This window comes from Pleurodeles waltl, chromosome 4_2 (assembly GCF_031143425.1).
Source record: "Pleurodeles waltl isolate 20211129_DDA chromosome 4_2, aPleWal1.hap1.20221129, whole genome shotgun sequence".
Taxonomy (NCBI): domain Eukaryota; kingdom Metazoa; phylum Chordata; class Amphibia; order Caudata; family Salamandridae; genus Pleurodeles; species Pleurodeles waltl.
The window spans coordinates 76,076,293-76,220,471 of NC_090443.1; the positions used below are offsets into that span (position 1 = coordinate 76,076,293).

At 46.4% G+C, this 144,179-nt stretch overlaps 1 protein-coding gene and 1 long non-coding RNA gene across 3 annotated transcripts; one reads left to right on the forward strand and one right to left on the reverse strand.

Annotated features, from left to right (window-relative positions):
- Positions 1–3,937: 3,937 nt before the first annotated feature.
- Positions 3,938–82,269, reverse strand: ZBTB39 (zinc finger and BTB domain containing 39). Of its 2 annotated transcripts, none has more exons than XM_069230765.1 (2): positions 82,110–82,269; positions 3,938–14,169 (listed from the first exon to the last, which is right to left on the reverse strand). In XM_069230765.1, the coding sequence occupies exon 2, from the start codon at positions 14,049–14,051 to the stop codon at positions 11,955–11,957; it is 2,097 nt and encodes a 698-aa protein (XP_069086866.1). In that variant the 5' UTR covers positions 14,052–14,169; positions 82,110–82,269; the 3' UTR covers positions 3,938–11,954. The 2 variants fall into 2 exon arrangements, with proteins under 2 accessions (XP_069086866.1, XP_069086867.1); XM_069230766.1 differs by lacking the exon at positions 82,110–82,269 and adding an exon at positions 81,406–81,972.
- A 129-nt stretch (positions 82,270–82,398) lies between these two features.
- On the forward strand, positions 82,399–120,222 carry LOC138292266 (uncharacterized). The gene is made up of 3 exons (XR_011202626.1): positions 82,399–83,085; positions 89,944–90,066; positions 119,334–120,222. It is a non-coding gene; the product is annotated as an uncharacterized lncRNA (long non-coding RNA).
- Positions 120,223–144,179: the final 23,957 nt, after the last annotated feature.

Genomic DNA, 144,179 nt, shown 5'->3' on the forward strand with positions numbered 1-144,179 from the left:
CATTTGGGGAAACCAAGAAGCTAAATTGGCATTACCAAAGATTAGTCAGGGTATGATTGAGACATGAGCAATTGCTTTCCATCAGTTAGAGATTAAAAGGTGCATATTTTAAGTTAGAGCAGGAAATAGTTTGCCGAATTGGCTAGATTTTGTGTGTGTGAAGATAGCAATAACATGTTATTCATTATGAAACCAAAAGATTTTATTGTTGGCAACAGGTAAGCAATGGAAACCATTCAATTCAACCGTATCAAACAGGGAAGGTTTGAATTTGTTTTTTTTAGTTTGGAAATCATGAGGATGACCGTTTCTCCCACTCTCTAGGTGCTCAGCCTGAGGAAGTAGTTTGCCATCATTGCTGTAGTTTTGTGAGAGAACCTGGTATTGAGGATTTCTTTGATACAGAAAGTTTTTAAGAAAACCTGACTGTTATAATGGATGAGAAGGAGAAGCAATTCAGAATTTTATTTCCAGGAAACCTTGCAGCCTGTGCTGAACACCGCTGATATATTTAACAGCGAGTAAGCTTCAGTTATCCTCAGTCAATAAGTGGTAAATCTTACCAAGAACATTTATGGTGGCTTTCAGGACCTAAAACCGAAGGAAAACCCCAACTGGTATTCATTCACCAGATGGCTGCCATTTCTATATTTGAGTAGCTGTTTTGACACACCACATTCAGTGGTTTTGCCTAGTCAGGGTAAGTTGGAAACCAGTCTGAAACTAGGCAACAGGCTAGGGTCAAGGTTTGACTTTTGCAGAATTGGGGCGATCTGGCCCGTTTTTAGAGTAGGAGGGGAAAACACCTTGAGTGGCGCACTAATGACTGGACGTCTTGCGTTTAGCTGGTAGGTTATCTTGATGATACTGAGTAGCTTTGAACTGATTTATTCTTTTGAATAGTTTGTCGTGTTCCTCGTGGCCCATGTTTTTGTGGAGATTGGTTGAACGAAACTATGTTGCTGATGATATTAACTGTGAAGTGAAGAAAGAGTAATTCATTGTATTTGGCTTAAAACACTGAGAAGGCAGCTACAGGAGATTTGCCACTCAATAAAATTAACTTCAGCTCTTGCTGTACCTATTTAGTATTTTTACGAAGATTTTTGGTTAGATGCCATTTAAAGCGGTAAATTTTTATAGAATCATTTTTAGTTTTGACAAAATGTAAGATGCCAGGCCTTCCAAACTTTTTAAAAAATATATATAATTTTAAGGCTCATGAGTGGCGGGGAAGCGATAGAGAAGCAGGGGTGAAGCAATGGGAAGCAACAAGCAACCTTGAGGTCAAGGAGGAAGTGGTGGAGGGTAGGGGGAATAAAAACATATGCACTAATGGCAACAACAAATAAAATAACTACTGAAAGTTTATTTATAAAGTGGAAGGGCAATAATTTGCTACTTGGCACTCCAAAAAAAAAAAAGCTAAAATATTTTTAAATAAAAAGGATTGCGTGGGAGATAGAGACAACATCAAAGGAGTGGGTTGGGGAGGAAAGGAAACAAAGCACATGAGGGAGGTAGCAATAAGGAGGACGGAGAGATAAACACAAGGAAGAGCCAATGGAATGAAGGGGTAAGCACGACGACAAGGTGAAGCGTTGGTGGATGAACAGAATTTGAGCAAGAAAGTGCAACACAAGAGGCGGGGGAGAGAGTCGCACAAGGGTGACAGCTAGAAAACACATGCAGTCTCATGAAGTGCTTAAGCAAAAAGAAGTGGATCCCAAAACATGTGCAGGGGGAAGGACACCCGGAAATAGGGTATGCTCCAAGGGACAAACACAAGATGGACGAGGCGAGCCACCACTGAATAAGAAGCAAATGAGAGTGACAATAAAGCCAACTAATCGCAAGCAACAGACAGGTTTTAAGCCCAATGTAAGTGCTTGGTAAGCTGCTAATAGGTCTTTTGCAAACAGACAACTTGTGCTCGCTCTAAAAAGCAGTTCCCAGAAAGTGAGCAGGGAAAGTATACAAGTCATCCACTCAAAAGGAATGGTAGAGAAGCTATGCTTCAGGGGAGGGACAAACAGAAAAAGAGGAAGGAAAACTACTGACTTAGAAGAAGGCAAAACAGAGGTACAAGAAAGCTGACCAACTGTAAGCAACGGGCTAGCACAAAGCTCACTACGTTTTTGGTATTGTCCACATTATGTATTTTGCAAACAGACAGCTTTTAATTAAAAGCTGCCTGTGGGCTAGACCTAAAAAGGTGCGGAAGTTCTATCTTGTGAAAGTATCTGTAACGTTTTTGTATGCAGTTGAAATCAATTTGAAGAGGAAAGTACCAGTAGTAACATGGTTTATGATGTTTAATTATTCTCAGAGTAGCTATATGTTGAATTCAAGAAGTCAAACTCTTAACTTTGAGGGAACACACTGATTTTTTTGTCAATAAACTTTAAAAATAAGGCAGTCAATCTTATAGAACAAAACCACTCAAATGCTTCAACTTCATACATGGTCTAGTTAGTAAACTCATTTAAAATGACTGCCACTGTTCAAATTGAGAGCTTCTGTAGTGGCAGTAGGGCACTCTGGTCCTAATTATTTATGGAAGCATTGGGGAGATGCAACTTATGGAGAACTTGAGGCTTGCATTACAACACAAGTAGGTCGCATTTCAGGGCTTCCCGGATCAAGTAAAGATCTTGGAATTATTTTAATACCTTGATTTTCTTCCCTTTCTCACAGCACAGCGTTTCTATACCCTTTCTAGCACTTCAACACAATAAGATCAGAAACATGTTTCCTCATCAATAAGCATAAACACCTCACTTTCACTTCTTATTTTCCTAATCTGGACTATTTCACTTATTGATCTTCCAGTTTACCATCTAGCCTGTTTTTTTTTATTTTATTTAATTTCTCTTAATTTATCCCCTCTCAAAAAACATGCATCTCAGTTTACTCTGTAGGCGTGGGCTTTTTTTTATATTTGTTTCGATTTCCTTTGCTCCTTGTTTAAATGTATTCATGAACAGTTCCCACTCACCTTTCCTCCTTTATGCTGTTTCATGCCTCAAACAAGTTTCTTCAATGCCTTTAAAACCTCTGCTTCAGTGCCACCCTCTTGATTCTTTGGTTTAGAGCCCTTGTGTCTAGTGCTTTTACACCTTGGTATTAACCCTCTTTTGTTGTATGTCTTCCTCATACACTTTTCTCTGTGTCCCAGAAAACCCCTTTCTGAAGCTTTCCCTAGCAGATATTCATATTTACACGTCTTCATTAATTTGGCGATGTTCTGTTAATGTGAGGACGACTCAGACACAAGCATAAACCAAATTGGAAAGCATGTTTGCATGCATAGCTCTGAGTTTGCCGGTATTTTGAGGAACGTAGAACGTGCAAAATACATAAAACTGCTGATGTAGATGCAAGTTACATATCTGCACATCTTTTGAATGCAGATTACATGAGACCTTAACGTGTGCTTGCCTTCAATAGGGCTTTTGACTGTTAACTATTTCTACAGAATACCTACCAAAAGACAGCGGTGCATGCTCCTTTGCAGCTGCATTGCATAGGATTAATTTATAACACAGCCTAACCATCGCATATTTAACCTATAAAAAATTTACCATTTCCAATTCAACATTATGAAGTGGTGATAGTTCTGCTACATTAAACATATGTAATGCCTTCTGCCCATTCACACACTCAGAAGGGGAAATTCGGCAGTATGGGCAGGTCCCCTTTCAAAAGGCAGCAAAGGCACTGCTTAGATCACAAATCATTGGTTAGTTCCTACTAAGCTGGATGCCAATAATTAGGAAAGTAGCTGTGAAAAAAATGTATCTATGGCCCTAATGGGCCAAACAGAGTCTCAAATATAAAAATGAGAGTAAAAGTAACCACTGCCACAACCTCCCACAGACCCCTAAACTCCACCTCCACCATTTGTCGAGCGATGCTGGATTTCCAAGTCTACTACTGTAGGTACAAAATTACTTTTAATAAGAAATAAAAGAATAAAATAAGACACATTTTGCATGTAAAAAATAAACAATGTATATGAAATCCCTCAGTGGAACTTCCAAAGAGAAACAGGCATGTTAACAGGGTCAAATACAGAGAAACAACTCCACAGAGAGCCCGTGCAGAGATCAGCTTGACAATTTTAGAGGAGCCTGAGGCAGAAGATACAAGTATTCTCTGCGATGTTAGGTTGCAAGCTTTTTAAATGCTCGCCACCAGAAATATTGGACATGGGGCTGTTTTGTTCAAAATCTTTGCTAAAAAAGATTCACAATTCTAAAACTATATGAAAGCAGAAAAAAATACTATCAACTTTGCATGTTTTGCAGTCTGGGTTAATTTACTAATCACTCAAGAAAATTTAACATCTAGGCAAATGAGCTAGCCAAATAGCACTTGGCTGTGGTTAAGGCATCCTCCAATCCCCAGAAAAAGCAACTGGTTTTTTTTTTTTTTTTTTTTTTATATACATAGCTTAAACAACTTGTTTCTAGTCACACTTGTGAATTGGAGTTTGAAGTTTTGGTTCAGATATTTAACTGTAAAAAAAAAAAGAAAATACAAAAACAGTCTTAGTCATTATGATTTTAGACTACTCGTGACTGAACAGGAACTGATATTTCATTTCTGACGGGTGCTTTGGACTGGAAATGCTCAACTCAACTCCTTTTGGATCTCAAAATAAGTATATAGGCCTGAATCACCCTACATCTGATCAGGCGATGCTACGTATTTGTCAAACACATTACCTATCTCATGAAGGATTGTTATTTTTCTCACCAGATAGAGCTCTAAAGAAGTGAAAAATGGCTCAATTTTGTCAGAACAAGAGAATGTGTTAGTATGCAATCAACTTTTTATACATTTACACACATAAAAGATAACTTCAGTATTGAACAAAAAATTGACAATGTATACAAAAAAGTTACAGACTGGCACAAAGTAATGATGCTGCCGTTAATGATACAACTATCCTCACCTCATTCCCTTGCCACCTCCACTCAACATCTTTGCTTATTCACCTGCCTTCCCACAATTCGTCAATGCATTTTCTAAACCACTGTCTTTCTCTGCATGCCCCAGCTGATAGCCATCCCACAGTTCGACCACACCTACTCCATCTTAGATGGGGCTGACACAACACCTGTTCATTTTTGTTCTGAGAAGTGCCCTAAGAAAACAATACTCAGTGCTGCAAGTGAATGAGAGAAGATTATTGAAATGAAAAATGTAAGACAATAATGAATACAGAGAACCCTTGTGTTCTACTGCTAAATGCAACATCATGATGTTGTAAAACTCCCCAGTGCATGGGCATGCAGAAAGAAACCTGCTGTGTTGAACTGAAAATACATTAGACTGGCATTGTGGCCACAATGAAGAAAAATCACAGTGGAAGAATCTTGTAATTCATTGCTGGTTATGTACATTTCGCTCACATTAAACACATCTCTAATCTACATTAAGCAGTGAAAGACCTCCTTGCCTTCTATTAACATGGACACATATCAAGTATAGCAAAGTTCACTAAGTTTCAACAAAGGGAGCAGATAAGTGTTGTCATTATCCTAAATAAGTGCACAGAGCTGCAGTGTGAGGGGCAGGGGTTTAGGAACGCAGATTTGATAAGCCAGTAAGGCAGGTGATATTGTGATCAATCAAAAGGATCGAATGAGGTGAATAGAAGAAAGCGCAGGTGTGCAGCACGCCCTTGCCTTTTGGAGAGAGGGGCAAAAAAAAAAAAAGACAGATATCTGCCACCAAGCTGCACAGTACCTTCTGAGGTGAATGACAGACCTTCAATATCATGAGTACCAGCCTGTAAATACTACAGTTAGCAAACTCGTTTTCTGACTACTTCAGGGAGAGGAGGAGTTCAATCGTTTTGTCAAAGTTATCGCTGCACAGGCAAAATTAATCTGATCCTTCATTACATTTACAGTACACAAAACAAACGCTGCTATTACTGAAACCCTGGTTGCTGCTCTAGCAACACCCCATGGCTAGTTTCATTTCTATATTAACGTTTTACTTTAAAACAATATTTTCATCTTTCTCTGGGGAAGGGGTTGGGGGAAGAAAGAACTGAGATCAGACACCTTCAATCTCTAGAAAAAGCCAACAGTTATAGACTATTGCCCATGGGCAAGCATATACCTAAACATTGGTGTTATAGTTGCAAAAAAGAACTTGAACATAAGTATTTAAGGCATTAAAGGGGCTAATGTTTCTGCAATCTTTTGTAGGTGGAAAAGGAGGACTGCACAAGGCTTGTTTGTTTTTATTTTTTAACAAAAAAAAAAACTCAACACTGCTGCAAACATCATTGGACTCCAGTTACATTGAACCCAACACCTAGAGGAGGGCAAAGAGAAAACGTTGCTTTCTAAACTCATCTAGCAGAACTCAAAAGCTAGGCATGAGTGTTGTGCCACTTTGTGATTACCTGTGCCTCAGTTTTGTTCGAACAGATGACACCAATAAGTGGCCCAGGTTCGAGATCAAGGAACATGAACAATTTACTCTCAAATATAAATACAATATTCATCCAACAACAACCAAAAGACATGGCGTTTTCACCAGAAACCGCTTTCCTCTGTCAAGAAGTGATTCAAGATAAAAGTAAACCTTTCAATTTGTAAGTTTCTCTAAAACTAATAAAAACTGGATTTTTTTTAATTGATTTTTGCCTGTCTGAAAAGCAATTTAAGTTTTTTTTGAAGATACGAAGAAACAGACCTAATGGTGCCAGGAACTGTAGGCAGAGTTTAAACTTCAAAGTAATAAATATATGCAGGGATGAAAAGAAAACCAGAAGGGCATTTCACTTTATCTACGTTTTTCTTACACTGGGTATCAATCCATCAGCATTTGTTTACCATAATTACTCAAACTCACATTTTTGAAGGGTGCCAAGGCCCTGAAATCAGACACTAAGAGAAATGGCACCAAAGAAACTTTAAGAACGCCTGTCTCCAAGATTAGCCACTCAGTAGGAAACAGTGACAGGTCCACAGAGTGAAACATGCGAAGGGCTAGACTGAACACAGACGTGGATAGCACACACATACAATGTTATACCAACATTTCTAGCCCGAGTGGTGGTCCTGCCTTAATGAATCATCTGCTCTGTTGGCAAACTCTGTGGAATTATCGTCTTCAAATTAACTCCTAAAATAATGATAAACCTTTGCTCAAGAGGAACTCTACCAGTCAATGTTGCAAATAAACTCTGCATCAAAGCTCCCAAAAAACAATCAGATTTCGAACTTACTTTTAAAGGAACTACATAGCCTGCAGACCCAGCTGAACAGAAGCACTGCACCGTCTCATACAGTTTTTTAAACAGTTTTGCCAAATATGAAGCTATAGATTCTTACATACGTGACATATGAATACCAATTTCTTAAAATGAACAACTGAGAAAATTAACTTCTGTGCCAGCAGAGTCAAAAATCAAAAGATCTGACCAGAAAAATATGGTAATCAATTTAGCCCACTAAGTTCATGGATACAGTAATTCAGATCTTTCATGTCAACATAACCATATGGGCCATAATGAAAGGACGGTGATTGGGTTTGTAAGTTATACACATAACTCCTTATCCTGCCTTCCAGAGGGAAATCATGGATTTAAAGTTTTAAATTAGCAATTTTGAGCCATTACCCACAAATGTAGGTCTTACTTGATTACAAAGTGGAAAAGCCCCAACTTTTCTAATGGAGGAATAATGCAAAAATGGGCTGAACACATTTCCTAGAAAAAAAAGTATTTTTCCTTAACCTAGTTCATCTGTAAATTGGTCTTAACAAGGACTGCTTAGCCTTGAAAATGTTAATCAAATTCCTACCACTAAATTACAAATAAAGATTGAACACACGGAGGCAAAGAGGAAGTGCGCATATTGAAAACATACTTCTTTTCAGGTATACCAGCTTAATTGAATTAACATGAAAGCACCACTTTGAAACAAACACTTTAAACCTAGAAAACAAAGACAGCATCCGCGATGTTTAATGGCCAGTTACAGTCACCAATCTGTCACTTCTCATTTTTATAAGTTAGGGGAGAGGCTGCAGAAAGGATAAAGAATTTAATGCGTTCTGGATTATTTTTTTTTAACTATATCCACACGGAAGATGGCTGCCACCCAGTCCAGCTGACACTCGTATGCAGCCATTTTATATAGTTATATTAAAGCCAGTACTTAGCCAGTTACAAGAACTTCTAAATTTGGCATATAAAGAAAAAGGGGGACAAGGAGGTACTCAGTCCACAGTCAGCAAGGGAAGCTGCCATGTCTGAACTCAGTGTTTCACAGGTAACAATTAGCCACTAGCCCAGATCTCACACCTATCAGTCTTGTGCTTTTAAGGTGTTGCTACTCTTTGAAACAAGGCACTGTACAGTGTATTAAACCAATATACCACCACAAGATGCAGACACCTCTTTAAGAACACTACCCTCACCTTAGTTGTGCAGATAAACTAACAACTGTATTTATTAAGCACAAAAAAAACACACAAAACCCCCCCAAAAAACTAAACGGCTGTGTCATTAAGTCCTTGAAAGCAAATTGAAGTGAACTGGGTCTGGTTATGGAAAAAGTGAGATATCATTTAAGGGTAAAAAGATCCTGGTGAGGCACCACCCAGATGCTGTACTACTATATTTGGGTCCTTTAGCACTCTCTGTGTAAAGCTCAGAATTTCGGGATGGGGAGGAAGGATCCAGAGGTACAAACCTTAGCTCTACTCACAGCAAGTTAGTGGACTAGGGTGGCTGTAGATACTTCTATTTAGTATTAGAGAGCCCATCTAATCAGCAAACGGAAGTCCTATGGGTAAAGGACGGGACAATATAGGTTAATAAGAGTTGGATAACCCAGTGTGCAAAGGGGTATTAAAGGACCACAATGAACAACCAACTATCTAAAGTGGATAGCTGTAATCTCATAACAGTGGGGTTTGGGACACTTCTTACTTTGCAGTTGGATAGCTGCCAAATAGACGGCCAGGAGAGCCCTTTGTCATTTAAGATGTCTGACGACTTTCAACAAGACTTATACTGGCATAGAATGGCAGATTGTGCTTTCCTACAGCAGCAATCATGGTAAAAGGAAGAAGCATTACAGTGGGAAGGCGTGTGGGCTTAAAAAATAAAATATTTAAAAAATCTTGACTGAAGTGGGTAATAAATAGAATGGAAAACAAAAATAAAGACCAAATTCAGACCTTGCAGAACATTTCTTAGACGTATCAGCATTGCAATCTAAAATTAAGGAGTCCATCATTGTGTCTAAAATTTCTTCTAACTCTTCCCACCCCACACAGAAAGGTGGACATTTATACTAACATGGGTGGGAAGAAGAACCTGTGAAACTTCCTAACTTTACCATCCAAACTCAACATTGCAGTTAAGCTTGGAAAGTTTGTTTTGACTTGCTTCGGATTTTGTCCTTTCCTTACATTTTACCTAACTAATTACCCTGGGAAAGGTTAAGAAACAGAAATTACTTATTTAAAAAAACTGCATCATCACAAGCACAAAGAACCTTAAAGTGTTATTAGAATAACAAGAGACTAAAGTGGCTCTTCAAAAGGCCATGGTCAAAGGTGCATTAGTGTCCCCTTTATCCATAAAGTAGATCATGTGCAACCTGACATTAAGTGCCAATGGATGGCTCAATTAAGTAGACCTTCCTTGCATTAAAAATGTCAATTGAGACACCCCCACCAAGTTGGAACATCCTGAATGGTACTGTATTTTAAAGTAAGGATAATCATGTGGCTTATTTTATTTAGCCACAGTACCATACTGTCCAGCAACGAAATAAATATAACATATGGGAAATATCAGACCTATTTGCAGTAGAAAGGTCCCCTTCTTGGAAAAAAATGGTCAGAAAAGTATTCCCATATTATCACGTTTTAAAAACTATTTAATTGCACATATTCATCAAATGCAAATGGTAAAAAGCAAGATACTAACGTCCCTGAATTAATGCTCAGTGTGGCCTCATTTTCCACCACGGAATGAGAAAAACTATTTTTCATCAGTGTGTGAGGACATTCCAGTACGTCACTTTCATATAAAGCCACAATCCAATATTTTTTGTTTCACGAAATTACAGCTTTTTAGACAGCGCCTTCGTGCCCTCACTTTCACATGCACCTCATCCAAGGTCTTAGCAACTTGTACCCACGATCAGCAAGCATCTGGGAGCCAATTCAAGTTGCTGCAAACACGAGCACGGCCGATTTGAAAAGGAAGAAAACCTCTTATTTAGGACTGTTTCAAGCTACACTGGTAAAATCTAAGAGAAACAACTGATGGCGCTATTCTCTTTAATGATGTACTCGATGAGATAGATGCCTTATTTTGTTGTTTTATTCCTCTTTTCCATAATCTAAAAAAAGCAGCATGTCAATGTAGATAGAGTGAGGGAGGCGTTTACCGTTCCTCCTCCATATTCCAAATAAGTATCATTTCTAACACTAAGAAGTCTCACTAAAGAAAGTGTGCAAATGTTAACATTTCAACGTACTTGGCTCAGTTTCAATGTTCCAAAAATCCTGTCTCTTTTTACCGTACAAACCATTTTCTGAACCATTTCAGAAAGAGCCTATTTTAACGGCATCTATACACTACTTCCGCAAGACCAAAAGGATTAATTGGCCCGATAAAAACGACACATTTTAAACCCTATATTTTCAGGCAAGGGTTGCAACCAGAACTATATTTACGGGTGAAACACAGGCAATACTAATTGCAAGATAACTTTTAGGACCCCACCTAAGGAACCAATTCCATTTCAGCGTTTTCTTCGTAAAAGGATGGAACGCATACAGTTTTAAGAACAATTGCTTCATAACTGTGCAAAGCTTTGTTTAAAGGCACACAAATTCCCAGATTGTTGTGTGTAGCTAAAAGGACTGGGTTCAAAAGAGAACCGAGAATATGCCAGGCCAATATAAAAGCAGTGGAATCTGTTTTCGCCAAGGAGTGTATTGCTTTTCTAAAGAGACCAAAACTGTGAAGATGCTAAATAAATTAAATAAATAAAGCCAGAGACTACAGACATTACGCTTCCTGGTCCAGGCAGACTAAAATGTAATGAGGGCAGCGAGAAACACTTAAAAAAAATGTTAGTGTCTTCTTAAATTTCTTTAAAAGTTGTGGAGTGTTAAAGTGTGATGCGAAGGGGCTTCATGGTTGGTTAGATAACCGTGTCAACATTGTCACGGCTTGCTTTTCACGCATAAGCCTCTGTCCTATAAACATATTTCCACATTAAATAGTTCACATACTCAAAAGCAGCTGGATTTGAATGCAACAAATTTGACAAAAACAAGTAAAAGTCCAATTCCCATCATAGATGTTAAGTTTGTATCGCCTTAAAACTTACCTCTGTCCTCTCTCACTCACTGCACATGCCTTTTCAGTAGCTAATGATAACGACAGCTCTATTCACTAACTAAAAAAAATGTTAGCTGTTTTCCAAATTTCAAGTTAGGTTTGGCAGCGAAAGTGTGGGGTTACTGGTTTCAAATTACATAATATTGGACAAACTGAACGAGGACCCAAAAAAAATTTGAAGCCAGTGTACACAGAACACAACACTGCAGCGCCTCAGTCTGGAAAAAAGAGCTGGTGGAGGTAGGAGTTATTATATAGGCAGTGTCCACAAATAGGATTATCCAGCCCTAGTCATTAAGAACCACTGCAAAGTAAATCATTCCTGATATCAAACGAGTGACTGGAAAGGGATTTGAGATACATTGCAGACATCAAGGTTTCTTGAAAGTGGCCTACAGTGGCTGCAACCATAATCATACACAGACTTTACAATGACAGATTCATTTGGTACAATGTTATATTCCTATATCTAGGAAACTACGACAGAACGTCCAAGGATTAAAATTTAAAATGCTAAAGTTAAATTAAAATACAAAAACTGTACATTTCTGGCTCAAAGTCCACTGTCTGTGGGTTTTTCCCCTTCTTTGGAGTGAATAACATACATGAACGTTTGCTCAATAGTAAAGTCCAAAGGCAAGTTGCCTCGGTGAACACCGATGTGTTTGCTCATAAGATTTAAGGTGGAACTGTAATGTCCACACACTGTGCAGCGGTACATGAGGGCGCCAGAGTGAGTCTTGAGGTGGCATTTGATGGTTGAGCGGCCGCGGAAGAACTTTTGGCACACTTTGCACTGGTAGGGCTTTTCCCCAGTGTGAATGCGCCGGTGGTAGTTGAATTCGCTGGTGTGGGAAAACTTTTTGCCGCACACTTTGCAACTGTACTTACTGTGTCCAGTCTGTGCCTGCACAGAGGCATCATCGGTCAGAAACTCCTCAGGGACCTTACGCTTTAGAATGCCAGGCTGCTCAACAAAGCCTTGATGATGGTCATCCCCCATCCCACTTCGGTGCTGGTTGATGTGATGGCGGCAAGCAGCGTCTGAATCAAAGCTTTGACCACAGAGGTGGCACCGGAACACAGGGCTGTCTGTGCCCTGGTGGACGGCCAGGTGTTTCTCCAGTAGGAGCCTGTCCACGAAGCTGTTGGCGCAGACAGAACAGGAAAAAATGCTAAGGCCCATATGGGACAGGGCGTGCCACATTAGGCTGCATGGGTTTGGATGGCGCTGGTCACACAACCCGCATGTTAAGCCTTTCAGGTTCACGTGTTCAAGAATGTGACTCCGCACAGTGTGAAAATCTCTGACCAGTGTCTTCCGGCATATGTTGCATGCTAGCTGTGATCCTGGCCCCCCACCAAAAGAATTGATCTCACCTGGCAATGGGTCACTGGGGTGAACAATCACATTATTGGCAGATATGCCATCCCTGCGGTGTAACGTCAACTGCCACTGGGTGAAGAATTTGGTCTCGCACATGTCGCACGAGAAGAGAAAGATACCAACATGTGAGAGCACGTGAGTGACCCGTGATGCATGATCCTGAAAGTGAGTCTTACATACCTTGCAGTTGCCTGTCTGCAAGTCAATGTGCTCCCGGGCATGATGCCGGATCAGCTGTAGGTTGGGTTCTAGCACCTTCTTGCACACCTGACAAGGCATGGCTTTACGTCCCCCATGGCCAATGCTTACTTCATCTTCACTTGCATCACTGAGCTCAATGACATCCTCTGGTGGGCCCAAGCCTTCAGCAACATCTTCGAATTGCAGATCTTCTTCCTCCAGCTCTTCCAACTGAAGATCATCCATCTGTCGAAACCCCCTATCGGGTAGGTGCTCTGTGTTCCCAGAACAGGAATTGCCACCAGTGGAATAGCCCAATGCTGCACCAGTAGCAAATAAACAATTCTTACTGTAATCCCCATTGCTCTGGATCTTATAAGGCTGGCAAGAGGTTGTGCTTGTCGGAAGCCCCAGATTAGTGTTTGTGATGTTGGACTGGGATGCCGGAGGGGGAGGGGTGGGAAAATGCTCTGCAGCCTCCTCGTCGTCCTCTTCTATCTTTGTGGGGAGCAGAAATGGGACTGCAATACTCTGGCTAGGTTCACAGGCTGGGTTCCTATCATCCCCTTTGTAGCAACCAGCTGTTTCTCCAGGTGAGAGATAGCTTCTGTCTGAACTGCTACACCGAGGATCCCCTATAGAATGGTTGAGGTCCACTGAGTTACTATTGCGTCCATCACTGGACGTGGCAGACTGCTTGACAACTGGCGAGACTTCTAGGTCTGGGAAGGTGGCATGGCAAGCACGCAATAAATCTGCCATACCCAGCTTTTCAGCTGCATCATAGATGACACCAACGTTGATGAGGTCAGTAAAGAGCTCAGCAGTGTAGACAAAGCTGAGGACTTTTTCGAAGTTGGTTGGAGTGATGAAGTCCACCACATAGGTGCTAGCACCAGAGTCCATGAAGAGGTTGTGGAAATAGGCTGCAGCACAAGCCAACACAGCCCGGTGTGCAGCAAATGAGCGCTGCCCTACAACGATAGTCACATCACACATATTCTCTGAAAGTCGACATTTATTGAGTTCTTTTAACAGATTGTTGGGGTGATCCGTGCTGTGCAGTTTGATCCTCATTCCCATTTTAGCTTTTCTGTTATGGCTCTTTTTCTTACAAGTTAAGAGTGAAAACACAAATTCTTCGTTTGCTCATGCACTTCCAGAACAGACTTGTTTCCATCAGCCCTTGCAACGAGATATTCTATAGAAAAAAATAAAAAAGGCACTTTAGTCACTATTTAAAAACTGGAAAAAGATTTGTGCATTGTAAAACTACAAGTTTGCCCAGCAATCTTCTACTTCCTGTATGCCTGGTCCCTAGAACACAGCTCAACCAATCGCATGTTACCTTTTGAGTCCCAAGCTGATAACTCTCCCCCTAATACTTTCTCAGCCACTCGTCCTCTGCTCTATCACTACCACAAGGCATCATCTTCCCTCACAGCCACCTTATTCTGACCTCAGCTCTTCTTCCCAAAACCTCCCTCCCAAGACCCTGCCCTTCACCCTTATTCAGGTGGAGCGTGCAAGTGCGTTGACCTGTTGTTAGTATTGTGGGCTGTTAACCACACCCATCACTTTAATTCGTTCCTGGGCTTGACTTTCAAAAATCACTTGATGTCATTGGTAAATGCCTTACATGTCTGTCCCGCCTTGAGGCTGTTTTTGTCACGCCTTGCAGACTACCCCTGTTACATGGATTATTGCACAACTGCTGATATACTTCAGCGTGGGCGAACAATTTTTTTTCCTTTTGTCTCTCCCCTTCGTGCTGCATGGCAGCCATGGTGCTCACAGTGCGAACAGGCACAAAAGCATGAACTCGATCACTGGTATTGGAGCGCTGGCCACATTGGTTCACAGTTACCTAACCAGAGTCATTTCTTGTGGCTCTCTCCTTAAAACACTTGAAATTGGTAAATGCTTTACGTAAAACAGAAATCCTCAAACGAAAACTGCTCTCCCGGCACAGCCGATATTACAAGATTCACTTCACTCAGAAAACTTGCCCCATAATGCTTTGCAGGCCATTACTTTCACAAAACATTTTTGCTCATAACTCAGCCTGTGGTGGTCCAAGGACAATGGGACACATACAAAACGTTCAGTGCGACGTGCTCTTTCTGTCTACAGCATCTCCGGGTTCCCCCCCACTAGTTTAGTGGGGACCCCAAAATAATAACACCTACTACCATTATATGTCTTTTTAAGCACTCTCATGGCTGAAACTTTTGGTTTTACAGCTGGGAATAGCTTGTGTTTTAAGGACCTTATTTGTAATTTCATTGCTATTGGTCTGCTAGGCCTGGAAACGCATAATGCACTATGACCTCTAGTGGCTAAATATATGGGTACATTGCATTATTTATTGCCCTTCGGTTTTTGTGTGGTTATACTCTCTAGGTGCTAATTATATAATTACATGACCATGAATCTTATAAATGCTATTTTCATTGTGGTGTCTTCTACAGGCTTTTCTAAGCATTAGTCATATCAACATACTAAAGTATTTGAGGCACAGAAATGTGCCCTATAATGTTTTGTGGACATTACTTTTAGAAACATTTTTGCTCATAACTCAGCTTGTAGGGTTCCTAGGACAATGGGATCACCTTCAAAACATTGACCACAATGTGCTCCTTCGGTCTACATCATCTCTGGGTCCCCACACTATGTTAGTGGGGAGTCCAAAATAATAGCCCCTACCACCAATTCATTATCTTTTTAAACTCTCTTATGGCTGGACTTTTTGTTTTACAGCTGGTAGAAGTTAGGCTTTATGGGCATTGTTTGTAATATCATTGCAATAGGCCTGCTAGCCGTGAAAATGTGTAATGCACTACAATCTCTAGGGATTACATATATCATTACACTGCATTACTTTTTCATATTCTTTTTTTCATGTGGTTAGGCTCTCTGAGGGCTGACTGTATGGTCACATGACCATGTTTCATCCAAATGCTGTTATTAATGTGGTGTCCTCTAGGGGCTGTTATGAGCATTGTAGTCAACATAATATAATATTCGCTGCACGAAAACATAATGCTTTGCAGGGCATTACTTTTACAAAACATTTTGGCTCATAACGCAGCCTGTGGTGGTCGTAGGACAATGGGACCACCTTCAAAACGCTCTGCCTACATTATCTCTGGTCCCCCACTAGGTTAGTGGAGAACCCAAAATAATAACCCTTCCCACCATTCAGTGTCTTTTAAGCTTTCTCATGGCTAGAACTTTTATTTTACTGCTGGTCGAAGTTTTGTCTCACAGGCATTGTTAGTAATATCATTGCAGTAGGCCTGCTAGCCCTAAAAACGCTCTCTAGGGGCTATGTATTTGGTTACATCACTTTTTCCAGTTTTTTTCACCTCTAGAGGCTAACAATATGGTTACACGACCATCTTTCTTACAAATTATATTTTTGTTATGGTGCCCTCTAAGGACTGTCTTGGGAATTACAGTCTAATGCCAAAGGTTTATTCCTGATAAAAATGTATATGATAATTGTATATGTTTTAATACTCTCTCCTTATTAAAATTAGGACCATGATTCAGGCCAACTTAACATCCTTATCACACTATGACTGTTTGAACACTCTTGCTATGTTTGGGTGACTCTTGTAGTTAATTTCTCATCTGTGGCTGTCTTTTGTCTTTTTTGGGAGGAATTGTGTTTGCCACCCAGCAACTCCCGCGGGAGGTGGTGAAAGTGGTATTCTATTGGAATTAGCATGGCACATTTAAATTAGGATATATGGCAGCAATTTTTTTTTTTTGCTGACGATAGAGAAAGAATGTACATGGAAGAGCTTTAGTTATATGCAGGGCCACTGGAATTATACAACAGACAAAGACAAAATTATGATGTGGCAAGAAAAGTCCAGGTATGAATTTGCAATGCCAATAGCTCTAATTCAAGCAAATGCAAGACCTATTGCATTGCAAATGCTTGTTTGCATCTTGGCATCTATTGTACAGCACATATCCCCCAGGGGCTAAACTACAGTCCCGTTTTTTGTACAGCTATGCTGCTTTGGGGTAGTTCTAAGCCCCACAGCGACAGAAACCAAATGTCTCAATTTTTGCCGGTCACAGAAGTCATAGCAAAGAAAGGCTTAGGAGCAAGAAGGTATAACAGCAGCAACTCAGCAGAAAGCTATGTTTGTCCTGGCAGGGTTACGGGATAGCTGGCAGGAAAAACTGCGGCAGCACAGAGGTACTACACAACATTAATGAAGAGGAATGTGCACTCCTGCTGAGAAGTGACCGTAAACCATTGGGAAGAGCTGGCTGGAAAAAACTGGCACATTCCAGAGTCTGTAACGCCAGCCAGCCTGAATTGCCAGTCAGGCTCTTGAAGCCTAGTCTGAGAACAGAGAGCTAAGCAATGAGTTTTACTAATTTTGTGGTATCTGAAAATGGAAACTACACCTGTATGAATTCAGTAATCTTTGGAATCCATTTTCAAACACGAGAATGTGCTGGACAGTGCACACTTCCAGACACTTCTAATGTAATTATAATATAAAAGGGAAGACTGGATTTAACACTAAACCTGTTTTGAAGTTCTTGCATATTGGTAGATTAGGGGACAAAGGCTCATATAGAGATTAATTTGCTCATGGTCATTCCATTTTGAACATTAGACCCGAGACTGTAAAGTTGTACTGCTTGCTCCAAAGGCCATAACTTTCCCACTTGAACCCATTTTGATGGATAGACTTTGGGATTGGATACTCTCTTACCCGAGGTAACATCAACTGCGTGCAGGGTCCTAGTTCAGTTTTTTAATCTCACATTTAGTGCAGGTTTTAGCCTGATTATAAGTATTCCCAATCTAACAAAAAAAGAGAGCAGAGAAATGCATTTAAAAAAATCTACCCGAAAGCAAACTATTTGGCCACCATGTGAGTAAACCTGGATTAAAAATGGTGTCTTAATTCCACATTATCCAGCATGGCCACTACACAACAACCAAGCTTAGATGGATCTGATGGCAAGGCGTTGGGACTGTATTGCAAAAAATATACCTATAACTAGATCCTTAATTACTCTGGAAAGAGGTGATCGATTTTTTGGGAGATACAGGATATCTTAAAGGTACCCTAAACCATGTGCTATCAGTCAAATAACGGACTGGGTAGCAACCCTGCTTCGAGCAACCCCTTGTTGTACTTATTGACCCTCACACACCATATTGGTGTCATGCCTTATCTTCTGATCTCATTCTGGTCCCTATAAACCAGGGTAGGCTATACCATGTTCCAGGGAGCACTTCTGATATGCAACCCTAAACGGGTTGACTACAGTATAGATAAAAATACCTGGAGGTCACTAACATGTCCTCTTATTCCGGTGCCTCGGATATGGCTAAAAACAGGAAATTCTTGAGCGTCAAAACAAAAGTGTAACATACTATTACACACCACTTAGTAAACATGTTTCAGCCCTTTATGGTTAGACCACAATGAGTCTGAGGCATCTGTCGGGACTTAAATGTAGATGCCCCGTGATACACAGTCTCTAGATCCTACTTAGCCAGAGTCAGGGTAAGAAAGACAACATGTAACATAGATGCCAGGCCTACTTGGCTGAGTTTCCTAGAAGGGCATTTATGAATGCCCCAATGGTGCTGGGAAGCTGGAAGTACCTATACTGACCTCACCTCTGTCCCCAACGGGTATCAGGGACAGAACTGAGGAAAATATAGGTATTTTCAGCAGCATGGCACCCTTGGAGTAAGTGGGACTTTAGACGCATGCCCCACCTGTCCCTGTTGGTAGGGAAGGATATCAACAAGGGCTGACTCAACAAAAGCGCTGGGTCGGTAGAACCAGGATTGCTACCCAGTCAGTTATTTGGCTGATACAAATGGTTGTAGGATACTCTTAAGGTGACAGGCCAGGGGTCCACCATTCTCAGAGAAACATCATTGCTTCGGGAGTTCTGCTTAATTTTGTTAATATAGTGTTTATTCCAAGTATATTTAAGCAAAATTGTAAAAATGAGATAAGATGCATATAGTTCCATGGCTAAAATGTAGCCGCTTGAGCTTATCTGGTAGAGGGGTCCCCCACGAGATGATGTCAAGAATTGTTTTTAATAGCGCTAGCAGCCTGAATTGAGCCTATTTCTAAGTAGACTGACACATTTTTGCTCTGGGTTATTGAGCAGTCCCTAGTTTATGGGCACTAGGATTGACAGATGCTGTAATTTACTACTGGTGTCTCAGTAGCTCACACACTCTCATCAAGCTGGCTAGCCAAGCTCTTTATTTTGTACACTTATTTCCCCAAGGACAAGAATAGCAAGCAATCAAGGAGAACGCCACTAAGGGGTACACTGTAACCACATTCTATAAACTCAGCATTCAGTTACAACTATAACTTTTAAAATGGCTAGAGTCCTGAGTTATAGTATGGCCTTATGAAAGTAACCTCCAAATATTGGCTCCGCGACCCACAGTTCACCTGCCTACAATAATGTCAAATTACCACTAGGCCAGGAAAATGTTCATTTACATCAGCATAATCATGCCTAATTTCCAGCATTTCAGATTAGGATTGTTATGGAAAATGTCTGAGATTACGCCAGGCAATGTAATTGAGGCTTCAATACGATAAAAATCTTACCGCGGGACCACAGGATGAATGTGAACCAAACAAGAGTGGCTGCTGTTAATGACGAGTATAGTTTAGCGCTTTTTCATAGCCAAAAAAAGATGCATTGGGTGCTATAAAATAGTGCAAAATCCCAAAAACAATATTTCAAAATATAACAATTTACTTTTCGTATTTTTAGGTACATTTTAGGTAATTTCCTCAAAGGAAATAATGCAAATTTCGCCCAGACCTAATCTCCAATCTCCACATGCACAGAGTAAATCGGAGTCCCTTCAGCCTTCACATAACTTTCTGCCCATAAACCGTCCTCTCCCATTACAACTAGGCTTCCCCCAGTGCTAAGCATCTTCCCAAAGGCTCACTCTTCCTTTGCCCACCTCCTACCCTCAGGCCTAAATATACGGTGTTGCAAAGCTCACATCTGCCCTAAATTCCACTCACGTCTGCAGGCTTTCTTCTTGTGGCTTTACTAACGAATTTTCATCATAAAGTCATTTTCTGTCCCTAAGCCTCCCTCCGCCCGTAAAACCTTCCACTTTCCGGTATCCTTCCCCAAAATTACCCTAGGCCTCCACTTTCTACTGTTCACATTTCTCCATTCTCAAACCTCCAAGCTATCCACTCTTACCACTTTCGCCCATCTTTGGAGATAAGGTCCGCTAGTTACATTGACCACCGTACATTTAGCCTTAATGCCCGTCCTCCGTTGTTCATCTTCTAACGGATGTCATTAGGCTATAATTTTACCACTTCCGGGTCGTAGAACAACCTATCCCACGGATCAACATGTTGTGAGAGCCCTGTGAGTACGAGATGCTGCTAGCGTGTTAAATGGCCTAGGATTGGAAAACAAGACGCGCCTCGGCCAATCCCATTGCGCAACACAGAATTCCGAAGTGCTGATTGGCTGTGAAATCCTAATGCCTTTCTGTCCAAGCGCTTTTTCTACACCGGGAAACTCCCAGAGATTGTGGCAGGTTGTATTTGGATTGAAGTGGGTCGGAGGTGAGATAGTCATGGACCAAGAGGTCTTAGTCTGTCTAAATCCGGATACGCCAGAGGTGGTTTTTGCCGATTGCCATTCTAGATGGAAGGAAAGAAAGAGATTGTGGAGAAGAGGTGGAGCAGCGAGAAGTAGGGTACAGCCTTGTTTTAAAGGTGACAGACGGGTTTGCCGTTTTGGCTGCTCCGAACGTTCATTGTGATCAGAGAGGTGACTCGGGGAGCGGCTGTGGCCTGGGAGGATACAGATTGACGTTTCACCAAGGCATGTGTAGTATTTCTAGCATTAATCGACATTGGATATTCTGTGTGACATTGGTTCTTTTACACCTTGCTGCTATATTGGTTGTTCCCTGGCCTTCCGCATATCATACTTTTGTGGCATGACTGAGTGGGCAGGTCCCATTCTACATGACGCCCTTAAACCGTTATATAGCCATGTCCCACACTCAATCTTTTTTGTATGTACTTTTATGGTATTTGTATAGCCCAAACCTAACCAAAAGGTAATGGAGCATGGTGCAGGGCCACAAAGAAGCATACAGTTTACATGTAATAGGAGAAACAGCTGGGTAGTGAACAGTTGAAACATTCTTAAGTAGTTTTCTTTAAAGAAGTGAGTCATACGTTTTTCCTGAATTGAAGCAGGGGTGGTTATATGTTTTCCATATTTTGAGTACATAGATGGAAAGGGCTTACTGCCTTGTTATTTAATTTTTACACTTCTAAGTTTGCAATCTAATGGTGTCCTGGATGCAGCTGTGCCGCGAAGCACCAGACATGGTGAGTTAGTCTGCAAGAGAAAGAGGTTTGCTGGTTGGGATGGCCTTCCAAATGATGTAGCTGATTTTGAAGATGAAGCGGACCATCAAGGAGAGCCGATGGCGTATTGGGGGCGAGGGGGGTGATGGTATAAAATTTGTACCTGCCCTGGATGAGAGGTGCTGCAGGTTGCAGAATGCCCTTAAGGGGATGCCAGTTTCCATTCTGGGAGGCCATTGAGCAGGGCACCACCGTCCAGATATGTGAGTAGAAGGGCTGCAACGGGAGTTCTTGTGTTACTTTCTGAAATAAAGTAATGTTTTGGGGGTTTTGGACAAGAGAGCTGGTATCGAGCTGTATGTTTTTTTAACATTTTTATTTGATTAGCCCTTGTGTTCATTAAGGGGAAGTTGGTGTCTAGGGTAAATCCTAGTGACTTGGCATTGGATGAAATTTGGGGTTTGAAGTTGTCGAGGTTTATGTCATCGAGACAGGTTTGTACTGTTTCTCATTTGTTGAGTCTGGCAAACAACAAGAATTCTGTCTTGGTTGGGTTGAGCTTCATGTAGGCACTGGACATCCAGGTCTGGATGTTGTGTGAACAGTGTTTGAGACATTAGATGTCTGAAACTGAGGAGACTTTCAAGTAGATTTGTGTATCATTCAGCATATTGTTGAATATTGATGCTGGTATCTATGAGCAGAGCATCAAGTGACTCCATGAAGAGGTTGAAGATGACAGGGGATAGTAAGGCACTCTGGAGGACTCCGCAATTGATGGGGATCTTTTGGGTCATGAATATCCCCATTTGAACAAACCGGTGTCAGTTGGCTAGGTAGGAGAACTAGTGAAGAGTGTTGCAGATAGATCACTTTTGAAATTCATGGGTGTGTATGAGGGTGGCAGGGTTGACTATGGAAAGAAGATGAGAGAGCTGGGAATATCTGGAGGAAGGGGTCATCTTCATCTGTGATCATTGTCTGCAACGTGTAAGGTATCAGTCTTCGTGCGCAGTGTAATCTGAAGCCAGACTGGTAGTCATGCAGGAGATGGTCAATGATGTGATTTTGGAGTTGAACATAGACTGCTTTTTCAGTGATCCCTGCTTTTGAAAGATAGGTGAGTGATGGGCCGGTAGTTGGGTGAGGTCACCAAGGTCTAGTGTAGTGTTTTTTGTTCCTTTTTTTTTTTTTTCTCGAGTGATAGGGTCTGGCCTGTCTTGAGAGTTTCTGAGAGAGTGCCTTGAGTGAGGCAGGCATTGACAATGGAGAGTAGGGTGAGAGGGCATTTCCAAAGAGAGCTTTTATAAAGGACGAGGGTAAGACATCATCTTCTTACAAAATGGTTTTAAAAGAGTTGAGTACATCAGTGAGATCTGCAAGTGATGGGGCTTTGTAATGTGACCATTATGTGATTATAGGGGGAGAGGTAGGCCTAAGAGACGTATTAGACTTGGTGTTGTTGCTATGCTCTTGAATCTTCTGTGTTCTTCCCCAGAAGAATAGTTGATGACATTACACTTTAATGTGGAATGAGCAATAGGTGGGTCTGACAGAGGGTTGATCCAGTCCGTAAATGCCTTGAAAACCATTTTGCTTATTTTGGTGGCCTCATTGCTGGTATTGATATAGCACTTTGCTTTGGCTGTTGTGAGGAGCAGTCTTCATGTTGCATGAAGGGACTTAGGTATCATGAGGACTTCTGGAGTCCTGGTTTTCTTCCATTTTATGTCCTTCTGCGGATGGATCTGTTTATTGTGAGCAAGATCTTTAGAATACTGGGATGTTGAAGGTATTGACTTGCACTTGTGTGTTTTACTTGGTACATGGATGTTCGCATAGTCTTGAAAAAAGTGTTGAAGTTCTTTAGAATGGTGATGGCATTAGACTTGGAGTTGATAGGGTAAGAGGGGACTTTCTTGCCAATTTAATTTTAGAATAGAAAATTAGGTAAGTTATGATGGAATTTGATATTTTAATTCAGTCTTTTAAGTTAATATTGACTAGAAGTGAACTGTGAGTATAATAAACAAACATTTTGTGAAGAGTGCACATCATAAAGCAGATGGAGGAATTCTATACAGAACATATGATGGAGAGGGGAGCGTAGGAGTTAGCAAAAGATAAGGAAAGGAAAAGAGAGAGACAGTGACTACATAAATCATAATTTGTTAAAACAGTTCTACATAGAACCCCTCTCCCCCCAACCTCCACCGCATCCTGCTCAGGTTTCTACTTTCATCAGCAATAACCCTTTTTTTTTTTTAAACGGTGAACAAAGTTGGTAAAAAACAATTGGGCATACCTAATAGGTCTGCATTGGTAAAGCCAAAAGGTGTGACCTGTTGGCTTTGCCAAGGCTTGTTGAGTCCATCTGTTACACCATTGTAGATGTGACAAAAAGCTTGGAGCATATATATATATATATATATATATATATATATATATATATATATATAATGTGTGTGTGTGTGTGTGTGTATATATATCCAACCAACACTCTTAAATCCAAAGAGAGCCTGCACTCAAAAATGGAATACATTTCATCCTTTATTTCTCCAAGTTGAACCAAAACCAAATTAGCTGTTTAAACTTCTGGTGACACAGCAAGTATCCGTTCCGAATTAGTAGGAGACGCGTTTCGGCTATTTCCTTAGTCTTTCTCAATCCTTAACACTCACCGTTTAGGTTGCTCATTATACACATCAGAGTAAAACAAAAGGGAAGAAACGCTTCCAGCATTTCAATTATTTTTAAAAGCGACACCACCTCTTCTGCTTAATATCCATTTTGCTGTTAAGTAACAATGTATATAAAATCTTCCTTTAATAGGATAGCAAAAGAGAAAGTTACAATCTCGCACTTACTGCTGCAGGAAAGCTACTCAAAGTTCATTTCAGATAAGAGCAACCAAGACAGCTTACTTCAACTAATCTGTGCCCCCCCCCCCCCCCAATATGTAATTCCAAAGTTCTGTGCAATCTGCTCAACACAGGAATATTATTTTCCAACCCTTACCACTTGGCCAGTGCCTATGCAGTATTTTATTTGTATTTTTACCTAGTCTCCGTCCCCCGCCCCTCCCCTTGTGTTATGCTGCGGCGGCCGCTGCACCAGGTAAGGGTCTGCCAGCGAAAAGGAAGAAGCAGCAGCCAATTGTCAGATCGAAGAGCAATCTGTTACCTACTCTGGCTGTCCAACGGGATTCTGCTGGATGTGCTTGCCTGATCTTGTGGAAACAAAAGGGGTATTGGATTGGAAAATAACTGCTGCCTTGGAGGCCAAGTTAAAACCCATCTACGTCCACCAGGGGGCCATTGGGGCTGAACTATCTAAACTGAACTCAGTTGTATGGTCTCCTGCTTCTATCCCCTCCCAGATTGTTGAGCCTGGGGTGGGAGGTGTAGCACATCCCAATTGTAACAAACATGTGGCAGGTAGCTCTAGTTCCCCGTCTGTCTTTCATCTAGACCAACGGGAACTAAGGCCTACTTGCCACAACATACTCCACTGCAAATATGCTATGTCCCACTTGGTGGGAGGGGAAGGGCGAGGGAGAAAGGGGTAGATGGGAAATTGGACCAGCAGGGATTGTCTCACTACTACCAGTCTCCCGCCGCCCACTTTGAGGGATGTGGTACTACTGTCAATCGTCCTACAATTGACCCCCAATTATACTTGAATCTCCCTCTCAATTAAAATAAAACAGGGTCCTACACTGGCTTCGTATTAATGCAAACTCTTCTTTTTACGCTGTGTGTGATATTTTTATGGTTAGCCGGGTTGGCTGGTTGGGCCCTCTGAAACAGAGTTTAGCAGAGATTTGTGTGGTTATAAATTTTAGGCTTCTAACCATTGCCCAGGGGATGTTGTCCAGGTGCGTCCAGACTTTGTTGAACCTGAGTACTATTAAACCCCTTCCATTGGTTTATATTTATTATAATCATCAACCTGAGTTCTGTTCATCACCCTAGGGGGTCCCTTGTCTGTAATCACACTGCAAGTTGCTTTTTGGCTCTCAACAGTTTCCCAGAGACCAATTGCCTTGCTCTTGCCCAAAAAGCCCTAGATTTTCACGTCCCATCCACCTCCCATTGTTGCAAGTCAGAGATTGTGCTTCCAAAATTGGCCAATAGTAATTCTTTTATTACCCTTTCCCCCAGATCGCTGAATCTAAAATCTCCATTGATTTCTGTGGTTCAGACTGATATTGATATAGCTGCAACAGCGAAATTTTCTGATTTATTATCAACGTATTCAAAAACCATAGCTATTCATAGTAGTTTTGTCACTGGGATCTATTTGAAATTAGGAGGCACTGAGTGGGGCCAATTTATTGATAGCAATGGATCTGTCTTTTTCAAGAGACATAGGTCATATAAAATGGTTATCGAAGCGGATATAAGAGTTACTGTGTCCCTACTGTAATGTCACAAGGTAGTGTGACCCTCAGGTGGTTTGCTTGTTTGGTTCAATATTATATTAATTTGCTCCCTAATGGAGCTGCTTTTTCGTTGCTTGACATCCAAGGACTGATAACTCCTTCTATAGGAACACCTCTTTTGCTTATTAACATCTATATTAGAGGTTCTGGCAACCAGAAGAAATCTCCAACCATTCATTTTTTGGACGGAATCCTAGCTTCAAATCAAGTCCCACTACTTTATTGTTGCAGGTGACCTGCATTTAACCTATGAGCCAAATTGCTTTACCCAGGATTTGTGTCCTGATGAAGATGCATTGTGGGACGTTTCCGAGTTAACGTGCCCTGTGAGGAGTCACCTGCGCAGGGCTGCCCTGGTCACCTATCCTTTACACATCGTATTCAAGCATGTAATGCCGCCCCCCTCTGTTGCCACTCCTCTTCCCACATTCTAGGCAAGGACGTACTCCAGCCATATTGACTATATTGTTCTTGCCATTAGGCTATGGAGATTCATGCAAGACATGACAGTAGTATGTAGGGGGTGAGGATGATCATAACTCACTGATATTAACTGTCTGGGGTTTCCTGCCATGTGCTAAGCTTGCGTCTATCGGCCAAGCAAAAGTATGTTGGCGGTGACCAACAACCTTAGGAATGTGAAGTGGTACGCTGTAAGTTCTTCTCTCAGGGTGGTTTCAGCCATCCATACCAATGTGGCTACACATGGCTACAGTGGTTGAAAAGTGGGGGTACAGTGAAGTGATTATTGAAGAGCACAATAACCTATTTGCATGGCTCAAATATATTTTTATGTAGAGCTATAAGCAGCCCCTTAGGAATCCAAGGTCAAGTGAGTGGTATACACCAAACTGGATGGGAGCAAAGGATATTCTTGTTAATGCAGTAAATAACAGGGGCCAGGAACGAAATTAGGACTCTAGAATCCATTATAGGGCTGTTGTAAGAACAGCAGCTAATCAATATGGGAAAACAAAAAATGGGATGGCCTTTTAGAGGCCTCTATCAGGAGATCTTAAATTATTTTGGCAGAAAGTGATCCAGAGTGCTGGGAATTTGGCCATATCTTTGGAGAGGTCAATTGAGCCGAGTGAGTGGGTAATCCATTTTGAAAAGTTGCCATCATCCCTGATTTCTTTTACCAGCAGTTTCTTTGCTGAAGCAGGGTAAGGCTCCTGGGTTGGACAAGATTCCATCTGACCTTTTCAGATCCAATCCAAAGATACAGGGTGCCCTATATTAATGCTGTTTTCCAGTGTGATTGCTGCTGGTGCTGCAATGCCATCAACATGAAAGGGAGCTAAGATTGTCCTGGTTTTAAAAAAAGAGGAAGTCATAATTGTCCGATCAAATTCCGCTCTGTCTGTCTGCTAGAAAACGTGCACAAGATCTTCTGTAAGCAGGTCTTGGAGAAGCTATCAGAGTGAATCAATGAGAACCATATTCTCATCCATTTGTAGGCTGGATTTCGACCTATGGTGGGAACTGTGGATCAGGTCTTTCACATTTTGATGGCTAAGCGGAAGACAGTTGACACTGGTGAGGGCACTTTTTGTTACTTTTAATGATCTCCGAGCAGCTCTTGACCTGGTCCAGAGAGGGAAATTATAGGGGGCACAAACTGGCTGGGAGATTCCTAGTAGATTACTGAATATTATTTTGTGTCTCCATGAGGAGAATTGCGCAGAGTTTCGATGGGGTACAAACCGTGAATTGACCAGCAAATTGCCATTGAAAAGGAAGTGCACCAGGGTTGTGTTTTGGCCCCAACTGTTTTTCTTTTAAATGGTCTTCTTCTTTTTTCTCTTTTTCTGATGACTCAACATTAACACCCTTAAAACTAAGGAGATGATCTATCATAAGGGGGAGGAAGGCCAGAGAAACTAACAACTTGGGAAGGAAAGTTCTAGAGAGGGTCAAGGAATAAGAGTACTTAGAGATCCTGATTCCTCAGTGCCAACAGAGATCCTCATTTGACAGGAATTTGTTACCCCAGGTTTTGTCAAATTGTGGTAACCCATGGGCCACCATCAGCTTCTCAATTCCCAAGAGGTCTCAATTTGTGAAACCAGTCCAATTTTGTTGGGACTTTATCTGTGCCCCAGTGGGATGGAAGGACTTGTTTAGCTGTACCGAGTGTTAAAGTAATGCCCCCCCCCCTGCCGATTTTCATCAGGTAGGTTAATGCATTTGGGAGACCCAACAACACATAGCTGGGGAACCTGGGTATCCCAGTATCATATATTTAATCTATATCTTCTAGCACATTTGTGCAAAACTGTTAAATCTTGAGACAGTGCAAGAGCAGGTGTGTCAGCGTGCTAGGATGGCTGCACTGCTGCCTGCATCTGGCATCCCCACCCGTTTTCCATTGCCCCACGCTGGCCGGTCTGTAATAGCAGTAAAGCACTTCTTTTAGCAGCATTTCTTTGCTGAAGTGTTACATGTCGAGGCACATGCTCTCTGTATAATGTCATGCCATTCCTTAGGTGTAAATGTGCGCTTGCTCTCTCTCCCAGTGCTGTTGTGCCCGTGATTTAGTGTGGGCCAATGGCTTAAGTAGGAATGCATATACATCCATTAGGATGCATTTGTCATAAAGGCGTGAGGAACCATTTCTCAAATGGTGTGAGTGGTCGGCTGGTGTGTGGGGAAATATGTGGCTGCATAACCCAGTGGTGAATGGCAATATATTGCCAGTAGGCAGTGGAGGGGGGGAGGGCATAAGAGTCTTGGAAAGTTCATAATCCCGTCTTGCTCAAAGAGATTCCCACTCTCTTACAGCCACCCTTCCGCCAACAATCAAAGGAGGGTTCCTGTAGTGCAGCAGAAAAGTCTGGGTTCCCTTTCAGTGGTGTCTGAGGTGAAATACTGTAGGAGAGGCGTTGTAAGACCTGTACCCTGTCCCACATCCCCAGTGTTGTTCAAGTGACAGGTGAAACCTAGACTCCTGGTGGACGGTGTGACTTGGGGAGCCAGGGCACTTTCCATATGTGGATTCCAGCAACAGCTTGATCTATGAAGCACCAATGCTTCTCAGTGCCAGGTCTGGCCCATTCTACTAGGTATATAAACTGTGCAGACTGATAGTAACGCACTAGGTGTGGTATGCCCAGCCCCTCCTCCACCTAACTCAGGTCTTCTTCTCCATCCGAGCTTTCTTCCCAGAAGTTATCAAGCTTGTGTGCAGGAGGGTGCAGGGGAACTGTCTGCATGACTTGTAAAATCCTTGGGAGAAAGGTCATCTTGACTGCTGCAAGCCGCCCCAACCACAATAGAGTATATTTTTCCCAGATAGAGACGTTGTTTCTGGTGTTTGAGAGGAACGTAGCATAATTAGTTTGGGCAGTAGGTCCCGGTGCAGAATAGATCTGTAGGCCCAAATGCATAACGCCTTGAGTAGCCCCCTTAAAAGGGAAAAGGCACTCAAGTTTAGCTTGCTCATCTTTAGGGATAGTGAGGTTTAGGGCCTGAGTTTAAAAAAAATATTTTGAATCCAGATGGCTGACCAAACTCCTCCATTTTGCACATTAGTGATGGTAGAGAAGTGAGTGCCATCATAATATCAGCAGCGTAGAGAGAGTTTATGGTCTCTGCCCTGCATTGGTCAGCGAAAGGCTCCAAGTAAAGGGCAAATAAAAGTGGGCACAGTGGACAACCCTGACAGTTGCCCCTTGCAAACGGTCGGGACATTAGGCCATTGACCCTAACCATTACAGCAGGGTCTGTATAGCTACACCCAACCCAGCCTTCAAATCAAATCAAATCATTAACATTTATAAAGCGCGCTACTCACCCGTGCGGGTCTCAAGGCGCTAGGGGAAAAGGGGGGGTTATCGCTGCTCGAACAGCCAGGTCTTTAGGAGTCTCCGGAAAGCGGAGTGGTCCTGGGTGGTCCTGAGGCTGGTGGGGAGGGAGTTCCAGGTCTTGGCCGCCAGGAAGGAGAAAGATCTCCCACCCGCCGTGGAGCAGCGGATGCGAGGGACAGCAGCGAGTGCGAGGCCAGAGGAGCGGAGGAGGCGTGTGGGGACGTAGAAGCTGAGGCGTCTGTTGAGGTATTCCGGTCCCTTGTCGTGGAGGGCTTTGTGTGCGTGGGTGAGAAGTCGGAAGGTGATCCTTTTGCTGACTGGGAGCCAATGCAGGTGTCTCAGGTGTGCGGAGATGTGGCTGCTGCGGGGTACGTCGAGGATGAGGCGGGCCGAGGCGTTTTGAATGCGTTGCAGGCGATTTTGGAGTTTGGCTGTGCTCCCGGCGTAGAGGGTGTTGCCGTAGTCCAGGCGGCTCGTGACGAGAGCGGGGGTCACGGTTTTTCTGGTGTCGGCGGGGATCCAGCGGAAGATCTTCCGGAGCATGCGGAGGGTGAGGAAGCAGGCGGAGGACACGGCGTTGACTTGCTTGGTCATGGTGAGAAGAGGGTCCAAGATGAAGCCGAGGTTGCGGTCTGTGGGGGTCGGTGCGGGGCCGTGGGCCACCAGGAGTCGTCCCAGGCGGACGGGGTGTTGCCGAGGTTGAGGAATTCCGTTTTTTTCCAGAGTTTAGCTTTAGGCGGCTGAGCCTCATCCAATCTGCGACGTCCTTCATACCCTCTTGTAGGTTGGTCTTGGCTCTGGCGGGGTCCTTGGTGAGGGAGAGTATAAGTTGGGTGTCGTCGGCGTAGGAGGTGATGATGATGTCGTGCTTGCGTACAATGTCGGGGAGGGGGCTCATGTAGACATTGAAGAGTGTCGGGCTGAGTGATGAGCCTTGAGGTACGCCGCAGATGATCTCAGTGGGTTCTGAGCGAAACGGAGGGAGGTAAACTCTTTGGGAACGGTTTGCGAGGAAGGAGGCGATCCAGTCCAGGGCCTGGCCTTGGATCCCGGTGGAGCGGAGGCGGGTGATTAGGGTGCGGTGACAGACGGTGTCAAAGGCAACCGAGAGGTCGAGAAGAATGAGGGCGACTGTTTCACCGTTGTCCATCAGGGTTCTGATGTCGTCTGTGACTGAGATGAGGGCGGTTTCAGTGCTGTGGTTGGTTCGGAATCCGGTTTGTGAGGGGTCGAGCAGGTTGTTGTCTTCCAGGAAGGTGATCAGCTGTTTGTTGACGGTCTTCTCTATTACTTTGGCTGGGAAAGGCAGAAGAGAGATGGGGCGGAAGTTTTTCAGGTCGCTCGGGTCAGCCGTAGGTTTCTTTAGTAGGGCGTTGACTTCGGCGTGTTTCCAGCATTCGGGGAAGGTAGCAGAAGAAAAAGAAGAGTTGATGACGGTCTGGAGGTGCGGGGCGATGATGTCGTCGGCTTTGTTAAAGATGAAGTGCGGGCAGGGGTCCGAAGGGGCGCCGGAGTGGATAGAGTTCATGATGGATTTGGTTTCTTCCGTGTTGATGTGGGTCCAGTTGTTGAGGGTGATGGACGGGGATGCGGGTTCGGTGGTGTTTGGTTGGGTCTGGTGTCCGAAGCTGTCGTGGAGGTCGCTGATCTTGCGATGGAAGAAAGTGGCGAGGGATTCGCACAAATCCTGTGAGGGTGTGACGGAGTTGGCGCTGGGGTTGGAGAACTCCTTGACGATGCTGAAGAGTTCTCTGCTGTTGTGGCTGTTTTTGTCCAGTCTGTCGGTGAAAAAGTTCCTTTTGGCAGCGTGGATCAGGTGGTGGTGTTCGCGGGTAGTGTTCTTGAGGGCGGTCATGTTGTCAGCGGTGTGGTCCTTGCGCCAGGCTTTCTCAAGGGCGCAACAAGTTTTCTTTGATTCTTTGAGGGTGTCAGAGAACCAGAGAGGTTTTTTGGTGTTGGTCTGTCGATGCGTGCGTTTGAGGGGAGCAAGGTTGTCTGCGCAGTTGGAGATCCAGTTTGTGAGGTTGAGGGCTGCGTCGTTGGGGTCGGTGGCGAGGGTGGGTTGGTTGGCGGCGAGTGCGGAGAACAGTTGCTCTTCAGGGATCTTGTTCCACTGTCGACGAGGGATGGGTTGAGTACGGAGGTGGCGGGTCTCGCGTCGGAATGTGAAGTGGACGCAGCTGTGGTCGGTCCAGTGTAGGGCGGAGGCGTGGCTGAAGAAGACGTGTTTGCTGGCAGAGAAGATAGGGTCGAGCGTGTGTCCGGCGATGTGGGTGGCGGTGTTCACCAGTTGTTTGAGGCCGAGGTTGGCGAGGTTGTCGAGCAGGGTGGTGGTGTTGGGGTAGTTGTTTTGTTCCAGATGGAAGTTGAGGTCGCCTAGGAGGATGTAGTCCGGAGAGGCGAGGGCGTGCGGGGAGATGAAGTCGGTCATGGCGTCGCTGAAAGGGGCGCGTGGTCCGGGAGGACGGTAGACGAGGGATCCTCTGAGGGTGGTCCTCGGGTCGGTGCGAATCTGAAAATGCAGGTGTTCAGCAGCGAGAGGGGTGTCTTCGGTGGAGGTGGTGACGCTGATGGAGTCTTTGAAGACGATGGCGATACCTCCTCCTGCTTGGTTGGTGCGGTCTTTCCTAGAGATCTTGTAGCCTTCGAGGAGGGCGGTGGCGATGTCTGGAGCAGAGGAGGCGTTCATCCAGGTCTCCGTGATGAAGGCGACGTCCGGTGCTGTGGAGTCCAGGAGGTCCCAGAGTTCAACGGCGTGTTTGTGGACGGAACGAGCGTTGACCAGGGTGCACTTGAGGTGGTTGATGGCGCGTGGGCTTGTGGTCGTGGTAGTTGCGTGGTGGAAGATGCGTTTGCAGGAGTTGCAGGCGAAGGGTCCATGGGTGCGTTTGGGGTGAGCTTGGAAGCAGGTGTTGGAGCGTCCTGGGTTGAGGGCGTGGAGGGTGGTGGGGTCGTAGCGGATCAGCGGGGCTTGGGAGAGCTGGGGACCAGGGGTCGTGGCGCTGGGCGCGGGCCAGGCAATGACGAGCTTGCCTCTGGCGCGCCTCCGGCGCGCGCCCGCTGCGCAGTCGCGCAGTGGCCGCCATATGAGGTAGGGGGGGGGGAAGGGTCAGCTGGGGGCGAATGGGAGCTGGGGGGCGGGGCGTGCAGGAGGTCACGGCGGGAAAGCGCGAGGGAGGGGGGGACAGGTAGAGTGAGAAGAGCTGGGGGAGGGGGGTTTAAGGGTGGAGGGGGGTGAGTGTTAGGAGGTTTAGGAGATTAGGGAGAAAGATAGGAGTAGGGTTGTGAAGATAGGGGAGGGGGGTTGTAGAGGTGGGTGAGGTTGGGAGGTAGAGTGAGAGGATAGGAAGATAGGTAATAGAGGGGGTGGCGGGAGGGAGGGAGAGATAGAGAAATAGATAGAGAGAATAGATAGATAGAGAAATCGATAGATGGAGAAATAGATAAGAGAGATAGGTAGATAGGAGGAGTGAGGGAGGTAGATAGTGAACGGGTTAGATAGGGGAGATAGAGAGGGGGATGCGAGTGAGGGAGGGGGATGAGGCAGGAGCAGGAGGGCAGGCGCGGGGAGAAGAAGACGGAGGAGGCAGAAGAGCCGAAGGCAGAAGACCAGAAGACCAGAAGACCGGAAGAACAGAGGAACACAGAGGAACACAGAGGAACACAGAGGAACACAGAGGAACACAGAGGAAGATACAGAAAACGAAGAACAGAGGGCAGAAGACCACAGAAGAAGATGAGGAAGAAGAGAAGAAGAGAGAAGACGGGGAAAAGAAGAGTACAGAAGAAGATTACAGACGAGGAGCGAGGAGGAAGAACAGAGAAGAAAAGAAGAAATGAAGCAGGAGCAGGAGAGAGGGTGAGTAGCGCGGGGCAGAGCGAGGGGCTGGGAGGTGGGGGGTACTTACTGTGAGGTGGGACTCAGGAACCTGGAGGAGCTGGAGGAGCTGCAGCGGCAGGGGGAGCGACCTACCCTTGGGTCAAACCTTGAAACCTTCTGCCCAACCCGAAGCGTGCTAGTACCACTTGAAGGAACAGCCAATGCACATGATCGAAGGCCTTCTCAGTGCCAACAGATAGAAAGAGTGCTGGTACTCTAGAGCATTGTGGTTTGTCAAGGAGATGGCAAAGTCGTTTAGTGTTGTCGCTGCAGCCGCGTTAGGGGATGAACCCAGCTTGATCATGGTCCACGAGGCACTGCATTTAAGGTGATGGTCCATTACAGAGTGGTTTATTGCTGCCCAGTTTATTCAGCTTAAAACAAAGCCTTGTTATTAGCATAAATGCTTTATTTGGCCATAGCCTGCCCCCCGCTGTGTTCACTTGTGGCCTTCCAGTTTGAAGACCTCTGTGTTAGTGGTACATGAGCTAAATACTTTTCAGTCTTGCTCTTATCAAGATCTTCCGCCTAGAGCAGGGGTCTCCAACCTTTTCTGAAGCAAGATCTATTTCTAATCAGTGAAAATCATCATGAGCTACCGAAAGCTAAACAGCTTGCGCATTATTACCAAACACCCCGTGGCAAATTTCCTTGACTTTAAGCCTAATGTTTATAGAGCCAGATACTATGGTTTAAACAAAATATTTTGATTGGGGCACTATGACAAGGCTGCCATGTGTGTCCGTGTGCGTGGAATTTGGGGATCTATGAACATGTGTGCATATGAGTGGGACGTATGGGTAACTGAGAGCCGGTGGTGTCAAGGTACTTTTGGCACAGGGCATACCTTTTGCCCTCTGTGGCACCGTTACAAGTATAGCACAAACATGCAGCCATGTTTTTAAATGGGAGAAAATTAAAGTGCAAAAATTTTCGTAATGTGGAAATTGTTTTTTTACACTTTAAATTTCTCCCACTTGAAAAATTAGTGTATTTTTCAGTGATAAATTTGGACACAGTTCCATTGACCACTGGGAGCAAAATGCATGCTCTTTGTAAATGCAACACTTTGAAAAATAATTTGAGAAAATTAATATGAAAAGGTAACCCAATAGTAAGGCAAATTTTCATTTTCTCCCATTTTAAAGCATTGAGAAACATCATTTTGTTCTCACTTCTAATACTAAGTTGACAAGGACTTTTATCTAAGAGTTAAATTTCTTAGTGCTTCAATTCTTCACTTCTGTGCCCTGGGTCATAAATCCGACTACAGCACTGCTCCTTATTAGGCCCTGCTATCTGCAGTCTGGTGATAATAATGTAAAATAAACACATGCTTCCCTTAACTTTAAAAGGAAAAGTGTGACCCTGTGCTTATTTAAGAATGAACTCCAGGCTGTGAGCTACTCTGAAGGGGTGTGAGAGCTACTGGTAGCTCATGTCGACTGGTTGGAGACACACTGGTATAGAGAGAAGAGTAAAACTGTTCGAATTCCTGTGCAATGTGTTCCTCTTAGTGGACCCAGTTACCCGGTGACTTCTCAATTTCGATTGCCCCTTATTGTATAGCCTGGGTGTGGAACCTTTGAGCTAATAAGTAGCCTGCTTTATTACGTCCTGCGTAGTACTTTTATTTAAGGCGCAGAAGAGCGTATTCAGCTTTTTCCATATCTAGGGCCTTAAGTTGTTTACGAGCTAGTGTTAACGCCGTATTTTAAGGGAGCCTGTGCATTTGTGTGTCTCTTCTAATTCCTTCATCACACCTTGTAAGTGTGTGTGTTTGTCCCTCCTCTCCCTGTTAAGTTGAGCCGAGATGGCAAGAAAATTGTGTCCCATAATAAAGTTGCGTATGGTGTCCGTTATTTCAGTGAGATTGGAGTCATATGTGAGTTATTTATGGTTAAGGTGCCAAGTGCGTCCAAGTGGTGGCATCCCCGGTAGGTGTAGGGTGATGGCGATGAGTGAGTAATCAGATAGGGAATGCTTCCCCTATGTCAACTGCCGTGGAAGCCAGGGTGAACTCTGTGGAGATCAAGAAGAAATCTAAGCAAGCATATGTTTGGTGAGCAGCTGAGGAAAATGCGCTAGCTTTCATTTATGGGTTGCGCCGTCTCCACATGTCCGACAGCCATTGATGGCTCGTTAACAAAAGAGCTCCTGTTTGTCCACATCTTTGTGCCGATCTGCCTGTGCTGCATCTGCAACTACATTAAAGTCGTCTCCCAGAATAAAGTCTGTGTCAGGAGTGGCCACCACGTGCCCCACTGCATCCCTAAAAAAGGCCTCTTGATGTTCGGTCGGGGTGTATACAGTGGCAAATGTAAAGCTAGAGCCTCTCATTTCTATACGTAGGGATAAAAGCCTGCCAGGCAATTCTGCTGTTTGTAATACCTTCCCTGGGAAGTGTGCTGCAAGTAGTATTGACACCCCTGCCTTTTTTCCGGCACTGGAGGATAAGTATTGCCGGTCAAACCAACACGACCAGAGACATATCCAGTCGAAGTGAAGTATATGCATTTCCTGGAGCAGGCAAACATCACAATTAGAGTCTTTAAGAAAGGAGAGCAGTACTATATGCTTTGCATTGAGGCCTCAAACATTTAGGCTTAATATTTTAAACATATGGTGCCATAAATGGGATCGCTTAGCTGAACCGGGTAGGGCAACTAGATCTATAGTTTCCCCCATATAGCAGAAGTAGTTGTGGTGCCAAAGATGTGTGTCAAGGTGAATAGAGGTGAGTAAGGAGAGAAGAGGGTAAACATACAATTCCCCCCCTTCCCTGGGAACACAACAAACAAGAAATAGAGAAAGCATGTCACTTGTAATGAATACCTCCAGCATCAGCTATGGCCAGGAAGAGGGGGGAGCTCTGCCGGTCTCTGAAGGTCGTCCTCCAGAGCAGAGCAGCACCCCTATGCCCCCATGGTCCAATGTAAGACTATTGCCAATCCTGTGAAGAACTGGGCGAGGCAGCCATAGATCTGCCTCCACCTCAATCATTTTCGAGCTTCGAGGTGGTGTCCTGTTGCTGTAGTTGCTGTTAGTAGTGCAGCTCTCTACCTTCAGCTTTGTGTCAGCAGGTTTGCTGAGATGCTTCTTAAAGGGGCGAGAAGAATGGCGAGGATCCGCTGATGATTTTACACCAGGCTTCAGCTGTGAACTGGCGCAGTCCTCCAGAGTGCGGACACTGAGTTTCTTTATTTCATACAAAGGTAAGTCTAAACGGATGGCCCTACTTATGTTGGGGTCCCTGTCCCCTTAGGAAATCAGTGATGGGTTGGAGTGCACAATGGCGCTCTAGTGTCGTGGGGGAAAGATCCTAGTACAATCCTAGTTTTGCTCCCTCAAACTCGATGGTGTTTGTGTCCCTCTCAGCTGCCATTATGATTTCTTTATGACAATACAAGTGGAGGCAGGTAAGTATATCTTGCCGCATACCTGGGGATTGTGCTGGTCGTCCTGCTCTGTGTGTGCGGTCCAGTGCCACTTCTTTATTTCACAAGTTCAAGTGCCACTTGGCGGAACAGGTGAAGAACATAATCCTCAAGCCTCCCTGACACTGCCTGATGCAGGGCTCCTTTAATTCGAAAGTTAAAGTGTCTGAACCTGTTTCAAAGGTCTTCTAATTTGTACAGGAGCTTTTCCTTCTTGTTCTGTAATCTCAGCAGTTCCAGTTGATGAACTTCCTGCTCCTCTTCACGTGAGTCACCCATCTGTTCAAGGTCAGTGACCCTTTGGCCAACTCACCCATGTCCTTTTTTATGTTCTTGACATCTACTACCATGTCCCATTTCAAAGCATCTAGATCTTCTCTGAGGGTGCCAAATAAGCCCTCTGATAATGTTGTGTGACTGGTGCCTCAGCCTCCTGGGGTCCTGAATCAGAGGACAAAGCAGATGGGGGCAGAGACTGTCGCTGAGGAATCCCCACTATGGTTGGGCTTCTTAGTGGAAGGTTTTTGCAAACGTCCTTGAGGTTGTTGTCTTTCTTTCTTTCCTCCACGCTTGGAGGACATGGTGGGAGTATAATGTATTGCACAACCAACTGGACAATAGCTTGGTTTGGGTGCTCCCGGAGGGACCGTGTAGCATGTTGGGTTCCAAGAAAAGGCCAATCACAGCCCAGATGAGAGGCTCAGCACCACCGCCCCACCTAACTCTGTCCCCGTACTGCAGCTGGCAGACGCTCTAGACACAGGTCCGCAATGTAAGAGTTGCAGGGAGTATACCTCCTTGGGTCTGCCTTAAGTCCCTAGTGAGCAGCATTATGTAGGCAGAGGATTGCACATGGAGAGGCAGTCAAGGGGTCGCCACGATGTCCCAGAGCAGAGCACACTTTCTCGAAATATGGGGAGCGGGATTTGTAGATCTGTCCTTGCACAGTGTCTCCAAAGCCTGCAGATTCCTGAGTGTACCTTCTGCGCGACTATGTCGCAATGCCTGCGTACTCCTTCGCCTGGTTTTGCAAGTGCTAATGAATGTGGGGCAGCCATTGCTTGGGCCAGGTTCCGGTAAAGATATTGCTTGCACTACTCCAAGAGTGCATAATGAAAAGATGCCCTGGGAAGCACAAATGCAGGCTCAATGCAGGTTAGTCACGGTGCCCAATGCCAAATGTGGATGGATACCGAGGGGTGAGTCGTTTAGGCCCAGAGGCCCGCACTAGACCAAGCCTTTAATAATGTGGCATACCGTGGGCATCGGCAGGGTATTTCTGTGTCGGTTCTCAGGGCTCTCAAATTCAAGTGGGGAGCCAGCACTTCTCTGCCTCAGCTGCCATACCCCCAACCCCCTGCAGCCTTTCTCTGTTACTGCACCATGAAGCAGGGCCGCACAGGGGTCTGAGTGCACCAGCATGCTGTGGCCATAACAGTATTATTCTGGGAGCAAGCAGGAGCTGCCAGGTGTCTGAGTACGATAGGGCACAGTCTGCGAGCTCAGATTGCTGTGGGAGGTGGGAGATCCGGTGATCAGTTTGGTGCAGTGCTGCTACTTACAGATATTCGTAGCAGTCACCGGCCGTCCACTGAGTGCCACCAGGGTCGGCTAGCGGGATGGTTAATGACTTACCCCCTCAAAGTTACTGCAGAAGCGTCATGACAGGAAGGTCTGGGCTGCCGTCCCAACTCCCCCTGGCAGTTCCCCGCTAAATGTTAGCCAAAGCAGGGTCCCAGGGCCACAACATTCACCCTGTTAATGTCTCAAGCTGTGGAGCGCCACATGGACATTGCTACTCGCACGCCATGTTGGGCACGCCCCTCTTATGGAATGTTGAGATGTGTTATCTGAATTAATTTTCCTTATGATTTTGAATTTGCTTTAAATTGTTGTCTATTTATAGTTTAGGTTTTATTTTGTCAATGTATTTTATATTGTGTGTGATCGAATTTTGAAGGATGAGTTTTAACGTTGTTCTTGTCCATAAACTATTATGTTTGATCTGTCAATAAAGAAAGAAATGTACCATTTACCTCTTGTGCAAAGGATGTTGTTATTATTTGTAGACTGCACTACTGCCTAAGATTCTTTACGCTAAAGAACCCATCACCTTTTAACCACAATGCTACAGTATGGTGTGAGGAGCATGGTTTTGATTTGAATCCTAAAAGTGAATAGTAATGGATAGGAGCAACGTTAAAATGGAAGGAAATTCCAGCGTCTGGCTGGTGCTACAGAAAAAGCCTTTGCTCTTGACCTTACTTACGCATTTGAAAAATATGCAGGAAAAATTGATTGATAGCTTTGTCAGAAAGAAGCAGGGATGTATGTTAGTCACTGAATTTATGGAGATTTAAGTCTATGATTCGCAGAAAATAGTTGTGATGCTCCTATTAAAAATATACTGACACAAGTGAGTAGAGTTGGGTGGCTAAAGGGTTGGGAAGAGTGGGACCTTATGGAGTATATTTTTTATAACAACTTATGAAAGTCCTTCATATCTTTGCCAAACATTTAATCCTCGTTATCAATAATCTTAAATTTAGTAGCAGAAAAACTCATCTACAGTTGACTGCTTCTGATCCTTGAGATAGGTCAGGTGGTTGAAATTGTGCTGAGTTTGGGGGAAGAGCAGCACCTGCTGCAGGTGGTATCTTATTGTGTGGAAAAGCCTGCAGATCAAAAATTCCTATTCCAGTAAGAGAGGTTGTCCGGTAAAAGTACCTGTTGTAAAAATGTTTTTGTGATAGGTTCATGTTGTATCAAATACCAGATATAAAATAAAAATAACCTAACTCCAAAGAGCGGTGGGCCGATATTCAGAGAATTTCTTTATGTGAGCAGGAACTTGAGAAGTTGCACATTCACCACTGCTGCTTATGTTTATTGAAGAAACAAGCATTGGGAAAGCCAGTAGGCCTCACCTATGCAAGAGGTATTGACTTTGCCAGTGTGATTTACTCTTGTACACCACTGTGGTTGCTTTTCAGCATGGATGAATGTTTTTGGCGTAGAGGAGTGTCATAGAGTGGAGTGAAGAAATGTAGAGTGGAGGTGTGTAAAGCAGAGGGGCGTAGAGTGTTGTAGCATGGAGTGGTGCGGAGTGCATGGAGTGGCGTAGAGCAGAGTGTTGTAGTGTGGAGCATCATAGAGAGCCATGGAGGATCATACAGAGGAGTGTTGTAGAGTGTCTTTAATACCATAGATTAGTGTAAAGTGCCGTACGTGGAGTTCCACAGAGCAGAGTGGAGTGTCATAGCGAAGAGTGGATTAAAGTGTCAGAGTAGAGTGGAGTAAAGTGTTGTAGATTAGAGGGGTGTTTAGTGGAATGTCAAAGAGTGGACTGTTATGGAGTGGCCTAGAGTGAAGTAGAGTAGAGTGTTGTATAATGTAGTGTTGTAGAGTGGCGTGAAGTGGCATAGAGTGGAGTAGAGTGTCTTAGAGTTGGATAGAATAGTGTTGTGGAGTGGTGCAGAGGGGCTTAGAGTGGTGTAGCATAGAGTGTAGTAAAGTGTTGTAGGGTGGAGTACCATAGAGTGGAATAGAGTAGAGTGGCATATCACAGTGCAGAGTGGAGTAGAGAGGCTTAGAATGACGTGGCGTGGAGTGACAGAATGGAGTGTCTTAGAGTTGAGTAGAATAGTGTTGTGGAGTGTCGTAGTGGGGAGTGTTGAGTCGTCTCGTAGAGGGGAGTGGAGTGATGTAGCGTAGAGTGTATTAAAGTGTTGTAGAGTGGCATAGCATAGTGTGGAGTGGTATAGTGTTGCAGAGTGGGGTGGGTTAGCATAGAGGGGATTACAGTATTGTTGAATCTACTGGAGTGGAGCGCACACTACCATTACAGATCACATTTTCAATTTAAATGACCATTATATTTGAGCAGACATACAGTTTTACATATAAAACGAAACAGTACAAACAATATTTGTAAATGGCATCACCATGCGTATCGATTTGTTTTGATGGCATTTAAATATGTTTCCTCTACGCTTTAGAGAAATGTGCTTCATTTGTATTTTTCTAATTGATATATTCTGAAATATTTGCACAATTCATTTACAGATATTTAAGTGTTGCATGCTAAAAAAAAATGACACCCTACACCTTTCCTTTCAAAAGGGCACACCCAGCAGGATAGTCACATAAATCCTCTCACTTTGAAGTCATGGAAAGAAAAGTGAAAACCAAGCTCCCTCAGAAGTCAGAACCTGACACTTGACCTCTGACTTTGAAGGCACAGCAAATGTGACAAGATAAGACCAAGATTTAAAGGCCTGTTTACAGAAAGCAAACACTTTTAGAAGAATACAAGGAGCGATGGTGAACAGGCTGTGCTCCATGGGAGGAACACAGACAGACTAGAATGCTTAAAACAAATAAAGCCAGCAAATAGAAAGCAAGCAAATGTGTGTTACAAACCAAAATGCCAATGGTAAGCGATAGGCGGAGTGCATTCCTTGGGAAGCTTTAAGAAAATTCCCAAGATGTCCTTGCAAACAAGACATTTGTGCTATCTGGTAGGCTTTGGCCTAAAAAGTATTGGGCCTAAATCACAAAAAATTTGGTTTAAGTAGCTGTAACTTACTATTGTATTCCTCCTGCCTTACTGCTTTATGCGAGGAGTACTACAATAGTAGGTCACAGCTATTCATATCAAAATCGTTCTATTCTCACACATTTATGTCAAGATATTGGGTCAAGTGTGTTACTCCTAGGGTGAGTAGATCATTCAGGTTACCAGCCCTGCAGGCCTGTCTGCCTTTTCGAGATTTTTCAAGGCCTGGTTGAGGTGACCTAACTTTCCTTCCTGCACTAAGACCATTTGTACTTAAGCCATGTCATTCGAGACATTATCTTTACTAATCCATTGGCTTGCAAAGAATACAATGTTCTACGATTTTCCAAAGCTACAGTCCTGAAAATAAAATCACAACTCTTCAAGAACAAATTGCACTCCTGTTGTCGGCAATCAGTCTGTGGAATTCCTTCCCTACCTGTGAAGAAATGGGGTGTATTAGATGGTGTGGTTGTGCGCCCTCACTGCGTAATACACACCAACCCCTCTAGGACCAGTAGGTTTTGTTTGTCAAACCTTCAACTCAACCCTTCGTAGCTGTGGCTCTGAGCAGCAAAGCTTAATCAAAGAAACAAGTGTAAAGCACTTAAACAGCACCAAACAATTGAAGAAGCAATTGAGAAGACACTCAAGAAACCTGACACAAATGTATGTATTTTTACAACAAGAGATCCACCAAAGGGTTCTGGAGATATAGATTGTCAAGGTAGAGTAAATCAAAGCATTTCACTCAACCGCGAAACGGCATTGACAAATTCAATGACTTTGACACTTAGAAACATTTTCACCAAAAAGTTGGGTTAGTTGTAATGCGATCACGTGGAGTCAATTTAGGCGACTAACTCTAGTAGGGAGTCAGTCAGGGAGACCAGCAAGGCCCTCACAAACAGTTACCTCAGAGATGAAGCTGTCCCCGGTCAGTTCCAGGCACTTTTATCAGTTGCAGAGGTTTCCTATAAATGGTCCTGATGCAAGGGATGAAGGAAGCTGAAGATGTTCAAGGATGGTGGGGATGTGATGCGGTTGACGGGGGGGTGTCTTCTTCCTGTGGCTCCTTCTCAGTCCACAATGGGTGAGGCGGTCTTGGTCACAGAGTCAATGTCCCTCGAAGTCCTCAGTGCTGGTAGAAGTCTGGGTGACATTGGGCTACCAATCCCCTGGTGGTGCGGTCACAGCCAAATCCTTCCCTGGGCAATATATCATGTCCTAGGTGACCTGGCTGCACTCCAACTACTCTCCTGGGTTCAGCAAATTCAGGTGCATCTTTGAGCGTTAGATCCTGGTCCCTGTGCAGTACGGCGGCGGTTGGTGGCGATCTGAGGATTATGGACTACCAAATAGCCCCAGGAGGCTTCTCGGCTACTGTGGCCCTGTCCTGTGAACAAGAGGTCAGCCAACTCACCTGTAAGTCTCTTTGCTCTGGAAACTACTTCCCCCTTAAGCAGAACACAGCAGGCACAGTCTCTCTTCTTTGCTAGCCACCAGGTTCTGCAGGTGCAGCCCAGTCCACACTGGTGCAGCCTTTCTGTGCTGGTTCCATAATGCAACAGGTCAGTCCTCCGTAGATTCTTCTTGCACTCCAGGTGAGATCCACGTTCTGGTGCCAAGGGTGCCATATTTATGCTCAGAAAGTGCCTACAGGGTAGATGTGGTCAGTAGAAAATGGGCTACAATTTTCCCTTTCCCCTGTAGACCACTTCTTGGAAAGTGTGGCATCTGACTGTCCCAAGATGCACCATTCTGCCCTCTCCCAAGATGGCAGAATCCGTCTCTGTGTCCGTAGCTCTTTAGACCAACCCAGAGGTGTGGCTACCAAGGGAAGTGTTTTCAGAAAGCTGTCTTGAGGGCAGGCTCCTCATGCCACCACTGAAAGCACAGAATATTAAATGCAACAAAGTGGCAATCTTTGCACAAGTTGCACACCACAACATTTTACATTACTTTCGAGTTGGCACAGCTTGTGTGTTAGCATGTAATTCTGTACTTGCCCGTGGGGCGACCCAGTCCTTACACAGTAAAAACAACAGTTTCACTTTTTTACTGCCAGAACATGTAAAATATATGTTCTGTTCATGAAATATGCTGCACCATGCCTTAGCACATGGTAGGCCTGCCACAGGAGTGACTTGCACACATTGTATTACTCATATTGCTATAAATTTCTAGCAGTTTAAAACTGCTCTTCCAGTCTGCAATGTCTGACTGCAAGGCTCATTTTACCTGCGTCATGCTCAGGGTGGCACAACCATTGCTGCAATCCCTTGCATGACTCTCTAATTACATGCTCTGGTATCATATACTTAGGGCCACTGGAATTATGCGTCTGGAGAGGGCCAAAGTTTGTGGCAGGGTTGAGAAATCATGCGGCAAGAAAAAGCTAATTATGCTGCGTAATGCAGCACATTTTATAATTGTAATACATCATTGTTACTGTCGGGGTAGTGGGGGCAGCTCATTCGTACCAGATTAATATACAAATATAGAAATAAGGAACAGAAAGATCACCAGTCAAGCTTTGCAAGAGATGTTCCTCTGCTCTGTAACACACACTACTGCGTTTTTAATAGCTTTTGAAGCGTTCGCTAGAAACAATTGTGTTCTTTTTGTTTTTTGTTAAAATGTGCAGATTATGCATCAGATAGCGGATTATGTGGCAAATACCGATAAACTATAATGCAAAAATCGCCACGGCCGCACAATCTCATAATTCCAGTGGACCTGCGTATTCTAGGGACTTACAGTTATGTTTACCTATGCCATTTGGATATAGCCAGTGTAACATACATGTTTTGGGGTCAGGGTGCTGGCACTCAGGTCGGGCTAACAGGGCTCATGCCCTCTCAAAGTAAAAAACTAAATAAATAAATAAAACAGCAGCATCAGTCAAAAAACCTGGGGGTGACCATACAAAAAGAGGAGTTTCCTTACACTTGCAAGCTCCTACTTCAGGAAGTCATTGAATAATGCTGTGGTAACAGTTCCCATAACTGTAGCCAGCATCCACTTAGAATGGCAACCTGTCAACACCAAAATATACCGTCCACTAATTTATTGCAATCAATAGAACTTTAACAAGCAGCAAAGGCACTTCATGTGTTAACTTGCATTTGGCACTAGTGTACACCAATGGCATTCTTTCATAAACTCCTGCACCATGGTGTTCATCTTTGGCAACCAATAAACTTTTCTGACCTTTTGATTTGGTTTTACCCCCCATAAATTAAAAAAGGTGTACACAGTTTACCGTGTTTGTCTCAGTACAACCACTGCAATTTTTCTCCTCTCAACAGCAGCCTCCCACTGACATTCTCTTACCGCATTGTCCAGTATTTTTCTTCCCATCCATCAATGTATTCCTGGATGGCCAACCTATTACCCTACTCTACTTTTCCTGCCAGTGACTTGTTTCACTGCTCTTCTCTTCATGATGTTCTCTCTTTGATTCTCACCCTCTTAACTCCCTCCCTAAGGGCAAACTTGTCAGGCAGTTTGCATCTCTGTTCTGCAGCTTGGTGGCATACTCCACCTGAAAATCATATTCTGTTAACCCCTTATTCTACAAATAAATCTTAGTGTAATCTGGGCCAAACCTGTAAATAAGAACACTTGCACTAATGTTTTTTTGTGGTCTGACTTTACCACAAAGAGTAGAACTCATAAAAAATAACATAAGAGCGTCAAAGGATTCCTGATATTCCTTCATCTGCCTTTGCAGAAGACCAATGATATTTGCAAAATCCCTGTCAGACTTGGTATAATACTCCACAAGACCTACAGTTGATTGTATATCTTTAGTTCTGTCCACTTCTACTTTTGTAACCACCTCTACCAAGTTCATGTCTGGTTTTCTTCAGCACTGTATCATTTCTTTTCACACTGTCACCGTAAACTTGGAAGAACAATACATTGTTGTGACAGCCAATGCTTTTTTAACCTCTCACTGAAACAGCCTCTTCTTTCAGTATCCCCTGATGGTAAGCAGATGACAGAACTATAATGCTAGAGACGATTGATGTCCCAGTACAGGCTGGCTGGACAACCCCCTTAAAGTAACAATTTAAAATAAATGCAGTGACTCCTCTCTGTGGGAAAAAACACCGGGGGTAACTCCTAACTTTTAAAAAGGTATATCCTTATTTTACCTTTACTTTAAAAAAAAAACATAAATGTTTGCTGTTTATCCACAGCTCCGCTGTACTATACATGTGACACTACGTTTGGCAGTCCACTCCAAGTTAGTTGCCATGCTGTATGTGCTGACATGACTTTGTTTGTACATGTCTGACATCAAATGTGTATAGAGCTACTCTTCCTTCTCTGTTCATGGCTGCTTCTTGCTCCAATGGAGATATTTCTACTGTGAGTTAGGCTTCCTACACAGAAATCTGTTAGTCTGTCTGCTTGAAACAAATGCTGGACTAATATTAATCTCCAGCTTCTGTACCTCTTCAATTTTGATTTTGTGTTTGTGTTACTGAATAGTGTCAAATTTGCCACTCCGGGGGGCCTAGATGCCATTTAGTGTTGACAATTGTTCTGCCCCCTGCATGGGTGCATGGAGATGTTTACTTCGCCCTAGACCAGAGAAATTAATTCAATTACAGTGTGGGGTCCCCAGGGAAAGTGTCTTTGAAGACGTGGACCCTCCATACTTTTCAAGTTAAAGCGTAATAGAGAAACAAGAATATGTTGTATCTGTCAGGCTTTCTCCTAATATTTTGTTGGTGCATTTTAATCACTTCCTTAGTAGTGCAATGGCAGACGTTTTACTGTGCCATACCTCATTCCACACTTCAAGCTTCGCTTACACTGTCCTAATACAAGGAAATGTAATTCATTTTTATGATGTAAGTTGGCATTTGTCGTTTTGCAGTCTAATGCATTTTTTATGCCAGTTATGGAAATAGGAAATTAATATTTTGACTTTGTTTTATAGCTTGGTGGTAGAGAAACAGCAGTAGTTTCTCCAGAGCTATGCTCTCAACATAGGCTTAGATAGGAAGCTCTAGAACATCTAGACCCACATTCCCCACGGTGGAATTGTTTATCTTCTTTACCATGTCTGTAATGCTGATTACTTTGCTTTGTTTCATCAGCCTAATTATCACAGCAGACTCTGTATATGCCAGATTGTGATTGTTCCAATAAATGTATTGAAAACGTCTTATGCATCTTTTTGTGTCTCGTCTTGGCATGCATGAGTAATACCACAAAAGGGTAAGATCTGTTTCCACGGCTTCCCTGGGGAGTCAGAGTGTCATGTTCAGATTGCCATAATCACTTTCCACCCTGGTAGGTTTGGGTGAGGCACTGTGAACTAGCCAGTAGTTGGCCTGATAGTCACTGATGGTGTGGATGGACTCAGTCTTCCACATTCTAAAGTTCTGCCATCCTGTATATGCAATCCTGAGTAGGAACTGCATAGCATGGTGCCACCAATGTATGAAGGACAGGTACTTGTTTAATGGGTCTCCTGAGTTGTTTTCTTTTGTGTGCCTAATGTGCCCTATTCATCAATAACCTGCGGCGTCTACGGTGTTAGGGAAATATCCTCTTCAGCAGTTTAGGTAGCACCTATATTTGTCTTGAGGTTGTTTGATCTTGAAAGTTTAAAAGGATACCCACTTGGTATTTCCTTCTCTGAATTTTTTTTTTTTTTAAATGGCCAATCCAGTAGTTATTCCAGTAAATTGTAGACATGCTGTTACACAACATTTACCTATGTGGACTAGTTAATGGGGTTGGAGATATTACATTTGTGGTTGAGTCACACAAAGTGTACAAAACTGAAATATTTTACTCACGGGTCAACTTTCCTGCAGTCTGTGCCAACACAATACACTTCATACATACATGGTGGCTAGCCCTCCAACACAATACAGAGCATACAACTATTTAGAAATACTGTGGACATTTTAGGAACATCAAAATTGGTTCCAAGCAGCCTTATGACACGTTGTTCAACACGTTATATTGGGTCCCTCAGTAATGACTGGGCCACATGGCCAATTCTAACTGCCTACACACCATATCCAAACACACAAAATTTAGCAGCGGCAGAGCTGTGTGCCCCTATATATATATTAATCTAGTTAGATAATATAAACTTTTGACATAATTTGTAAAGCAAACATTGAACAGTGCCCCAGTAAGGGCTGCTAATGCTATCCAACAATAATTGGCTACACCTGAGATTAACCCAGTTTTTCCTAATGCTATTAGGAGCAAGGTACCAAGCATACGGGAGGAAATTCTGTTCTGGATTGCTTAAAAAAATGAATCCGCTTGAAGCAGTGTTTCCCCATACGGGACCCCAAAATAAACAAAGAGTTCTCACATTGTGCTTGCCACTTGGGGATTTACCCTCTATAGATGACTGTGCCACTTAAGGCATGGTTTTGTTGCAATATATACTATAACTCATGGTACACCAGCTCTTGCTGTTTCACCAGAAGTGTTAAAACAGAGAATGAATACAGGGCTTTCCCTGTCCTGGACTTGGGGATGAAATTAACTGGCAATTTTGCCACAGTGTCCTCAATAATATTAGGAAACATAAAAAGGGAAGCAGCAGGATCAGCGGTTTACAAATCTCTTGCTCAGGTTCCTTTTAATAGACAAGGAGCCGAAGTTACCCAAAATAATTGCAGAGACTTACACATGTATTGGTCGTGATAATCTGGGGGGGGGGGGGGGGGGGGGGGGGGACCAAATAAGTCACACTTTAAAGGTAATCCTGGAAAGGATAATATCAAGTAAGCACAGGAGTCTTCTAGAAAACACTGGGACAGACAATCAAATAAAGATAAAATAAAATTACAGAAAAAATCTCCAGAGTTAGAGAACTCTGAAAAACATAATTTGTGTAACCGTGAAAATTTGAAAAAGCCCGACAGGTATTCGTATACTGATACACACCCTTCTCGTTCCTTTCAGGACTGACCCGACAAATGGTCAGAGAGAGTGGGGCAGCCACAGCGCAGACAAGAAGAGTACGAGAAACCAGACAAGGATTCAAAACGCTTGTCTGACATCATCATAAAGAAGGAAGACAAATTTCCTCAACAAATTCCCAATTCGGAAAAAAAGGTGGTTGCGGGAATTTTGGTGAAATATGCCCACGTGACCGGGGTCACAATAGTTTGTCAGAACCTTCAAGAGTTTCTGGATGTGAGAGCAACTAACAATTACATAGAAGTCAAAACTCCAGACAGGCGGGTTACAACTCCAGACCGAGTCTACAAATCAAACCTACAAATTGAGGGGGACATAATGTGCACAATTTAAGTAATTTTCTGCGAAAGATAACACTTAGTTATAAAATCGTCTTGGCTGAAAATGACTGGCTGCCAGAGTTCATTAGAACACTCTGACAAGGGGAAGATGTGATGTTACTGTCTCTCAATCCTTGTTCAAGAGCAAGTAAGGCAAGCATACACTGCAGATTGGGCTCTTGCACAGGCCCGGGACTATACAGCAACTGTGTGGGCACGGATAGGGACTCTTCTTATCATGTAACACCCATAAGGTACAGCATTCAAGTGCAACCACAATACCCCATAAACCATGAAGCAGAAACCCCCGTGAGGGAGATTCTCTCACAGCTCGAGGACGAGGGAGTAATTGAAACCTGTGGATCTCTAATGAACAATCCCGTGTTCCCAGTAGCTAAACCAGATGATTCCTATAGCATGGTCTTAGATTACAGATATTTAAATAGTCACACATGCACTTTTGCAATACAAAACTCACACAGTACAGCACTAATAAACCATGTTGTCCATAAAATGTATAAAACAACACATATTATTTCCAACATTTTTTTTTTTTTTTGCCAAAATATAGCACCTGAAGCAGGAAAGCATTGTACTATGTCGATGACCTATATCTGACGGATGATGACTTAAACACGCATTTAGAAAGAGTAGATCACAATGTTTTGGGATTTGCTGTATATGGCTACAAATTCAGTTTAAAAAAAAAAAAAAAACCAGAGGTTTCCTTTCCAAATGTCCTATTCTTCGGATAGGAGCTTTCAAATGAAGGGAAGATCCTGGCACCACACTTCCTAAAGAAGTGCACACAATTACAACCACCAAACAGAAAGCTACAATCTTTGTTAGTATGTTTTAATTTTGGCAGAATATACATACCAGACTATGCACAACGCATAAAAGCACTTTATGATTTAATTTGTCCATATTTCGGTAACAAACATTTGACAAAAGAACACAGAAATACTCGGATCACTACAAACTGACATGCTTGAAGCAACAATAACAGAGGGAGAAGGAGGCTTTGGAAGGGCTGTCCTTATAGCCAGTATAACATTACAAAAAGGCCCAGCCCAAAAAAAAAAAGATTCCACAGGGTGGACAAGGGAAAGAAAAAAGATTTTTTGTGTGTAGAAAAACCCTCACCCACCAGGGTTACACTTTGGTGGCATGCTTCATCATTGGGTTTCCTCCTGTTCCGCTGCAGATCGGGCGTGCTACGACCAACGAATACAAGGAAGCACTGATGTAGTTTCATCACTGTGAATTTTGAGAGGGATAGGAGTGGTGGGGTCTTAGGTGAGTTAAAAATACTTGCCTCTGGGTACTATTACTAATTTAATATGTGTCACAGGAGCGCTATGGGAACAGGAGGAAACCCAATGATGAAGCATGCCACCAAAGGGCAACCCTGGTGGGTTTTTCTACACAAAACATGTTTTTTCTTTCCCTTGTCCACCCTGTGGAATAGTTTTTTGGTGTGGGCCTTTTTGTTTAATGCTTGAAGCAAAACATTCACACAGGTGTGAAAACAAACCAAACCTGGTTATCCGGATAATTCACAGTACCATTGGCTTTACCTGTGTCACATTCAGTGAAGGTGACACAGTGCTGATTGCATATAAATCACATTTATATTCTAATGCTGAAATGCAGTTTGCATCTACTGAAAAAATACTGACTTTTGTTCAGACGGCTGTCATTAAGAAAAGACCTCTGGCTCAGGGAAAACGCACCCTTGTCGTCACCCCAGTCCCAGCCTTAGAGGCTGTCACAAAGGCTAGTGTTCCAAATGCAAAAGCTTTGCATCAAAGATGAATACAATGGGCCACATACTTGACTGCCACTGATGGAGACTGTGTTTGACCCTAAATTGCAAACTCTGGAGTTTCTCCAGTATGAACTGGAATAGCCCAAGTCCACTAACATTATGCCTCTTGATCAGTATAAATATTATTTACACTAATGGTTCAGCTCAACCTGCTGTAGGTACCAAACATCAATACTCTGCGGCTTGCGCAGCTGTTTGTGGAGTGATGAGGGATGGAGAATTCCACCCTCAATAGACCTTTACGCAGTCACTTGGGGACTGCACTGCACAGCTAGCTGAACTAAAAGCATTTCTTTTTGGCAGTGGAACATATCAATACCGAATTCCCGACACTTATAGAGTGCTATCCGTACTATTGTGTTCTGTCTTTCAGTGAAAATTCACATTACTGGTGCCTCAATGGATTTAGAGCCTCTAAAGGAAACACTATCCAGCATAAAGCGCTTTGGGGAAAGGTGGTAGAACGTAAAGACAAACTGCTGTGGGCTCATGTAATACATATTACTGGGTCATCAACATGTTGGAATACACGTTGTAGGGAATTCAGTGGGTGATGAAGCAGCCAAATCTGCAGTTGTTACTGCCACTGTAGCTGCCATTACTCTTTCCCAAATGAGTGGATGATGAAATACTGGCTGACGTGAATGCTTCAGCTTGAGTGCTCAAAACATAACGTATGTAACTGTTCCCGGGGTGGGTGATCCCCCAACCAGGATGTCAGGCTAGAATTAATTAAAGCAGTGTCTGAGGGTGTTTCTTCTACCCATGCTGGTATGGAAGCTACAATTTCCTTGTTACAGAAATGCTATTGGTGGCATGGTCTGTACAAACAGACAAAGCTGTATGTCCTTAGCTGTGACATTTGCCAACAAATCAAAGGTTCCACTGTTAAGTGCCCATAGCAGACACCCGTCTTACTCTCCTTCAAGCCACTCCACTGTGTGTACCTAGACTGCTGTGGTCCTTTGAATTTGGACGGTGCATTCAAGTACATTCTTTCTGTAGACTCTTGCTCAAGATTCTTTTGGGTGTGGCCACAGCAATCAGCTGACACTCGCAATGCTAATAAAGACTTGTAGGTCTTTATCAGGACATAGGCAGTAGCTGCTTTCCACCTGGATCAGGGCCCTGCCTTTGCCTCCAAAGCATACAGGGATACCATGGGAAACCTGGGTGTGGCTTTGCATTATTCCTCCTCCACCATCCCGAAGGAAATTCAATAGTGGAGATGAAGAACAGAGATTTAAAGCAATCCTTAACAGCTAGAATGTTAGGTTCAGGTTGCAGTTGGATCCATCACCTTTTGTGGAGTCCAGAGAGCATTAAATAATCTGCCTAGAAGATCTTTTGGTGGCTGTACCTCATATGAAGTCCTGTTTGGCATCCAGATGTATGTCCCAGAACTTGATGGCCCTGACGCAGTGGCGGCAGAAACACCTTTTGACATAAATGAATGCCTCACTTTCTTACAGGAACTACAACACTTCTGAGATGAGCGTTCTACTACGCATGCTGCCACTGAGGGAATTAGGATACACCAGCACCCACAGGCTGGATTCCAAAAGTTGGGGATCTAGTTTGAGAAAAGATTGCGGTGAAAAAAGAAGTTGGCCCATCATCCATTTCATGGAATTCAAGGTACCAGAACTGTGATCTTGCCATCGCTTGCTTGTTGTAAAGAAAAATGCTTTGTCTCCATTGATCATGTCAAATTGCATCATGTGGCTGATCCTACACAATAGGCCCGGAGGACTCCTGGGTAGTTCCCTATCCCCTCTCACTACCATATAGAAAATATCTCTTTAAGTTTTGATTAATATGGAAATTGTTCCCATAGGCTGCGGACGGCAAGGAATGAACTTTTGTTGATTCCAGTTAACTGCTACAGGCACCAGAAACGCATCAGATATAAATCTACAGTCTTCCACTACTTCTCAAAACCACACAGTGGCTTTAGAGGTGCCTACCAGTTCTTTTCCATGTGGTATGGCTCTTGTCTTCACACAGACTGCTTCTGGGTACTTTGTCAATATTGACAACTTTCTCTGCATGGTATAGGTAGGCTTAAACATACTTAACTGATCCACCCATGGTCCTATTTATTATTATAGCGTGGCCACTTTTATTAGGTCCAAACAAAGCTATTTTCCAGTATTTCATGACATAGCCAACACATGTTTCGCCTATCCTGGCCTGCAGGTCTAGGGCTTTCTCAAAGCTGTATAGAAATAGAAGACACTTTTAACCAATTATCCTTAGGAAGCTATCTTCCCCACCCCCAAATTTTAGGATATATGTATAAAATCTTCTCATAGGAATACACTGAAAGTTCAGATTCATCATGGTGTGAGCAAAAGAACATAATTATGGAAATTATCTAGAGATGCAGAACAAACTAGTTACAAAAGAACAAACTATTTTGAATGAATGCAATACGAGTTAGAGGAAGAGACCTTGAACAAACAAAACATTACTGTGCCCATTTTAAATATATTTTCTTTGAGAAAAGTGAGAACAATGTAATAATAAACAGTGAGCATACAGGTTGAGACATCCATTTTGAACAAATTGCCTTTCAGGCCTAGATAACATAAGCCAAGAAAAGGCACTTTAACAGGTCATAGCAAAATTGTTTCAGAGGCAATAACATCAGATAAGTGTATATTTAAGTGCAGATCAATATTACAAATGTGTTAAGAATGCTCTATTGTATATTTGCATGCAAACTCCCACAGTAATTGTAAGTAGGATATGTAGAAATTTAATGTTAACATGTCCCTACAGTGACTGGAATAGAAAAACTACTTTCACTGTGGCATGCCTAGCTATCTTATGTAATAAACTAGAGTACATATTAAAGTTACTTCTACCGAATCTCTGAAATGGGACTAGCTAGAAAATATTTTTAATAGATATTAAAAGTCATTGGTGAAGTGGACTTTTTAATGAATACTAAGGAAAAATAACTTTCAGAAATATTTCCTTTTCCTTGACCGGAGTTCCTGGAGGCTAAATTTACATTTGCTCTCCCACTTCTGTCAGCCAGTCCACAGTTATCATTTGAAGAGATGAGATAGCTGCTCACAGAGCAGAGAACAAAGGCCAGGGTGTGGGAAGGCTTTGTTGTGGTCTTGTCAGGATGATCTTTCGATTTGGGCACAGTACCTGGATTAATTTCAAAGTGACCTTCATTGCCACAGGCAAATGATAGCTGACACCTCGGCCGAGCCCTTCCTTTTCCACTTAAGCCAAGCAAACTCCAGTTACAGTTAGCCTCATTTTTTGGCAATACAGGGTCACATCCTACTGGAGTGTTTTCTAGTAGAGGTGCAGCCTTACGCAAAAAAAGGTAATCACAAAGGCGACTAGCAACCAAGCACTTCAATCAATCAATCAAGCAAAAAAATTTGTAGAGCGCGCTACTCACCCGTGAGGGTCTCAAGGCGCTGGAGGGGGGGGGGGTAAATCGGGGGGAGGGTCACTGATCGAACAACCATGTCTTGAGGTTCTTTCTGAAAACGAGGAGGTCTTTGGTTTTGCGAAGGTCGGTGGGGAGGGAGTTCCAGGTTTTGGGGGCGAGGTAGGAGAAAGACCTGCCTCCTGTGGTGGTGCGTTGGATGGGGGGGCGGGACTGTGGCTAGGGCGAAGACAGCTGATCGGAGGTTGCGTGTGGGGGTGTGGAAGTTAACTCTTTCGTTTAGGTAGGTTGGGCCGTGTTGTGGAGGGATTTGTGTGCGTGGATGAGGATCTTGAATGTGATTCTCTTCTATGGGGAGCCAGTGAAGGGATTTGAGGTGTGGTTAGATTCGTTCGTAGCGGGGGAGGCCCAGGACGAGGTGTGCGGCTGTGTTCTGGATTCTCTGGAGTTTGCGTTTGAGTTTGAGTGTGGTGCCGGCGTAGAGGGCATTACTGTAGTCCAGTCTGCTGCAGATGAGTGCGTGGGTGACTGTCTTCCTGGTTTCTGGGGGAATCCATTTGAAGGATTTTTGCGGAGTGTGTGGAAGCAGGAGGAGGTTAGAGCATTGATTTGCTGTGTCATGGAGAGGGAGGGGTCAAGGATGATGACGAGGTTGCATGCATGGTTTGCGGGGGTGGGTGCGGGGCCTCGGGAGGTGGGCCACCAGGAGTCGTCCCATGTGGTATTGTTGGGGCCAAAGATGATGATCTCAGTTTTGTTTGAGTTGAACTTGAGGTTGGTTAGTGGTCATCCAGTTGGCGGTGTCGAGAAGAGCGGCGTGTAGGTTGGTTTTGGCTGTGGTGGGGTTGCGGGTGAGGGAGAGGATGAGTTGGGTGTCATCTGCATAGTAGAGGATAGTGATTCCGTGTGCTCGGGAGGATGTTGGCTAGGGGGATCATGTAGATGTTGAAGAGTGTGGGGCTGATGGAGGACCCTTGGGGGGCTCCGCAGGTGATCTTGGTAGTGTTGGAGTGGAAGGCGGACTCTCTGGGTCCAGTCGGTGATGAAGGAGGTGAGGCAGTCTAAGGCTTTGTGGTGAATTTCTATGTTGTGAAGGCGTGTGCGGAGTGTGTGGTGGCAGACGGTGTCAAAGGCTGCGGAGAGGTCTAGGAGAATGAGTGAGACGGTCTCGCCTTTGTCGACTTTGGTCCTGATTTCATCAGTGCATGCGATGAGGGCGTTTTCCGTGCTGTGGTTTTTGCCGAAGCCGGATTGTGAGGAGTCAAGAGTGTTGTTTGCTTCGAGGAAGTGGGATAGGCGGGCGTTGACTAATTTCTCTGCAACCTTGGCGGGGAAAGGGAGGAGGGAGATGGGGCGGTAGTTGGAGAGGATCTCTGGGTCGGCTTGTTTTTTTTTTTAGGAGAGCGGTGATTTCCACGTGCTTCCAGGGGTCTGGGAAGGTGGCGGAGTCGAAAGAGGAGTTGATTATGTTGCAGAGTATGGGGGCGATGGTTGGGCTAGCTTTGTTGTAGATGCGGTGTGGGCAGGGGTCGGAGGGGGAACCTGAGTGGATGGAGTTCATGTTTTTTTTGGTATCTTCGTGTATGGTGGGGGTCCATGTGGAGAGTGTGGTGGGAGGGGGTCACGAGGGGGGGGTTGGGTTGGGTGAGTGAGGGGTGTGTGTGGTGGGTGTGTGTGGTATGAAGCTGTTGTGGATGTCCAGGATTTTGTGGAGGAAGTGGTTGGAAAGGGCGTCACATAGGGGCTGTGTGTGTGGGGGGTCTATGTTGCTGGCTTTGGGTTTTGCAAGTTCATTGATGATGGTGAAGAGTTCTTTGCTGTTTTGAGAGTTGATGTCAAGGCGTGTCTTGTAGTGATCTCTTTTGGCGGTGCGTATGAGTTGGTGATGGGTGTGAATGGTGGTTTTGAGGGTAGAGAAGTTGGTTGTGGAAGGTTCTAGTCGCCATATTTTCTCAGCTTGGCAGCATTTGCGCTTGGAGTCTTGGAGTTCAGGGGTGAACCATGGGGCGTTCTTGATGTTGCGGGTGGCGATGTGTTTTCTGAGGGGGGCTAGTGTGTCTGTGCAGGTAGTGGTCAATTTGGAGAGGTTGTGTGCTCCTGTGTTAGGGTCGTTGGCGTGGGGGGGTTGTGGGCCAGTTGGGAGTTTAGTCGTTCTGTGGGGATCTTGTCCCACATGCGGTAGGGTGTGGTGTGTTGATGGTAGTGTGTGGGGGGTTTGGTGAAGGAGAAGTGGACGCAGTGGTGGTCATTCCAGAGGAGTTCGGTGGTGTGGGTGTAGGCTATGTGTTGGCTTGCGGCAAAAATTGCGTCAAGCGTGTGTCCTGCTAAGTGGGTGGGTGTGGTGACCAGTTGTTTGAGTCCGAGGTTGGTGAGGTTGTCTATGAGGGAGGTAGTGTTGTGGTCTTGTAGGTTTTCTAAGTGAAAGTTAAAATCACAGAGGATGATGAAGTCTGTGGAGGTGAGGGCGTGCAAGCTGATGCTGTCGGCGATGGTGTCGCAGAAGGCGGGGCGTGGTCCGGGTGGTCTGTAGATTAGTGTACCTCTGAGGGTGGAGTTGTTGGGACCTACTCTACACTTGGCACTAACAAAATGGTTTTCAAAAAGATGTACATTGCAAAATATAGTTTTGCTGAATTCTGACTGTGTCGGTGAAATCAAATATCAAGAGTGACTGTCAGTAGGTGACAAGCTCGGCGGGAGGCCCCCCGAGCAGGTTCTACCCTGGCATTGGAGTGTACGTACGTGTGGCAGCGGACGCCCACGATGCATTGAGTGAGGCCACACCACAAGGAGGCACGGTGTGAGGTGGGAGCATGGTTGGAAGAGGGGGTGGGTGGGGTTCTCCCAACCTGCAGGAGCCCAGCACCTATAGCCCCCAAAACCCTCATGCCCTCATCCCCTCTAAACTCCCCTAGGCCCTGGAGCCAGCTGGATCCATAGGAACTGCTGCCTCACGCTTCCATGCGCTGCCCTGTGCCTGGGACACCTGTGGACATTAAGAAACAGTAAGAAATTGTGACCTAGTTACTGTGCCACCAGTTCCTAATCAGCTCAACCAGCTAAGTCATTGTAGCTGCCGTGGTTTGCTCGTGCCCTCCCCTCCTCCCATCCCATCCCATACAGACAGTGCAAAGATAGGGAGAATTACCTGGAGGTGAGGCAGCGCCACAAGCCTTCTCATGCCCCTCCCTTTTAGGAGAAAGGGGGGAGAGGCAGCGCTTCATGGATATTCAGGCCTTTAGGGTCTGGGCTAGTAAGATTCAAAGAGTTTTAAAAAGGACAACAAGAGCAGTCAAAGGCCAACAGTAAAACAGCAACAGACCTATTCTCACCCACAAACTCATCAGTCCCATCTCTTGCACCCATCCCTGGCGCTTTGTATTCCAATCTGCTTGCACACTCCCAATGCCATTTACACAACATCTATACCTATTTACACCCTTCCACACCCATTACCTGCTCGGACGCAGCAACTGACAGCAGGATAAGTTTGGGGAAAATGAGGGGGCAGCTACCAGGACCTAACAAAAGGAAAAGGGAGATACAAATAGGGGGCGCAGTGGCAAAGAGGAGATTCAGAGGCACTGTGGAAGAGATCCCCCAGTGTGACAACTGCGACCAAAAACAAAAATGAAGGACCCCGATGTTGCATGGAGCTGATCAGACAGAGAAATTCTGGAAATCCTGGAGCCGCTGGTAACCCCGGAAGCCACAGAAGTCCCAGAAACCACCCAGAACCCGGAAGTCTCTGCCAGCAAAGACAAATAATATAAAAGATTTCTTCAGGTGCCGGAGAAGGGATTGGCGCAAATGACACCCAGCCATCTGCACATCTGGGAACATGCAGTTAAGTAGACCGTGAGGTCACAGCTGACACTGGTGCTGAAGACATGATTGCAAGCAGAAGAATCACTCAAATACCACTGTCATCCAGCATAATCATCTTGAAGGACCAACATCCTTCATCATGACCAACTTTAGAGAAGCTGGTTGCAGAAGAGTCACATGGGGGTACCACGAAGAGGGGGGGTGACAATTCTGCGGATCAATTTATCACTTCGGCGCTTTATGATCCACGCGTGCAACCACAGCACAGTGACCCCATTTCAGAAATTGCTAGCTGCCTTAAGCCTTCATACTGCTCCTTTCCGGCATTACGGAGCGTCAGAGTTGTGGGCCCTGAACTACCCGTCCAACTAAAATCGCCGGAAAGTCAACATCAGACTAGTCCCATAAGACTAGCCTCATCTACACGATGAAGGCAGTGAGAAAAGTCGATATTGCTCCATCAGTCATGCCTTCAACTTGTGATCACAAGCCCATAGCAGGACATGAAAACAACAGCATCACTTAACAAACATCTGATACCAATAAGTTGTGGACTGCTATACTGAGTTCTATGCAAGCAACAGTGGTGACCTTCAACGATCATGCAAAAAAAATGGACATTTGGTGGATCTACTGAATACCCTGGCAGTCTTCGTGTCGGGCATAGACAAGCTTGGAAAATTGAATGCCTTGGTCATGCGAGTGCAAGCTGATAAGAACAGTGACTTCACCATATGTTCATGCAAAGAGGTGATTAATAAGCTGGTGCAGCTTCCAGCGATTCTGGAGGGTATGCTGGAAAAAAGAATCACCTCTGTGTCTAAGGTCCTCCGTTCGCACATAGCTGTACGCCATACCCAGGATACGCCGGTTAGGAATAAACTCAGTGGATCCATTCCAGCTCCAGAGTCCCCAGCAGAGTAGGAAAGAATAGAGGATCCACAAAACAGAGCCCCAACATATAGGGTAAAGGAGCTGGTACAACTGTTAAACCCACAACAGGTCACAGACTACTCCCTGCCACCCCAACGCCAGAGTGCAGCCCCCTACCCTGTGCGCCAGACAGAGAGGGAACGAAAGCGAGCTAGAAAGGGTAGAAATAAATCCAACCCAAGAGACTGGCTCTGTAATACTGGTATCTATTTGGGTAACCACAGAGGAAGACAAATGAAGGGAGCTCCCTGGTTCCATTGGAAATATCAGAGTTTAATGGAGGATCTGCTTTGACAATTGACAATATCCCCCTCAGCCAAGAGGGCAGTGAATTTGAAGGCCCAGTGACAAGGCCTACTGAACCAATGACTAACGATGTCAACCATCCCCTGGTGGAAGGTGGTCCGTTCCTAGGAGGGGCAGCAGCCCCCTGCAAGTGTAAAAGGTCACCTAGATGGCAAAGTGAGACGAAATACACAGGGCCAATAATATAAGATGGGCCCACTGCAAATTGCCCTGAACCCCTCAAACCCCGCCCCCCCCCCCCCCCAAAAGGCAATTGGGTAACCCAGGCAGCACGTCAAGGACACTGCTCTGAGCAAAGTCGAACCTGAATATAATAGTCATGGGAACCGGCTCCTATGGATCCCTGACTTCAAGTCCAGAGGCAAAAACTATGTTTTAAATCGCAAAGATGTATTAAAACTATTAAGATCATTGCCTGGCCTGAATTTAGTAGCATCAGACGACATCCATTGCATTAGGTTTTTGCCACCCAGAGGAAGGCAGACCTCAGAACCCATGCTCATTACATTTACATCCTCGGCCCTCACTGCACAAATCCTAGAGAACAACAGGTTACTGAAGTCATGGGGAATAGAAGCAACTGCTTTCCAGGGGGACTGGTACCCTCGCCTGTTGGAGCAGCAACACAATGAGAAGGAGGCAAGCTCCTCCGCATCTGTCTTGAGAAGTGCAATAGGGGGGCTGCCCACAAGAGATCCAAACATTGACCTGTGTGTACACCCCCAGTTTAACTGTCCAAGTAAGCAGGTACGGGGCTTCCAGTGAACAGCAAAGGATTATAAGGATGCAGGAAGATCCGGACAGGTGGAGCTGGCTGCCATCAGTCTTACTAAAGGCATCCAGAAAGGACTGAATAACACCCAAGGTCTAAATTAAACAATGGGGCGGCTTCTCTATATGTTCATGGAACATTAGCAGGCTGCAGGCAAAAATCATAGATCCCGCCGTTGTGGAGTTTTTTGGCTCCTTCGACATAATAGTGCTGCAGGAAACATAGTCTGAAGTCAGCAGTCCCCTCATATAATACAGAGAACTCAATAGGTTTGAACAGAAAAGCAGTCTATATGTAAGGGCTAAGGGTGGCTATGTTAATGCTAATTTATCAGCAAAAATTACAGAAATGAGTACAGCAGAATCATGGATCCTGACACAGCACATGGACATATGGGCACAGAAACCAGGGGACATATTGGTCCTTGTAAATGTTTACATCAATCCAAGGAGGAAGACTGACTCAGGGACCAAGCCTATTGCAAACATGTTATGGCTAACAAATATAGGTCAGCCCTCATACCTCCTACTCACTGGAGATTTCAACCTCAATTTGTTTCACCCTCCAAGTGAGGAGAACGTTGAGGCCACAGGACTGCTCCCGGCTCAAAGCCTGCCATCTCTAATGCAACGAGATAAACTTGAAGGGTAACTTGTAACAGTGTATTTGATCACTTTGAACGGTCGACTACCGGGTGACACTCCAACGACATCAACAAGATCAACCGACATATCTGTTTCCTATTTATACTGTACTCTGGTTAATCCATCTCTATACCGGTGGATAGAGGACTTTAGCATCATTCAACATGAGGAGAGCAATCACCACCCGCAAGTAATCCAGATCGGCGTCAGTAAAAGTAATCATGAGCCCTCAAAGGTATTGCTGGTAGAACTCAGGACGGAAAATCTAAAATGCTTGAAGTGGAGCTCAAGCTCCATAAAAGAACTTGCAACCGATGCTGTGGAAATCCTAACGAAGCTTGCTGACGGTGACACCAATCTGATATCAGCCTGGAAAAATCTACCGGCTATCTGGTATCCAAGTATGTGGGCAAAGGCACTAAAAAAGCAGCTATCACAGGACCTGATAAGCCGTCATCCCTGCCAAGGCACATTCTTCTGCTGAAAGCTACAGTTAATAAAATTCTCAGGTAGCTAAGGCGTAGTGCGGAGGACCCACAGTTGTTGCAAGCCTTTTGAATAGAATGCAGGTTGCTGAAAAGGGAATTATGGATCCTCAGGCAAAACATGCAGGAAACACTTTGGGTCATATTAATCCACTTGACCAAGCTGAAGGACTCAAGGAAATTTTGGAAATAAATTTATGATATAGATAAAGGCCCAATAGCAGCCTGTAGTGCAAACATTTCAGAGGAGGCACGGGCCAAATATCTGATGTTGCACCTTTCAGAAGATAGGCAAGACCAGGCTGACATCAGGGGGCGGGGGGCGCCGAAAACCGTGAGGGACATCTAATCAACCAATCCTTTACAGTACACATCCCCCGAAATAATCAAAATCATTAAGAAATCTCGCCCAGACTGTGCCCCGGGCCCAAACGGAATTTCTCAAGCCATTTTCAAAGAACATAATGGCCCTCATTTCAACATTGCCACCCACCAAGTTGAAACCGCTGCGCGGCCACCAATGCCGCCGCACTCTCGACATGTCTATTTAGAGATCCCTGCTGGGCCGGCGGGGATGTTGGCCGCAACACGGGAGCCGGCTCCAAATGGAGCCGGCGGTGTTGCGGCTGTGCGACGGGTGCAGTTGCATCCGTCGCGCTTTTCACTGTCTGCTATGCAGACAGTGAAAAGCTCCATGGGCCATGGCAGGGGCCCCCTGCACTGCCCATGCCAGTGGCATGGGCCTCCAGGGGCCCCGCGACTCCCCTTTCCGCCAGCCTTTTCATGGCGGTTCATACCGCCATGAAAAGGCTGGCGGGAGGGGGACTTGTAATCCCCTGGGCAGCGCTGCAAGCAGCGCTGCCCCGGGGGATTTAAACCGCCGGGACAAAAGTGGTGCAAGTTTGTACCGCCAGCCTGTTGGCAGTACAAGACCACCAGGGTTGTAATTAGGGCCATAATGTGTTAGCCCAGCTTTTTTACCGGTTTGCTCAACACCATCCTAAGAGTAGGTCAAACTCCAGAAAGCTGGAAAGGCTCAATCATTCCCCGCATTTTCAAAGGAGGAGCCACATCTGCTCCAAGCAACTATTGCTCAATAGCATTACTGGATGCAGACCACAAATACTTTGCATCCCTGCTTCTGCAGGATTTAGAGCAGTGGCCAACATCTACAGGCAGACTATCGCTGAATCAGACTGGGTTTGTCAGTTAGCAAGGTACATTTACCAACCTCATGGCGCTAGGATCAATCATTAATAGGGCAAAAGCCACTTGCACGCCCCTTTATATGTGTTTTGTGGATTTAAGGCGGGGTTCAACAGTATTCTGCGTGACAAACTATGGGCTAAGCTCAAGGAGTAGGGGATTCTGCTTAACCTATTAGAAGCCTTCAAGATGCCGTACACTGATACCTGGGTTAAAGTGAAGGTCTGCAACGGCACCCACCGTTCAAGAGCAATCAGAACAACAATAAGGTTAAAGCAGGGGTGGGATCTTGCGGCCTTCCTTTTCAACCTATATATCTTGGGCCTCTCTCTGGCGCTGGATGCATTAGTATCACATACCCGAGCCTTGGCGACACCCGCTTACGAACATCCTGTAAGCAGATGACCTTCTTTTACTTAGTAACACTAAGGTGGGCCTGCAGAGACAAATTAACTGTCTTGCAACATATGCTGCAGTAAACACCCTAGTGATTAATAAAAAATAAAAGAGTCATTTCACTAAAATGTCTTATTTTAAATCATCGAAAATGGTTTGTCAACAGAGGCATTGTAGACGAGACACCGATTTATACATATTTACGTGTTAAAATAGATTCCTGGAATACCTTTGTGCCCCAAAAGGTAGCAATCAGGGGGACAGCTTTAGCTCTGCTCTTTGCATTCTGCACACTGGCAAAAGCCCTGTGGGGCCACAACCTTCAACTGCTCGTGGCAGTAATGAAGGCTAGGCTGCTGCCAATGCTCTCAAATGGGATGGGGGAGGGAAAAATAAAGGCAGGTGCAGATGCACCCTTAATAGAGAAAATCATCATAAAAACATACAAAACAGTGTTTTGGTTGCCAAGATTAGCGTCACCCACCCAGATTAGAATAGAGTTTTCACTAACCAGACAAGATCTGGCCAGGCCGGGAGCATTTGTGAAATGCTGTTATAAGCTGAAAAGAACAGCTCAAAGGCACATTGGCCAGTTTAGTCTGTTCTTAGAATAACCTTCCAAGAGGGAACAACATTTATAAAAACGATTTTAACAGATGAATAAAAAAAGCTAGGGCTGCATGAATTATTGTCACTGGACACAACTGTTCAGAACTTCAAAAGATCAGTAAACAAAGCAGTGAAGTAGCAAAACTGGATCGAGGATAAAGCAGCAATCGCCCAATGCTCACATGGGTGGGTTGGTATTAAAATCCTACAGCGACCCAAGAGCCCCCACCACTTTTGAGGCTGCATAATCCATGAAAGTCAAGCAGAAGTGTCTGTCGCTAATGCTAGGAGTGATCCCCACACTGGATTTCTTCCCAAAATGGAAAATTATGATATGTAGTGTCACCTGTTCTACCAAACAAAATAGTCCCTGTTCCCCATGCTGTGCATCTGCCCTCATCGCGGGGATCCCTACTTAGGATAGAGTACAAGACACTGGGGATTAGATCATGCAGGACAGCTGAAACAGAATAATTAAACCCAGTAGATGCAATACTCAACATCCGATTTGTACAGTACCTTGACTTCTTAGAGGCCTTGTTAAAAGGGGTCCCTCTGATCCAGCTCAAGCAGAAGCCAGCCAGCTGAACCTGGGACATCAGAGGAGTTAGGGAAAGTATGAGATTCATTCTTCTATCCCACGGAATCTAGTAACCTAGCAAGGCCAAGTGGATAGGGATTCCGTGCATTGTTTGTAGATCACGCCAGCACTTTATGCGTCTACACGCTTTGTCATTGAATATACCGGTATATAGCTTCTTATGGAGGTTTAAAGTTTTAGTAATTGATTAACAAGATATTAATTTCAGGTTTTTACAATGCTAAATATGTGTTTCTCTGGAGACAGATTTTATTGAGGAGTTGTATATATACGTCATGCAATGTTTATGGTTTCAATTAATTAATAAATTAATTTTCAATTGATTGATACTGGAGTGTCAATTGCTTGAAACATCTGCTGAGGTTTACATATAACACTGATGGCACACTTGAAAGCAAGGGAAACAGGATCATAAATCAATTCTGTGTTTCCAAGATCTGATCGCTGGAAAACCCTGTTTTCTTTCCACCAGAAGTCTGTCTCTGGATTTATTTGGGGTAGAGGTAGTGCTCCAAACTGGAGTTTAGTGTGGCAGGCCAGCAGCCCACGGTTAGTGTGGCAGAAGACTTACGCCATCTTGAAACTGCTGAAAAGTGAGTAGGGTGGCGCTGGGAACTTTCACACCATTGGTTAGGGTGTGCCAGGAGTCATTTCCACCTACTCCAAGCACCCACTTCAGAACACTACTGGATTTGTGGAAGATCAGAAGAGAAATTGACCTAATGTCTAAAACCTGAGTAGAGCCTAAAGAACTGGATCTGCTCTCCCTCTCATACTCAGGACAAAGAAGTGGACTCCAAGGGTCATTAGGCTTACCTATTAAAGCTACAGGGACACAACAAGCTGCAAGAAGCCTTTTTCTGCAACTTCCCAGCTCATCAGTGGCATCAGGATCTGGCTGGACCCTGCTGATTGGTCTCTGCTTTACACACACCGTGTGAGTCTTTAAGTGCCTTTCCTGAGGTCGTGGGGGGTTTAGAAGAGTACTCCTGCTGTTGATTAGGACTTAAAAGGCTAAGTTCAGAAGGTAAAATCTTTTAACAGGATGAACCTAGGTAGTGTATTCCACCTGCGCGCCATCGCAACAGCCTCAAATTGCTCTTAGGTCATGGTTTATGCGCCCATTGACTATTGTTGCCTCTTTGTGCTTGTTGGTAATATTCATCCTTAAAACTTTAACATTTCACATCATCTGGTCTCCCCCTCTCCCCCCCCCCCCCCCCCCCCCCCCAACTCAATTGGATTTTTGTTTTTTTGGTGTAATTTTGTTGAGTACATTTTACTATGTTTTTGAATTCTGTTTTGATTTTTATTGGTTTGTATTTTGACTTTAGTACTGCATAAAATGTTACCTATTGCCCTCCTTTAAGCTTGTCTGCTCTGTGCCATAGCTGCCAGGTGGTGGAGATCACATTAATTTAGTGACTTTGAGGGTTTCACCGTGACAAGGGTTGTGATTATTCCTTGAGGTGGATAATCATCCACCCCAAACAATAATCCAGTTTCTCACAGGAACCTTGAATTATTTCCACTTTTCTTGAGCTACACCAGCTTCACTTATGGTGTGGTCTACACTTTGATGGACTTCTGTGATGATGCGGTTGGTTGTTTCTGCAAGTGTAGAGCAGATCAGATCAAACGTAATGGAATATGGTTTAACATTCAATAATCTAGACTATACTATGGTGACAATGGAAATATGAATATAGGACAACAGCATTCTAAGCTACTGGAATTAGTCAATGAAGATATTCTTCCAGCCGAATGTCCTGCGCATAACTTGGATATTTATACTAAGCATTCATGCCATTCTGTTGAAGCATTTATTAGGAAGTGTATAATAATTTCTCATTTGCAAAAAAGAACCCCAGCAGCAGCTTGAGGAAAGAGTGCCTTTGTGATTACAACCATTCTCAGAATACTGTGGAACAATTTCAAGAACCATATGGAAAGGTAGTTTATTGGCTCCCTGGTTCAAAACTATATAATTTCCCTGAATCTGATCTAAGTATGGGCTTGCAGAATATCCGAGTTTATTTGTGACAGCACCTTGCTATTTAAGAGAGCTGATAACATTTCAACAACTGCACAGCACCATTAAGCATGTAAACATTTCCCATCATCTGCAACTCAAAAATCTCCTTACTGAAAAGAAGGAGTGTAATAATAGGCACTGTTTTATTCTGTGTGCATAGATGGTTAATTGATTTTTCAAAGTTGCCACCTGTCCCAAGTTTAAAAAGAAGTCAGCCTTGCTCCTGCCCAGCAACTAATGAAGCACATGACAACAACGGTTTTCAAATTAATTAAGAAATAGATATGTTGGCCTTATTACTCCAGAGATTCAGATCCAAGTTAATAATTATGGTATAAACTCTATTAGTTTTCCTTTTTTAACAAAACCAGTGAAGTATGCCAACAATGACAAATAATACACGTAAAAAGTAGAACTCCTGACAGTGTAATTAAATTAGCCCACTTATGCTAAGACAAGGCAGCCACTTGCCCAGTTATCATTTCACATGTTGCATTTAACGGATAAGTGCCGTACAAGGAAGTGTAAAGCACACATTCACCAGTGTTAAAGTGAATGAACTTATTACATAGCAGCTGAAACTAAATCAACTCATACACTGTCCTCATTTGGGGATATATGTACAAACACTTTTTCCCATAGACACAGAATTGGGGAAAAACCTTTGCTACATCTGGCCCTAGGTGATCGCCTCCTACCTTGAACGTGTTTGTTCAACCTACTAGCATGCCAAATGCATCCTGTCGGCTTCAGCTGGTGGCTGTGGGGAGTAGCAGTTGGGACATCACACCAAGAAACAATTATCATCCTCCAAAATAACGTGAAGCACCATTGCTGACTTAATGGTATTACCTGTCCCTAATACCTGACTCCACCTCTTATCGAGGCTCTGCCTGAGAGTTATAATGCAGAGGGGGTCATCCAGGCCACCACTAACATCTGACGTCTCCGCTCTCCAACTCAATAGGTTGAGGGTTTGTTCTATCATCAGTGACATTTCAAAAACGGTTAAGTAATTTATATTAACTTTAAACTGTAGCATATGCTTTATAAAGTGAATATTGGTCTCTGCAGTTTGGCGGCAAGTGTTACAAGGTCTATAAATTCAATTTCCACCTTAAAAATAATATGGCAGAAACCCATAACCACTCTATCCTTTATTTACGATCATGCCTGTTGTCCACGTTTTCTTAGTGTATGTTTGCTAGATATTTTGTCCAGAATTCATATAGTTAAATTTGACCATTTGTTCAGAATGTTTATTTTTTTCACAGAATTTGACTTCATGCCAGGTGCCCATCCTATCTAGAGGCCTCCATTTTCTTACTCTAAGCACACTCTTGAACGTATGGCATTAGTTATGACAATTCTAAACGTTCCCAGCACCTTCGCCTTCAGCATTGAGTCCACAAGCTGTAACAGGCAGAGGTATCCCAGTCTCCATTTCCAAGCCCTCCACACCTGCAGAAAATTCACTAACCCCCATCTCCGGAATGCCGACACCAAGGAGAGACCCATAAGGCAATAAGGAAGCGCTCAGAGGATAGATTTGAATTGTGCCAAGTAAGGGACAGCAGGGCCAGGAGCAGAACTCCATATGGAATGAGTGATGACACGTGGCCTTGGACAACAAATGGGTGATTCATACATGTAGAAAGCTAAATGCATCTGCACATGAACTGGGAAAACAATTAATTACTGCTACAAGTTCCAGCTGCGAGGGGCTCTGTTCTGAAACAACATCCTAGGGGAGGAGTTAAAGCCAGTTCCTCTGAGCTGCAGTGTTGCTGAAGGCGACAGGGGTAACAAGAGCAAGAGTAGCAGTAGCTGCGGCAAAGGGACCTTTATCTTTAAGCAGTGACTTGATCCACCTCCCATTCGATCACGAGAACACCTCCTCTTGCATTGCCATTGTACCCATGTCATGGTTTAAACGCACCAAATACAAGAATGCCTTTCAGCGCACTGGTCACAAGCAGGTCACCAGGAAGTTTGGCACAAGTCTCTTTCTGCAGAGGTGGACAAGCAATAATCTGTTGCAGGGTGGGCTTTTCCCAGACCCCAACCCCACAAGTGACAGTTGCCACAGATTTCTCTCTCATAGGTTTGCAGAAGCATCTTGACAATATGACTGTCCAAGGCATGTGGCCCTATCAATACAAAGGGTGCCACATCTACCTCGAGGTGGTCGCCACTCATCTGGCTTTCAATGCCTTCTTTCATGCCATTGAGGGCAAGAAGTTCTCCTCAAAACATACATGACCTCCGAGTATTACCTCAACAAATAATACAGCACCCACACACCCCTGCTGTCAACAGTAGTTGATGAGATCTGTCAATTGGCCGTCAGCCACCAGATACACCTTTTTGCAGAGTATCTCCCAGGAGTTGCCGGCCTGCTCAGCAGGACGTATGAAAAAGTCCTTGAGTGGAACCTCCACCTACATGTCCTAAAGAGCTACTTCCGGTGCTGGGTCACTCCACACATAGACCTTTTTGCTATCCCCAAGGGCAGAAAATGGCCATACTTCACCTCCCGGTACACACAGTCCTTGGGCATTGCACAAAGAGCTTATTTCCTCCTGAATACTCTGATGTTGCACCTTGTGCCAATTACCAAGCCCTATTCAATTGTTTTAGACAATAGTTGTGGGAGATGAAATGTAAAATCCCCTAGTTCAGGGGTATAATCCCTCAGAAAACTGGAGATTTGTGCAAAACTAAGCCATAGCACAGATCCACTCGTCCTGCAGTGCCATTTGCTGTTTATTATACAAGCATGTACTATACTAAAACCATGTTTTTTTCAAAAGCTTAATTAGATGATCCAGCACCGTTAACACTCAAAATGCTACCATATTGCAATGGCAAAAAGGGTAGCAATTAAATAATATATTTTAGGCCGATTTCATTTTTTGTTTGCAGAAAAAAATATTTTAAAATGTTATATCTAGTTTTTTGGGCCATTACCAATTTTATTAGAAAGAATGAAAACTAAAGCCCTGACTCTTCCCATAGCTCTTAAAAAAAACATTATCGGGAGAGAATGGATCAACACACAAACAAGAATGAGAATCTATAAATGCGGCCTGATAGAATAGATCAGGGGACTCCAACCTTTACTAAAGGCTAAACAACTCACGCATTGTTACCACGGCCAGCTTCATTGACTTTAAGCCTAATGTCCATAGAGCCAGATACTATGGTTTGAACAAAATACTTTGACTAGGGGCACTATGACAGGGCTCTCATGTGTGTCAGTGAGAGTGCGGTCTTTTTGGGGATGTATGAACATGTGTGCATAAGAATGGGTTATATGCATTTGGGTGACTGAGATCCTGTGTTGTATGTACTTGTGGCACAGGACATACCTTTCACCATACGTTCCACCGTTACATGTATAACACAAACATACAAACATTTTTTAATGGAAGGAATTCAAAGTGCAAAAAATGTTCAGCAAAAATTGTAAAAATATGGAACATAGGGGGTGTGGCTAAGATGGGAGCTGCAGCAGGCTCTCCTTGAGCGAGCGCTGTGCTCAGCCCATTAAAAATCTTCCTCATCTGCCCCATCTGCTCGCCGCAGTGACACCACTCTGCCCGCGCTGTCCCGACTATTCACCCACGGGACTGAGATGCGGTGAGAAAAGGGCGGGGTACCACAGAGAAGACCATTCGCTGGTGGTGGGGTGCTGGTGATGCACCCTGGGTCACATAGGAGCTGGGCGGAGGCCATCTCCAGCACTGCTGGATGGACTGGAGGTGTGAACCAGGCTCCGGTTTGGACTGCTCCTCAGCCTGGGGGGGGGGGGGGGGGGTACTGCTGTTCCCTGCCGAGAGACAGCAGCCCTTCCACCCACGTGGCCCTGCTGTGGCAACAATGTGGGACTCGGCAGTCTGACGACTGGCTGGATGCACCTGGCAGTCTGATAATGGGATACAGCTGTTGTCGGAAGTGTTGGAAGGACGGACTGCTGCCCTGGAATAGCAGATGGCGCACCTCAAAATGGGAGACGACATGTGGCGGTGAGGCGCTGTGCTGAGGTCCTGCAGCTCTAGGGTCACTGCTGGACCCTGGACCTCAATCATGGCTGGTGGCTAGGGGCTCAGATACTTTAAGAGGCACTGCGGGACTTCTGAAATGGGCCCGTTGCCCCAGTCGGTGAGCCTTTTGGGGACTGCAACCTGTGGCCCCTTACATGCTCCAGCTATGGTGGTATCTGACGTATTGAGGTTCCCCCTCCCCACCACCCCCCCGGTTGCAAGAGTTTTGTAGCTGAACTGGTGAGTACATTTTGGAGGTGGTGCTGTCCTGGCTTTCATCTGCCGACTGCCTGCTGCTGGCCTCAACAAATGGATTGTGGCCTCCCTATTGGTTGCTGGGACGCCTCCTTTCTACCCCTGGGCTATCTCCGAGTCATGCTTTTGAACTTTGGGAGCTGTATCAGTGGTGATTTTTGGCCCAGGTGTTGCTGACCTGCGGCAGCCACCCTCAGCTGGGGATCCCCCAGGAGGAGTGGAAGACGACGTTCCTAATCATTGCCTGCGGACCCTTCATGCTGGATGACGCCTGTTTGGTGGTGAGGTAACCGCTGCTGGCTGTCTGGAACGAGGTGTGGACTCCCTCCTGTATAGGTGGACTACTGCCTTCTCTGTGGGGATACCCAGATCTGCGATGGGGTTTGGCCAGGACAGCCTGCACCGGAGTCCTATACATGGGAAAGGATAGGCCGCAGAGGGGTGCCCAGCAAGCCAAATGGACCAATTCACAAGCGGGCTGGCTATCAACACCCCCAATAAGATGATGTTACCCAGTCACAGGAACCTACAGGATCCACAGGAGCCCAAATACTTGCCATGATAGAGACCTCCAGTGCAGTGGTGTCACCCAAGATGTCAGACTACTGAGAATGGATCTCCGCAAAGTGGAGGATCACTTGCTGGTGACAGAACAGGATGTAGCCAAACTTCAGGAGGTAGTAACCTCCCGGCAGACTGAACTGACAGCCGTGGTGACCAAGACGTCTGTGCTAGAGGCTAGGACAAAAGCTGTAGAGGGACAATCTCACCCCTGCAATCTGTGTTTTGTGGGGTTCCTGGAGGAAGTGAAGGGCCAAGCCCCGAAACTGTTCCTCATACCAGGGGAGACTTTAATTGTGTACTGGGTGGTTCCTGGGATTGCTACCCCTGCAGCTAGATACTAAATCCAGTATGGTGGTGGCACTGCGAGCAATGATGGAGCAGTTGGGATGGGTGGATGTCTGTTGCTCAACCCACCCGGAGGCTTGGGAATACACCTGCTATGCCTCGACACACACTGTCTAAAGTAGCCTTCACAGGCTTAGTGACCGGAGACCTTGTCACAGAAGTGGCAGCTGTCCAGTTATTGGGCAAATTCCTATCTGACCATGCCTCAGTACTCCTGGAATGGGGGCTCTATGGGAACATACCCCAGGTGCCTCTGTGGAGCTTAGGCCCTGAAACGCTGGGGGATCCTCAGATTTGTGAAAGACTCAGAGCAGTGATGGAGAGTAATTTTGATACAAACTGGAACATGCAGCCCATTCAGGGATAGAGTGAGATGCCCTTAAGGCACCTAGGGGAAACTTGTCTCATATTGGCGGCGTTAGATGAAGGCTTGAGACTGAGCTGAGGAAGAGTGCCATCTATCGGGGCTCCAGTGAGAAGCTCCCTCCTTAGGTGAGGAGCAAGAGGAACTTCTCTCAGCTGGGAGACTGATGGACGAGAAGTGGGACAGGCTGGATCGGGCAGTCAGGTGGGACTACCACCAAATACTCCATAGAGAGGGCAATAGATCAGGCTGCTTGTCTGCTTGGCTCCTTAAACGAGAATGCTCGCCCCTGGTGTCTCTCTCCAAGAGGCGACTGGACGGCACTATCGCAAACACGCAGGCAGGCATTAACTGCCTTCTGCGTGACCACTTGGAGACAGTGTATGGTAGGCAGGGGGACACCCTGTCGGTCGGGCGAGTGAATTCCTGGATGGATTTGCTCTCCCTATGCTTGCAGCAGAGCTGGTGGAGTACCTGGAGAAGGACATACTGATGAGAACCTTCAGGAGACGGTCAGGGGCATGGCAAGAGGTAGGGCACCGGGTCCGGATGGAGTATTATCAGTCATACTTGGCGATGCTTTAGCCCCGTTTGCTTCAGATGTTTCAGGAAGCACAAAAATCTGGGACGCTCCACCGGAGTATACCGTGAGGCCCTGATAATAATGCTTCCTAAGCCAGTTTAGAACCTACTAGACCCCGGTTTGTTTAGACCCCTCTTGATGTTAAAAGTCAACACCAAAATACTGGCAAAGGTCCTTACGAATAGATTGTCTGGGGTCGGGACTCATTTGGTACACAGTGACCAGTGTGGGTTTATGCCAGGCAGGAGGACACACATGAACCTACAGAGGTTGTCACATGTGATGCACACCATTGCAGACAGGGACCTTGAGGCTGCGCTGATCGCCTTAAATATAGAGAAGGCGTTTGATATTCTCAATTGGGAGTACCTCAGGGAGTTCTCCGAAGGATGGTACTGAGCACATTTCTTTCCTGGGTGACGTTGCTCTACATGGAGCTGGTAGCCTGGGTGCAATCTTGCCAGGAGGTATCGGGGAGCGTCACTGTCTGTAGGGGGAATTAGGCAGGGGTGCCAACCCCCAGCCCCCCCCCCCCCCCCACCCCACCGCGCCCTTTCCCTTTGGTAACGGAGCCTCTGGCAATTCGCCTCCACAGAGACATTGCTGAATGAGGCATAGAGGTAGGTGGCTTGACACTTCCCATCTCGTTTTACGCAAATGGCACTCTCATCTGCCTTGCAGCCAGAGAGATTGGTTGCTGCACTCCTTCGGATAGTGGAGGAGTTCGGTGCAACATGGGGCTTAAGGGTCAACACGCAGAAGAGCGTGCAGTTTTCCCATGGCAGCCCTGGCACACCCGGCGCAATATAGCCTACCAATAACTGGGCCTGGATGGACCAGGGACAGCTTCTGTTATTTGGTGGTACAGGAGGTGGCCAACACTGCGGTCGCTCGCTACAATATGGGCAGGATGCTGCTTGGTCTGGAGGAGGCATTTTTTCTGATGGCTTCCGCAGACCTACTCACGCCTAAATCTTGGCAGGCTTTCATCTGCCGTTCTATCTCTATGGGTATTCATTCCACTATCTCTCTCTCTCTCACTCACTCTGTCCTCTACGGCAGTGTAGATTTTCCTAGTAAGTTATGACGGAAAGTCTTGATTTTATTAAAGGCATGGAGGCGAGTATTATGCTTCTCAATCTTGCTTTATTTTAACAGCAGCAGTCAAGAAAAATACAATTCCCATGAGGCTTGAAAACACAGAAAGCCAATTGGAAGTCGAACCGTAATAACCAGAGCACCAATCAAGATGTTAGGACATACGTAATCACTAAGCTTGACTGCGACCATCCCTCTTTCTTGATGCGAGAAGGCTACTCAGTATGAGAAAACAAAGGAAAAATAGCCAGAACAATTGCAACTGCTAAAATTAGTGAACAGAGTTCTTGGATAAAGTTCAGGTAAGTGTGGCATGAAGGAGATATCCGGAGGGTAGTAGGAAGACTTCGCTAGAATGAAGCTGGATGTCCAGACGATACGCCTGGAACCGGCAGAACCATCGTCCGATCAGGTAGAAGGTGGAGATGGTGTGGAAGTTGCTGTGAGGGAGGGAAAGAAGAAGACAAAATCAGGAGAGTGTCCTTCCTGAGGCAGGATAATACTCGCCTCCGTGTCTTTAATAAAATTAAGACTTTCCGTCATAACTTACTAGGAAAATCTACATTTTATGTCAAGACAGGAGGCTCATATTATGCTTTTTTAAAGCATGTTAATCACCACTGAAGTTGTGGTATGTACAGGCTTACAATAGAACGTTCTGAAAACATTATCGTTAGACCAGTCGGACGATCTCAGAATGTCTTCCAATCTGGAGCCAACCCAGAAAGCTTTGGAAGCCATAGTCCCTCTAGTGGAATGAGCCCCAAAAACTGAGGTAGCTATACCTGCCAATGACATTACCCAGCGAACCCATCTGGCGAGTGTTGCCGAAGACACGGGCTTATGGGGTTGGCGAAAGGAAATAAGTAGCTGGGAAAGAGAAGACGTTCTGAGATTGGCCGTGCGTTCCTCAAAACATTTAAGACATTGTCCTACGCATAATTTAGGTTGGTTGGGAAAATATGGATAAAAAAAAACTGTATGTAAATTAGTTTTGGTTCGCCTGTTAATGTAGAACAAAACCCCCGTAGGGGCAAACTGTCGAGAGGTAATATCTAAAGCTATAACGTCAGATAACCGTTTAATGGAACCTAGACAAAGCAACATAGTAAGTTAGGCAGAACGCATTTTGAAAGAAATCTCAGAATTATCCTGCCAAGATAAGAACAAATTCAATACCACTTTGACGTCCCATAGTTTTGAGTATTTAGGCAACGGAGGTATAGAAAATGTTACTCCCTTTAAAAGGCGACAAAGTAAAGGGTGTTCTCCCACAGGTTTCCCATTGACATAAGCATGATGTATGGAAACAGCTGATCTATACAAATTGATCGTCCTGTATGACTTACCTGCACTAGCTTGCGCGGCCAAGAAATTAATTACATAATTTATATCGGTTGAAACTGGATCGAGGTCCCTTCCCACACACCAGCCTGACCAAAGAGACCAGGTGGAATTATACGCCTTCCTCGTACCTGGAGCCCAGGCCTTACTGAGGAGGTCCGCAGCTTCTTCCGAAATTGGGATGGGAGGTCGGGAAGTCCCAACACTTTCCAAGCGTAAAGATTGGGTGTTTTGTTGATGACAAGGGGATAAGGGTTCACTAGAGGGTCCCGTAGAAGGGAAGGGGAAAAGAGGAAGAAGAATGGGGAAGTCGATTGTAAATTCCAAGAGAGGGGGAAACCAAATTTGTGATTGCCAAAAGGGCACCACCAGCACTACGGTTGCCTTCTTGCATCTGACCTGGGCCAGAACTCTGGTGATCATTATGAATGGAGGAAAAGCATAGTTGATCGCTTTGGACCAGTCCTGAAGAAAAGCGTTCGAGGCTAATGCTGAAGGATCCGGGTGCCAGTTGAAAAAGAGAGGTAGCTGCGAATTGAGGTGGGAAACGAAGAGGTCTATGCCAAAAGGACCCCATTTGTGAAGAATAGAATGGAAAACCGAGGGGGTGAAGCTTCCAATCGCTGTAATCTCTGCGAAACGGGAGTGCCAATCTGCTGTTTGGTTGAGAGACCCCAGAAGATATTCTGCTGAGAGAAATATCTTGTTGAGAAGGCAAAATTCCCATAGGCTTTTTGCCAGGTCTGCTAATGGCTTTGATCTGGTTTCTCCTAGATGATTTATGTAACGGACAGCCGAAACATTGTCCATGCGGAGGAGGATGGTACACTGCACTCTGTCCTTTACCAGGCTTTTGATTGCAAAGGAGCCCGCAAGCATCTCTAAATAGTTGATGTGCAATTTGAACTCCTCTAACGACCATGTAACTCCAGTCGAGATTGGACCACAATGGGCGCCCCAACCCGTCAGGCTTGCATCGGACTCTAACACAAGATCGGGGCTGATGGAAAAATAGCCCTGCCGTTCCAGGCATCTAAATGGTCTATTCACCATTGGAGTTCTAGGCGAGATTCCTGATCGAGCACAATCATCTCTGAATAGGAAAGCCCTCTTCTGAGATGACGGATCTTTAGCCTCTGAAGCACCCGGTAATGCAGTGGACTGGGAAAAATGGCCTGAATGGAAGCAGAAAGACGACCGACTATCCTGCCCAGAGCTCTGAGAGAAATCTGGGATCTGCGTAGTGTTTTTAGAATCTCTGATTTGATGGCATGTACTTTTTGTTGAGGGAGATGGAGTGTGGAGGAAGAGGAATCTATCTTGAACCCTAAAAAGTCAATTCTTTGAGATGGGAGAGTGTTTGACTTTTCTTTGTTGAGAAGAAAGCCTAGTTGGGAAAGCAGGGAACAAGCGGTTTGTAAATGAGATAGAAGAGTGGAACGATCGTGATGTAATATGAGAATATCGTCCAGATAAATCAACAGTCTGAGATGAGCTGTGACCAGTTTCATTAACTTGGTGAAACACCAAGGTGCCGACGACAGGCCGAACGGAAGGGATGAAAACTGGTACGTCTGACCTAGCCATTGGAACTGTAGATACTTTCTGTGATTTGTATGAATAGGAACTGAAAGGTATGCATCCTGAAGGTCCAGATGAACCATAAAATCGAAGAGAAAAAGAATGTCCCTTAGATGTAGAATGGTCTCCATTTTGAAATGTCGATATACGACAAACTGGTTGAAATTTCTGAGATTTATGACCGGTCTGAATTTCTTGTTTTTCTTCTGAACCAAGAAGAGAGAACTGAGAAAACCAGAGGGATCTAGAGGAGAGTGTTGAATGGCTTGTTTTGAAAGAAGGGAACGGACTTCCTCCGAGATTGGAGCAGACATTTCTGTGGAAAAACGCAGAGGGGGGGGGGGGTAAACTTGGTAAGGTTTTGAATAGAATTCTATTTGGTAACCTTGAATTGTGTCTAGAACCCATGGATCTGTAGTTAAAGTGCGCCGTTTTTGAATGAAACAACGAAGCCGACCCCCAAATGGAGGAAGGCCAGAAACAGGGCTTACCTTGATTGTTGGTGGACCTGAAGCCACATTGACCACGACCCCTGTAACCTCTGCCTCTTTGGGGGTAAAACTGGGGTTTGTAGGATTGAGATCCATGGGAAGAATATGAGGAGCCTCTGTATCCTTGAGGATGGAAGGATCGGCCGGTAGAGCGGCTCCTGCCTGTACCGGCCTGGCAAAAACACATTGGTTGAAGACCTTCTTGATGTTTTGTTGTGCCTTATCAATGTAGGCAAACGTGGAAACAAATTTTCCCAGATCCTTAATAAAAGAATCGCCGAACAGGCATCCTTCAGCCTTAATTCCGGGATCCACAGTATCTAAATTAGACAATTACGGGTCTAACTTAAGGAGGAACCCTTTTCTCCTCATGGATAATGGCGGCATTTGCATTGCCTAGGAGACAAAAGGCTCTTTGGGTCCATAACGAAAGTTCAGTAGGATCAATCTCTGCATTGTCCATTTTTGAAGATTCTGCCAAATCCAAAATAAATCAAGAAGTTTAGCCTGGCAGTTTGACCAGGCCTTGTCTACCCCTTTACGAGGGTCTTTCCCAAATTTGGAGAAAAAGGTAAGGCGGGGTTGATCAATAGTGGGAGTTGAGGTGATACTGGAAAAAAGAGACCGTCTCATCCGCATCACCAACATGATCATCATCGGTATCCGAAATGTGAGAAATCACAATCTGTTTTGGCGCAGGGACAATATGTTTTGTCTTGGTTTTACATTTCCCATAAATAATTTTTGAATTCCCCTCCTGGGAAGGAGGCCTGGGAGGAAGCTCGTCCTCAGTTATGGGTGAAGAAACTTTTCCAGTCAATGAAGCGCCATCGGGTGGTTTTTGTGTAGACAAATCCTTAAATTTTCTTTTTCTGCTATCCCCGCAGAATGGGCCAGAAAGGATTTGTAGACCATGTTATGAACAGTGGTCTCAATGTTTTTGGACATTTTGGTCATAGTGGCTGAAACAGCCTTAGCAACAGCCTCATTAATAAAGGCTCCAATTTCATTAGAATAAGGCAAACTGGAAGAATCCTGACATTCCATTTTTAAAAAAGGAGCAAGAAATAAAAGCAAAGTCTGTGACTAAAAAATCCCCGGGCTGAAGGGGTTAAGGAAAAACCAGGAAGTGAAAGACCAAAATTGAAGTACACGCCCCCAGAGGCGTGTCCACTTGTTGGGGAAATCTCTATGGGACAGAGAAACCAAACGGAGGAGCAGCGCGGGATGAAAACAAGTCGAGTCAGCTGGAGCGGTGCGAACTGAAGTGCCGAGATGAAGAGATAACGAACGGTAGGCAGCGCGACCGTTCGAACGCTGAACAAAGGCAGTTGGAACTGCCTCAGGAGGCGCTTGAGCGCAGACAGGGTTAGAGAAGCCCCCGGGGGAAAAGTAAACGCACGCAAGCGTTTTGCCATGAAATAAAGACAATAAAGTACAATATTACAGTAAAATAATCTAGCGCTATAAAATGAAACTACAAGCAATTAAAATACAACATGAATTGAAGAGAAAACAGGAGAGAGAAAAAAGTTGTCACTTATCTTGACTGAAAGCAGCAAGAAAGAGGGCTGGTCACAGTCAAGCTTAGTGATTACGTATGTCCTAACATCTTGATTGGTGCTCTGGTTATTACGTTTTGACTTCCCATTGGCTTTCTGTGTTTTCAAGCCTCATGGGAATTGTAGTTTTCTTGACTGCTGCTGTTAAAATAAAGCAAGATAGAGAAGCATAATATGAGCCTCCGGTCTTGACATAAAATTACGCTTAACCCTTCCAGTCAGATGTGTTATGTAGGAGTGTGCTAGCTCTGTGCCATTTCCCACATTCTGCCAATATAAGTACATGTCCCACTCTCGGGCCTGTCATCATGATTAATAAAGTCTAATGCTCCTCTGTCTGCGATTCACGTCAATCATTGCATGATTCAAATTCTTACCCCAACCCATCCACGTTTGGTATGCGAATGGCTTCCTCAGTTACAACTTTGATGGTACTGCCCAGTTGTTTGTTTGTTTTTAGGTCGTCTGATTTGTCTGTGCCTGTTCTAGCACCCCATACTATTATCACGTAATCTACGTGTTCATCTTCATTAATGTCTGTTACAGGCCCTTCTGTAGAGGACCGTTGTCTTCCAACAGCCTTTCTATGGCCAATCTAGCCCCTAATTTCACTATGTAGCATTTCCATTCAACCTCTACTTCCCTCCTACACATGTTAATTAGGCATTAGTTGACCATTTCTCTTCATTTTGTTGGTAATGAGAGTTGTCTTTGTTGCATCTCGATTTATCTTCTTCCAAATAACTTACATTTGTGGGCTTTCTGTTCATCACTATAGCCCCCACCTTCTTGTGAATCACCACCAGGCACCTCTTCTTCACTGCGTGTTTCATTTGGACTGCAGATATGGAGACTCGTGCCATGCTACAGCACACTCACTTTCTTCACCCCTAATTCCCTAACATCAATGTGCGCAGCTGCTTGCGCACACAACAGTTTTAAGTTTTCTGGTGAAGACTGGACACCATGATGCCTCATTGCTGAAAAGAGAAGCACAGATGGTACTGGAAGGGAAAGGCCTTCTCATACTGCATTGAAAGTTCTGCCCTTTCTGCCACCCCTTCCATACTGGATGCTCATCTCCCTGGAGTGGTATACTTTCAATGTTACAATTTCTCTTTTTCCAGCACCTGCTATGTGGCCTCACTTTCTACACACTTGAACGTCTCTTTGCCCAGCTGGGGAATCGTCATTCACCATGTTCGCCCCTTGCATCTGAGAAAACTGCTTTCTTTCTCTCCTCAGCACTACTGCATCAAAATTTAATTTACCTGCCTATGCCCACGTCTCTCACCGTTGGTATCCTGCAACACCATCCATGCCCTAGCCACACCGCGGTTCACCTTCTGGGAGCTTCTTGAAAGGCAGGGCAAGCTTGTCCAAGAAGGGCTTTGCCAGACTCGGTTCTCGTAGTGAGGCTGTCACTTGTCCTGCGCTCAGCATTTCTGTAAGCACCTCAAACAATTCAGTAGATGCTAGCTTCATCATGAAATACACTAAAGGTGACAGGAGGAATGTTTGCAAATAGTCTAACTATTGGCAATCTCTCACTGTGCCACTGCAACTGTGCTCCTAAATCCTGAATCAACAATACTGATGGTACAGAATACTGTAAATAAAATATCAACAGTAAGTCTGGAATTTCTAAAACTAGCTCCACATATATTTACCTACGCAATACATATTCCTTCAAGGTCCACAGATGTGGAGTTAGGAATAGTAAATCTATACTTCCATATATGCACTTACAATTTGATATTTTGTGACCTCAGCTTTCTGTCTTCAATATTATTATGCCACAATATTGTTGGTGTTGATATTCAGTAGTACAATCCTTTGGAGCCAAGCTGCACCCGACAGAAGAGGCCCAAATAGATGAAACCTGTCCTGGGTTGCTTGTGTTCCAGTTCAGACAGGACCTGTCTTGGCAGTTTGAGCTGGACTGTTCCTAATGGAGCTGGACAATGGCTAATATGCAGATGACTGAGTCTAATCTGAGGTGCCATGGTGGGCAAAAAAAATGATAGGTTGGCATGTTACCCGAGTGATTGCCAGTGGTCAGACTATTTGCGAGCATTCCTCCCTTCACCTTCTGTGTGTTTGATACTAGCTTCATCCTCTGCTTTACATACCACATTCACTTCATAGTGGCAGGTTTGAGTGCCCTTCCAACCTCATCCTCCAAAAGGGCATCAATGCATATAAATGGTGTCATCTGCTTAGACCAAGGTTTCTGTGGCACTCTTGGTCTGTCTTGACTTTGCAACAAACTCTCAAATGACACAGACCCTTGTACCACTACCTCAGACTCAACAAGATCTTCCTCTTCTACCGGATCTGCTGTCCCAAGCACTCAGGAATACTACTTGCTGCTACGGATTGCACTTAAAACGCTGCTTTTGTAAGGTGACTTGGTCAGTTATGGGCATTTCCACTGGAACTATGGGCAATGGAGGACCAATAATTATGGGGCCCAGCATGGGCACATACAGTGGCAGTATTATTCTGCTATTTTACCATACATTTATACTCTTGGGGCTAACGCTTCATCATCATTAGTACCAGTCTAACACCCGATTGCGGCAATAAGCAACTTAAATGTGAACATTTAACCTTTACAAGAGTCTGTCACCAGTGGCACCATTTGAGCTAGAACAACTTTCATTGTCACAGTTTACAAATTATGCAGCAGATGGGTGCTACTGTGGCAAATGTGAACTATATTTTGCGGGAAGCACCCTGGCCTCAGAATGACTTTCAGTGAGTCTGGGACTCGAAACAAAATATTGCACCTCATACTTTCATTACAGTTTTTGTTGCTTTGACTAAAGTCTGTTAACTTGATACAGTGGTTTAAAATCAATTCTCAATGTGGAATGCGCTGTCATCATAACCCCATGAATCCTATAACCTGTTGTGCTATAACCTGTAAACGGAAAACCTCTTGTTGCTGCACTGTACCAGTGACTGTCTGGTAGCTGTTTTCTTGCATCAGACAACACCATGCCTAGAAATGTAATTTCTCTGAACGTTCGGCAATTCACAAGCCGACTCTCTCACCTGTACCCGGCCTGTTTCTCTAAAATTTGTGAGACTGTATTCTGCGATCGTTTCACCATCATCATCAGTAAAAAATAGAAATAGAACTGGGTGTATTCATCAATCCAGTTACTGTATGCCAAGGTAATGGAGTAACTTCATGCTCAGGTTACCTCTTTCTCGGTGTGCCCCCTAGTTGCTTTAGGAGAGGTGAGCTTCTCTTTGCATTTCTCAAAAAACTGTTGTCTAGTTTCTGACTTTGGACACTTCTTACACCAGAAAAAACCTTACCCATTCAGTGTCTATAGTTTTTCCTCAGAATGGTTTCAGTGCATTTCTTACAGCAACTTGTGGTGTTTTGCCAATAGACCGCCATATCTTTGCAAAACAAAGTCAGTTTCTACTGCACTGCTGGCTGTCCGATAACGCCTGATGTTACTTCCTCCCAAGGTAGGAGCGGTGGGCGGCGTCGCTAAGGGCTCTGCGTGCCTCTGTCTTGGTTTCTAACAGCTATATCTTGTTTACTAAACTTTCGGTTTACTTTCCGCAGACTGCCGAAGGAATGTGGCTGACCACGTCGCACGCAGTGCGACGATAAAGGGGACAGCTTTCTAGCGTCGCTCCCCTGCCTGCCCAAAAGGTGGTCCGGAGGGGCCTCCGTATTAGAGAGAGTGGGCCCAGCTGGTTTATGGCCGCCTAGGTGTTAGGAGGGAGGAGTGAGGCCGGAAGGTCTCTTAAGGGGAGACCGGGCAAGGCATTTCTCCTCAAAATCCTAACCTTCCGTCCAAACCGGGGGTAAGAGCCGGTCGCGCTTGGTACAGCGGGCATGACGAATGCGCTGTGAATGGCACTCCACATAAAGACCCGCAACATCCCCCGCTATGCCCCCCCTGCACCCCCCCTCCCCTTTTTTCGCGCGCCCGACCGTCAGTCACCAAGGGCTTCGAGCCCAGCAGAGACGGTGCAAGGGAGACCGCCCCCTCGCATTCACTTACCGCGGATCGGCGGGGGAGGGTCGATTCAGGAGCCAGGCAGCGGTTGCGGCGCACGTTGATGATATGCGCATGCGCAGAACTTTGCGCATGCGTAGTAATAATTTTGTCATTTTCTTTGATTTTACCTGCTCCCCTGTACCGTATGTGTCAGGATCCCGTCCGTGGCAGTCCGCAGGTACTTTGTGCGCATGCGTAGCATTGTACGCATGCGCACTTTCAGACATTTCGAGCGCGCTATCCACAATAGTCCGCCTGCGGTTTATGCGCTTGTGCACATGCAAAATTGTGCGCATGCGCACTTTCAACCATTTCAAGCGCGCCATCCCCATTAGTCCGCCTGCAGAACCCCGTCTCACGCCAGGAGGCTGCCCCGCAACGGACGGGTCCTGCAGAGGAGTTTCCCTCAAAGCAGAACCCCGTCTCACCCCAGGAGGCTGCCCCGCAACGGACGGGTCCTGCAGAGGAATTTCCCTCAAAGCAGAACCGCGTCTCACCCCAGGAGGCTGCCCTGCGGCATCCGCACGCACGCACGCACCGCTAATAGGGCACAAACTGACGAACGAAGGGGATGAGAAGCAGCGGGCGTGCGGATGTCGCAGAGGTGAGCCTCCTGGGGCGGGTATGCGGACGACGGAGCAGCGCGGGCGCACGGGAGGATGTCGCAGAGGCTAGGTCCTGGACACCTTCCGCCACCATAGCAGAAGCCCCCTTTCACTCCAGAAGGCTCTTCTCTGCGGCATCCTCCCGCCCGCCCCCGCTGCTCCGCCTGCTAGAGCGGCGGGAGGCTGCCACAGAGGAGAGCCTCCTGGGCCTGCCAGTCTTCGGCCTCCATTACTGCCAGAGCCTGACCAGGACCCGGCCAGGGTTCCCGGTCGGTGCGGCCCACTGCCCAGGCTCGTCGTCCTCCTCTCCCAGTTGGAGCAGCATCAGCCGAAGGCCTCCCGATTCGAAGGAATAGACGGCGCCATCTCCTTCGGTGAGACAGACCTCTTCGGGTTTTCATTTTTATGGGGGTAGAACGTGACTGTGTTGAATTGCTCATTAATGTTGCGCATATGTTGCTGCAACTAGAACCTTTCAGTCGACCGCCTTAGGCTGCATACAGTGGAGAGACCCTGTCGCACAAGGAACCCTGCTGCTTGCACTAAAAATGAGGGCCTTTCTTAACAAATAAGGGTCGCCTAAGCAGTAATATGATTTCTTATGGTACTGTGGGACTTTTTATAAGTGATAGAGAAAAAGCTGTTCACAGTACTGGAAAGCAGCAGATGGCGATGGCGTTAAAACTACTGTAGTACAAAAAAGTGCATTTACTTTCTGAAGGGCACACTACAGCCCCTTTTGCTACGTGAAAACTAGTATAAAGGGAGCTGCAGGCAGCATTTTCAGAGTTTGCAAGCATTTCCTGATCGGATGTAGCCTTTATCCATTTCAGTCTGCAGTTGGTCGATGCAGGGGAACAGCACTGGGACTGATACTTCCCGTTCATGCATATGATGCTCCACTCTAACATTTTAAGTCTGATGAACGAGCTCATTACGTTAGTACTGAACCAAACATCATGCTTTGCGGGGCATTAGCCCTCCCCTGGGGCAATCGGCCCTCAAAGCCACCACAATACCCTTTCCCATCCAGCCCAGGACTACATTTTACTCCAGCTACCATATGCTGTAACTGTAGATACCGTTAACCCTCTCACCTGCCCTAAACAAACATCCACGCACAGTGCTTAATTTGTAATAAAGAGGTGCTGGTGCTCAAAGCCCGTCTTTAAAACACAAGGCTGCTGTAATTAAATCTGCCAGCACTGAATAGTGAGGCAGTGTAATCCTGAAGCCATATCGGGCCTCTTCAATCCATATAAAGCCTCTCCCTGCCCCTTCAGCTCACTCTGGCAGTTTTCTACTTTCTCCCTTTGTGGCGCTTTTTCGTTTTTCCCTTCCTCCGTCTTTCCCACGTGTCTTTTGCTCGCAGCAAATGCTTGAGGCAAAAGTATAAGCCCTGGCCCTGAAAAATAAGTGCTGGTGTTCGGCACCGGAAACAACAAGCTCAAATTAAGCACTGTCCGCGCATCTTTTGTTTAATTAAGACAGCAGTTTTGTTAATGTGTTGTCTGCTATGTGGTGTTCTGATATAACCAGGGCCACGGGAGATATGTGGCAGTGGAGGGCCCAAAAATGCTGCATCGCTGAGTAAATTATGAGGAAATGAGGGAAGAAAAGTAGATTATGTGGTGTAATGCGTTTACTTTTTTTTTTCTTTCTTTTTTTTTTTTTTTTACTTAAGCATTAACCACTTCGCTGCCAGGCCTTTTCCCCCTCCTGTGCCAGGCCTTTTTTTGCCTATTTGGGGCAGTTTGCGCTTAGGCCAGCATAACTTTTTGTCCACATAAGCTAACCAAGCCAAATTTGCGTCCTTTTTTTCCAACATCCTAGGGATTCTGGAGGTACCCAGACTTTGTGGGTTCCCCTGAAAGAGGCCAAGAAATTGGCCAAAATACAGGGAAAATTTTGTTTTTTTTCAAAAAAATTGGAAAAAGTGGCTGCAGAAGAAGGCTTGTGGTTTTTCCCCTGAAAATGGCATCAACAAAGGGTTTGCAGTGCTAAACTCAGCAGCTTCCCAGCTTTCAGGAACAGGCAGACTTGAATCAGAAAACCCAATTTTTGCAACACAATTTTGGCATTTTTCTGGGACATACCCCATTTTTTCAATTTTTTGTGCTTTCAGCCTCCTTCCAGTCAGTGACAGAAATGGGCATGAAACCAATGCTGGATCCCAGAAACCTAAACATTTCTGAAACCTAGACAAAATTCTGAATTCAGCAAGGGGTCATTTGTGTAGATCCTACAAGGGTTTCCTACAGAAAATAACAACTGAAAAAGAAAAATATTGAAATTTAGGTGAAAAAAACATAAATGTTTCTCTACGTTTTACTCTGTAACTTTTCCCTGCAATGTCAGATTATCGAAAGCAATATACCGTTACGTCTGCTGGACTCCTCTGGTTGCGGGGATATATAGGGCTTGTAGGTTCATCAAGAACCCGAGGAACCCAGAGCCAATAAATGAGCTGCACCCTGACGTGCGTTTTCATTCTATAACGGGTATACAGCCATTCATTTGCTGAAATATAAAGAGTAAAAAATTGCTATCAAGAAAACCTTTGTATTTCCAAAAAGGGCACAAGATAAGGTGTTGAGGAGCAGTGGTTATTTGCACATCTCTGAATTCCGGGGTGACCATACTAGCATGTGAATTACAGGGCTTTTCTCAAATAGATGTATTTTTTACACACTCTCCTATATTTGGAAGGAAAAAATGTAGAGAAAGACAAGGGGCAATAACACTTGTTTTGCTAATCTATGTTCCCCCAAGTCTCCCGATAAAAATGATACCTCACTTGTGTGGGTAGGCCTAGCGCCCACGACAGGAAACGCCCCAAAGCGCAACGTGGACACATCCACATTTTTGGAAGACGAGGTGTTTTTTGCGAAGTGCCTACCTGTAGATTTTGGCCTCTAGCTCAGCCGGCACCTAGGGAAACCTACCAAACCTGTGCATTTCTGAAAACTAGAGACCTAGGGGAATCCAAGGAGGGGTGACTTGCGGGGCTCGGACCAGGTTCTGTTACCCAGAATCCTTTGCAAACCTCAAAATTTGGCTAAAAAAAAAACACATGTTCCTCACATTTCTGTGGCAGAAAGTTCTGGAATCTGAGAGGAGCTACAAATTTCCTTCCACCCAGCGTTCCCCCAAGTCTCCCGATAAAAATGATACCTCACTTGCGTGGGTAGGCCTAGCGCCGGCGACAGGAAACACCCCAAAGCGCAACGTGGACACATCCTAAATTTTGGAAAAAAACAGAGGTGTTTTTTGCGAAGTGCCTACCTGTAGATTTTGGCCTCTAGCTCAGCCGGCACCTAGGGAAACCTACCAAACCTGTGCATTTCTGAAAACTAGAGACCTAGGGGAATCCAAGGAGGGGTGACTTGCGGGGCTCGGACCAGGTTCTGTTACCCAGAATCCTTTGCAAACCTCAAAATTTGGCTAAAAAAACACATGTTCCTCGCATTTCTGTGGCAGAAAGTTCTGGAATCTGAGAGGAGCTACAAATTTCCTTCCACTCAGCGTTCCCCCAAGTCTCCCGATAAAAATGATACCTCACTTGTGTGGGTAGGCCTAGCGCCCGCGACAGGAAATGGCCCAAAACACAACCTGGACACATCACATTTTTTCATAGAAAACAGGGCCTACCTGTGGATTTTGGCATCTAGCTCAGCCGGCACCTGGGGAAACCTAGCAAACCAGCGCATTTTTGAAAACTAGAAACCCAGGGGAATCCAAGATGGGGTGAATTGTGGGGCTCTGACCAGGTTCTGTTACCCAGAATCCTTTGCAAACCTCAAATTTTGGCTAAAAAAAACATGTTTTCCTCACATTTCAGTGACAGAAAGTTCTGGAATCTGAGAGGAGCCACAAATTTCCTTCCACTCAGCGTTCCCCCAAGTCTCCCGATAAAAATGATACCTCACTTGTGTGGGTAGGCCTAGCGCCCGCGACAGGAAATGGCCCAAAACACAACCTGGACACATCACATTTTTTCATAGAAAACAGGGCCTACCTGTGGATTTTGGCATCTAGCTCAGCCGGCACCTGGTGAAACCTAGCAAACCAGCGCATTTTTGAAAACTAGAAACCCAGGGGAATCCAAGATGGGGTGAATTGTGGGGCTCTGACCAGGTTCTGTTACCCAGAATCCTTTGCAAACCTCAAATTTTGGCTAAAAAAAACATGTTTTCCTCACATTTCAGTGACAGAAAGTTCTGGAATCTGAGAGGAGCCACAAATTTCCTTCCACCTAGCGTTCCCCCAAGTCTCCCGATAAAAATGATACCTCACTGGTGTGGGTAGGCCTAGCGCCCGTGACAGGAAATGGCCCAAAACACAACGTGGACACATCACATTTTTTCATAGAAAACAGTGCCTACCTGTGGATTTTGGCCTCTAGCTCAGCCGGGCCCAGGGGGGGCAGAAATGGCCTCAAATAAATTTGTCCCCTTGCCTATGGGGTCGCCCCCCCCTTGCGTGACATTGGTGCCAAAAAAAAAATCCCCGGTGCCTAGTGGTTTCTGCCCCCCTTGGGGGCAGATTGACCTACAATCGGCCAATCTGCCCCCAAGGGGGGCAGAAATGGTCTAAATACAATTTGCCCCCCAGGGGAGCGACCCTTGCCTAATGGGTCGCTCCCCATCTCTACAAAAACAAACAAACAAAAAAAAAAAACACAAGAAAACTATTTGCCCAGGCGCCTAGAGGTTTCTGCCCCCAGGGGGGCAGAAATGGCCTAAAATAAATTCCCCCCCACCCCTCCCGGGGAGCGACCCTTGCCTGCAAGGTCGCTCCCCTTGCGTGACGGCGCAAAAAAAAGATCCCTGGTGCCTAGTGGTTTCTGCCCCCATTGGGGGCAGATTGACCTAAATTCGGCCGATCTGCCCCCAAAGCGGGCAGAAATGGCCTAAATACAATTTGCCCCTCCAGGGGAGCGACCCTTGCCTAAGGGGACGCTCCCCATCTGTAAAACACAACAACAAAAATCCCTGGTGCCTAGTGGTTTCTGCCCCCCGTGGGGGCAGATCGGCCTAATAAAAATAGGCTGATCTGCCCCCATGGGGGGCAGAAATGGCCTAAAATAAATTTGCCCCCCATGGGAACGACCCTTGCGTAAGGGGTCGCTCCCCTTACGTGAAAAACAAACAAACAAAAAAAACTCCATGGTGTCTAGTGGTTTCTGCCCCCCTTGGGGGCAGATTGGCCTCATAAAAATAAGCCAATCTGCCCCCAAAGGGGGCAGAAATGGCCTAAATATAATTTCCCCCCTATGGGAGCGACCCTTGCCTAAGGGGTCGCATCCCACACCTAAAACACAAAAGAAAACAAATAAAAAAAAAAAAGTATCCCTGGTGTCTAGAGGTTTCTGCCCCCCCTGGGGGCAGATCGGCCTATTATTAGGCCGATCTGCCCCCAGGGGGGGCAGAAAAGGCCTTTAAAAAAAAAAAGACCCCCTGGGAGCGACCCTTGCCCAAGGGGTCGCTCCCTTCTGTCAATTTCATCTAAAAAAAAAAAAAAATCCCTGGTGTCTAGTGGGGTTTCAAAAGCCGGATTGCAAGCAATCCGGCTTTTGAAACCCTCGGAGAGACTTCAAAGGGAAGGAAATACATTTCAGCTCTGCTTCCAGCGCGATGGGGGAGGTTGTGTGATTGTCAGCGCGCGCGCTCGCGCGCTGACGTCACAGGGGGGGTGGGGGGGGGGTCGGGGGTTGAAGGGGAAGGGATTCCCCGGTCAGCCCTGACCTAGGGGGGTGGGGGGCTGCCCTCGGGAGGAGCGCTAGCGCTTCTCCCGAGGGCAGCATTGCGGACGTAATGGTTACGTCCATGGCGCCACACGGGCGCTGCCATGGACGTAACCATTACGTCCGTGGCGGGGAAGGGGTTAAAAGGGCCATATACTGTGCAGCAAGATGTGTTGCTGCTTTTTAGGTAACTTGCAAATCGTTTGTGTTAGAAGCAACATTTTTAAAGTGAAATCTGTGGATTATGCTTCTGATAATAGATTATGTGGAAAATACAGCAAATCTATATGCATAACCATGCCACAGCTGTAAAATAGCATAATTCATTGTGCATGGATGTAACCCACAGCCTTCATTATGAACAGTACCAACCGAGCTGTTCTGTTTTCTGCAAAAAATGGAGCATGATATTAAAACACCTGTTAGGAATACACAAAATGCCAGAAAAGTCTGAGACTACCCTGTAGGTAGTAGATTCAGTGAACACATTCTAGGCAGGTCCTAGACCACCTCTCCCCGTGTTTCTAATGCTTTCTACTGCTTTCTGCCTTGTTTTCAATGCTTTCTCCCTCCTTTCCCCTTGTTTTCTTAGTGCTTTCTGCCTCATTTTCACTGCTTTCTCCCCATTTTCCGGTCACGCCTGGGCAGCACATGCACTCTCTCTCCGACAGCTAATCAGCCCCCCTCCCATTTTTTTTTTTTTTTTTTACAATGAATCTATTAAGTGTGCAATGTTTAAATATGTCTAGATTTATTTCAACATTGCAGTTAAGTTCTGTTACCTTTTTTAAGAATGCAATAATTATTTTTCTACTTAAAAAAAAAAATTGTGTTATCTGCATAATGCCGGGGCTGCTTGAATCATTTGCACCTCACCTGGGGTGTCCGGTTGTTTACTGTGTCCATCAATTCCATATTGTTTTACCCTATTGCTCATGGCAATTTATGTTAGACCCGTGTATGCGCTCGCCCCCTACACGTTCCTCTCAATGAATTACCAGAGTACATTTGGCCAGCAATTAATTTAACCAGCTACCAATGTGAGTAAAGTTAGGGGCATTCAGGGCATGTTCTCTTTATCTTTTCTGCCAGCTCCACCCCTCCAAAAAAAAAAAAACACAATCAAGTTAAACGCCTGGTGCTGGACAACTGTCAGCAGATGACAGAAAGATCACATAGCTCACTTCAGACTTTGAAAAATTGGAGTTCCTCAGCATGATTAACATTAATCTGGTGTCAGTAGCGGACCTCTCCATACTCCCCAACCTGCAGAATGTAAATACAGGGCTACAATGAACATTAGGTTTTCGGTGATGGGTGGTGCAACGCCTGTAATGGCATATGGGTTCTGCAGTGCTAACCTGTATAATTTGCGTTGAAATGTTAGGTTATCCTAATTTGCAATTTACAAGTACCTGCAACTTTTTATTTCTGTAATGTGGATGTAGCAGGGCTGTTATACTGTGGTGTATTTTTTATTTACTAGTTGGAACTAAGTCATAATGGGACCTCCAGGGGTCTTGAAGTCTTGGCAGAGCAGATGGCATGCCTTGCACGTTTTAACCTGAGTGGCAACAAAATAAAGGACATCAACACATTGAAGCCTCTGGTAAGTGCAAGAGTGCATACCGTTCCCAGCATTGAGCTGAGTATGACATATGGACAGGTTATGACTTTAGCTGTTTGTGTACCCGTGGACAGACCAGTTAATAAAGCTGAAACACTCGGTGTGCAGGCATGCAATGGTTTGTATATGCCCTCTTCTATGAAACTGAATTAGCTCAGCAACAATCTGCCCCGCTTCTATCCAACATTACATGCCCAAATCCAATCCCAAATAATCTGCACCAATCCAAATCAATCTTCCCTGCTCCAATCTGACCAAATCCACTCCACCTTAGTCCACTTCAACTCAATCCATTCCAGGCCACTCAGTTCACACTAACCAATCCAATTTCTGTTTATTCCTTTTGTCCCCCATTTTTGCCTGCTTTCTCACCTCCTGTCTAGCCTCGTCCACCGCCTCCTAGCACTCCTCCGAGGACCTACTTAATGGAGGCCGCACAGCGGATGTGTAGAGCTGGTGCACCACTGGCGTGCTGAAGGGAAGCCTGTCCGTGTCTGGACCAGGGTCAGTGCTAGGACCCCTACCTCATGCATGTGAAAAATTGATTTCTTAACTTGGCGTGAGGGCTTCAATTTGTCAAACTTTCAGTTCCATTTGTTCTGTGCTGAGAGCAAAATTGTATTCCTTCAGCAGCCCTACTCAATTTCGTTCTTGCAAATGTGCAGGTTTCTTAGAATTGCTTTCAAAACTTTCCAGATCGTCTAGCTTCCCTATGTTCTTGTGTTTGAATATAATATCCCGTTCTTGTGGTTCAAGTGTGTTAAAGGGAGTGTTTGCTTGAACGTGTTAGGAAATTATGATGCATGTATAGTGTGGTAAAGTGGGTTTTTGCAGTGTATCCTACTCAATGCACGTTCAATAGTTAAACACGCCACCGAGGTCTGGGACTCGATCTTCATCCCTCACTCTGGGTGTCATCTTCCTCACTGAAACCTGTCTCAACCCCGCCTCTGCATAAGACATTGCCACTGCCATCCCTGAAGATAACAAGGTAACACACCACAACTGATTTGTCAAGCATGGAGGCGGCAACGCCATTATCTACAGGAAGACCATCTGCTGCACAACATCCCCTGATGACCCACCATCGGTAACCAAACACCTCAACTTCCAATTCCACCCAGACAGAAAAAGCAACATCCGAGGCACCCTTGCTTACAGACCACCAAGACCGCACCCCAGTTTCTGCAACGCCATCCCAGAGCTCATGACCGTGCAAACACTACTCTGAGCCCTAGGGAACATCGGCTTCCACCTCAACGATGCTAACTCCAGGGACCTCCTGGAAACCCTACCCACATCGCAGGACAGTGGAACAACACTCAGCTCTCACCAACCAGACTCTACACACGACCTGGAACAAGCAGCAAAGAGCTTCTCGCAGTGGATCACAGAATGCGCGTACACCATCGCCCCCACCAAGACAGCCAAGGTGTAAGCGTACAGCAAAAGAGCAAGCTGGTTCACAGAGGAACTGCATTCCTTCAAATGTAATTGCTGACTACATGAAAGGAAGTGGCTCATCGGCAAAAAAAAAACCACAAGACTGCACCGCATTCAGGACCACCCTTAACCACTACCCATGCCTCATGAAAGAAACCAATAAGAGCGCACTAGCAGACAAAACGTTCGTATGCCATCCCTCCAATGCATACAGCAGACCGTATCAACCAGCTCACATGCACAAACACCAACCTAGAAAACCTTCTCACTCAATGTGAACTCCTCACCACGTAAGAAGCTGTCATCTTCATGTGCTCTGTCCACTTGGGAGAACCAATAGACCCTTGCCCCCACCACACCCGAAATCTTGGAAGCAACACCATCAGCTACGAGGGCAACCATCAACTCGCCCAACACCTAGAAGACCACAACCTCCTGGACCCCTCCCGGTCTGGCTATCGAGCTAACCACAGCACCAAGATAGCCTTGATTGCAGCCACAGATGACATTAGAGCCCTTCTGGACTGTGGGAAGACAGCAGTGCTCATCCTCCGGGACCTGTCTGCTGCGTTTTCACCCCGTCTCCCACCACATCCCGATCAACAGATTTCACCACATCAGGATTCAGGGAAACATCCTCAGATGGATTGCCTCGTACATCACCAGCAGAACCCAAAGGATCAGTCTCCCACTGGTCACTCGGAGACCAGGAAGATCTGTGGAGTCCTCCAACGATTGTCTCTCGTCCCGACCCTTTTCCACACCTGCATGAGACACCTTCCCCCCCCCCCAGCCAGCACCTTCAGAGCACACGGACTCAACATCCTCTTCTATGCTGATGGCACACAACTCATCCTCTCACCTTCTGAAGATCTCTTCCCCACAAAATCTAACTTCACAGATGCATAATGAACATAGCGGGCTGGAAGAAGGACAACTGTCTATAACTCAACACTGTGAAAATGGAACTCCTCATGTTTGGGAACAACACCTCTCCATGGACTGACATATGGTGGTCCTTAGAGCTCAGCACACACACTATGGACCACTCCCGCAACCTCGGCACCAACCTGGATAGCGAGCTATCCATGAAGAAACAAGTTGACGCTGTCTCATCTGCTTGCTTCCACACCCTTCATGTTCTCTGCCAGATCTTTAGGTGGCTCTCAACAGACGCCAGAAGAACCGTCATGTAGGCCCTCATCACCAGCAGCCTGGACTATGGAAACACGCTCTATGTTGGAATCACAGCAGACCTCCTGTACAGACTCCAGACAATACAGAACTCCGAGGTAATTCTTGTACTCTACCTCCCCTGAAGGATCCACATCACACCCAATCCCTAAAAGCTGCACTTGTTCCCGATCCAAAAGAGATGCCGTTTCAAGATGCTAACCCACGCCTGCAAGGCAACAAATCAACAGATGACAGACCAGACACCCCCGATCAGCTTCCCTCTCACTTGAAGACACCCCGTGGATCCATCGAGCCAACAGCAGAGGTTGCTCCTTCTCGAAATTTAGCCAAGGCTTGGAATAACCTCTCCCTGCATCTCATGGCCACAATGTCACTTTAGCAATTCAGAAGATCACTAAAGACCTAGATATTCGTATGATCAGTCCTCCACACATACCTCATACAGCTAATTCACCTCGAACCTCACGTGATTTGCTGTAATCTATAAATGTTTGATTGATTGATACGCTATGTAACATCTCAAAGTGAATGCACATTCCTTTTCTGCCACTTTTGACTCTATTGCACCAGTGTCTGTAGATCACCTCACTCATCCTCACCAAACACATCACCGTCCTTTTTATCACAGCATCCACACACATTGCTTAATATGGTCAGTTCTTTGTTAGTGGTGGGCACAAGCATTTCTTTCTGGGCACAAAAGCTTCAGGGGCATTTTAAGGCGTAGGTAAACTGGGCTCTGGCCCTGGGCCCCAGCCTTTAGGGGGGGGGGTTAGAGCTACCTCTGTTCTGCAGAGTCTTGACCTAATGACTTTTTACAGTTCTTAAACACATTGTTTCAAGTACGGTTTACCTGTAATTTAATTTTAATGTGAGTGATGTGTGGTTCTATTGTATCCATTTTGCTGAGAAATGTTTGATGCAAGATCCATTAAAAAAAAGTTCCTTTTAGATTGTAAGGAAATCCCTCATTGTCATGGTTACCCCCTAAATTCTTACCTTTTGTTGATGCCAGTTGATTGAAAGTGTGCTGGGACCCTGCTAACCAGGCCCCAGCACCAGTGTTATTACCCTAAGCTGTACCTTTGTTCCCACAGTTGGCACAGCCCTGACACCCAGATAAGTCCCTTGTAAATAGTACCCCTGGCACCAAGGGCTCTGATGCAGGTAAGGTCTGTAAGGGCTGCAGCATGTCTTATGTCACCCTGGGGACGCCCTCACTCAGCACATGCACACTGCCTCAAAGCTTGTGTGTGCTGGTGGGGAGAAAATGACTAAGTCAACATGGCACTCCCCTCAGTGTCATGCCCACCTCACACTGCCTGTGGCATAGGTAAGTCACCCCTCTAGCAGGCCTTACAGCCCTAAGGAAGGTTGCACTATACCACGCGTGAGGGCATAGTTGCATGAGTAATATGCCCAAACAGTGTCTAAGTCCATTCCTAGACATTGTAAGTACAGTGTGGCCATACTAAATATATGGTGTGGGAGTTTGTTAAAACGAACGCCACAGTTCCATAATGGCTACCCTGAATACTGTGTAGTTTGGTATCGAACGTCTCAAAATTAAACCCACACTAATGCCAGTGTTGGATTTGTTAAAGAAAATGCACACAGAGGGCATCTTAGAGATGCCTCCTGAATACCAGTCCAACTCCTAGTGCTAGGCTGACCAGTTTCTGCCAGCCTGCCACGGCCAGACAAATTTCTGGCCACATGGTGAGAGTGCCTTTGTCACTCTGTGGCCAGGAACAAAGCCTGTACTGGGTAGAGGTGCTTCTCACCTCCCCCTGCAGAAAGGTGGTGAGCCTCAAAGGCTCATGCCTTTTGTTACAGCACCCCAGGGCATCCCAGCTAGTAGATATGCCTGCCCCTCTGGCCACTGCCCCCACTTTTGGCAGCAAGGCAGGCGAGGATAATGAGAAAAACGAGGAGGAGCAACCCAACAGTCAGGACAGCCCCAAAGGTGCCCTGAGCTGAGGTGACCCCTGCCTTTATAAATCCTCCATCTTGAGTTTGGAGGATTTCCCCCAATAGGATTTCGGATGTGCCCCCCTCCCCTCAGGGAGGAGGCACAAAGAGGGTGTAGCAAGCCTCAAGGACAGTACCCATTGGCTACTGCCCTCCTGACCTAAACACACCCCTAAACTTAGTAATTCACGGTGACCCAGAACCCAGGAAATCAGATTCCAGCAACCTACACAAAGGACTGCTGACCTGAAAGCCCTGCAGAGACAACTGACTTGGCCCCAGCCCTATCGGCCTGTCTCCAGACTCAAAGAACCTGCACAGCGACGCATCCGACAGGGATCAGCGACCTCCGAGAACTGCCCTGAACCGAAGGACCAAGAAACTCCTGAGAACTGCGGCACTGTTCACCAACAACAACATTTTTGCAACTTTTAAAGAACTCACTCTTCCTGCCGGAACGTGAGACTTCACCCGACTCCCAGGTGACTGAAACCTCGTGAGTAACCTGAGATGAACCCATGCATCCCCACATCAACCCCCACATCGACGCCTGCATAAGATATAAGATAAAGAAGAGAAATATATTTTTCTACAAAAAAACTATTAGCCTGGAGTTAAGTCTTTGAGTGTGTGTTCCTCATTTTTTTTGCCTGTGTGTGTACAGCAAATGCTTAACACTACCCTCTGATAAGCCTACTGCTCGACCACACTACCAAAAAATAGAGCATTACAATTATCTAATTTTGCCACTATCAACATCTAAGGGGAACCCTTGGACTCTGTGCACGCTATCTCTCATTTTGAGATAGTATATAGAGAGCCAATTTCCTACATAGATCAAAACAGAACCTCATATGTTGTAAATGTGAGGGTGTTGCACAGGTTATTTCCATTAATAATAGTGAGCTGCTCCTGTGTTACAGTAATTGCAAGACTTCACTATCCCTGAAAATGAGATGTAAAAACCAGACCAGTGTACCCGTGACCTGGCCAAAGAGTAAAAGGCAGAATATGAAGTGGAACGGGGTCATAGGAAAGCAATCACCAGGAGAAAGCAGAGAAGAAAGTAAAATAAGGAGAAAGGAACAGTAGGACGGTAGAAGAAGGCAGGATAAGGTGAAACCAAGTAAGTCTTGGATGCCTTGGAACTGAGCAGCCCTGGATATATCAACTCGGGCCAAGGGCATAATACATTGAAGGCAAGAATTATTTTTTTTTATTGGCACCACACGCGATACCCACAAATTCATCACAACGCCCAGCGCGCCCTCCTTGTGTAACATTGCAACCAATTCACGAATATCGCAAAAAAGTCATTCTCACACTTGCACGTAGCTGTCTGTCCCCCGCCCCTCCCAACTTGTTGCCAGGTTTTGATGCAGTTTTAACTGAAGTGCACTGGCTTCCTGGTAAGCAGGTCCCCAGTGCCAGTCTTCCTTCCCCAAACCAAGACACCTGATCCCAAGTGATAAGGCTCTGTAGCACCCTTGTAAGTCCCATAGTAAGTGTTATCTAGAGTGCCTCGGTACTGCAGAGGGTCGCTAAGAGCTGTAGCAGAACTTGTTCTTCTCTAAGGGACCCAGCAATGACCTCATGCAGACTGCGTGACAAGGTGCCCCCTGTCCCCAAAACACTGCATGTAATATTTGTAAGTCACCCCTACAGCACGCCTTATAGCCGTAAGGCAGGGTGCATTATATGCGTGTTCAGATCTGCTAGAGCAGATATGCCCCTGCTATGTCTGTTTCTTAGATGTATTAAGTGAACAGGGGATCCATTTTAAATAGATGTGTTGGACACTGATTAATATGAGTTGCCCAGCTCCATGATGTCTTCAATGAAAATAGGGATGTTTGGTGTTGAGCATCTCATGTTTTTTATAAGCCCTGGCGATGGATTTATTAATGCACGCACCCAGAGCGCTCTTTAGAGTTGCCCCCTGAAAACATACCAACTGATGCTGAGCTAACTGACCAGTTCTAGCCAGTGTGCCACCAACAGACTAGAGTCTGAGATCCAGGGGTGAGAGCCTTTGCTCTTTGGAGGTCCGACACAAAGCTGCTCAGGGTGAGGTGTTGGACACCTCTTCCCATAGGATGATCTGCATTCCAAGACAGATCTGGCACCTCTGAGAGGGAGATGCTGACCCCCAGAGTATATCTGGCTCCTGGATATTCAGGAACATTAGCTATGTAGGAGGCATTTTGCATTGCTAGGCTGGACACACCGCTAGGGTGAACAGCCTGAAACGGGCACAGCCTAGAAAATTCTGCTTGTGTCTGGTGGAATTTAGGACCTTTGGGCATGGTGTTGCCCACTCCCCACAGAAAGTGGTGATCTACAGGGTGTATTGACTCCAGGGGGTATGTAGCTGTAGGAAAGTACCCTCTTTTTGGCATGGTTACCCCTACTTTTTGCGTGTCAGTATGTTTTGGACTGTTCACTGGGATCCTGCTAACCAGGACCCCAGTTACTGTGCACTCCCCCTGCACATTTGTTTGCTATGACTTCATACCTCCCACATTTGGCATACTGGTGCCTGCATGCAAGTCCCTAGTATATGGTGTCCAGGGCATGGAGGCACTAGGTGTTCCCCATGGGCTGCAGCATATTATGCCACCCATCTGGGCCTATGTAAAATGTGTTTGCAGGACTGCCATTGCAGCCTGCGTGTAAAGGTGCATACACCCTTTCACTGACTATCACTGCACCAGGTCCCTCTTGGGTGGGTTCCCAGATTCGACATGCAAGACTCCAGCAGGCATTATCTGCATCATTTACTGAAACTTCTGGCCACTTGAGCCGCGACTGGACTCCACAAGGACCTACAATCCGCATCTACAGCTACGCCTCTGCTCTGCAACATTGTTTCTCTGGCTTCTTCTAGCAACTGCAACATCTCCCCGGCTGTGCATCGTATGAGGGCAGCAAGTCTTCAGTCTGCACTGAGAAGCAAACTTCCCTTGGAATGAAGGAGTCACTCACGTGCATCTGCAGGCATTCTGTTGCAATGATGACCAGCTGCACGGACCTCCTCTTCTTTAGAACTGTGTGGATCCTGCATCACAGGTGGTGGTCTGGAGTGGTCCTCGGCGTCCTCTCTACCAGCTGTCCAACTTGGGTGAAGGTAGGACCTTCCCTTCTCCATGCATAGCGTCTCTTGCAACTGACAAGGCTTGATGGCACCTCTTCCAGGGTAATTTCAGTCTTTGTGTAGCTCCAGTCCACATCACTCTTCCCTGTGACACTCGGCCCTTCGCATGGTTATTCAGCAATGTGGGACTCCTTTCTAAGTGTCCTGCATGGGCCTCACCGTGACTCCTGTGCTCCTTGCCTGAGTCATCTGTGTGGGCTGCATCTTCTTTAGACTCTCTGCACTGCCGAGGGTCGCCGGGGACGTCCCCTGCGGGTTGAGGACCCCTTAGCCCCACCACACCTTGGCCTTACTGGTCCCCGGCAGCTCCACTTCTAGCCAACTGCGAGATTTGCCTTTTTCCAAGTCTTGTTTGTGGTTTTTCTACTCCTCAGACTGACTGCAATCCTTCATCCAGCGTGGGACGTCGACTGCATCAGCCAGGAACTCATCTGCCCCAGTGTTGACCGTCTTCTTTCCACCGTCTACCAACTCCTGCATCCACCTAAACCCCCCCCCCCCCCCCCAGTCTTCAGTTTTGTCTGCTGCTTTTCAGTGTATTCCTGATTGTTACTGTACATGTATAGTATGTTTACTCGCCTACTATTGGAATATTGCCAACTAGTGTTTTAGTGTTTGTATTACTCTCATAAAGAGACTTTATTTTCGTATCACTGAGTGCCTTCTTTCATTTGTGTAAGTCCTGTATGACTACAGTGGTATTGCATGAGATCTTTGCTTGTCTCCTAAATAAGCCTTGGCTGCTTATCCACAGCTACCTTTAGAGAGCCTGGCTTCCTTGACACTGACTCGACCTCACTCATAAGGGATACATGGACCTTGTATAAGGTGATGATACCATAGGTACTCACCACACACCAGGCCAGATTCCTACAGTACTCCAGTGATTACTACCCTTCACTCTCAATACCACCCCCTAAATTGAGTATTTACGGGAACCACTGATACCAGATTGTAGGACGTTGGCTCTGGATATGCTATATCAAAATGAGATATAGCCTGCACTGAGTCCAGGGATTCACCCGAGTCTTAAGAGGCAAAAACTATATTATACTAATGTTGTTTTGTTGTACTGTGGTCGAGCACTTAGGCTTATCAGAGGGTAGTGGAAAGCATTTTTTGCACACACACCCAGGTAATAAATGAAGCATGCACTCATAGACCTAACTTCGGGGGAATTCTTCTTAGATATCAAAAATTGTTTTTTGTCCATTTATTTCTAGAACCACAAGAATAAATTTGCAGGTAAGTACATTTACAAGTAATTATCCAAAATCTGTATCAATACCTAATTGTTGTAATTTGGCAGTATAAATCCTATGCGAAAATAGCAAATATCCGTTTTTAAAGTTGACACTGCAATTTTCAGGAACAGTTCTGTAGGGAATAAAATAAAGTACAGTTTTGGAGGGAAGTACCAGACCTACAGTTCGATTCTCTGGGGGGTTATAATACCATGGGTCTGAGTTCGAGTTAGCCCCTAGCAACCTCCAGCAGCCACACGGGGCCGGCTGAATGCAGAGGTCAAAGTTGCTGCTGGGTTTTACAATGGGAACCTATGGAGACTGGGGGCACTCAGAATCAGGCCTGCTTTTTGGTAAGAAGCCTGAGTATTTGAGGCTCACCTCCAGGTGTTACAATTCCTGCAGGGTGGAGGTGTGAAGCACCGACACACAGTGTCGACTTTGTTTTTGGCCCTCGAGAGCACAAAAGCTCTCACCCCATGTAGTCAGAAACTTGCCTGTGAGTGGTAGGCTGGCACAGACCCATCAGTCCTGCATTAAAGGATTGGGTAAATACAGGGGGCATCTCTAAGATGCCCTCTGGGTGCACGTTTAAATAAAACCAGCACAGATACCAAACGTCCTAGACTTTAGTGTAGCCATTATGGATCTGTGGAATTCATAATGACAAACTCCCAGCCCATATACTTAATATGGCCCCACTGGACTTACAATGTCTAAGAATGGACTTAGACACTGTAGGGGCATATTGCTCATGCAGGTATGCCCTCACCTATGGTAGTGCACCCTCCCTCAGGGCTGTAAAGCCTGCTTGAGTGTTAAACTTACGTATACCACAGGCAGTGGTTTGTGGGCGTGGCACCCTGAGAGGGGTGCCATGTCGAATTTGCCTTTTTCTCACCACCAGCGCACACAAACTACAATGGCAGTGTATGTGCTAGTTGAGGGGTCACCAGAGTGGCATAAGACATGCCCTTGGGGACTTTCCCAGGAACAGGGCCCTTGTTACCATGGTTACTTTTTTACAAGGGACTTAACTGTGTACCAAGGGTGTGCTAAATGTGGACTCAATGCCACAGTTTTGGGAAAGCACACTAGTGCTGGGGCCTGGTTAGCAGGATCCCATCACGCTCTGTCAGGTTATCACCAATATCAGACAAAAAGTGGGGGGCAACCATGCCAACAAGGGCACTTTCCTACACAGATTCTCAGATTTTCTTCTGTGACACAAAAGGAGTGGGCAAGAAGCCTGAAAAACTAGAGACCTAAGAAGCACGACTGACGTGATGCCAACCCTGCCTGCCTGCTGTACCTGGCCCTCGAGGTGCAACTGACCTGTCCTGCCTCTGCAGGTTCCAAAAAAACGGAGTGCTGTCCGTGCTTCACAAATCACCAAGAACTCTTCTGGAGAACAGGAGCTGCTCCCCTTCATCTGCAGGCACCCAAGCAAGAACTGTGGGGGCCAGGACTGCCAAAAACCCAACATTGGGCAACACCACTGCAGCTGAGCTGCCTAGCCAGAGTTGAAGTCGGCCAGTGGTGTCAACATGGTCCCCAGGCCATTCAGACAAATCCTAAACAGAGCTTTCCCTATCGGGACTTCCTGACAGCGTTTGCAGTCTGATTCTGCAGACCCACTAGCAACAGTGAGTGAACTGAAGACAAAGACCCCATGCCTCAGGACACCTCTGCACCCGTCTGCCCTGGACCTAGGAGAAGAGGACCAAGGCTGTCCCCACATCTCTGCCTCGTCAGACCTGAGCCCACTTGTTGGCTTGGTCGGACTAAACCCCCAATCCATGCCTATTGACTGCTTCTGCTGGGCCCCTTGCAACCACAAGGAATTCGAGCACCAGACCTGATGTGAGAACAAACCACTGCACCTGCACCCCACAGCCTGAGGTGAAGTGGACCGGTGGTGTCCCTACGTGCCTGAAACCCACGTGGGTTCCTCTGATGTGGATTCCCAATCCATCCCTCAAGCAACTTTGTGACCAAACCGGTCCCCTTAGACTTACATGAGCCACCTGACGCTGAGCTGTACCCATGCACCCAGCTGCCAGAAGTGACCGGTCCGTGTGGCCGGAGTCCAGGACATTGGTCACGTAAGTCGCTTTACTGTACCTGTATGTGCAGTGCTGGTTCTTCCTCCATAGGATAACATTACCGCATCTGAAAAATGCACTGTCAAGTTTTTGGCAACCTGTAAAAATTCATAAATCTAAATATCAGAGTTTATATAAAATCACATTTTATTTGTATAAATCGGTGTTGGATTTCTGTCAGTGTGTCTCACTTATGGTAGGAGTCGCTTGACCACACTACCTAAAAAAGCGAGCATTTGGGATGTAATTTGTACCTCGTTTTGGTTCACTATATAGTCTGTTTCCTACTATACTCGTATACACTCATGCACCCAGTAATACACCCACAGAGGCACTCGTGAACTCACACAGACCTACTCTGAGAATCACACAAGCACTCAGACTCACTAAGGTGCTCATGCGCACACTCACAGAGCCACTCGGACTCCGTGACTCGTGCACCAACTGAGTCTCTCAGACCCATTCAGAGACCGACAACTCCGCTCTGCTCAACTTGCCCTTGCCACCACCCCTAGAATTGGTAACAACGCAGCCAGAGGGAGATCCTTTTCCTACATCGCCGCACAGACCTGGAACATGCTACATCGCCACCTCAGTCAGTCCCCCTTTGTAGGAAGCTGGCTCTTTATATATTATATCAAAATGACATATAGTATGCACAGAGTCCATGTGTTCCCCAGAGGTTAAAGTAGATACTACAAATGCATTTGTTCTACACATAGACAATAGAAGAAGCACAAACTTAATGACTGAACCACAGACCAATAGGTTTTTATATAGAAAAATATATTTTGTTTATTTCTAGAACCACAAGATTCTTTTTGCATTTAAGTACATCAATAGATAAGAATTTCACACACATCAATAATAATACTTTGAATGAAATTCATAAAGCATACAGTTTTTGAATAAATGCCAATAAAGCTGTTTTAAAAGTTGACACTGCAATTTTCAGGACACTTCCTGGGGAAAGGAACTAAAGCACAGTTTTAGAGGTAAGTACTTGACTTACAGTTTCATTCTCGGGGGCTTAGGAAGTCCCCAGCGGGGTTCAAGTGAACCCCAAGCACCCACCACCAGCAACACTGGGCTGGTCAGTGCAGAGGTCAAAGTTGAGCAATTTTAAAGTGGGCTCCTACGGAGACAGGGTGCACTCTGAATCAGATCTGCCAGCAGATAAGTACCTGTTCTTTGGTGGGCAGACGGGGGGGGGGGGGGGCTAGAGGGGCACTGGTGGGGCCACAAGGAGGCATCAAACGCACACCCTCAGTGGCACTATGGCAGCTGGGTGCAGGTTGCAAACAAGACATTGGGTTTCCAATGGATCTCTATGAGGAGACCCCGGGGGTCACACAGATGCTGCATGTGAGGACCACGGGGTCGCCTGGAGAAAACCACAAGCTGACAGGGAGGAGGGCTGCCTGCTGAATGTATCTGTGCCGGAGGTCGTGGTTCTCTGGGGGCTGCGGGTGCAGTGGTCTTTTAGGCATCTGTAGAAGGCTGGCCTTCTATACATTGTGCAAAACTAGGCAGTGGGTCCAGGCGACCACAATTTGGAGATGTGCTAAACATTTGGTGTGCTCGCAAATCCAATCATGCAGCACATGCACTTAATGAATAACTCGAGACCAGAGTTTATAAAAATACTTCAGTTTTATTTAATTTTTAAGACCAAGATCTTTCAAGAACTTTTTTAGATATTACTTTTAAAAGTTTTAATAAAATTAGTCTTTCTGCACGTAATTACGCATCATTGGAATCAATGTACAGTCACCATTCAAAATATTACAATTAAGTTACCAGGTGTGTGTGTTTTTTTTTTTTTTTTTTTTTTTTTTTTTTTTTTTTGGCAGGGTGGTCGCAGCAGTCAGTGTGCACCTTGTGGCAGCTGGAGAGCCTTGTGCGGCTCCCGTTTCTGGCGGGAGCAGCGTTGGAAACACTTTTGGCACAGGGCCACCTGTAGGGGCCACTTGGAAAAGATGGTTTCTGGGGGTCTCCTTGGGCTGTCGTGGCCGTTAGGATTTGGGGATCTGCAGAGCACAGCTGGTTCCTTGTTGCAGGGCGTTGAGCGGCCGGATGCAGGGTGAGTTGGAGATCCAGGGGCAGTGCGCAACTGAGTCCTTTTGGAGCTGGAGGTGTGAGTCTCTTTGATGGCTGCTTACGGGACACTGTGAGCACTCTGGTGGTAGGTCCAGGGTGTTATTAAAGTCCCTTGAAGGGGGCTTCCTCCTGATCCTTTTTCAGCTCTTGGGGAGCTGGTTTTGTGGTTGTCTGAAGTCCGCTAGCTAGTACCGAGGGTATTGGCATAACTCGGCCACTGGAGGGCACAGTGCCACCAATCTTGGCACACTTGAAGGGCACGTCCGGATAGTTGTTAGTGTATTGTGGGAACCAGCTTCAACTTCCGGTTGTGGACATACCGGCCAGCCAGAGAAGTGACCTTCACTGGCTTATTGGATATTGCTTGGTTTTCGAGTGGCTCAAACGGGGCGTAGGGGGAAAACTTGTACAAGCCATTTTAAAAACCTATTTACAATAGGGGACTTAACCAAAGAGGGTTGATCAGGCGGCTGCAGAAAAGTAGATAAAGCAGACTGATAGCCCTCCTGGTGGCCCACCAATCCCAGCACCCACCACCCATGCACGCAACCTTAGCATCATACTGGACTCATCCCTCTCCATGACACAGTGAATCAACGCCAAATCATACTCCTGCTTCAACACCCTTCGCATGCTACGCAAGACTTTCAAATGGATACCCATAGAAACAAGAAAAACAGTCACCCATGCCCTCATCAGCAGCAGACTGGACTACGGCAACGCCCTCTATGCTGGGACCACAGCCAAACTTCAAAGAAAACTCCAGCGAATCCAGAACGCAGCCGAACGACTCATCCTCAACCTCCCCCGCCACAAACACATATCCACCCACCTCAGATCACTACACTGGTTTCCCATCAACAAAAGGATCATTTTCAATGTCCTCGTCCACGCTCACAAGGCCCTCCACGACACCGGACTGGCCTACCTCAACGGAGGAGTAAAATTCCACACACCTACTCGCCAACTCCGCTCCGCCGACCTCGCCACAGTCCCCCCGCATCCAATGCACCACCTCCGGCGGCAGATCCTTCTTCCACCTCGCCACCAAGACCTGGAACTCCCTCCCCACCAACCTATGCAAGACCCAGGACCTACTAACTTTCAGAAAGCACCTAAAAACATGGCTTTTCGAGCAGTAACTGGCCACTACCCCCCTTCCCTCTCCTCCCGCAGCGGCTTGAGACCCTACCGGGTGAGTAGTGCGCTTAAGAAATTGACTGATTGATAAAGAGTGCCCAGACCCGAGCCCTGCTGGGCAAGGGACAGAATGAAAAGAACATCAAACATAGGAGCAGAAAGAGGATCTAGTAACTTCTCTGTACAATATTTTACAAAGCTTTGCCAACCGCAGTTATATACCACTTTTATGGAAGAACGCCTGGCTGCTAAAACAACATCTCAGACTTTGGGAGGAAGATTGTCAACTGTCCTCACTCCATCTCTGCACATAAAGGTGCAGAGTTGACTGGTTCAGGTGGAGACCCCTCCCCTGCTGCTGAGACAGAAGATCCTCCCGTAGGAGCAGCTTGATCGGAGGATGGATGCTCATTTTCAGAAGCTCAGGATACCAGACTCTGTGCAGTCTGGAGCCACATGGATTACTTGTGTCTGGTCGTCCCTGATCTTCTTGAAACATCTGGTCAGAAGTGAAATGGGCACAAAGACATACAGACGGCCTGATCTCCGCTTGCATCGCTGAATGATTGCGGTCTTGCAAACTCCAATGCGCAATACTGTTATTGCGCGTTCTGTTTGAAGTTGAACAGCTCTAACCATGGCTCTCACCATTGCAGAAAGAGTTCTTGCGCCACCTCCGAATGGAGATGTCACTCATAATCTGCTAGGCATCAATGGCTGAGTTGTCTGCCATGGCTTTCAGGGAGCCTGCCAATTGTTGAACCACCAGGGTTATGCCCTACTGTTCCAGCCATATTCAGAGACGCAGGGCCTTTTGACAAATGTTCCATGACCCCACCCCACCTTGCTTGTTGCAGTGCCACATGGCGGTGGTGTTGTCCTTGAACACCTGCACTAACTTCCCCTTTACAGAGGGAAAATGTGCTTTAAATGCTAGCCGGATTGCCTGGAGCTCCAGGAAATTGATATGGAGTCTGGATACTGCCAGGCACTAGAGTCCTCTGATCTCCACCTATCTGAGATGGCCGCCCCATCCCAGAAGTGGCGCATCTATCACTACTGTGAGGTCTGTTTGGTGAAGGGAGAAGAGTCTGCCTTTGAGCCAATCATAGTTCATAATCCACCACTGCAGGTCTTAAGCAGTTCCCTCCGAGATCCGGACCACATACAAGAGATTCCCCTGATGCTGCACCTACTGGAACTTCAGGTCTCACTGCAGAGACCACATATGCCTTCTTATGACTTGGATGCATGGGGCCCAGCAGCCTCAAAGTCAGTCTCACCGAACCCAAGATAGAGGCCAAAACATCGGTATAATAACCTGAATATCCTGGACGTGCTGCTCAGGAGGATTAGGCCGAAACTGCACTGTGTCCAGCACACCTCTGATGAACGAGTATTTGAGAGGGAGTCAGGTGTGACTTTTGTATGTTTATAGTGAACTCCAGTGACTGCATGGAGGCCTGCCGTAGTCTGTAAGTGGGAGAGGACAGTCTGGGGCAAGATGCCTACAACAGGCAGTCATCGAGGTAGGGGTGGACTGAAACCCCTGACCTGCGCAGATGAGCTGCGACAGCCGCTATCACCTTGGTGAACACCTGAGGAGCTACCGTAAACCACAGGTAACGTCTGTGGGCAGGGAGGATAGGAATGTAAAAAAGTATGCATCCCAAGAGTCCAGTGCTACCAACCTGTCTTCATGGTCTAGGGCAGACAAGACCTGAGCCAACGTGAGCATCTTTAACTTCTCCTTCTTGAGGAAGAGATTGACGATTAGTAGGTCTAGAATAAGGCGAAGACCCTTGTTATTTTTGGGTATCATAAAGTAGCGTGAATAACAACCACTGCCTACTTCTGATATGGGGCCCTTTCTTTAGATCCCTTGGCTAAAACCTGTAACTTCATGTCCAAGCATAGACAAATGATCCTTCATCAGCCAGTTGTATTGCTGAGGGAAGGCTTGAAAAGGCAGGGTATATCTCTTCCGAATGATCTGCAGAACCCAAGCGTCCCATGTAACAGACTGCCAGTGGAGGAGATTATGCTGAATTCTACCTCGAACTGGGCAAGCATGGTTATGCAGAATCAAACTAGGAGGACTTGGAGGTTGCAGGGGCATGGTGGCAGACAGCTTCTGTCTTCCAGACCTCCTCGTTCTGAACAAACAGCACCAACGTCCACCCTTAGCTTGTAGAGCCCGCACAGGATGATGGCTGGCATAGGTCTGGTGCGGTGGTACGCCCCTTCCATGAGGGATGAAAGGCAGACTGTGCATGAGGGGTTACTGAGAGGCCCAAGGACTTGGACGTAGCCCGAGAGTCCTCGAAGCGCTCCAGCACTGAGTCCGCCTTCTCGCCAAACAAGCAAGTCCAGTCGAAGGGCCTGTTCATAAGGTTTGCTTGAACATCCCTCGGAAACCCAGATGTTGTCAGCCTGGCATTGCACCTTAAGTCCAGCATTGAAACTGCTCTTCCCAGAGAGTCAGTCGTATCTAGGCCACACCTAATCTTGAACTTTGCTGCATCTCTCCAGTCTTTCACTGCTTGTGGGAGGTTGGCCCTGGCCGCCTCTGTGACCTGTGGCAGTCCTTGCGCCACCATATCCTGTAAGGTATCTTAAAAACTGGCCAATAAGTATGAGGTGTGCACTGACCTCAATGCCAGGCTGATGTAAGTAAACATCTGGTTCACAAGCTGGTCCAACATCTTGGATTCCCTGTCCGGGGATGCAGAAGGGAATGCACCTGGTAAAGTAGAGGCTGGGACTACCATGCTGTGTTCTGTTTGCTGTATCCCTCCCCCCACCCCTCCCAAATTTTTGCCTGGTTTTTAGATGCAACTTAGACTGACGTGCTCTATGTTCCTGCTAAGAAGATCCTTGGTGCCAGTGTTCTTTGTCATAAAACTGCACAGTTGTTTTTGCAATTGTCAGAACCTTTCACTATCACTCTAAACCCCTAGTAAACGTTACCTCTGGAACCTTAGGCATGGGTTCCTAAAGCACGGCCCCTGACGGCTGCAGCACAGATTGTGCCACCCTCGAGGACCCTCTCACCAAGTGCACACTGCACTGCCATTGCAGGTTGGTGGCTTGGTGAGGAATTAAAATGAGTAGATGATATGGCACACAGCCTATGTGCCATGTCCCCTAACACTGCATGCACTATATGTAGGCCACCCCTCCAGCATCCTTTATATCCCTAGGGAGGGTGCATTATATAGAATGTGACAGCTTGACTGCATGAGCAGATATGCCCCATTATGTCGTTGATTCTCGGACATAGCACGTGACCAGGGAAGCCGTTTTAGGTACATGTGCTTTACACCGGTAATTACGAGTTCCCCAGCTACATGATGACTTCAATGAAGACAGGGATGTTTGATATCAAACATCTTGTATTGATAAACCCTCATTGAATCCTGTGATGAATGTAATAATAAATGCACCCAGAGGGAGCCTTAGGAGTGCCCCCTGCAAACCTACTGTAGGAAGCTGGCTCTGTCTGTACTATATCAAAATGAGATACACTGTGCACAGAGTCCAGGGGTTCCCCAAGAGGCTTGACAGAGGCAATAATAGATAATACTAATGCTCTATTTGTGGTGTGGTCGAGCAGTTCGGCTTATCAGATGATCGTGTTAAGCATTTGTTGTACACCCACAAGCACTAAGTGAAAACACACACTCAGTGACTTAACTCAAGGCCAATAGGTTTTTATATAGAAAAATAATCTTTTAATTTATTTTTATAGCCACAAGATTTATTTAGCAGGTAAGTACATTAAATGAAAGGTACTTTGCATGGTAATAGGTGAGCTTTTGAATAGATTCAATATTATACACAGTTTTCATTAAAATGGCAAAAAAGCTATTTTAAAAGTGGACACAGTGCAATTTTCAACAGTTCCTGGGGGAGGTAAGTACAGTACAGTTTCAAAGGTAAGTAACACACTTACCGGTTCAATCTCCGGGGCATAGGTAGCCCACCATTGGGGGTTTAAGGCAACCCCTAGCACCCAGTACCAGCATGTAGGAAAGTACCATCTTGCCTGGCATGTTACCCCCATATTTCACTGTATGTATGTTGTTTTGGTCCATGTGTCACTGGGACCCTGCAAGGCAGAGCCCCAGTGCTCATAAGTATGTGCCCTGTATGTGTTCCCTGTGTGATGCCTAACTGTCTTACTGAGGCTCTGCTAACCAGAACCTCAGTGGTTATGCTCTCTCTGCTTTCCAAATTTGTCACTAACAGGCTAGTGACTAAATTTACCAATTGACATTGCCATACTGGTACACCCATATAATTCCCTTGTATATGGCACTGAGGTACCCAGGGTATTGGGGTTCCAGTAGATCCCTATGGGCTGCAGCATTTCTTTTGCCACCCATAGGGAGCTCGGAAAATTCTTACACAGGCCTGCCACTGCAGCCTGAGTGAAATAACATCCACGTTATTTCACAGCCATTTACCACTGCACATAAGTAACTTATAAGTCACTTATATGTCTAACCTTCACCTGGTGAAGGTTGGGTGCAAATGCCCCCACATTGTTCAGGGCAAATTCCCTGGACTTTGTGAGTGCGGGGACACCATTACAAGTGTGCCCTACACATAGGGCACCACCTATGTGTGGCGTCACAATGGTAACTCCGAACATGGCCATGTAACATGTCTAAGATCATGGAATTGTCACCCCAATACCATTCTGGTGTTGGGGAGACAATTCCATGATCCCCCGGGTCTCTAGCACAGAACCCTGGTACTGCCAAACTGCCTTTCTGGGGTTTCACTGCAGCGGCTGCTGCTGCTGCCAACCCCTCAGACAGGCTTCTGCCCCTTTGGGGCCCAGGCAGCCCTGGCCCAGGAAGGCAGAACAAAGGACTTCCTCAGAGAGAGGGTGTTACACCCTCTCCCTTTGGAAAATGTGAGAAAGGCTGGGGAGGAGTAGCCTCCCCCAGCCTCTGGAAATGCTTTGATGGGCACAACTGCTGCCCATCTCTGCATAAGCTGGTCTACACCGGTTCAGGGATCCCCCAGCCCTGCTCTGGCGCGAAACTGGACAAAGGAAAGGGGAGTGACCACTCCCCTGACCTGCACCTCCCAGGTTAGGTGTCCAGAGCTCCTCCAGTGTGCCCCAGACCTCTGCCATCTTGGATTCAAAGGTGTTGCTGGCACACTGGACTGCTCTGAGTGGCTAGTGCCAGCAGGTGACATCAGAGGCTCTTTCTGATAGGCTCTTACCTCTCTTGGTAGCCAATCCTCCTAACTTGGTAGCCAAACCTCCTTTTCTGGCTATTTAGGGTCTCTGCTTCGGGGAATTCTTTAGATAACGAATGCAAGAGCTCATCAGAGTTCCTCTGCATCGCCCTCTTCCCCTTCTGCCAAAGGATCGACCGCTGACTGCTCAGGATGCCTGCAAAACCGCAACAAAGTAGCAAAGACGACTACTAGCAACCTTGTATCGCCTCATCCTGCCGGCTTTCTCGACTGTTGCCAGGTGGTGCATGCTCTGGGGGTAGCCTGCCTCCTCCCTGCACCAGGAGCTCTGAAGAAATCTCCTGTGGGTCGACGGAATCTTCCCCCTGCAACTGCAGGCACCGAAAGACTGCATCACTGGTCCTCTGGGTCCCCTCTCAGCACGACGAGCGTGGTCCCTGAAACTCAGCAACTCTGTCCAAGTGACTCCCACAGTCCAGTGACTCTTCAGTCCAAGTGTGGTGGAGGTAAGTCCTTGCCTCCCCACTCTAGACTGCATTGCTGGGTACTGCATGATTTGCCGCAGCTCCGGCTCCTGTGCACTCCTCCAGGATTTCCTTCCTGCACAGCCAAGCCTGGGTCCCCAACACTCCTTCCGGCAGTGCACAACCTTCTGAGTTGTCCTCTGGTGTCGTGGGACTCCCTTTTGTGACTTCACGTGGACTCCGGTTCACTTTCCTTCCAAGTGCCTGTTCAGGTACTTCTGCGGATGCTGCCTGCTTCTGTGAGGGCTCCCCGAGTTGCTGGGTGCCCCCTCTGTCTCCTCCTCCAAGTGGCAACATCCTGGTCCCTCCTGGGCCACAGCAGCACCCAAAAACCTCTACTGTGGCCCTTGCAGCTAGCACGGCTTGTTTACTGTCTTTCTGCATGGGAACACCTCTGCAAGCTTCATCGCGACGTGGGACATCCATCTTCCAAAGGCGAAGTTCCTAGTGCTCTTCTGTCTTGCAGAACTCCAAGCTTCTTCCAACAGGGGGCAGCTTCCTTGCACCCTCAGCTGGCATTTCCTGGGCTCCTGCCCACTCTTAACACTGTTGCGACTATTGGACTTGGTCCCCTTGTCTTACAGGTACTCAGGTCCGGAAATCCACTGATGTTGCATTGCTGGTGTTTGTTCTTCCTGTAGAAACCCTCTATCACTACTTCTGTGCTCTCTGGGGGTAGTAGGTGCACTTTACACCTACCTTTCAGGGTCTTGGGGTGGGCTATTTTTCTAACCCTCACTGTTTTCTTACAGTCACAGCGACCCTCTACAAGCTCACATAGGTCTGGGGTCCATTTGTGGTTCGCATTCCACTTTTGGAGTATATGGTTTGTGTTGCCCCTATACCTCTGTGTTCCTATTGTAATTCTACACTATTTGCATTACTATTACTTACCTAATGTTGGTTTGTTTACATATATCTTGTGCGATCGGCCCGAGGTTATCTAGAGTCACCAAAGCGGCCGGGCGAGCCCGGATTGGTCTTGGTCTGATAAATGCACGCATCCCGGGAGGTCAGCGCTCGTCGGCATGTATTAGCTCTAGAATTACCACAGTTATCCAAGTAATAGATGGAGCGATCAAAGGAACCATAACTGATTTAATGAGCCATTCGCAGTTTCACTGTACCGGCCGTGTGTACTTACACGTGCATGGCTTAATCTTTGAGACAAGCATATGCTACTGGCAGGATCAACCAGGTAGCCGCACCTGCTGAGGGGAGGGGGTAGCCGCGTGCCCGTCTCGGACCGTCCTTCACACCCCACCGGAGGGGGAGGACAGGGCGGTCTCACGGGAACCGGTGGGCACCGGCTGCCTCCGCGGGAGGGAGACGGCTGGGCCGAAGTGCAGCCTGAGCGGGGGACGCAGGGGTGCCTGCCAGCCAGGACCGGCGGGGACACCCCACGGAACGGTCGTTCTGACCTGCTGGGGAAAATGCGCTGGGTGGAGGAGGCGGGCGATGGCACTCCGGTGCCCGGACTGCCGGGGGCGGCTTCCCGGGACCTGGCGCCACCCGACCCCATTCCACTCTGGTCGGACCACTGGAGGGGGTGCAAACTGGCGGGCTGCTTGGCCTTCGCTCTGCCAGGAAGGGCCTCCGAGAAACGGCAGGCCCGCGAGTTGGACGGTCCCTGGCTGGGTGGAAGCTCTTTGCTTGAAACAACAGCCGAAGCTGGCCAAGCAGTCCATCCCCAAACGGACCAAGTGTGCCCAATCGATAGGTGTACGGTGCTGGCTGGACCCGGGGGGAAGAGGACGGCGGTTTGCTCTCTGGGCTGCCAGGTTCGGAGGAGAGACCCATTGGACGAGGGTGCGAGGTGGCCGCGCCACCCGGGCCCTGAGCGCCCAGTCGAGAACCACTGGACCACAAGGGGGTCCAGAGCTGGCTCTGAGGGGGGGGGGGGGGGGGTGGGGGGGGGTATCGGGTCATCTCTACTAGCTGGAGTGCCCTGGGACATTGCAACACCAGGCTTGAGGTTCACCGCCAGGTGTTTACAGTTCCTGCAGAGGGAGATGTGAAGCACCTCCACCCAGGACAGGCTTAGTTTCTGACCAGAGTGTACAAGGCACTCACCCCTTGTGGTCATCTGGAAGTGGCGGGCTGGCACAGACCGGTCAGCCTTGCACTAGTAGTTGAGCTAACATTCAGAGGGAATCTATAATATGCCCTCTGTGTGTATTTCTCAAATCCCACACTGGCATCAGTGTGCATTTATTGTGCTGAGAAGTTTGACACCAAACTTCCCAGTATTCAGTGTAGCCATTATGGCGCTGTGGAGTTCGCAATGACAGACTCCCAGACAATATACTCAGTATGGCTACCCTGCACTTAATGTCTAAGAATTGACTTAGACACTGTAGGGGCATAGTGCTCATGCAGCTATTCCCTCACCTATTGTATAGTGCACCCTGCCTTAGGGATGTAAGGCCTGCTAGAGGGGTGTCTTACTATGTCACAGGGAGTGCTATGTCGACTTTGTCTTTGCAGAGCAGTGTGCATGCTCTGAGTGAGGGGGTCCCTGAGGGTGGCATAATACGTGCTGCATCCCTTAGTGACCTTCCCTGGCCACAGGGCCCTTGGTACCAGGAGTACCTTTTACAAGGGACTTAACTGTGTGCCAGGGCTGTGCCAATGGTGGAAACAAAGGTACAGTTTTAGGGAAAGAACACTGTTGCTGGGGCCTGGTTAGCAGGATCCCAGCACACTGCTAATCAAAGCTGGCATCAACACTTGCAACACCTTAGACAGAGTTATGCCCCCTATGGTGAGTGAGAACGCTCTTGAGGGAAAAAAACAAAGGCCTGCTCTGTGTGGAGGTGATAACACCTCATCCAGGCCGGATGGACATTCTAGGGTGGGGAGCTTCAAAGTCCAAGCTGTCTTCGAAATACGACCCAGGCCTCTCCAAGTAGAGGAGGAGGCTGTTCCCGCAGTCCTGACCCACTTTTGGAGGCAGGACAATTAGGCAGCTTAGAAGGAGTGCCCACTTCAGGCAAGGCCCACCCCTAAAGTGGACGAGCTGAAGTGGACACTTCTTTCAGATTCCTCCCTCTTGGATGGAAGGAATTAGGCCAATCAGGTTTGTGTTATTCACACTTCCCAAAGGAATTTGTCATAGGACGGAGTGTAGTCGCCCTAAAGGTGAGCAGCCCTTGACTACCACCTGGTACCCCTGAAATGCTGCAAAAATTAATATTTAAGTGCAGCCATGAACTCTAGAACTCATGATTTAAGTTGACCTAAGAAGAGCTGGACAACACGCAAGTCTCCCAGCAGAGAAGTCTGAAGACAACAGACTTGGTCCCAGTCCTACTGTTCTGTATGACACCTTCAAATAATGTGCCCCCAGAAGAAAGCACACCTGCATTCGTAGTCCTTGGACTTTGGGAAGCAGGACCAGTGATGTCCCTACAACCCCTGGCATCTCAACTTACCTAAGCAGCTGTGGGTTGACCTCTTTCTGGGCTCCTGGCCAGAGCCTGCAGCCTGTTACTGGAAGTCATGTCCTCCCTTGAATAACATTGGAGCCAGACTGTGTGTTGGCACTTTGCTCCTCGCCACACCATTGCCACTGAGGGTGAAGGTTTGGTGCTACCTTGTGCCACCCCCCTCCCCCACCAGTACTTAACTCAACTGCAGCAGATCGACCCATGACCTCCCTCTAGTCACTTGTAAGTAGCTCTTCAGCAGATACCCAGTCTCCTTTGGATAGCATTGGGAGCCGGACCGCCCCTTTGCCACTGAGGTTGTATGTTTGGTGCTGCCTTTTTCCCCCACTCCTCCTCCCCCTTCAAGTTTTCCACACCCCTAAACCCAGTGTCTACATCAACCCACAGAGACAAATGTCTGACATTGCTTTTACTTACCTGGGAACAGTGCGTCTTCATCCCCTCCAGACTCCATTAATTAATATTGGGCACTGACTCTCACTTGAGCTCTGCACCCAGCTGTCCACGTGCTGCAGTGGGTGCACGTTTTGTACCAACATGATTCTTGCGCTGTACTAGTCTAAAACACTGGGACTGTAAGTCAAGTACTTACCTATGTAACTGCATCCTTTTTTTCCCCTCCTGTAGGTTAATATTGAAGACTCCGAAAATTGCACGCTGTCTATTATTGGAATAGAAAAGTATTTTTACATACCGGGGGGGGGGGGGGAATATACATATATATATAGATAGATAGTATTTTGGGGGGGGGGTTCTAATCATGTAAAAAAGCAAATGTTTTTTTTTTTTTTTTTTTAATTGGTCTCAGATTTATTCATTAAGTGTGTCTCATTTATTGTCTATGTGTGCAAAAAATGCTTGACACAACTCCTTGATAAGCCTAACTGCTCGCCCCCACTACCACAGATAGAGCATTAGAGTTATCTACTTTGGCCTCTGCAAACCAACTGGGGATTTCGATGAACTCAGTGTACTTCTTTTAGTACACTAAATAGAAAGCCAGCTTCCTGCACAACCTGTCAGGGGTGGAGTGTTGAATGAGGATACCAGGGTTGTATGGTGCAGGACAATCGTGGTGTGTAATCATCTTGTTTAGAGGAGCCCCTGTGCTTGCCTCTGACCAGGTTCCCAGCAGAACAACAGTAAGTGCCTCATTGAAGGGCAGGAGGGGTTCAGAAGTGGAAACCCTAAGCTGAAGGGGTTGGCCTTGACTGCCGCTGAAGGCAGTCTGAGGTCAAGGACCGCCGCTGCACTACGCGCAACCATTGTATACGAAGCTACTTCCTCCCTAGCCACAGTGGGGGAAGAGCAAGCCAGTATCGGAAGAGGTCTCTAGTCCACTGGCCTCTCCTAGTTCCTCATACCAATCCATAGATCTCAATAACTGGTGTTCTAAAGGGTCCAGTGACCCCCCTCACAATCTTCTTTCATGCCTGGCTGTTGAAAATAATGCTCAGGGAACCATCTGGCAACAACGGGTGGTGGAATCGGTGTTGAGTAACACTGTTCTGGCTGCGGACCGTCTGGAATCAGAATAGGGTGGGTGCCGGGGGCATCAGCGTCGTGACAGGCACCAGAGAATGTTGCATGGGTATGTCAGGCACCGATCCAGATTTGGATACATGAGACCCCATTAGATCCTCTCTAAAGTCTTTTACCAGAAGGGGGGGGGGGGAAGCTCCAGCTCCTGGAAAAGGTGAGTCAGACATGGCATCAATGCTGTGGAATGTTGCCTGGAACTACGATGTACTGAAGTTCTCGCGTCAGCCGATGGACGAGACAGAGTTGACTTCCTTTTAGACTTCTTTTTTGTTTTTGTGGACCCAAAATACCCGAGGGCCTTGAGTGGGAAGAACTGGACTTGGGGTTTTTGGAGCAGTCCTGCAAACCTTCTCCTTGACCGGGACCTCTGAGGAGTTGAGCTGGATGTTGTCTACTGCTGGGCTGCAAGCAGCTTTAGGGACCACTCCCTGAAAGCCTTGAGGCCAGGCACCACTCTGCATGCCGAGCAGCTCCACCAGACTTCCGTCGTGCTCTTGACCCCTCCCTCGCCGCTGCCACGAGCACGAGGCCCTCCACCACCGCCTGCGCCTCATCCTTGGTGTCTAGTGGTTGCAGTAAGTATTGTGTGTGTGTCTTGTAATCTATATTAGTGTGTTTGTTTTTCTGTGCCCCTTTTCTGTTTTATTGCCTTCTTTGCCTTCGTTTTTTTTTGCCTGTTTTATTTCCTGTTTTTTTTGCCTTCTGGTTCTGTTCTCTCCTTCTCCCCGGTTCCTGCCCCCATTCGCCACCTCTCCTTCATGCCAGCCGCATGCGTGCCCAGCGCCAGCCCCCCTGCCCCTCGCACCCCCCTACACAGCCAGACGCCAATACACCACTTCAGACCTCCTCACACTCAACCCCAGCCACACCACTGCCTGCGTCCAGGCCCCTGCCAGGCACACCCACGGACCTTTTTTCTGCCACTTGTACACTTCACCTGCGCTCAAGCCACCAAGCACCACAACAACGCCAACCGCCTTAGCTGCATCCTCCTCAACACCCGTTCCGTCCACAAGCACGCCTTCGAACTATGGGACCTGCTCACATCAACCTCCCCAGACATCGCCTTCCTCACTGAAACCTGGATGAACCCTGTAGGAAAATGGCTCCCTGTTGCAGTTACCCCCCACTTTTTGCCTGGTATTGATGCTGACTTGACTGAAGTGTGCTGGGACCCTGCTAACCAGGCCCCAGCACCAGTGTTCTTTCACTAAAAATGTACCATTGTTTCCACAATTGGTACAACCCTGGCATCCAGGTAAGTCCCTTGCAACTGGTACCCCTGGTCCCAAGGGCCCTGAGACCAGGGAAGGTCCCTAAGGGCTGCAGCATGTGTTGTGCCACCCTAAGGGACTCCTCACCTAACACATGCACATTGCCATTGGAGATTGTGTGTGTTTGGTGGGGAGAAAAAGGCTAAATCAACATGGCATCCCCCTCAGGATCCCATGCACACAAAATACTGCCTGTGGCATAGGTAAGTCACCCCCTCTAGCAGGCCTTACAGCCCCAAGGCAGGGTGCACTATACCACAGGTGAGGGCATAGCTACGTGAGCAATATGCCCCTTCAGTGTCTCAGTCTATTCTTAGACATTGTAAGTACAGTGTGCCCATATTAAGTGTTTTGTCTGGGAATTTGTCAAAACAAACTCCACAGCTCCCCTGTATTTTACCCTATCCTTCAGTGCAGGACTGACTGGTGTGTGTGCCAGCCTGCCACTGAGACGAGTTTCTGACCCCGCTGGGGTGAGAGCCTTTGTGGTTTCTGAGGCAAGAAACAAAGCCTGCACTGGGTGGAGGTGCTTAACACCTCTCCCTGCAGAAACTGTAACACCTAGCAGTGAGCCTCAAAGGCTCATGATTCGTGTTACAATGCCCCAGGGCACTCCAGCTAGTGGAGATGCCTGCCCCCTGGACACAGTCCCCACTTTTGGCGGCAAGTCCAGAGGCGTTAATGAGAAACAACTCCCCAAGGGAGGAGGCACAAAGAGGGTGTAGCCACCCTCCAGGACAGTAGCCATTGGCTACTGCCCTCCTGACCTAAACACACCCCTAAATGTACTATTTACCGGCGACCCAGAACCCAGGAAATCAGATTCCTGCAACCTACACGAAGAAGGACTGCTGACCTGAAAGCCCTGCAGAGATGGCGGAGACGACAACTGACTTGGCCCCCAACCCTACCAGCCTGTCTCAAGAATCAAAGAACCTGCACACTGACGCATTCGACAGGGACCAGCGACCTCTGAAGCCTCAGAGGACTGCCCTGAACCCAAAGGACCAAGAAACTCCTGTTAACAGCGGCACTGTTCAAAAACAGCAACAACTTTGCAACAAAGAAGCAGCTTTCAAAGACTTCACTCTTCACGCCGGAAGCGTGAGACTTCACACTCTGCACCCGACGCCCCCGGCTCTAGCTCCAGAGAACCAACCCTGCAGGGAGGCCTCCCAGGCGACTGCGACCTCGTGAGTAACCTGAGATGACCCCCCCCCGCAAAGCCTGCAGAGAGGATTCAGAGGATCCCCCTGACCGCAACTGCCTGGAACAAAGAACCCAACGCCTGGACCAAGCACTGCACCCGCAGCCCCCAGGACCAGAAGGAACCGAGCTCCAGTGCAGAAGTGACCATCAGGCGACCTTCTGCCTAGCCCAGTTGGTGGCTGGCTTGAGAAGCCCCCCTGTGCCCTACCTGCACTGCTAGAGTGACCACCTAAGCCCCGCGCCCCCTCCCGGGTCCCTCCACTGATTCGTATTGAAAACCACCGACACCTGCTAAGCACACTGCACCGGCCGCCCCTGAGCTGCTGAGGGTGTGCCTACTTGTGTCCCCACAACTCCCCCCCCCCCCCTACAAAACCCTCCTGGTCTGCCCTCCGAAAACATAGGTACTTACCTGTTGGCAGACTGGAACCTGAGCACCCCTGTTCTTCATAGGCGCCTGTGTTTTGGGCCCTCCTTTGACCTCTGCACCTGACCGGCCCTGTGTTGCTGGTGCAGTGACTTTGGGGTTGCCTTGAACCCCCGACTGTTGACTTTTGCACTGTGTCCACTTTTAAAATAGCTTATTACCATTTTAACTAAAACAGTGTATGTTACTGCTCTAATTCAAAGTTCCTTACTTACCTATATGGAGTACTTTGCATTTTATGTATTTACTTCAAATCTTGTGGTTCTAAAATAAATTAAGAAAATATATTTTTCTATATAAAAACTATTGGCCTGGAGTTAAATGAGGAACACACACTCAAAGACTTATTGCCTGTGTGTGTACAACAAACCCTCTGATAAGCCTACTGCTTGACCACACTACCACAAACTAGAGCATTAGAATTATCTGATTTTGCCACTATCTTACCTATACGGGGAACCCTTGGACTCTGTGCACACGATCTCTCACTTTGAGATAGTATATACAGAGCAAACTTCCTACAACATCCAACAAAATATTTGGGTGGCAGAAATACGGAACTTCTAATGTTTTAACCTGCTCTCAATAGTGGTGATGACGAAAACGAAGGCGACGTCAAATATTTGCCCAAGATCACAGCATATAGCAACAGTGTGATCATCAAGTATATTACAGGTAGGTGCAGTAACTTGTTCAATTAAGTAAGCACCGCTAGCATAATATGTTTAAGTTTTTTGGAAAACAGAGTGCTTCGTGGTTCATATTCACATATCTAAAGCTGCAATCCCTACGTTAGCCTACACAGTTCTGTAACTGGATCGCTGCCAGGCAGCAACATTGGAATCCCTGCACACATTTATCAATCACTACTGCCAGTTAGGCCAGGTGAGTAGGGACTGTTAGTCTTTTCCATCAACCACAATGAATGCTAATATTTGCCTGTTGATTCTAAGGTTACAAATCTGCAGCTATCCTAATATTCAACTGTGGTCCTGAAATAGAATGTACAGGTTCCTAGCTTTCTAGCAAGGACACGCTGGCAAGCAATGATTATCACCCCAGCCCACAGCAGGAGGCTTCTGTTCTCATGATGACAAAGGTGATGGAGAACACAATTGGGACTTTCCTATGGTAGAAGTATTTTGCTGTTATCAGGCATCTGAGGACTGTATTGGAGAATATTATGTGACATTGCTGTTAGACTAAATTGGTTGCTTTATGCAGTCATATTCATTGTGTCTTTTCTCTTCTAGGAACTGCCTTTCCTGAATAGGAGCGAACATGAAAGAACTGACGGCTTTCTTCACAAGAAGAAAATGGGGGCATAAACATCGACAGTAGACTGTTATGAACTGTCAGTTAGATTGGTTATGTGGAATACTTCTTAATTTTAAATGTATTTGCTGTTCCCTCAGGATTACTGTTGCACCTAGCCTTTTCTGCAGGATCACCCCCAGTCTTTTTGCCTCTTTCCTCCTAATTGTTCTGACCAGTCTTTGTTTGCTTTAGGACTCTGGGCACTTTACCACTGCTAAAACAGTGCTAAAGTGCAAGTGCTCTTTGTGTAAATTGTACTGTTGATTGGTTTATCCATGATTGGCATATTTGAATTACTGTTAAGTCCCTAGTGAAGTGCACTAGAGGTGTCCAGGGCCTGTAAATCAAATGCTACTAATGGGCCTACAGCACTGGTTGTGCCACCTACATTAGTAGCCCTGTAAACATGGCTCAGACCTGCCACTGCAGTGTCTGTGTGTGCAGTTTTAAACTGTCAATTTGACTTAGCAAGTATTCCTCTTGCCAGGCAAAACCTTCCCTTATACTATGTCAAGTAGGCCCCTAAGGGCAGGGTGCAGTGTATGTTTAAGGTAGGACATATACTAGTGTGTTTTATGTGTCCTAACATTGAAAAACTGACAAATTTGGTTTTCACTGTGCAACGCCGATCCCTCTCATAGGTTAACATGGGGGCTGCCTTTAAGTATCCTTGAAGCGCAGATTCCTGTTGAGAGCAGATGAAAAAATGGAGTTTAGAGTCTCTGAACTCACAATTTAATAATACATCTTTTAGTGAAGTTGGTTTTTAAATTGTCTATTTGAAAAAGCCACTTTTAGAAAGTAGGAATTTTCTTGCTTGAACCATTCTGTGCCTCTGCCTCTTTGTAGATTGTCTGTTTGGGTCAGTTTGACAGTTGGAGCTGTTTTGCCCCTCTCTAGACATTGACACAAAAGGGGCGGGGTGTATCCTGCATGTCCTGATGAGCCACCTGAGCTACAGGGGGGGGGGGGGGGGAGACTGGTCGTTCACACCTGAAAAGGGCTGTGCCTGCCCTCACACAATGCAGTCTCTGTGTCCCCCCCCCCCCCCCCTTGCGCCTGGGGCCTAGCCTGGACAAGGAAGGATCTTGCGAACACTTGAGACTTCGCTTTCAAGTTTGCCAACATCAAAGGCAGAACAGGGCATAAGAAGCAGACCCAAAACTCCAGACTTTTAGAATCTTTCTGGAGTCAAGAGGAACCTCTGCCAAGGAGAAGAGCTGGAGGAGCACTGTCCCTTTGCTGTGTTGCTTTGCTGGACTGGCCTGCAGTTGCTGCTTCTGCCTTAAAATAGTGCAAAGGGTGAACTTCGCTGTGTGTCCTTGTAGGAAAGTACCATCTTGCCTGGCATGTTACCCCCATTATTACATGTATGTCAGTTAGTTTTTTTTTTTGCCTGTCTCACTGGGATCCTGCTAGCCTGGACCCCAGTGCTCATAGCTGTGGCCTGAATGTGTGTTCTCTGTGTGGTGCCCAACTGTATCACTGAGGCTCTGCTAACCAGAGCCTCAGTGTTTATGTTCTCTCTGCTTTAAAATTGTCACTGCTGGCTAGTGACCATTTTCACCAATTCTAATTGGCACACTGAAACACCCTTATAATCCCCTAGTATATGGTACCTAGGTACCCAGGGTATTGGGGTTCCAGGAGATCCCTATATGCTGCAGCATTTCTTTTGCCACCCATAGGGAGCCCAGACAAACCTTTACACAGCCTGCCACTGCAGCCTGAGTGAAAAACGCACACGTTATTTCACAGCCATTTTACACTGCACTTAAGTAACTTATTAGTCACCTATATGTCTAGGGTTCACTTAGTGAAGGTTAGGTGCAAAGTTACTAAGTGCTCAGGGCAATTTCCCCGGACTTTGTGACTGCGGGGACACATTACACGCGTGCACTACATATAGGTCAATACCTATATGTAGCTTCACAATGGTAACTCTGAATATGGCCATGTAACATGTTTAAGATCATGGAATCCCCCCCCCCCCCCCAATATGCCAAATCTGGTACTGGGGTGCCAATGCCATGCATCCCCGGGGCTCCAGCATGGACCCCGGGTACTGCCAAACTAGCTCTCTGCCAACCCTCAGACAGGTTTCTGCCCTCCTGGGGTCTGGGCAGCCCAGTCCCAGGAAGGCAGAACAAAGAATTTCTTCTAAGAGAGGGTGTTACACTCTCTCCCTTTGGAAATAGGTGTGAAGGGCTGGGGAGGAGTAGGCTCCCCCAGCCTCTGGAAATGCTTTGAAGGGCACAGATGGTGCCCTCCGTGCATAAGTCAGTCTACACCCATTCAGGGATCCCCCCTCAGCCCTGCTCTGGCACGAAACTGGACAAAGGAAAGGGGAGTGACCACTCCCCTGTCCAGCACCTTCCCCAGGGGTGGTGCCCAGACCTCTTCCAGTGTATCCCAGACCTCTGCCATCTTGAATGCAGAGGTGTGAGGGCACAATGGAGACCTCTGAGTCGCCAGTGCCGGCAGGTGATGTCCGAGACCCCTCCTGATAGGTGCTTACCTCTCTCTGTAGCAAGTCCTCATCTGAGGGCTATTTAAGGTCTCTCCTGTGGGTTTCTCTTCAGATAACGAATGCAAGAACTCACCAGAGTTCCTATGCATCTTCCTCTTCGACTTCTGCCAAATATTGACCGCTGACTGCTCCAGGACGCCTGCAAAACTACAACAAAGTAGCAAGACTACCAGCCACATTGTAGTGCCTACTCCTGCTGACCTTCTCGACTGTTTCCTGGTGGTGTATGCTCTGAGGATCGTCTGCCTTCACCCTGCACTGGAAGCCAAGAAGAAATCTCCCGTGGGTTGATTGAGTCTTCTCCCTGCTACTGCAGGCACCAAATTTCTGCTTCACTGGTCCTCTGGGTCCCCTCTCATCTCGACGAGTGTGGTCCCTGGAACAGAGGAGCTGGATCCAAGTGACCCCCCACAGTCCAGTGGTCCTTCTGTCCAAATTTGGTGGAGGTACGTCCTTGCCTCCCCACGCCAGACAGTAATCCTGTGTACTGCAAGAACTGCAGCTGCTAGGGCTTCTGTGCACTATTGCAAGGATTCCTTCGTGCACAGCCCAGGTCCCCAGCACTCTGTGCTGAGACGACCTCTGTGCTCAGATCTTCTGAACGCCTGGTTCGATGGCATCTGTCGCTGCAGATACACATGTTGTGCATAGCCCGCCATCTGGTGTTGGGTCGGAGTGTTACAAGTTGTTTTTCTTCGAAGAAGTCTTTCGAGTCACGGGACCGAGGGACTCCTCCTCTTTGTCTCCATTGCGCATGGGCATCGACTCCATCTTCGATTGTTTTCTTTCTGCCATCGGGTTCGGACGTGTTCCTTTCGCTCCGGGTTTCGGAACGGAGAGTTAGCTCAAAATCAGAAAATTACGTCGGTATTGTTGCGTTCGGGATCAGGTTAGATAGCATCGACATCGCATCGATACGATAACATCTCCGTTGCCCTTCGGGGTAGTTTTCGATCCCCCGTCGGGGCCTGGTCGGCCCGACCGCGTGTGACTTCGGCGCTGATGGAACGGACCCCGTTCCGTTTCTGTCCTAAATGCCACAACAAATACCCCTATACAGACCAACATTCGGTCTGTAACCTGTGCCTGTCGCCCGAGCACAGGGAAGAAACTTGTGAGGCCTGTCGTGCGTTCCAGTCCCGAAAAACGCTCCGTGACCGCCGAGCCAGAAGACTGCAAATGGCGTCCACGCCGACAGGACACCGAGATTTCGAGGAACAAGAAGAAGTAGAAGCCTTCTCGATCCATGAATCGGACTCGGACGAATTCGACGACCATGAAACAGTGAGTAAGACGTCGAAGATAGCACATAAGAAAACTGACAAGGCCCAGGGGACGCCACTGCCATCAGGCCATGGCTCAACCCATAAACTCGGTGACCGACCATCAGCACCGAAGAAGGACGAAATAGTGCCGAGATCGTCCGACTCGGGTCGAGACACAGGCACCCAGCCATCTCGGGACCGAGATAGTGCTGCCGGCAAAGATCGACGCCGAGATAGCGGAGCCGAAGCTGCTCGACGCAGAGACAGCGGCACTGAGGAGGATCGACGCCGAGAGGGGTCGACTCCGAAAAAGAGGAAAGTCGCCTCGGAGCCGAAAAAGAGCGTGGACATGGTTTCGGTGCCAAAACGACCCGCAACCGAGCCAACTACCGGTTCCTATTCAGAGGAACAATCACTGTCCTCTCAAATGCGAAAGCATAGATTCGAAGAGGAATTACAATCCACCGAGGTGGACCACACTCAAAAAAGGATTTTTATACAGAGTGGAACAGGGAAAATAAGCACCCTTCCCCCTATTAGGAGGAAGAGGAGACTGGAATTCCAACAAGAACAAACACCACAAACAAAACTGGTGAAGAAGGTAACTTCGCCACCCTCTCCTCCACCTGTGGCTCCCATTTCACCGGCACAGACTCCGTCACATTCACCGGCTCACACCACCTTAAGCCAAGGTGACCAGGACCAAGATGCTTGGGACTTATACGACGCCCCAGTGTCGGACAACAGTCCTGAGGCGTATCCTACAAAGCCCTCACCACCAGAAGACAGCACAGCATATTCACAAGTGGTGGCTAGAGCAGCAGAGTTCCACAACGTGTCTCTACACTCGGAGCCTGTCGAAGATGACTTCCTCTTCAACACCCTCTCTTCCACACATAGCACCTACCAAAGCCTGCCTATGCTCCCAGGAATGCTAAGGCACGCAAAGGACATATTCAAAGAGCCTGTCAAAGGTAGGGCAATAACACCAAGGGTGGAAAAAAAATATAAAGCACCTCCCACAGACCCAGCTTTCATCACCTCACAACTGCCACCAGATTCGGTTGTGGTAGGGGCGGCTCGCAAGAGAGCAAACTCCCACACATCGGGCGATGCACCACCCCCAGATAAGGAGAGCCGAAAGTTTGATGCAGCCGGTAAAAGGGTCGCAGTACAGGCTGCAAACCAGTGGCGCATCGCAAACTCTCAAGCGCTCCTAGCGCGATATGACAGAGCCCACTGGGATGAGATGCAACACCTCATTGAGCATCTACCCACAGAACTACAAAAGAGGGCGAAACAAGTGGTTGAGGAGGGCCAAAACATCTCCAATAACCAGATACGCTCCTCTATGGACGCAGCGGACACAGCAGCAAGAACGGTTAACACGGCAGTAACCATCCGAAGGCACGCGTGGCTACGAACATCTGGTTTTAAACCAGAGATACAGCAGGCGGTGCTCAATATGCCATTCAATGAGCAACAATTGTTCGGACCTGAAGTGGACACCAATTGAGAAGCTAAAAAAGGACACTGACACTGCAAAAGCCATGGGTGCGCTCTACTCCCCGCAGAGCAGAGGCACTTTCAACACCTTCCGCAAGACAACCTTTAGAGGGGGGTTTCGGGGTCAATCCACACAACCCAGTACCTCACAGTCAACACCGTCCACCTACCAGGGACAGTACCAAAGGGGAGGCTTTCGGGGCCAATACAGAGGGGGACAATTCCCTAGAAGCAGGGGAAAATTTCAAGGCCCCAAAACACCTACAAACAAACAGTGACTCACACGTCACTCATCCCCTCCACACAACACCAGTGGGGGGAAGAATAAGTCAGTATTACCAAGAGTGGGAGAACATAACAACAGACACTTGGGTCTTAGCAATTATCCAACATGGTTATTGCATAGAATTTCTACAAATCCCTCCAAACATACCACCAAAAACACAAAATATATCAAAACAACATTCGGACCTCCTAGAAATAGAAGTTCAAGCATTACTGCAAAAGAACGCAATAGAACTGGTACCAGATACACAAACAAATACAGGGGTTTACTCACTGTACTTTCTAATACCAAAGAAGGACAAAACACTGAGACCAATCCTAGACCTCAGAACACTAAACACATACATCAAATCAGAACACTTTCACATGGTCACGCTACAGGAAGTGTTACCATTGCTAAAGCAACAGGATTACATGACAACCTTAGATCTCAAAGACGTGTATTTCCACATACCAATACATCCGTCGCACAGGAAATACCTACGGTTCGTATTCAAAGGAATACATTACCAATTCAAAGTATTGCCGTTCAGTTTAACAACTGCACCAAGAGTCTTCACAAAGTGCCTAGCAGTAGTGGCTGCACACATCAGAAGGCAGCAAATACACATATTCCCGTATCTAGACGACTGGCTAATCAAGACCGACTCACTGACAAGGTGCTCACACCACACAGATCAGGTCATACAAACTCGGTTTCACCATCAACTATGCGAAATCACACATTCTGCCGTGCAAGGTACAACAATACCTAGGAGCGACAATAGATACAACAAGGGGAATAGCCACTCCAAGTCCACAAAGGGTTCAAAATTTCCAAAAACTTATACAACGCATGTATCCAACACAAAGAATACAGGCGAGGATGATATTACAACTCCTAGGCATGATGTCCTCATGCATAGCCATTGTCCCAAACGCAAGGTTGCACATGCGGCCCTTACAACAGTGCCTAGAATCACAATGGTCACAAGCACAGGGTCAGCTTCTAGATCTGGTGTTGATAGACCGCCTAACATACCTCTCGCTTCTATGGTGGAACAATATAAATTTAAACAAAGGGCGGCCTTTCCAAGACCCAGTGCCACAATACGTGATAACAACAGATGCTTCCATGACAGGGTGGGGGGGAGCACACCTCAATCAACACAGCATAAAAGGACAATGGGACGTACATCAAAGAAAGCTGCATATAAATCACCTCGAACTACTAGCAGTTTTCCAAGCATTAAAAGCATTTCAACCAATCATAACTCACAAATACATTCTTATCAAAACGGACAACATGACAACAATGTATTATCTAAACAAACAGGGGGGACACACTCGACACAGCTGTGCCTTCTGGCACAAAAATATGGCAATGGGCAATTCACAACCACATTCGCCTAATATCACAGTTTATTCCAGGGATCCAGAATCAACTTGCAGACAATCTCTCTCGAGATCACCAACAGGTCCACGAGTGGGAAATTCACCCCCAAATTCTAAACACTTACTTCAAACGTTGGGGAACACCTCAAATAGACTTATTTGCAACAAAGGAGAACGCAAAATGCCAAAACTTCGCATCCAGATACCCACACAGGCAGTCTCAAGGCAATGCCCTATGGATGAACTGGTCAGGGATATTTGCGTACGCTTTTCCCCCCGCTCCCTCTCATTGCATATCTAGTAAACAAATTGAGTCAAAACAAACTCATACTGATAGCACCAACATGGGCAAGGCAACCATGGTACACAACACTGCTAGACCTATCAGTAGTACCCCACGTCAAGTTGCCCAATAGGCCAGATCTGTTAACACAACACAAACAACAGATCAGGCATCCAAACCCAGCATCGCTGAATCTAGCAATCTGGCTCCTGAAATCCTAGAATTCGGACACTGAAACCTCACACAAGAATGTATGGACGTCATAAAGCAAGCTAGAAGACCATCCACTAGACACTGCTATGCAAGCAAATGGAAAAGGTTTGTTTGCTACTGCCATCATAATCAAATTCAACCATTACACGCATCTCCAAAAGATGTAGTGGGTTACTTACTACACTTACAAAAATCGAACCTGGCCTTCTCTTCCATTAAAATACACCTAGCAGCAATATCTGCATACCTGCAGATTACCCATTCAACTTCTCTATTTAGGATACCTGTCATTAAAGCGTTTATGGAAGGCCTCAAAAGAATTATACCACCAAGGACACCACCCGTTCCTTCATGGAACCTCAACATCGTCTTAACAAGACTCATGGGTCCTCCCTTTGAACCTATGCACTCTTGCGAAATACAATTCCTAACCTGGAAAGTTGCATTTCTCATCGCCATCACATCTCTAAGAAGAGTAAGTGAAATTCAGGCATTTACAATACAAGAACCTTTTATCCAACTACACAAAAATAAAGTAGTCCTAAGGACCAATCCTAAATTTTTGCCAAAGGTTATTTCACCGTTCCACCTAAATCAAACGGTAGAGCTACCAGTGTTCTTCCCACAGCCAGATTCCATAGCTGAAAGGGCACTACATACATTAGACGTCAAAAGAGCACTAATGTACTACATCGACAGAACTAAACACATCAGAAAAACTAAACAACTGTTTATTGCATTTCAAAAACCTCACGCAGGAAACCCAATATCGAAACAGGGTATAGCCAGATGGATAGTTAAGTGCATACAAATCTGCTACCTTAAAGCAAAAAGACAACTGCCCATTACACCAAGGGCACACTCAACCAGAAAGAAAGGCGCTACCATGGCCTTCCTAGGGAATATTCCAATGCACGAAATATGTAAGGCAGCCACATGGTCTACGCCTCACACATTTACCAAGCACTACTGTGTAGACGTGCTATCAGCACAAGCCACAGTAGGCCAAGCCGTACTAAGAACCTTATTTTAGACTACTTCCACTCCTACAGGCTGAGCCACCGCTTTTGGGGAGATAACTGCTTACTAGTCTATGCACAACATGTGTATCTGCAGCGACAGATGCCATCAAACTGAAAATGTCACTTACCCAGTATACATCTGTTCGTGGCATCAGTCGCTGAAGATTCACATGTGCCCACCCACCTCCCCGGGAGCCTGTAGCCGTTTGGAAGTTAGCCTCAACTTTGTACATTTGTAAATATATTAAATCTTAAATAGGTACATACTTATTCACTCCATTGCATGGGCACTATTACTAACAAACAACTCCTACCTCACCCTCTGCGGGGAAAACAATTGAAGATGGAGTCGACGCCCATGCGCAATGGAGACAAAGAGGAGGAGTCCCTCGGTCCCGTGACTCGAAAGACTTCTTCGAAGAAAAACAACTTGTAACACTCCGACCCAACACCAGATGGCGGGCTATGCACAACATGTGAATCTTCAGCGACTGATGCCACGAACAGATGTACACTGGGTAAGTGACATTTTCATTCAGGTGCTTCTGCAGGTGCTGCCTGCTTCTGCGTGGGCTCTCTCTGTTGCTGAGCGCCCTCTCTGTCTCCTCCAAAGGGGCGACCTGGTCTTTCCTGGGCCCTGGCAGAACCCAAAATCATCAACCGCGACTCTTGCTGCTAGCAAGGCTTGTTTGCGGTCTTTCTGCGTGGAAACAACTCTGCATCCTCCAGCACGCTGTGGGACATCTTCTGACCAAAGGAGAAGGTCCTGGCACCTTCTGTTGTTGCAGAATCTTTGGCTTCTTCCACCTGGAGGCAGCCCCTTTGCACCTTCATCTGGGGTTTAGTGGGCTCCTGCCCCCCTGGACACTTGCGTGACTCTTGGACTTGGTCCCCTTCCTTTGCAGGTCCAGGAATCCGTCTTCAGTGCTTTGCAGTCAGTTGTTGTCTGGAGAATCCCATATCTCGACTTTACTGTCTTTCTGGGGTAGTAGGGTAACTTTACTCCGGGCCTATAGTGGGTACGTAGTGGTACTTACACCTTGTGCCAGGTCCAGTTATCCCTTATTAGTAGATTAGAAGTGTTCTAGCAGCTTAGGTTGATAGAGGTAGCTTTAGCAGAGCAGCTTAGGCTGAACTAGGAGACATGCAAGGCTCCTACTACACCACTTACATCATATAGCACTGTATCATAAGAAACACAATACTCAAAGTTACTAAAAATAAAGGTACTTTTTTTCAGTGACAATATGCCAAAAGTATCTCAGAGGATATACTCCCTTAGGAGGTAAGTAAAATACACAAAATATACACAAAAACCAAAATCAGGTAAGTAAACAGTTAGAAAAATAGTGCATATACTATAGAACACAATAGGATGCCATAGGCCTTGGGGGCAACACAAACCATATACTCTGAAAGTGGAATGCGAACCACGAAGAGACCCCAGGCCTAGTGTAGTGTGTAGATGGTTGCTGGGAGTGTAAGAAAACACTAAGGGTGTCCAAGATACCCCAACCCAAGACCCTTAAAAGTAGGAGTAAAGTTACCCTACTACCCCAGAAAGACAGTAAAGTCGAGATAGGGGATTCTGCAAAGACAATAACTGACTGCGAAGCACTGAAGACGGATTCATGGACCTGAGGACCTGCAAAGGAAGGGGACCAAGTGCAAGAGTCACGCAAGTGTCTGGCGGGGGGGGCAGGGGCCCACTAAACCACGGATGAAGGTGTAAAAGGGCTGCCTCCAGATGGAGGAAGCTGAAGATTCTGCAACAGTAGGTGCCAGGAACTTCTCCTTTGGTCAGAAGATGCCCCACGGTGTGTAACACCCTCTCTCTGAGGAAATCCTTTGTTCTTCCTTCCTGGGACTGGGCTTCCCAGGCCCCAGGTGAGCAGAAACCTGTCTGAGGGTTGGCAGTAGCTTCAGAGAAAACCCTGGAGAGCTAGTTTGGCAGTACCCGGGCTTTATGCTGGAGCCCCGGGGATGCATGGAATTGTCCCCCCATTACCAGAATGGTATTGGGGTGACAATTCCATGATCCTAGACATGTTACATGGCCATGTTTGAAGTTACCATTGTGATGCTACATATAGGTATTGACCTATAGGTAGTTCACGCGTGTAATGGTGTCCCTGCACTCACAAAGTCCGTGGAATTTGCCCTGAACTATGTGGGGGCACCTTGGCTAGTGCCAGGGTGCCCCCACACTAAGGAACTTTGCACCTAACCTTCACTAAGTGAGGGTTAGACATATAGGTGACTTATAAGTTACTTAAGTGCAGTGTAAAATGGCTGTGAAATAACGTGGACGTTATTTCACTCAGGCTGCAGTGGCAGTCCTGTGTAAGAATTGTCTGAGCTCCCTATGGGTGGCAAAAGAAATGCAGCAGCCCATAGGGATCTCCTGGAACCCCAATACCCTGGGTACCTAGGTACCATATACTAGGTAATTATAAGGGTGTTCCAGTGTGCCAATCAGAATTGGTAATATTAGTCACTAGCCTGCAGTGACAATTTTAAAAGCAGAGAGAGCATAAACACTGAGGTTCTGGTTAGCAGAGCCTCAGTGATCCAGTTAGGCCACAAACTTATGAGCACTGGGGTCCTGGCTAGCATCATCCAAGTGACACATACAAACACACTGACAACATAGGGTTTTCACTATGAGCACTGGGCCCTGGCTAGCAGGATCCCAGTGACACAGTAAAAACACCCTGACATATACTCACAAACAGTCCAAAAGTGGGGGTAACAAGACTAGAAAGAGGATACCTTCCTACAGGGTCCCTACTTGGACAGGGTTCACACCGACTGCCAAGGAGAGAACCTATTTCTAAAAATTACCTTCCAAAATTTGACAAATGACTTCTCTTTCAATATTATAATTCTGTAGCAGGTTTGCTCTTGCTACTAGACAGGCCCTTTAATGCTCCATAGTTTTGGTAATTCAAGCAGTCCATTCATTTATGACAGTTAATCATATTCATGCTATTACGAAGATGGAACAACGCTAATGAGTGACACATTTGCAAAGCATAATAATTTTTTTTAGTTGAGTAAGTGCCAAAGTTTTAAAACAAGCAACATTTTGACAATGAAATACAAGCTAAATACCAATGTACAGTACTCACAAGCAAACATGAAAGTCTAAAGTATGCAAGATGAACAGGTCGAACTCTAAGTAGTGGCTTTATCCAAAGAGACACCACAACAATTCTAGATCCCTAGAAAGTCATGTTTTAAGTAATCGGTGACTTCTATCATGTCAATGCCCACCTGCCACCGCGCCTGCTGCCTAGCTGTTTCAGCCCCACTAACGGGAGATGGGCCTAACAGAAATAGGCCAGTCTTCCTACAAGGAGGTGGGTGCAGGCATACTGACTTCTAGGGAGTGACCACACGCAGACACATACACACCAATCTGTGACTTCTATCGGATCGAGGGCAGCCCTCATCCATCAGCACTTCTCCATATCTTCTGATTTGGTTATGGGCAGGTCTGTCACAGACTGCTCTGTCAATATTGCCATTCTGCCTCCGGCTTTCAATGCCTTTGGCACTGGTCCGCTTCTGAATAGAAGGGGCATCTCTTAAGATGCCCTGTGTGTGCGCATCCAGGTTCACCATTTTATTTAAGTTGCACTTATTGAGTAGCTTCTTTGGGGTTCGTATTGCCTCATTTTGGTTGGGCCCCACCTGACCCCACACCTGCTGTGCCTAGCTGTTTCAGCCCTACTAGCGGGTGATGGGCCCGTCTTCCTACAAGGAGTTAAGGAGTAGGCATATTGATTTCTAGGGAGTGACAACACCCACACGGATCACAATGATCCATGGAAAGAGGTCAGTTGACTGGGGCTGTATTGTTCCCAGAGGTGGGAAAATCTAGAGCCATGGTGCCATATTGGCGTGTAAGCAATCTGAAGACTGCCTCCCCCTGATAGACTAGCGGTGCAGGTCTGCTGCATCTCCCGGCTCAGCACCTGACCCGCGAGTTTGAGTTGAGGGCTGGTCATACAACCCTTACAGGCCCCAGTGGGGGCGTATATTGGTGGAAGGACCCATGCCGGCCATTGACTGAGAATTGAGGAGCCCCAGCGCCGAAAGGTACCATCGCACCCACAGCCCCCTAATCTTAGGGAGTCCGACCACCAGTACAGCAACGTCCAGCAGGCAGCACTACCACAAAACTGAAATAACACTTTTCTCACCCTAGGACTGTTTAAAAGTTGAAGTGTTGACAGTGAAAAGTGTTACTTGTCTGTAAACCGTTTTCTGTGCAACTCTAATCAAAGTGGTGTTGCTACATATGTTCGATACCTACTTGCTAATATACTTACCTGCAAGAAGATCCTTTTATATATATTTTTGCTATATAAAATGCTACATAAAAACAATTGGCCTGGAGTTTGTCATTGATTGTGTGCCTCCTTTATTGCCTGTGTGTGTACAACAAACGCTCTGCATTACCGTCTGATAAGCCTAACTCACCACACTAACACAAAAGAGATCATTAGTATTGTTTTCTTTAGCGTCTGTTAAGTACCAAGGGAACATCTGTACTCTGTGCACACTATATATCATTTTGGACAACTATATACAGAGCCAGAAGACTGAAAATTCCAGCAGGGACTAAGCAAGTGCTGCAACGTGTCATTGATTCAGCAGACCTAACACCGCATACCATGCAGGGGCGTGCATGGCACCCAGGTGGTAAGAGGGTTGCTGGCTCCAATGCCACAATGGACACTTATACCATGAGCAATGGCTGGAGTCACCCCATATACAGTGAACAATAAACCTGTTAGCTGGACTGATCAGGAACACGCCATGGGTAGACTGAAATCAACTAAACCTCACTCCTGTCCACCCTCTCCCACACTCCATGCTGAATCCACTCATTAGGGGACAAACCTGGCCGGCTGATGGTGTGGTTGGCCTAACAGTATTCACAAGCCCAATGATAACAGAAATCACCTTGCCTATATGCCAGACACTACATTCGCAATCCGCCATACTTCAGTTTGTATTAGTGTGACCTTACAGCCAGCCACCCACTCCTATTTTTTTTTTTTTTAGATCTCTTTTATTGCTTTATAATTGCATGAAAACGCATACAGAACAAAATAACTTCCCATCTTTTTGTAACCCCCCACTCCCCCTCCCCCCTTTCGCACTTCTCATCAATTATACAGAGGTGTTTGTTCGGTTCACAAATTAGTCACTTATTTGGTCTCTTGTACGATCTTCAACAGGAATGTCTTGGACAACTATACATGATCTGACTCTGATAAATTTGCCTCTGCATCAGAGTTAGAAATGTCAGGTGTTCTAAAATTGTCCAGTGTTGTGTTCCAATGCTGAGCATTGTCTCTAGTTCCTAGGCCCCTGAGTGTTTTCCTTAGTAATACTGTCCCTTCAGTATCCGTCCATTTGATTAATGCATTTCTCCAACGATTTATCTGTGGGCCCTTCAGATCTTTCCAGTGTGAAGTTATTTCTCTCCTTGCTAGTATCGGAGCCAGGTCTATGAATCGGTTTGTGATTTTATGCTTGCTGGGGAGGGGGAAATCTCCCAAAACCGCCACCATGGCTGATCGGGATAATGTTCTGCCCGTGCAAGTGGAGAGTGCCTCAAATATCCCCATCCAGTAGTCCTCGATTAGTGGGCAACTCCAGAGCATGTGCAGCAACTCTGCTGCTAGTTCTGCACACCGAGGGCAGCTGGCATTTTCTACACCATAAATCTTTGATATCATATAGGGGGTTAAGTAAGCTCTGTGATAAACATATATGTTTATTAATTTAAACCTGGCATTTCTGGAAACTGTATATATGTGTGTGGTTATTCTGGTCCATTGTGTGTCATCTATTGTAACATCTAGTTCCCCCTGCCATTTGGTCTTAAGTTTATAGCCAGCCACCCACCCCTATAGTAGCCACTGCCTATTCCGTGTAATGATTCAGACTTCCCTGCTTTATCCTTGAGTGGCCTGTCTGATACTCAATATTTAAAAAAAACTTTTGTTTAACTCTCCTGTGAGTACCTGTTTGTGACCCGACACTGAACTGTTATATACAAACCCCTATTCCACAGTCCCAGTTGGCTGCCTAATCTTGTCCCCCCCCTTTCCTGTTGGTCGTTTCCCACAGTCCTCAGCTAGTAACCCCCCTTACTGAATCCCAATCTGTCTTATATGTTGAGTCCAGTCCAAATGAGGGTAGCTATATAGGTGCTGCTCAGTCGAGCATTCTTGTGTAGCATTACTAGAACCCAGAGAGGCCATCAGACTGATCCATATGGAACCAGTGTTTCTCACTCTCGTAGACCAACCACTGAGAGATGAATTGTAAGTGGGCGGCCCAATAGTACTTGAGGATATTCGGGCAGGCCCCTCCCCCACTTTCTCTAGGCCGCATGAGTAAAGAGTTACAGATCCTCCATTGCTTACCATTCTTAATAAAGCAAAAGTCCCACTGTAAGTGAGTGATAGTATCTCAGGAAGCCTGGCTGTGGCAAAGACGCATTATGGTGAAAACAGGGCTGTCTTACTCTGACAAAAATGAGCAGCAGCAAACCGGTCTCTAATGGGCCATCACTAACAAGTTTTGTCATTTATATCCAAACTTTGGAGTGCGTGCCAAAAGGGAAGGGAATACAAGTACTCTTCAAAAGCCCGAGCCCACCCCAACTTCTAATAATCATACTGTGGATACTTTTACAAATTTGTTGTGTCTGCCAGACCCAAATAGTATGATTGTCATCATGTGTTTGAATGCATGTTTTAAAACTTTAACAGACGTTGTCTGCAATGATGGAAACAGTTGAGATAGATTTAAAAATAGCCAATGAAACTGAATATTTGCGAAAAATTCAGAGGGGGCCACAATTATTATTCCCCCACTGGGGGAAGGAGTGGCCTCACATTTAAAAATTTAAAGACTGGTGGTGTAGAGTGTAGTGGCTTGGTGCTGGTGGAGTTAGTAGTGTGTGGATTGGTATAGAGAGGTGTACCATTGTGTGGCGTGGGTTTGCAGGGAGTGACATTGTGTAGCTTAGAGTGTACTGCCATAGAATGGAGTGCTATTTTGTGGTGTGAAGTGAGGTGTGGAATAGTGTTGCTTCAGTAAGGTGGAGTGGCACTGTGTGGCTTGTAGTTACATTTAGTGGAGAGCAGCCATCCTGAAACACTCAGATCATACATAAGGATGGAATTATGACAAAATAGAAAATATTGATATTCCAGCCATGGAAATAAAGGATTACACCATGTACGAAGAAGCATTTTGTAGGAAAATGGCTCCTTGTTACAGTTACTCCCCCCCCCCACACTTTTTGCCTGATATTGATACTGACTTCACTTGAGAGTGTGCTGGGGTCCTGCTAACCAGGCCCCAGCACCAGTGTTCTTTCACTAAAAATGTACCATTCTTTCACTAAAAATGTACCATTGTTCCCCAATTGGCACACCCCTGGCACACAGATAAGTCCCTTGTAAAAGGTGTCAGTGGTACCAAGGGCCCTGTGACCAGGGAAGGTCCCTAAGGGTTGCAGCATATTTTGTGCTACCCTAAGGGACTCCTCACCTAACACATGCATGCTGCCATTGGAGATTGTGTGTGTTGGTGGGGAGAAAAAGGCAAAGTCGACATGGCATCCCCCTCAGGATGCCATGCAAACCAAATACTGCCTGTAGCACAGGTGAGTCATCTCTCTAGCAGGCTTTAAAGCCCTAAGGCAGGGTGCACTACACCACAGGTGAGGGCATAGCTGCATGAGCAATATGTCCCTACAGTGTCTAAGTCCATCTTTAGACATTGTAAGTGAAGTGTGGCCATATTAAGTATACGGTCTGGGAGTTTGTCAAAACGAACTCCACAGCTCCATAATGGCTACACTGAATACTGGGAAGTTTTGTATCAAACTTCTCAGAATAATCAACCCAGACTGATGCCAGTGCTGGATTTATTACACAATGCACACAGCGGGCATCTTAGAGATACTCCAGTATTTTACCCAGTCCTTCAGTGCAGGACTGACTGGTCTGTGCCAGCCTGCCACTGAGTGACGAGTTTCTGTCCTCCTGGGGTGAGAGCCTTTGTGCTCTCAGAGGCCAGAAACAAAGCCTGCACAGGGTGGAGGTGCTTCACACCTCCCCCCTGCAGGAACTGTGACACCGAGCAGTGAGCCTCAAAGGTTCAGGATTTGTGTTACAATGCCTCAGGGCACTCCAGCTAGTGGTGATTCCTGCCCCCCCGGACACAGCCCCCAATTTGGCGGCAAGTCCGGAGGAGTTAATGAGAAAAACAAGGAGTCACCCTCCAGCCAGGACAGCCCCTAAGGTGTCCTGAGCTGATGTGACCCCTTTCTTAGAAAATCCATCTTGCTTTGGAGGATTTCCCCCAACAGGATTAGGGATGTGCCCCCCTCCCCAAAAGGAGGAGGCACAAGGAGGGTGTAGCCACCCTCAGGGACAGTAGCCATTGGATACTACCCTCCAGCCCTAATACACACACCTACATTTAGTATTTAGGGGTGATTGTGAGCCCAAGAAAATAGATTTCCTGACACCCTAAAGAAGAAGGACTGCTGACCTGAAAGCCCTGCATAGAAGACAGAGACAAATGACTTGGCCCCAGCCCTACTGGCCTGTCTCCAGACTCAAAGAACCTGCAACAGCGACACATCCAGTGGGACCAGCGACCTCTGCCGACTCAGAGGACTGCCCTGCAACGGTAGTAACAATAAAAATCACTGTAATAATAATGATGTTAATATTAGTAGTGATATTAGTAGTTATGGTGATAACGATAATGGCCAAGGGGAGGGGGCCGTGTGAATTCAAAAGGCAAATCCTTATAGTGGCTGCTTCCATATGAAGAGAAAAATAGAGCCAGACTATAAAGTGTTATAAGATGTTTTGGGGCAGGGGGGTGTGGTGGGAGGGAATGGATCGGGGGATGACACGGTGATATGAACATCAATAATATGTATAAGGATTGGGGTATGAAAAACGGAATAGGTTATGCCAAAAAGGTCAATGAATAGTGGATGGTGAGCATCGGTTTTTATCATAGGTTATACGGTAGCTTTCTACCTTTCTGCCAGGGGGGGTGGGGGGAGTCATCTGAGTCCAGGAGGGGAGGGATGGTGTGTTAGGTATGAGTGGATGTACCTGCATGGGTATGGTAGCAGGAATGGTATATTCCCACTACATGGTATTTTGTGGAGTTCTCTAGGGGTAATCTGACCCTAGTGTCCGGAGATGAAGGATGACCAGGTCTGGAGGAACACCTCCGTTCTGTCCTGTAAACTGTAGATAAGTCGTTCGTGTGTGGCTGCTTGGTACATTGTTGTCAACCATTCATCATGGGAGGGTGTGCCCGCCAGTGTCTAAGGATGCATAATTTGGCCGTTGCTAGCGCGGTGTGTAGGAGTCTACTTTGAGTTTGTGTGATCTTATGGAGTTCTCCCATGTCGTGTAGCAATAGGAGAGATGGGGTGAGAAGTGGTGGGAGGGGTAGGGATTCTCAGAGGGTGTTTCCCACTGTTCTCCAAAAAGGTTGTACGGCTGTGCAATCGTGTAGGATATGGAGTAAGTCACAGTGTGTGTGTGGGCACCTCCAGCAGTTTGCATGGGGGAAAAGTCTTGCCATATGTAATTTTTGTGGGGTCCAATACCAATCATGTAGTGTCTTAAAGAGGCAGAATTTCAGACGAGCCTCGCGTGCTCCGCGGTCCCTGGCTTCGATCAGGTCAGTCCAGTCCTCCAGGTCATATTCAGTTTGTAGGTGCATCTGCCATTTGTTTTTGAGGGAAGTCAGGAGTGGGAGTGAAAAGAGGTGGCGATTCAGCAATGCCTGGAGTCCCGATATCGCACCTTTCATCTTCCCCCATGTCTCTAGATAGTGTAGTATAGGAGAGCGCAGGAGCTGTCGGGGAAGGGCACCTAGTCTCTGTTTAAGACAATGTCTGAGTTGGAGGTAGCGCCATGAGTGGCATTCCGGGAGGTTGAATTCCACCTGTAGGTCCCTAAAAGTTTTCCAGGTTTCCCCTGAAATAAGTTGGTCCACTCGTATGACGCCTCGTTGACCCAAATCTTTCCAGGTAATAGTTTTCCCTCCGATTTGGAACCCTTTGTTGCCCCATAACGGAGCCTTGTCATGTAAGTGGGGGTCTATCTTAAGGAGCCGATGTACCCGCTGCCAGGTTTTCTTCATGGCTCCTATCATAGGATTGGTGGGTCGGGGGCATTTTTGGCTTGTATCGTATAATAGCTGGAGGCCGTAGGGTACCCCTGTAAGGGCTCGTCCACCCATAGCGACGGGGTTGTTACAGTCGGGAGTAGGAGGGCCATTTGTGAAAGATGTAACGCGTACGAATAGTGTTCGATCGAGGGAAGGCTTAGTCCACTGCATTCCCGACGGGCTATCAAGGTGGTTTTGGGTAGTCGTGGGCGCATGGATCCCCAAGCAAAGGAGCGGATACAGCAGTCTATCTCTCTTAATACAGGTAAGGGGATCTGTAAGGGGAGCATACCTAGGACATATAGGAACCTCGGCAAGGTTACCATCCGCACCGCCTGTACTCTGCCCCACATGGAGAGGTTCAGTTGGCCCCATTTCTCAAAGTCCCGTTTCATGGTGTTGATCAGTGGGTCTATATTGTCTGGCACCACATTGACCAACCCTGTATTTATGTCAATTCCTAGATATCTTAGTCGGGAGTGCTTCCATTTAATCGGTAAGCCTTGTATGGAGGCACTCACTGTGACTGGGGAAAGTGGTAGAGCTTCGCACTTGTCCCAATTGATTCGATATCCTGATATGCATTCAAATTCCGTTAGAATCTCCCTCAGGGCAGTGATGGAAGTGGGCAGGTCAGTGAGGGTAAGTAAGATATCATCTGCGTATAAATATATGTCAGATTTTTCGCCTGGTAGCGGGATTCCTGATATGAGGTTGGAACTACGGATGGCTGCCGCCAGAGGCTCTACCGCGAGTAGAAATAGGAGGGGTGATAGTGGGCATCCTTGACGTGTCCCTCTCCGGATCTCAAAAGTGTCCGACAGAAACCCCCCACAGTTTACCTGTGCTGTCGGGGAGCCATATAGGAGGCCCACCTTGTTAATGAAGCCTTCTCCTAACCCGAATCGTTTCAAGATTTCAAAGAGGTACCACCATTCTATTCGGTCGAACGCTTTCTCAGCATCCAACGAGAGGACTAGAGCTTCTTCTCGTGTATTGCGGGCGGGCCAAATGGCATGGAAAAGTGTGCAGAGGTGATTCCTGGAGGAGCGGCCCGGTACAAAGCCTACTTGGGAGTGATGGATTAACGAGGGAATAACTTTTTTAAGGCGGGTGGCCAGTATTCCCGCTAATATTTTAATATCTCCATTCAATAGGGAGATAGGGCGATAGCTTCCGCTAAGAAGTGGGTCTTTTCCGGGTTTCGGCAAGACTGTGATAGTGGCTTTATTAGACATAGGATGTATGGAGCCTTCTCTTTCGGCTCCTTGAAATGCCTTGTATAAGACGTCTACAGTGTCGGTTCCTGTCCATTTATAGAATTCAGATGAAAACCCATCCTCCCCCGGTGCTTTGTGATATGATAGATTATCTATTGCTTGTTGTATCTCTTCCTTACTAATATTCCCTTCTAGAAGAGCCCTGCCTTCATCTGTAAGATGGGGGGTGTGCGTCCTCTGCAGGAATGCGTCTAAGCGGGGAGTCTTCCGATGTTTCTGAGGAATATAAAGTTTGGTAGTACCGGCCGAATTCTTCTGCAATCGCCTGGGGGTGTGTAACGAGTAAGTTATCCTGGGTGCTTAGTGCCGGTATAGCAAGTGTTGTTTCCCGTTGGCGTAGTTGGGCAGCCAGTAAGCGGCCCGCTTTCTCTCCGTGTTCATAGTGGCGTCCCTTCAGCCGTTGTAGGGCATATTCTGCCTGTGAGGTGTAGAGGGTGTTAAGCTCCATTTTAGCCTGTTCTAGGGAGCGGCGATTGGGGGGGGTGGGTTGCTGTGTGTATTTTCTCATGGCCTATGTTATTGTGTCTTCTAACGTGCGTTGTCGGGCCCGTCTGTTGGCATTGGAGATAGCTGCATCTCTCATTAATTGCCCTCTGATAGTTGCTTTCGCTGCAGCCCAGAGAAGTTGTGGTGAGGTCACTGAGCCTTTATTGTCCTTCAAGTATGTGGCCATATGGGTCTTAAGTTGTTCCTTCCCAGTCGGGGATCGGTATCTAGTGTTAGGGAGGCGCCAGGATTTACGGCCGGGTGTAATCATTCCGAGTTCCAGGGTTATTACTACCGGAGAGTGTCTGATAGTGCGGCTACCAGTATTTCTATTGACTTAACCGCTTGTAGTATTCTATGATTAAGTAAGAAATAGTCTAGCCGTGACTGGGTCCCGTGGACCGAAGAGACAAAAGTATATTCCCTATTTGAAGGGTGGGAGCGACGCCAACAATCTATTAGGCCATGATCTGAGAGGATATCTTTGAAAACGGCTCTATCTGCATTGTTACCCGCGTCAAGACCACTTGATCGGTCTAGGATGGCATCTTGGTCTATGTTCCAGTCCCCCCCAAGAATATATTGTGAGGCACCTATCTGTGTCAGAAGACGGTTGAGGGAGAGGAAAAAGGTGCGCTTCGAGCCGGTGGGGGCGTATATGGAGCCTATGCATATTGTGGAGGATCCCACCACTAGTTTAGCCAGTACGTAGCGTCCCTCTGGGTCATGCCATGTTTTAATTAGTCGGAATTGCAGGGAGCGACGCAGGAGTATTTGCCACTACACATTTTCTTCCCGTTCCCTGTGTACCTGCCAACATGGGTGGTGTTCCGCTTTATATTACTTTCCCCACCCAATCTCTATGTAGTTTCTCTGATTCCGTTGAGGAGAGGTGTGTTTCCTGTAGTAGAGCAATGTCGGTATGTTTGGAGCGGAGATAGGACAGTATCTTCTGTCGTTTAATATAATGGGTCATGCCGTGTACATTCCAGGACAGTGCCGTGAGTGGGGTTGTCGATCCCGAGGGCGCCGGGTGTGTCATGGTTTATGGTGTATTGAATATGTTATGGTCCGTGTGGTGGGACCAGGAAGTAAGTAAGGACTGTGCTGGGAGGTGAGGAATATGGATTTCTTGTTCAGTTAGGCCTTGGGAGGTTGGGAGAGTTCCCCTTGGTCACAATACGAAAAATATAGAGGAGAAGGGAAAAGAAAAGAGAGGGAGGGAAGAGGATGGAGAGAAATAGCGTGGAGTGTGCAGAGAGAGATGGACAGCGATTAAAAATAATTGGTGAAAGTAATAGAGAATAAATAAGAAAAGGAAAAAGGAATAGCAAATGGAAATTGGTCAGAGGGTGAAAACACTCACTACTGTCTAAAAGCCTTCTAATCTGCGGGTCTAACCTGTAAGGCCCGCGCGCCGGTAGGGTATTATATCAATGGGGCATGATGAGGGAATAGATGCTTTGTTCCTGGTATCATGGGACCTCCCAGGGGGGGAGGAGGGGGCCCCAGTCGTGTGGGTTCATAAATAGGTGCATGAGGTGCCGGGGTGGGCTGGGCATGGGCCCGGGGTAGATATTATGGTCCAAGAACGAGGAGGGAGGGGGAGAGGGACGGTCCCGGGGCCATGTGCCACAGGACCTCCCGCTACACGTTCTGTGCTTATCATCAGTTAAGACATCTTAGAATATGAGAATTCTTAGTATCTTATGATGGCCTGCGGTGTTGTATTTTGAGTGTTCGTCCGGGAGCATGCCCCTTGTGGTAGTATTGGAGCCGCCATGACACCGAGTTGTGTTAGTCTGATTACTCTCTTCAGTGCGGTTGTTATATGCCTGAGAGTTAGCTGTGCTGTTCTACAAGTATATCTATGTGTTACATTGTGGCAATCAGCATTTGATAAATGTGTTTTTAGTAGGTCCCCACTCCCCTATTGGGTGAGCAGCAGATGTGGTGAATGGGCATGTCACTTATCTCTCCCATGGTGAAGAGTAGATGTTCTAGAAGCGGGTCCGGATCTCCGGGGCAGCTGTCTTACTGTGGGTTTAGTGTTCAGCATGTTGATCATCTGATGGTGGTTTCAGGGGGGAGCGGGATTTGTCTCTGCCCGTGTCTTGAGTGTGATCAATCACTGCTTGCAGGATGTGCTCCCGGGATTCCTGTGTCTTTTGGGACCGATCATATCCTCGGCCTCTTTTTTGCGAAGGGGGACGTTGAGTCTGGGGTCATTGAGTTGACATACTAATAGCAGTTTCTGTATGCAGCGCTGGGGAGTCCGGACGGCCGTGGGCGGTGTCCATAGATTGCGGGGTCACACTATGTACATAAGCGCTGAGGTCCTCGGGGTCAGTGAAGTCTCTGGATGTGCTGTGATGTGTGATCCACATACGTGCTGGTTCAAAAAGACCATACTTGATGTCTAGAGATCTCAATTGCGGACGTAGGGCAAGAAATGCTCTTCTTTTGTCATTTGTTAACCTCGAGAAGTCTACTGCCACTCTGATTTCGTGTCTATCCAGTGATATCGGTTGTCGTGCTTTAGCTGTTGAGATGACCTGGCGGGCTTGTTCATGGCGCAGGAAACATGCGATGATAGGGCGCGGTTTATTTGCAGACGCTTTGTGTGAAGGACCAATTCTGTGCACCCTCTGAAATTCTGGAGGTGGTGAAAACTCTATGCCGAAGTGGTTGGTCAGCAGTGAGCTAAGAAAGGTTTTAATATCTGATCCTTCTTTTTGTTCCGGTATGCCGAAAAAGCGTACATTGTCTCTACGACTTCGGTCCTCCAGTTCAGTAAGTTTAGCTCTGAGCAACTTTAGTTCTTCTTTCTGATCAGGGGTTGTTGCTATATGGTCTTCTACTGCCGACAGGCGCTGATCTAGGTTATTTGCTGTTTCTCTGAAGCCTGCTATATCAGCGCGGATTGAGGAGGATGCTAACGTTAAGTCTGTTATTTTTAAGTCCATTGCCTCCAGGCGTCGTCCAACTGAGGCAATCTCTTGCAGTATACGGTCTGTGGCGTCTAGTGCGGGTTGATCTACCGGGGGAGATGTATGCCCCTGTGATGCCGTTTGTGCCGTCATAGCTTTGGGTTGAGCAATGGCTTCCGAGAATAGCAGTTGACGAGAATGTTTACTTGCGGTCTTGTCGTTGGGCATTGTTCTCATGGGGTGGAAATCAATTAGGAGATATTATTTTAAGAGCTAGCACTTGTAGGTCCACGGAAAGTTTCCTCGATTTCCAAGGATGGGTCAGACCTTGGGGTATAGGATCTGCTGTGGTCTGCTAAGCTTTAGAGCGTGATATATAGAGGATTAGAATATGCTCAGTTTCTGATAGAGGTCCATTGATATAAAGCTGAAGAGAGATCAATGAATTTGAGTGTGATGCAGCGTGCAACGGGGGGGGGTATCTTGTCTATGTTTTATTTTAGATCAGTCTCTTATTGTGGTACCCAGTATCATGGTTCTTGTTTGTGGGAGGGCAATTGACTGTTTGGTTGGAGGATCGGGTTGCGTAGTGTGACACGTGTTGTTCTACTCTTCCTTCTTCTTCCTATTCCGGCTTTCCTCCCCCTTCTTTGCTTCTTTATCGTTCCTTATGTGAGAAATCTTTGTCCCTCTGTTACTCTTTGAGATCCTTTCTCTGTCTCCCTTTTGTCTTCCTTCTCCCTTTTCCTCTGCCTCCCCTCTGGGTGTCGTGGAGGTTCTTATTCTTTGCGTGCTAGATCATAAACAAGGTGGGGGGGAGGGGAGTGGTGTCGTTAGATAATGTTATTTGAGGGGTCTCACCGTCTCAGCGTGCGGTCTCCTTCAGGCACTATTTAGTCCTCGTGTGATATTGCTTCTTTTCCTTTCTGCCGTGGTCGTCGTGGTTGTCCTCAGCCTAGGTCCCTCAGTGGTCCATCCTCCTCGGGGTCCCCTCTCCCTCCATCCGCATGAGGGGGCAGTGCGGCGCTCCAGCACCCGGGGAGCCGAGGCGGGAGAGGGCCGATCCGGGCGCCTCCCTCGCGACGCGCCCCGGGCCCGTGTGGCACCGCACCTTAGTCCGCAGCTCCGCGGAAGCTCAGAGGCCGCATTTGCTCTCGCGTCTCCGGACACGTCAGCCGTCGCTCGGGTCCCACAACTTCGCCCCTCTGGAGGCCCCCTCCCTCCGCCAGCCGGGAGGCCACACTAGGGGTCAGGATCGCAGGGGGAAGACCCTCTGCTTGCCAGCTTGACCTGCCCGGCGCGCAGAGATCTTTTCTCAGGCGGCCATTTTCTTCGACGGCCAGACCACGCCCCCTCTCCATTG

Coding starts and splice junctions, on each gene's coding strand:
- ZBTB39 (XM_069230765.1), bottom strand. CDS start 14,051: ATGGGAATGAGGATCAAACTGCACAGCACGGATCACCCCAACAATCTG.